The sequence below is a fragment of the Lissotriton helveticus genome, chromosome 1_1 (genome assembly GCF_964261635.1).
Source record: "Lissotriton helveticus chromosome 1_1, aLisHel1.1, whole genome shotgun sequence".
Taxonomy (NCBI): domain Eukaryota; kingdom Metazoa; phylum Chordata; class Amphibia; order Caudata; family Salamandridae; genus Lissotriton; species Lissotriton helveticus.
The window spans coordinates 1,712,959,642-1,713,103,820 of record NC_136057.1 but is presented as its reverse complement, the minus strand read 5'-3'; the positions used below and the strand labels follow the sequence as shown (position 1 = coordinate 1,713,103,820).

General features: G+C 46.5%; 1 protein-coding gene across 1 annotated transcript; it reads left to right on the top strand.

Annotated features, from left to right (window-relative positions):
* Positions 1–23,459: 23,459 nt before the first annotated feature.
* On the top strand, positions 23,460–125,265 carry GPD1 (glycerol-3-phosphate dehydrogenase 1). Its single transcript, XM_078689124.1, has 8 exons — positions 23,460–23,751; positions 82,442–82,619; positions 102,965–103,105; positions 104,123–104,261; positions 104,515–104,627; positions 121,588–121,821; positions 122,924–123,030; positions 124,381–125,265. Exons 1-8 carry the CDS (start codon positions 23,708–23,710, stop codon positions 124,475–124,477), a joined length of 1,053 nt encoding a protein of 350 aa, XP_078545250.1. The 5' UTR covers positions 23,460–23,707; the 3' UTR covers positions 124,478–125,265.
* Positions 125,266–144,179: the final 18,914 nt, after the last annotated feature.

Here is a 144,179-nt window from a genome sequence, read left to right as displayed (position 1 = left end):
CCCCTCAGAAAATATTTTCCCCTCTCTAAAGATCTTAAAAGAATTGTACTGGGCACACATAACCCAGAAGGAGTTCCAGAAACATACTGACCCATCGCTCACTAGGGATTTTTTGGAACAAAAACATATTCCCGCCTATGAGCGATACTGGGACCTTATTACCATTCCAATTGATAGGAAACTTTTTCACCAACATAGGGTGGGAACCCTTCCTATCAATTCATTTATTAGTAAATGGTCTAGTAACAAAGATCTGCATATGTGTCCTTTTTGTGCTGCCCAACCTGAAAGTTTAGCTCATGTTTTATTTATATGCCCAGCTTACAAAGCCCCTCGTCATAAATGGATTAGACATATCTGCATACAGAAAGGCATCCAAAGTGGCTCTGAGGCATTAAGAATTGTGAGAACAGACTGCACCGATAGCATGGTTATTGCACTTGCTAAATATTTAAAATGGATGTGGTCAATATGCAGGAACAAATTGAAATCACAGTAATCTGCATTATTATAAAGTTGCTCTGAAGAATTTACGACAAGGAAAAATGGTACTGAATTTTAATCGATTTTATATTTACACAGTATCCATTTTTTTTAATGATTGAATTGGAACACCCTGTACATAGCAATGATCGGATAGAATAATATGATTTCCCTTGTATACTGAGAATAATGAATGTAATAAGTATGAATTGTAGTTTTAATGTTTTACTGTGTGTATTTTATGACTAATTGTCGAAATAAAGACTTATTTGAATTTGAATTTGACTTAGAACACTGTCCCCTCTGCTTTCAGGTCCTCTTCTTCACCGATCCACCCTTGGATCGCACCGGACATCTTCCTCCTGGTCGCCTGCAGCATCTTTTCTTCCAGGCTCCATAGACTTCAACGCGAGAACCCAACACACTTTGACACCTATGCACCCGCAGCCCGTGGGTGAAGAAACAAGAGCATTTCGGTGCTCAAGGGTAGTTTAACTGTCCTAGTGTCCAGTTCCACAGTCGTTTTAGTCCTAACTAGTCAGGATTGTCCGTACTCACCTTTAACTTGAACTGTACTGTCCATAGACGTTGTTACGCATCTCGCGTGTGAGTTCACACTCTGCACACGCGTTCCGTGGGCCTCCTATTACTTACCTAGAGTTAGTGTAGCGTGGTCCCATCAATCCTACAGCCTCTGGACAGCTCCATTCCTTCTATCGACTTTCACATTCCACTTACTTAGTATATGGTTTGTCGTGCCCCTAGGGCACCATTGTAATTTTGTGCAACTTATCGTATTTTCTTAAGAGAATGTCATGTGCTTAGCCCTCTGACCTCATAAAGAGTTCAGCGGTGTTGTTATTAATAAATATACTGTTTATTTTCATAACAACCTGTGTGGTGTCCTTTCATCTGGTATTCAAGGGGTTATATTGTGGTAAAACAGCTGGCTTCACATGCCAAAAGAGTTTAGCCTAAGACTGCTTTGTCCATGCTACCATTAGGATAGCTGGTCTATAAGGTTGACTTACAACCAATCACCATAAGGGTTGTTTGGACTGATACAAGGTGATCAATAGAACTAGTGAGCATCATATATCAGGCCAACTTCTCACAGTAACCCTTTAAAATTAATGCACAGTCATTGCAATGCCATGGTAACCCTTTAAAATGAATGTACTCTTGCATGTCAGTTTATTATTTCTGGATTTAGTGCAGGGCGATAAACGGAATGTGCCTGCAGATTTGCAGTGTTTGCTGCAGACACACTCACTTTGCCCAACAGTATAAACATTGTTTAATTTAATGTATTTTTGCTTCATTCTTATAACGAGGCTGTACATGTATTTGAATTTTTTATTGCTTCAGTTGTACACAAGATAAACTGTAGACTACTGTGTACACAAGCGGGTAACCTAAAGTGTGTGGTTCCATTCCTTTCTGTGCGTTAATATGCAAAGTTGTGGTTTTAGACGCGATATCTGTGCAGTGTGTCTAGCTCAGCTGTTTCAATATTCACTGTTGCATGACAGTTTGTTATTGACTCTAAAACTATGTAGTCGTTTAGCTGAAATACAGGCACTTTCAGGAGGCGTCAGCCCCGTGCGTGAGGTGCATCATCAGAGCTGTGTGAATAATAACTGCGTCATCCCCGTGCATGAGGTGCATCATCAGAGCTGTGTGAATAATACCAGCTGTGAGCCCGTGCCGGAGGTGCATCACCAGAGCTGTGTGAATAATAACAGCTGTGAGCCCGTGCCTAAGGTGCATCAGAGCTGTGTAAATAATAACTGCGTCAACCCCGTGCGTGAGGTGCATCATCAGAGCTGTGTGAATAATAACTGCGTCAGCCCCATGCGTGAGGTGCATCATCAGAGCTGTGTGAATAATAACAGTTGTGAGCCCGTGCCGTGAGGTGCATCATCAGAGCTGTGTGAATAATAACTGCGTCAGCCCCGTGTGTGAGGTGCATCATCAGAGCTGTGTGAATAATAACAGCTGTGAACCCGTGCCTAAGGTGCATCATCAGAGCTGTGTGAATAATAACAGCTGTGAGCCCGTGCCTAAGGTGCATCATCAGAGCTGTGTAAATAATAACTGCGTCAGCCCCGTGCGTGAGGTGCATCATCAGAGCTGTGTGAATAACAACTGTGAGCCCGTGCGTGAGGTGCATCATCAGAGCTGTGTGAATAATAACAGCTGTGAGCCCGTGCCTAAGGTGCATCATCAGAGCTGTGTGAATAATAACTGCGTCAGCCCCGTGCGTGAGGTGCATCATCCACATTGCTCAAGTCACCCAAATTCCTGCACTCTCTACCACACTGCTTTCAAAAACAGCATACTCTTACACACACTCTCACTGCTCACCAATTCAAAGTTTGCTAAAAATTTTATGCAACGCATTGTCATACACAATGCCAATAACTCAAACTTTAATGCTGCGAGACCTATTGCATTGTAAATGCTTGTTTTATTTTCTTAGAGCCTTGAAACCATTCAGAGAATAAGACTCTATTTAAACAGAATCCTTAATGAAAAAGGTTATATTCTGTCATCGTGTTCTAAAAGTGATTTTATTAATGGCGCAGCTTTCCATGTACATCCAATCTTCTAATTCCAGGTTATTATTGTGTTTAGCAAAGTGTATTACTTCTTATTCTGTGTTTCACAAGAATGTGATGAAGACTTGGGTTTTCTCACAACTATAATTACCTTTGATGCCCCCCCCACTCCTGCCGGTTATAGTGCTTTTATGCTTTATTGTTTTATGCGCTTGACAAATTTTAATTACAACCTACAGGTATGTTTAAGTGCTCCAAATTTAAATTACAAACTACATGTATGTTTAAGTGCTCTTCAGGGTCAGAACTTGCAGACAAACTTTGAAAAAATGCTTTCAACAGAGAGAGCTTTTTTTACATAGGTTGAGAAGTTACAACATGTTATCTTAGTTATTCCAGTATCTTCTTTGAGGCTGAGAGAAACTTCATTAGTCTCCACCAACTGAAAACTTGCTTGAGATCAATTATGTCCCAGAAAAGACTGAATCATGCATATGCAACATATATAAAGAGATGATGGAATCATTTGACATACAGACAGTAGCAAAAAAATGTGTTCTCCACACTGAACGGTTGTGAGAAAGTGCCATCTTTCTTGCCTTGATATGCCCCCACTTTTTTTCTGAACTGCTGATGTCCTTAGACTGAGTGTGCCCTGGGTCCCTGCCAATCAGGGACCCAGGGCCTGTGTTCCATCCCTAAAAACTATGCTGAAACAAAATACCCAATTGGCATCTCTGGCCCCCTGTCAGCCCCTAGTAAATGGTACCCTAGGTACCCAGGGCATGGTGGCCAGAGAAGACCCCTGAGGGCTGCAGCACTGATTGTGCCACCCTCAGGGGCCCTGTACCCTGGTACCCACACCCTGCCTTTGCAGGCTGAGTGCCTAAGTAGAGAACTAAAACAAGAGTCGACATGGCACACATCCCTGTGTGCCATGCCCACAGAACCCACTGCCCTGGCATACCTCAGTCACCCCTCTAGCTGGGTGCCCTATGCCAGAGGTGAGGGCACAGGTGCATTAGCCCTGTGCCCCTACAGTACCCAGGACCATTCCTGGGCACTGTAAGTGCAGTGATGCCATTTAAGAGTATATCATGCTGGGAGGTTGTCATTATGAACTCCACAGCACCATAATGGCTACACTGAAGACTGACAAGTTTGGTATCAAACTTCTCAGCACATTAAACCCGCACTGATGCCAGTATGGGATTTAATGTAACATGCACGAGAGGGCATCTCAGAGATGCCCTCCAAAACCCAAACCTACAATCCATTACTGGGCTGAATGGCTGCAGAGGCTGCCACACAGCAGACATGTTGCTGGACCCCTGGGTGGAGAGCCCCCCGCTCTCCTGGGTCTGCAACAAAGCACATCCTGGGCGAGGTACTATGTCTCCTCCCCCAGGATGGACAGCAGGAAGCTTCAAAGGCATACCGCCTCTGAGAGCTTCTCCAGACCATTTGCTGTACCCAGCAACCAGCCCCCCACCAGTCCTACCCCCAATCTGGCGTGAAGACTGGCGGGAAAAACCACGTCAGGAAGGGGGGGTGCCAACTCCACCCCTCAGGTGGAGTAGGCGAGGTGAAACACGACCCCGGGCTCAGGCCATCTTGTAGATGGGGAGTCCTGCCCAATCCCAGCTAGGCTCCTGCCCCCCTCCCACAGGAGAGGAGCAGGCTAGGTGGTGTACTCACCCCAGGACAGGGATCCATTGGTTCCTGCCCTTGCCCTACCTGTAACACCCCTAAATGTAGTATTTAGGGGCTCCCTGAACCTTCCTTCCGTAGATCCTGATATCAAAAAGAAGAAAGAAGATCAAGAAGAAGAAGACCCGCCGTGCAGCTGCTAACAACAGGACAACAACAACTGACTTGGCCCCAGCCCTACCGGCCTGTTGATCCTGGAACCTGCTCCTGCCTAAACCCGGCGACCTCCGCGGAGAGCAACCTTGGGACACCCAGAGGACCTGCCTGCTTTGACCCTCTTGACGATTGGGACTCCCAGCAGCAGAGGCTCTGCTGCAACAACCCACCTGGTGCCCACCAGGAAGCTCCGGACAAGCCCACTCTGCACCAGCCGAGCCCGGGCCGGGCCAACCCGAACCAAGACCACGAGAACGTCCCCCCGGCCACTGGGACCCGAAGTCCAGTGCCCATAGACCCTCCTCGACGAACCAGCTGACGCCTGCAGACTCAGAACCAGGGGCCACCCCAACCGCGACCAGCCGAGGGTAAGCTTTTCCGACACCCAAAGACACCCCTGCACCCGGCGCCCTACAGCCCACTGTGCCTCCCTTTGGGGTACCCACCTGTGCTCCAACATCCCAACTTACCTCTCGAAGTGCTGGTCGCCCCTGGAGAGTCACCGTCCCCGAGCCTGCAGCCTTGTTCCTTTTTCAAGATCCTCATTGGATAACATTGAGCGCCCGACGGCTTAAAAGCACCCTGCACCCAGCCGCCCGAGTGCCGCTGGCTGTGACCTCTTTGCCCTATTCTACTTCCCCCCTTGCCCAGAGCAAGTAACCAGGAGCCCAGCTCCCAGAGCCACGTGGCCAGCTAGCCAGCAGCCACCAACCGAAGGCCCCCTTTCCCTCATTGGATACATTGGGCCTACCTACCTCTGCACCCGGCCGCCCCTGTGCCGCTGGGACTGAACTAACTGTACTCACCTGACCCTGGGGAACCCCTGAGTCTATGCCCAGAACCCTAACTTCACCAACCAAGTACTCACCTGGAAACCGGTAATTCACTTACCTGCCATTGGATAACATTGACCCATTTTTGACTCGAAAATTTTCTAAGTGTGAAGTTTTGAAAACTGAAAATATTCCTATAAAATCAGCCAAAGTCTGAATTCGAAAATACTCATCTGGGATCAGGAGAGAAGCCAGTACTGTACCTTTCAGCCCAGTACTGAACCACAAAAGTAATCCCTAGTGGGTTTACTAGTAACCTGTACTTTCTCCCTAGGAACCCATTGTCTGCTTTTCTATGAAATTTCTTCTTAGTGTCTACTTTTGAAAACTGCAAATATTCTTAAAAAATCGTACGACATACTGAAACGCAATTACCTACCTGTTTTAAGTTAAGCCCCCAGTGCTGGCCCTAGGAGACTAGTGCTGGGTTACAAAAGTAACGCGATCGTACTTTACCTGTAACCTGAATTTCCTCCCATTGAATAACATTGTGAGAATCACCTCGAAAAGTTTCTTAGTGTGAACTTTTAAAACCGCTTCATATTCAGGAAAAATCTTCACTGTAACTAAAACGTTTTTGCTAATCTGGTTTCAGCTTAGACCCCAGGACTGAATCCAAGATCTAGTCCTGGAACTACCAAAGTAATCCATAAAGTAATCAACTGTACTTTCCTATGAAAACCCATTAAGCTCAATGCTAGAGTGTGTTTCAGAACTGTATTGCTATTAGCTAACCTGTGATTATTGTGTGTACAAACTTGTTGCTCCTCTGCAAAGCAATTACCTGAGAGTACTCGTAATGTGAAAAGTATATTTTTATAACTGTCGGTTCTAAAAATAAAACAACTATATCTAAGGATATAATAATAATTGGCCTGGAGTTCAGTTCTTGAGTGTGTGAAACCTTTTGCTGACTGAGTGTGTACAACAAATGCTTTACACTGTCCTCTGGTACAGCCTTACTGCTGGACCAAGCTACCACTTTGGAGAGTAAGGTCAGTTCTGACTTTAACCTCTGTTATACCTCTGGGGTTGGTGGACTCTATACACACTGTACTGCCTTATTGTCCAGTGTATATAGAGCCACCTTCTCACAACGGTTCAAGAAATATTTGATTTTCCAAACAAAAGTGCAGCAAAAAGAATGGTTAGTGTTTAGTCCAGTTACATTTTGAGATTTATGAGCAGGATTACCAAGTACCACGCATCGGGCGTTAGAGTAACGAATTATAATATGGTGGTCCGCATTAAAATAGATTATTCACGCATGTATAAGGCCTTGACCGTCTGCGCACTGTGAGGGGGGAAGCAGAGGGGCAGCGGCCGTCGGAGCTGCATTTAATTAAGGCCGGGCTGGGTCCGAGTGTTCACTTCTGAATGTGGGACAGCAGATCCGCCATGATTGCCTCAGTCTGTCATGTGGTGCCTGCACTGTTAGTTTGTTATGGAAGAAGGGGACCCCTATATGTGGAAATAGACTTGCTATACATAGGGAAGAAACATATTAGGTACGAGTGTATAGCTTAGTCAGTCACAGTATTAACTAAAACAGAGACAGGTCAATGTAAAAATGTCTTATCAGCCCCTAACAATGTCAAAATGTGTATATACAAATAAAGGTGTATAACCAAGATAGTAAAAACACATTTTTGTTATTCATTTATTTGGTAAATCTTCCTTCACTTTTGTTCAGTTTTATCATTTTGTATAGATTTTTGCATGATTTATAATAATGTTTTCATTGTAAACATAAAGACATTTATAAAGAACAGTACAACCAAAACTTAGACAAAAAGATGGAGGCAACTGTTAGGTCAGACTACAGCGATTGACACATTGACGGCTCAAGTCTTATTCTCTCTTTTTGCCAGCCTGCGCAACCCTTACGTTGTTCTGTGACGTACTGTTGAGGTTGAAGTGGCGGCTCGGACACCGGATGTTTTCCCCTCACTGCAGCCCCCCCAACCCATTCGGACATATTTTCGGCAGCCTGAACTGATGTTAACGTTGTCCTCATCAGTGAAGCCCTCCAGTCATGTGCCTTTGTCCCTGTCTGATGGAGAGGCCATAACTGCAGCCCTAGCACGAGCTGTGGCAGAGAGACACCCATGCCATGTCACACCAGTAGCATCAAGGAGCCCTGACACAAGGTTGGGGCAGAGGACCCGAGAGCTGCGGTGTGTGAGTGAGTCACTGCTCAGCTGCATGCCCATCCCTGTGCAGTGCCAGTGCGCAGCATGGCCCTGACTGCAGCACATGACGCAAGCAATGCCACTTCTGCTTATAAGAGCCAGTGAGCACAGCAGTGGGGAAATGCAGTCAGGAGGTCTGAACTGAAAATCAGCACAGAGGTCAGATAATTTCGTAATGGAAGCATTTCCATTTTTTACATTGCACTAATATGTATTTGTCTGCAGTTACAGACGTTCAGTATTATTTCCTGTAACTTGTTCAGTATCTGATATCTCTTTTTTTGTTTCTAAGAGCTGTGCGCTTTTTGTCAATAAGACAATTTCCATGTTTGAAAGTGTGACACACACTTTTATATGGGCCCTTTAGTCCAATAACAATTTCCATGCAGGGACAGGTACAAAATACAGTTAACAGGACAAGTAAAACTACCTGACCCATAATGTTAAGTGTCGCTGCCAAAAAAGTCAAGATTGGTGGGTGTTGCTCTGGTCATGAGAGCAGCAGATTTATTTTCACATTACTCTAAAAACAGACAGAGCAAATTTTAAAGGCTGGTATGCAATTTACATCGTAGTTCAACCCTCCATACTTCCTTCTTCTCAATAAATATGTTTGTTTAAGCAATATTTGTAACTATTGCCACTTGATTGATGTTTGGGCTGGTTGTATACTCATTGAGTGGAGTGCTGCCTGTCATAAGACCTCACGGGCGGTTCAGAGATAAGGACCCCGAGGCACGGAGCTTGGAGGCGGAGGCCCTGTGCGCTGGTTGTCCGGAGGTGGGCCGCCGCTGTACACTCCTGCACGATCCGCCCTCTGGCTGACCCCCCACCCCCCCGCACCTAAGGCGAGTTGCGGGTGCGGGTCGAGGCGGCCGTTACCCAGTGTTATCCCGCCTCCGGGGAGGTGAAAGCTCGCCGTGGGGGCTTTAGAGAGCCACCCGGCCTCACCTCCACAATGTATCAACATCTCACACGCACTCACACACCCTCTGGGCGGGCTCGTCCCGGGGTATAAAATAAAGAGGCGGAAGACTGCTCGGGGTCTTTCCGGCACTTGCAACTAGTCAGCCTCTGTGTCCGTTTATTAGTGCTTAGCCACCACGTGCAAGGCCCAGCCCTCGCACGCTACACTGGCGACGAGGCCGGTACTGGCCTCGCGCGTGCTTGCTGCAGCGGCCCCTCACCTTGCTCCACTCCGGATGCGGAGTTTGCAGCCACCCTCCGTCCATCAGCTGTGGCACCGCGGCCCGCGCCCGATCGAGACCCGCCCACGCGCCTCCTCCTCAGGAGCGTGTTCGGCCGGCGGGATTCGGCGCGTTCACCGACGGGTGAGTGTGTCCCTTCTTCCACGCCTGCACGGCGTTCTCCTGCGGCCTCGCCTGGCCCCCCCTGTGTGTGCCCTGGGCCCGCGTCGCCATTCGCGGCCTAGGCTCCTGCTCCAGTGAGCGCGCTGCTCCGCGCGCGCTGCCCCGGTGGGGGAGGGGCGAAGAGGAGCGACGCTGCACGTCGGCTCCAGGACCCGTCTTCGTGCTCCTTTCATCCTGCCGGCGTGGGACCGGCTTCACGGCGTCTGCCCTGCTTTCTTCCTGTCCGTTTATTAGTGCTTAGCCACCACGTGCAAGGCCCAGCCCTCGCACGCTACAGGGGCGGTGGCCCCTCCGCGACTGGAGGTACGGGGATCACACCCCTGCTGTGGCGCCTCTGCTGAGGGTCGTTTGCCGGCCCTGTGTGACTGGTGGGTTGGGCCCCACGCGAAGCGACCCGCGGCCGCGGGCCTGGTTTGCCGGCCTGGATTCTACAGCGGCCTAGTCGGAGCCTGATAAGCGCCGTGAATGTGCTGCCCAGGCTGACTGAATGATCACGGGGTCCGCCCACCTCACTATTTGGACTTGCTTGTGGCGCGCTGTGTGGTTCTGGACGGATTGCCTTGCACTCACAGAGATGGCTTGCTTGTCCTGAGAGCACTGCAGGCTGACTTCAGCACACCGCGGTCCGTTCCCTCGGGCCCGGTTGTGCGTCCTGGACTTTCAGCGGCCTGGCTGGGGCCTGGTCGCCGCTGTGAGCACATCGCACGCACTGCCTTGCTATTGCCATACTTGTAGTGGTCCCAACCTGCGGTACAGGAAATCTCCTGCGGTACTGCTTTGCTGAGCTCGCCACTGGCCGTGGGCTCATCCCCGTTCCCTTTGGACCATGGGGCGAGTGGACAGGACACAGCCTAAGCTCTCGTTCGACCTGAAGAAATCCAAGGTGGGAAACTCCGCTTCCGACGAAGGCCTGGGGGACAAGGACCAGACCGCGGATGACCCTGGCCAGGATATTCGCGCCCTCTTAGTCAACATGGAAAAGAACCTACAGGGTGGAATAACCTCGTTGGGCACCAAAATGGACGCCCTTACCTACAGGATGGACCGCATGGCAGAGAGATTAGATAAGCATGCCGAACGGCTGGATATGTCCGAGCAACGTTTAACAGAGGAGGAGGAGGCCCACACCACCCTAGACACTGAACATAAACAGCTGGGTAAAGTTCTTCAGATACTACAGGAAAAGACAGAGGACCTTGAGGGCAGCTCCAGATGCTGTAACCTCCGTATTACGGGCCTGCCCGAGAATACCCCCACTGGGAATATGGAGCTCTTTACTGAAAAACTATTGAAGTCACTTCTGGGCGACACTTCCTTTTCCGAAATGTTTGTGGTGGAAAGAGCCCATTTCTCCCTTGATCCGAAGCCGAAACCAGGAGCACCCCCCAGACCAATTATTGCTAAGTTGCTCAACTACAGGGACCGGGTTGTGGCCCTCCCCCTGGCCCTCAGAAACAACCTCTGAGATATGAAGGGTCAACCATCGCTCTGTTTCCGGACTTTACAGCACGTGTTTAAGAGGCACGACGTTTGTTTGCCCCCATGAAGCGGCAGCTACGTGATCTTGGTGCGGACTACGCTATGCTGTACCCTGCCAAATTGAGAGTTAATTGGTAGGGTTGCTCGTTAATTTTCACTGATCCTAAGGCACCTCAGAAATCATTGAAGGACTGGGCGAAGGAGAGGCGTAGCCACCCGGCTTAACGCCTTCTTGATGAAGCTGCGGGGGGGTTGCTAGATGAACAGGACTGATTGCTGCCTCCGGAGGTCGACTGTTGAGTATTCATGGGTGTTGTGGGATGGCGGGGAGTTTCCGTATGTTTGGTCTGGGTATCGGGGTGGGGTGCCCTCATATTCCTGTGTCCGGCCCTTCGGCCCCCCCGAGTAATTTATAGACTGGGCCACCTACGCTGCTTGTGTGGTTTGATGCTTTGTCCCATATACTGTTAGGTCCTCCTTGAAACCCCACATAGGTGGTCTGCCTGGGGACCCCCATTTGTAGCATAACTTAGTGACGGCCGCCTGCTGTGGCGTCGTACTATGGATGTGGCCTGGTTGATGATAGCTTAAGGGCTTAGTCACACTACGAGACTCTGCCAGGGGGGCCCAGCCTGACTTAGTCTTGTACTACTCTTGTGCAGCTGAGTAGATACCTGCTCGGCGGTTTGCTGGGTGCAACCTCATATGGCCATTACCTCCATTTCATTCCACGAGCTACATCTGCCTCGGAGTGAACCACACCTGGGATGTGTTTTGTTGGTTGGGGTAGGGTGGGGGGGTTGTTGACAGGGGGGAGGGATGGTTCGCAGCCATGTTGGCGTTGGGCAGGCATGGGTGGGCAGGGGGAGAGGCTTTTTTTGCAGAATGGCTATTTGTTTCTGGCTCCTGATCTCCTTTACTGGTTCTCGCATTGCAAGGCATTCACCGCTTCGTTTTACCTACTATGCTTTCATTTCTGCAAGTGGGGGGATTTTTGATGATGTTCATTGTTATATGGTGTTACTGTACACAGCTTTAATATGGGGCGGCCACACAGCACAGCTCCTGACTAATCCGCTACGACACCTCACTCTACGACCACCATGCCTGTGTCTGACCCTGATGACCCTGATGACCCTGATGGCACGCCTGACTCCTTGGTATTCATCACCTGGAATGTCCGCGGTCTAAATGACCATCGTAAGGTCCGCAAAATCCTTAACTACCTCTATCGACACGGTGTGGACATTGCCCTCTTACAGGAGACACACCTGCCCCGTACAGTCCCATGTTACGCTCTAAGGGCCTGGCGGGTAACATACATGCTGCGGGCTTTTCCTCACACGCTATAGGGGTCATGACTTGGGTTAATCCAAAATCACTGGTCACTTTGACTCCCCTGGAGACGGACCGGTACAGCAGATATACACTTTCCAGAGTCCTTGGGAAGGGGTTGGAATTAGTTATCCTAAATATTTATGGCCCTAACTATGACCATCCGGACTTTTATAATACACTGATGGCGACTGTGCAGCCCTATACTCAAGACAATGTACTGTGGGGTGGGGATTTCAATTTCACCAGACAGCCCACTATCGACAGGTCAGACGGCCCGGACAGAGGCCCTTTGGCCTCTGCACAAGTTGTGGAGTCCCCTCTTTTGAGATATGACATGGTAGACTTCTGGCGGCACGGGCATCCTTTACAGGGTGGCTTCACACACTATTCAGCACAATATAATATCCACACCAGGATCGATTACTGGTTTGCCTCCCGACCACGCACCTACTCTGACCATTCCCCAGTGCTAATTTCGTTGGTTTCCCCCAAAACACGTCTTCCCCCATTCTCATGGCGTTTTCCACCACATTCCCTCCTCGACAGCGTATTCAAAGAGGACTTGGCCCAGTCCATTGAATCGTTCTTTGAGGCTAACGTGGGATCGGTTGACTCCTTCCAAACTGTCTGGGAGGCCTTTAAGGCATATATCAGGGGGGGGGTCACTATTTCAAAGCACTCAGGGGTGCTCAAATCAATCTGTGCTCGGCTGACGACACTGGAGCGTAAGCTAAGGGAACATGAATCCATTCATGGGGTTGACCGGAACTCTACTTCTGATGACGAGCTCACTCGAACGTTGCATGACTTTCACGAGGAAGCAGATGCAGAACTAAAACATCTCGGGAAATATGCCACGGCCAGAGTTTATGGTGAGGGGGAGAGACCGGGAAGGGTCCTTTCACAACTCTTCAAACAATGTAGAGACAGAACGGCTACCCCAAATATGCACGACACGCAGGGGGGCTCTCCACTATCGGAGTCTCAGGTGTCAGAGAAATTCAGGGAATACTATGCTGATCTCTATACCTCGAGGGGTCTGGCTCCAGAGGACGTATCCTGGATTATTTGACTCACATAGAGCTACCATGGCTGACCAACCTGCATCGCGAGTTTCTAATGCGACCGATTGAACGGGATGAGATTATTCTGGCTCTCGCGGGATGAAAGCGGGGAGAGCCCCTGGTAGTGATGGCCTTACCGTCGCCTTTTATAAGGCGTTCCAGGACCTCCTACTGCCTCACCTTCTAACACTATTTGACGATATATGTACCTCAGGCACCATGCCGCCGACCATGCAGGAGGCGATCCTGGTCGCCATACTTAAGCCAGGGAAGCCCGCGGATGATTGTGCGTCTTATAGGCCTTTATCCCTCATGAATGTCGATGTGAAGATTTTTGCAAAAATACTCGCTAACCGCCTTAGTCCTCTGGTCACCACCCTAGTGGCTCCAGAGCAGGCAGGCTTTGTGCCTACCCGGAATCTGTCCTATAATTTAAGAACGGTATTTACTGCTATGCAACATACACGCCCGGAGGTCCCTGCAGTCGCGGTCTTTATGGATATGGAAAAGGCTTTCGACTCCGTAGAATGGCCATTCATGAGACACGTTCTGAGTCGCATGGGTGTCGGGGTGGTATTTCTACAACTTCTGGCGATGTTATACCATGAGCCTACAGCCCGTATCTGGATTGGCTGTCTGGTCACTGACCCCATATGTAATCACAGAGACACGAGACAAGGGTGTCCCCTATCCCCAATCCTCTTTGCCCTAACAGCTGAGCCTCTGGCCTGCACCTTGCGGGAATATCATGGACACAGGGGCATCCGAGTCCCAAATTACCGGCTTGCTGTGTCTACGTATGCCGACGACACCCTGCTTTATGTCAGGGATCCGGAGACTAATCTTTCACCTGTACAGCTCGAGGTGGTGCTATTTGGCTCGCTTTCGGGCGTCAAAGTTAACTGGGGTAAATGTATTATTTTCCCCCTCACTCCCGCCACGACTCGTTTTCAACCAGAATACCCGTTAATATGGACTACTGATTCAGTACGCTATTTGGGCATCCGGCTACACACTGATTCAGAAATAATATTGAGAGAAAATTATGGGGTCGCTATCTCCAAACTCGAGGACAATATTGACGGTTGGATTCGCCTCCCACCGTCACTAATGGGTAGGATATCCCTGATGAAAATGGTCGTGCTGCCTCGTTTCCTTTTCCTCTTTATAAACATCCCTATGGTCATTTCGAAACACTTTTTTTCAATGCTTGCAGTCACTGATGGTCCGCCTGGCTTGGGCGGGCAAGCAGCCTAGAGTGGCCTGGAGAATATTGACTCTACCATAAGCGATGGGTGGTCTGGGCGCTCCAGACTTTGAGCTATATTATAGGGTAGCACAGGGCTCCCATGCATACTATTGGATACATGGCCCTACCGACACCCCGCATATGTGGATAGAAACCATAGTAGCTGATCCCAAACCACTTCCGTCTCTTCTATTCTCGCCCCAAGATAGACGCACAGGTATATTGGATTCCCTGACCTCAGTCACCCACGCATGGCACAGTATATCCAATACACTCACTGTTAACCTACTATATTCCCCATTGGCCCGCCTTGACTGCTGCTACTGGTTGGCACCATGCAGGGACAGAGGAGTTATTACTGCACTCCGGTCGCTTAACGTGCATACCATAGGGGATCTCTTTGAGGACGGTGTCGCCCGTACCGTTGGCAACAAAACCTACAAACGGACCTATCGGACGATAAATGGCGATAATGCTGTCTGAGCTCTAAAAGGATATCCCTTAACGGACGCCATAGGTTGGTCCACATTAAATATATAAATAGGGTGTATTACACCCCTGAACGGCTTCATCGTTACAGCCTCCGAGAGGGTTCACAGTGCGATCGCTGCAGCGCGCTGGTGGCCGATTTTTTCCAAGTTGCATGGTCCTGTCCTGGGGTTGCTCGATTCTGGGAGGAGGTTTTTCGCGAGGTTAGTCGCGTGTCGGGATTAGATTTGACCCCAGACCCGCTCTTGGCTATATTGGGTTACTCAAAACCGCTTCCTAAGTCACGCAGGCGTCTGGTCAACATGGCCTTTTTCCTGGCTAAACGATGCATCGCCATTTGTTGGATGCGTGGCCCTACTCCCATACTGGCACAATGGTCAAGAGATATGTTGTTCTGCTGCACACAAACAGAAAATTACAGTAAGCTGCTCCCCCCCACGCAATAGTCCCAAGAACTTTTGGTCCTTATACGTTACCAATAGGCACACTTCGGAAACCCCTGACAGCTCTGGCACCGACTCCCGGACGGTAACGGTCCCCACTGACACAGTCCCCGACGCGTAGCTGACCCTCTATATGGCCTCAGGCTGCAGTCCCCCTCTAGCCCCCTTACTGATGTGAGAGTTGACAGTGTAGGCTCCTCGGACTGACGACGTCCCATGGGAGCGACGTTTGTGTACAGGTGTTGCCAGCTATTTAACTTTATGATTCAGGCATGGTGTCATTGAGATGTCCCGATGTTCAATTGCTGTATTTGGAGTATATGTGTATGCCCTTATTCTTATCTATGTACCGCTGTTTCTTCTTTGGTTATTACATTGTAAACTACCAATAAACATTTTTTTTTTAATTACTGGCGTAGTGTCTCCACTGTTGAAGTTAAGATCATGCACCAAATGTACTTGAGGAATCTCACAAAAGAGGTTGTTCCAGGCATTTTTACAGTGGCAGCAAAGAAAGTCTTAGCTGTGTTTCTGCATTCTGCGGAGTTAAAAGTTGTTTGTACCAAACAGGATGCGAGAGGCCCCAGTGCGGAGGACAATCGCGTCCCACAGTGCTCTTCCATTTCTGGTGCTTTGCAGCAGTTTTAAGATCTTCTTAAAATTTCTTGTTGCGTGAATAGGTGTAAATTCTGATATTTATATGTTTCTCTCATCAGCATTGCTTGATTTTTCTCGTGACAAAGTGTCACTCATAATGTAAATCACCATGGGGTGACCCAGTATCCCTCAGAACCTGGGCAATACAATTAAATATAAACAATGGTTCTGTCGGGTATGCAACCTGATTACTTCAATATATGCATTAATTCCATTCTCAATTCAATTAGTCTTGCGCTTACTTAAGACAGTGCTCCAAACGAGGAGCTTGCTCACAATGCAAATCCAACACCCAACGAGTTCAGGGTAACTAACTATTTTTTAACCTATGAATTAATTTTTCATTCATAAATACCCTGTTTGCACATAAAGTTTTGAATCCAGGCTTATTTATAATTTACAATTTACAAAAACGGCGCATTATAAAATTGAGTGAGTATATTGTGACATGAAGTGAAATTAGTGACATTCAAACGTGCTTATGTACAAGTGAGTGAGAAGGGGGGGGAAAGAGGTCTTATTTGGCCTGTTCCAGTATGTGGTTATAATTATCCCAGTAATCCACTTAGGTGGGCTATCGTGAAACTGGGTATTCTGTACTGATCCAATGGTTTCAATATCGTCGACGTTTCGACCCTGTAGGACGCCTTAGTTGAGGGTCTAGAGCGGGTCTTCTTCAGGACAAAGGACAGTGGTATAGCGCCTGTGGGTTAGATAGGTAAATTATCAGAATGGATTTGCAGGAGCAAGAAGAAAAGGGTGATGAGTGACATTCATTACTTGTGCACTCACCGATGGGTCTTTGTGAGATAGACCCCGAGTTATTGTTGTAGAAAATATTGCTGGCGTGGAGGACTTTGAGGTCTGTTGGATAATAATGGACATTAGTACATATCCAATGGAGCTAGTCTGCTCTATCCCTAATTATGGCGAACACGTTCCTTACACTACTGAGTATAAACTCACCTAGTAGTTGAAATTAATGGTTCCCGCCATGATTAAAAATGGGGGTCCTCTTAGGGCTTGAAACGATTTATAGTGCTCCTTAGGACCAGACTCGCCCTATTAATTGGACGATCTGTGAAGAAAAAGTGTGCGTAATCAGCATCGTATTATACGCATTGAATGGATAGAGAGCTGATGTTTAAGAACCTCCAAACAGTCTCACCTACTGAAAACGATGCAATCTGCATCCAAGAACGAGATCCGTTTCCATCCGCTCGCTCCCGCAGCCTACAGTCGGTATGTTGGTATGGAATGAGCCGGTTAATGCCAGTTACTTAGTCTCGAGGACGCCGATGCACGCATGCCTCGTTTGGTTGCTAGGCAACGGATCAACTTACGCGCTGTTGCACGCAAGCATTATTTGGTTGCTAGGCGACCAAATGGCTCACCTCGAGGACATTATCGTACGCAAGCGATGTGTTATACGCATGTGTTGTAAGGTTGCTACGCAACCGAACAAGTTACACTCAGTTCATGTAAAGGTATTGCAAACTTGTTTCTTCCTTGATGGATTTATAACATCGAGCATGATGTTGATGCGATCATGTTAGTTGTGCCAGAATCTTCGGACATGTAACTTTAAATGCAGGGGGTAACTGTGACAAAAGCAAACAAGTTAGTTGTGCCACAATCTTCGGACATGTAACTTTGAAGGCAGGGGGTAATTGTGACAAAAGCAAAAGTATATATATATACGCATGTTTTCAATAACTGAATAGCAGACAATGTTCATGCAGATGACATATTTCACGGTACGATCATCATAAGTTACAAAATTGCAAAATTACAAGACATTATAATGAATTACATTCTCATGGTGTGTAGACAGGAGTCTACCACATAAGTACTGTGACAGGTTAATTTAATACAAATGCAGGGAACTGAGTTTATGAACCTATGTTATTAGAGTTTCCCCATTTGCTTGGCAGTCTCCTCTCTTTCATTCAACCCCTCCTGTACCGTATTAAGGGTGTATATCCACCTACACTCCTTGTAATTGAGTGATTTAGCAACAGAACCACCTCTTGAATTGGGAGTTATTTTCTCAAGGACCCTCCACCTGATGTCTTCTGGTTTATGGCTGTGTGCGAGGAAGTGTTCTACCAAAGGCGCACCCACGTGTTGCACCTAATCCTACTCATGTGTTGTAAAATTTGTGTTTTTACCTTCTGTGTTGTCTGTCCTACGTATGTCAGGGCACATGGGCATGTGATGGCATAGATGACCTGTGTACTGTTACAATTCGTAAATTGTGTCAATTTGAATGTTCTGGTGTTTTGGATAAAGCTTGAGCCCTCAAGGCAGTAGTCACAGGCTCTGCAGTTGCCACACTTGTAGTGACCAGCAAATGGAGGCAGATTTAGCATATCTCTCAAGTCGGGCTGTTTAGGGGGATCCAAAAAGGCTTTCACCACAGTGTCTTTTATGTTTCTGCCTCTCTTGAATGCAAAAAGTGGTTGTTGCACCATTTGTAATTCTCCTTGAACCAGGTTCAAGTATTTTTTAATGATCTTTTGTATCTCATTGCTCTTGGTATTATATGTAGTTACACACACAATGCCACTGGGTTCATTGATCTTCTCTTTCGTCTCAAGTAGTGCTTCTCTTGGTTGATACCATGCACGCTTCTTGGCACGCTTCAATAAGCCTGAGGGATATCCACGGTTTTTCAGTCTTTTGGTCAAATCATCTGCCTCTTGAAAATAGTCTTTTCTTTTTGAGCAATTCCTCCTCAGTCTGAGTTACTGCCCATTGGGCAGTTGTCCCTCAGATTCCTGGGGTGATGAGAACCGTTTCTCTCCATGGGTTTGCGATATAAATCACTGTATAACAATCCGTCTTCCGCTTGAAAAGTCAGGTCTAGAAAGTCAATAGACTCCCTACTCTTTGCCATCGTGAATTGTATGTCCATACTCCTGTTGTTTAGCCAAATCTGGAACTCCTCCAACTCCTCTTCATCACCTGACCAAATCATTAAAACGTCATCGATGTAGCGTTTCCACACATCAATTTTATCCAGAAAGGGATTGGTCCGGTCATACAAATGTTCTTCCTCGTACTTGTCCATGAAAAGATTTGCCAAGCTAAGCGCATATGTTGCGCCCATGGCCACGCCCTTACATTGGTAATAGAACTGTCCCTTAAAGATAAAATAGTTTTTTCTCATCGCTATATCCAATAGTTTGATCAGGAATTCAGTCGGAATCCAATGTGGTCTACTTCTCTGGTCCCATGTTCCTCTTATCACCTCTATGGCACTGTCTTGAGGGATGGAAGTGTATAGCGATGATACATCCAATGTGACCAGTATTTGTTTGTTGCCATCAAAAGCTTAACCCTCAAGTAGTTTGATAATGTGCATACTATCTCGCACATATGACTTTGTGGTTGGTACCCATGGCAGCAGAAAATGGTCAATGAATTGGTTCAAAGGTTCAAGTATTGAGCCGCAGCCCAAGACTATTGGTCTTCCCGGCGGGTTCTCCAGTCTTTTATGTACCTTCGGGAGGGTATATATGGTCGGTATCCTCGGTTCCTGTTGGTTAAGAAAATCTCGTTCATGTTGGCTCAGGAATCCTTCTTCTATTTCCGCCTGGGTTGTTATTTCTATCAATGTTTTGATTTCATTTGTAGGATCTCTTGGAACCCTCAGGTAACTCTCCTGTACTTGTAGCTGTTGTTTGATCTCCGCAATGTAGTCATTCGTATTTTGGACCACTATCGCCCCTCCTTTGTCTGCCGCCTTTATTACTATTGCAGTAACACCAAACAGAAGGTTCAGGTACACAATTTCAATGCCAAACTACAGATTAATACTGAAAAATTCATACAAATAAAGAAAGGAAAGAAAAAGGCAAAGAAAGAAAGAAAGAAGTCTATATTTCAAAACCAATTCAAATAGGTACTCATAATTTATTAAACATATAATTTCAGATAAAATACATTACAAATCAGATGAACGCTCATAAAAAGTGTTGGCAAAACTTAAGACAACAAATTTGTGTTGCCAAACACGTGGCTAACATACAGACATTACATATATAGAAAGAACAAAAACAACTATAGTGTGTCTTTCACAGTTTGTGGCCACAGAATGCGTCGACGGCGTTTCCACCGCTAGATGACTATGCGGTCATCATCAGGACAAACAGTGGTTTTGAGCGTTTTCAATAGCAATATTAAAAGCAGACCATTCAATTTTTGGATGCAGTACGTAAAAATTTATTGAATAAGTCGTAAGCCCTCATAACATAGATCAGGGACAGATAAGTCAGCTCGCGTGAGAATATATCTTCATTGCAGCAGGAAGTCCAAGTGGAACCTTTAATTATGGCCCAGTGTTTGCCCAATCAATCGGCATAAATCCGCGGGTCCGACAGGGTAATTCGTAGCACTGTTGCACACAACAAGCATTCTTTGCCAGGTCATTCAGGGCCACCTTCTCCTCTTTGCTTAAGTTGTATTTTATGTATTTTCTTTCTCCCATCAGTTGCATGGTATCTTCTAGGACAACCTTCTCAAAAGCCAGTATCCTGTCGCTCATCATAAAGGAAGCTGGCGTGAAGGTAGACGGTGGCCTTAAACTGGTTGCTGTCTGTTTTGGTGTAAAGATATTTGTGGTGAAGAAGTATTTTAATCTGATCTTGCGGAAGAACCTCTGTAATTCCAATCTAATTTGGAATGAATCTGGTGCTGTTGTGGGTACATATGATAATCCTTTCGCCAAGATGCCCATTTCTGCATCAGTCATTTCATAATTGGACAAATATATGACAGGATCCAAATTAGTCCCCTCAGTTCCAGTTTGTAATGTCCCAGATATTTCCAGTGTGTCTTCCATAGCCATGCGATTGTCATTTAGCTGCACCGTAGGTACATCTATGGCCAGAACCTCAATGGTCTGGGGTCCGGTAGTTTCTATGATGGCAGTAATCCCCTCTGTACCAGTGACTACCACCTGTATGTCTGTCTCCTGGTTGAGATCTCGCCATGTGTCTCTGGCTGGTAAAATCTGACTCTGGAAGTCCCGGGGGTTTCCTGTGTGTATCTTGTTTGTCCCCATCTTCTTGGACGTTCCCAATTCTGCTGCCTTCCCCCACCCCTGTTGTCCCGGGGGTGGCCCTCCCCTAAAAAAGGACGGGGACCTTGGTGTTCTGCACTGCTTGTGGAGGGCCTGTCAGACTCAGAATCTGAACTGCTTCCTACCGATGAGTCTGAAAAGGTATTAAACCTTCGTCGGCCCTGTCTGCCCCTACTTGAGTAGATCCCTTGGTTATCTTGCTGATAATAATCGTCTGCGAGATATGGGTATGTCAGTTTCTTGTCGTAATTCTTTACGTCCTTACTCTATTTATCTAACTTCCTACCATTTGTAATCGTGTTGAACTCGGAAAGGGTTTTTTCAGCACGCTCCAATGCCTCCTTGGCATTCGTGAGTGCCGAATCCCCCAATATCTCGTTTTTAAGCTCCGCAATTTCTTGCATCAACTTCTTCACGTATTCGATGGCAGTCTCCACTCCAAGCACCATCCAGTGCCTGGAGCAGTTGTTTGCCACGAAACTGAAGCCCTCTCGGAATTTGGGTACGTCTATGAAGATGGCTGGCTCATTGCGCACCTGAAGACCCTTTGGTATTATATTCGCCTCTAAATATTTTGTTAATACATAGCCATGTAGGCGTGATCTTATCAATTTCTTCTCTAGTCTCTCTAGTTTCACTAGTTTGGCATTTAAACCAGCATCTGTTGATGATCGCTCGCCCCCTAACAGAAAGCTGGATGCACCCTGATCCTGGATTAATTTAGCTATATATTCTTCCGTATAGGACAGGGTTTCCTTGTCGGACATACTCAAATATACATCAAGGTTTCAATAATTACTTAGAACAACACAACAATAAATGAGAGCAAAAAAACCCTCGCAGATATTCACCTGCACTTTACAATGTAAATCACCATGGGGTGACCCAGTATCCCTCAGAACCTGGGCAATACAATTAAATATAAACAATGGTTCTGTCGGGTATGTAACCTGATTACTTCAATATATGCATTAATTCCATTCTCAATTCAATTAGTCTTGCGCTTACTTAAGACAGTGCTCCAAACGGGGAGCTTGCTCACAATGCAAATCCAACACCAAACGAGTTCAGGGTAACAAACTATTTTTTAATCTATGAATTAATTTTTCAATCTCATCCAATAAGATTTTGTTTCCCGCATTGGGGGCCTCTGCAGCTGAGCGAGATGCGCACTTATTATTTTTAAGAGGGCCTTGAGTAAGATTTGCTCTCCCAGCTTAAATCGAGACTCGTGTGAAATGCTCACCTCTTTGCTTTGCCTTAAGGATATTGGGGTACGATTTACCATATTCAAACCGGAGACTCACAATTTATGGGGCAAAAAATTTCTTTATATTGGCTGTCTCCCTCCTGAAATTGCCTCTGCTTCAACAGAAGTCAATGGGAGAACTATATTCTCCCGATTATTTATTTTGCATCTCCCACTTTCCTCTTCTAAAAGGTTGGCATTTGTGGATTTACACACTGTAGCTTCGAATGTAGGTTCCTCTGGAAGATTCCTACCGCTTAGATAATGTAAGCATTCCTCTAATTTTTAACGAAAAGCCTTGGTCCGCCTGCGTGCAATTTTATCCTGGACAAAAAAAGTGCTCCTCTTGCTGCAATGCAGTCGCCTGGTGCAGATAAGCTTTTTCAAGCTGATGCTGCCCGTATTTTTCTAGGTTTTTCAAGCTGATGCTGGCCGTATTTTTCCAGGTTTTTCAAGCTGATGCTGGCTGTATTTTTTATTTTTCCAGGTTTTTCAAGCTGATGGTGGCCGTATTTTTTAAGGTTTTTCAAGCTGATGCTGGCTGTATTTTTTATTTTTCCAGGTTTTTCAAGCTGATGGTGGCCGTATTTTTTCAGGTTTTTCAAGCTGATGCTGGCCGTATTTTTATTTTTCCAGGTTTTTCAAGCTGATGCTGGCTGTATTTTTTATTTTTCCAGGTTTTTCAAGCTGATGGTGGTCGTATTTTTTCAGGTTTTTCAAGCTGATGCTGGCCGTATTTTTATTTTTCCAGCTTTTTCAAGCTGATGCTGGCCGTATTTTTCCATGGAGGGCGTGTGTGCCTGGTGCCCAGGGATGTTACTGTTTGACATTTGCAATGAGCGCACGGAATTCCAGAAAGGGAGGGAGAGAGAGTGTACGAGACTGCAGGGATTGTGACCCGACTAGAGTGCGGAGACCTAAGGCTGTCTTCCAGTCATCCACACGAGTAAGATGCGTCCTCTTCTGGTTGCAGACTTGACCTGCTGCCTCAAGAAGACAGAGCAGCCCACGCTTTTGCCCGGCGCCGGCCAGCAGGGGGTTAAGCGGTCCCTGTGGGAGTAGCAGAAGGCGGGCCCTGCGGAGAGGAGGGGGGAGGGGGCGGGACAGACCTGAAAAGCACTTGCTGGAGTCTGAACCGTGTGACTTTGGCCAGGGAGGCAGAGTCTCCACAGGACAGCTCCGGGGGACGCTCTGACTCTGGGAATAGAGCCAGGGACAGACGGGAAAACCAGCCTGACGAGGGAGGACAGACTTGACAGGCGGGAGAGACACCACAGACGCACACACTAACAGCAGGCGGACAGAGTGACAGACTGCACGGAGAGCCAGAGAGAAAGTGACAGCCAGGATGTCACCACCCCGAAAAGTCTGCATTGTGGGCTCTGGAAACTGGTGAGTGGGGAGGCGAGATTGGAAGAAGGACGGGCTGTGTGAACGGGTGGCAGGTGCTGGCACAGGGCCTGGGACTGGATTCGATATCGGATTTGTTGGGCGCTGCTACTCAAGCATTGTATTAATTAATGACTGCTGTGAAGGGGCATTAACTGGTGCATTTAAGGATCCTGGTAAAGGTGGATCAATCAATGCTGGCTGGCAGTAGTTCAGGAAAATGTCACACATGCCAACACTGCCGACTTGGGCCAAAGACGCCAAGTTTTCTATAGCGAAAATTGCTTTATTTAATCTTTTTACTTATTAGAGACTTCTTCACTTAAATGCAAGTGTACGGGTAAGTTAATTTCCCGGGATCTGTTTTTCTTAATTTTCTCTGTTAGAAAATGTTGGCTCGTACGGCTTGCATGTAATCGGAGATGTTTTCAGGCAACGGCAAAGTAGGCAATTGCCCAGGGCCTGAACCGTCTACAGGGCACCCCTGGTAAGGGGAGTGGTACAGTTGAAATGCATGCCAAAATAACGTTTCTCAAAAACATATTTTCTTCGAGTTTGGCACCCCAGTATGCTTAACATCTAGGACCAGATTTAATAAGGGTTTGCACTGAGGCAAAATCACACAAAGGGGTGCAGACATTTGCAATGCGGGTGGTGGGGGGTTACTTTCCAGCTCAAAAGGTATTTTAGACTGGAAAGGCGCCTTTTTGTTAGGAACAGCGCTATGCGTTGGTTTGCGCCACTTTGCGCCAAGATGGCACTTGGGTGTTACTGGCAGTTTAGCTTAAGCTCCCATCGTTTTTTGCGCAAAGCCTGATCTACTAAGATAGCCAGACCGCAAGTTTGTGTTAAAATACTACTCCTTTTTAAAGCAGGCACTAACATGAAGAATTGTTTTAATTTCTCTAAGCATTCTAAAAATCGAGTGTGTGTGTGGCACTGTATAGCACGCATGCAATGTTTCAGAATTTGTCCAGGCTTAGGATTTTGTCCTTGAAAGTATGCTTCCAGTAAAAATCCGATGCTAGATAGCACCCTTACACCACTGCACAATGGTGCAAAGGTTGTGTGTGGTGTTAGGCAACCTGTTTGTGCACCATCGCAGTGGTACTTACTGGCAGCTGGCCATTTTGTAATAAATATGGCTCCTCCCTGCTTTCTCCCCATTGTGCAATGCTGTGCAGCAACTTTGGCTGATCGGCTGCGTTGCACTAAAAAATAATACCTCTACCCATTAGTCTGCATGTCTGGTCTGCCGTGTCCAGCCTTAACCCCCACACTCTCAGGGAGTTGCTGACAGTAAAATTGAAAACTTCTCTTTTTCTGATTTCTCTCGTCTTGCTTCACCTGTTGTACCTTAACCATCTCTCTTAACCTGTCTATCTCTCTCTACTTCTCTATCTACCCTCATCCTGTCTCTCTTTTTCAGCTCTGTCACCATTGGTTACTTCTTCTCTCTCTCAGTATACCTCATTCCACTCAATCTCACAGTACCTCTCTCTCATGACCCTGCCCCAATCCTTATCTTTGTTTGTGTCTCCATCTATATTGATCACTCTCGATCCCACCTCTCTACTTCAACTCTGTGTCCCTCATCTAGGGGTCTCCAACCTTTTATACAACTAGAGCTACTCATGTTTAATTAGAATCTTGTTGAGCTACTAATATTATTAGCGTTGAATAGACAACATTACATTAGTGGGCACCGTATGAAGATTGCTTGTGGAGATTTCCTCAGTGCATCAGTCAGGGTTTCCAGTAGTAATATGAGCTCGGAAAATGCACACCTTTTCATCTTGACTTAGCACTGTATCTTTACATCACCATTCTCCTGCTTTTTACTACCATACCTCTCTCTCAATTGTGTCACCACCTCACCACTCTTGCCTCTCTATCTCATTTCCCTCCCTACCTCACATCTCACTCACTACATCACCTCTTTCGACTTCACTGCATTCTCCCACTACCTAAACTCAAAATTTAACTCACCATCAGATCACCACTCACCAATCCACATTCCCTTCTCTGTTATACCTCCGTTTCCATTCCATTTCCTTACTAAATATCTTACTCCTTTTTGACTGTCTGTTCCTCTGCCTCTACTTCCTTTTATCTATCGTCGGCTCCCCTCTCTCCCCCCTCTCTCTCTCTCTCTCTCTCTCTCTCTCTCCCCCTCTGCCTCTCCCTCTCCCTCTGCCTCTCCTTCTCCCTCTCCCTCTCCCTCTCCCTCCCTCTCTCTCTCTCTCTCTCTCTCTCTCTCTCTCTCTCTCTCTCTCTCTCTCTCTCTCTCTCTCTCTCTTCACACAGACACAAACAAAAACACATCTATCTCTAAACCTCCTTCTCAACACACCCACTCCACTTCAACTGAATCTCTCAATCTTTTTTATAGGTCTCTGTACCTCACCATCTCTTCCTCCCATAACTCTCTATTCCTGTATAAACCTCACCTCTCTTTCACATCTGTCTCTCAACTTCCTCTTACTATATTTCTCTTTCTACTCTTCACCTCTCTCTACCTTTGTCTCTTCCTTACTATTCTCTTTAGCTGGCCGGTACTTTTCATCATAGGCGTTGAATGAGCCGAGGGGCAATACATTCAAAGCTGTCCCAAACATGGGGCCAGAAAATATAACTTGCTGGGCCCTACACCTCCTTGAGCTGTCTCTGCCTAATGGATTAGATGGCTCTCTTTCAAGAGATGCAGTCACTATGGTACTGAAATACAAACTAGGCACCCGTCTCAAGATGTAGACTATTGACCGCGGTAACTTGTCCATCTATTCGACCTATTTCGACCGTAACATGCTTTGGAAATAGTGACCACCTCCCATCTTTCATCACAGTTCGAGTACTTCAGCGTGCTCTGCGGCTGGCAGTCAGGCTTCCAGCCTCACTGTTGACAAACTCCCACCAGAACATCAGGTCACCACACGTGCATGCTTAAGTGATGGGACTTCTAAGTGAACTTTGACACGGTAGACCTTGGCTTTGTATCAGTAAAGACTGCAGGAGATTGGCGGGGGGGATGGGAGGGAGTTGAGGCTATTAGTTGACTGACCTTCTTGGAACACTGCACACACCAAATGAAAATGAATCCGTTCCCCTCCAACGGTGTCAGCAATATCTGTGGCTTTCCAGCGTTCCAGTCGATTTGCTCTCTCACTGATCTTTATTTAATGGCGCCTTGACCCCACTGGCGCAGATTGCTGCGACCCACAGCACAGGTTATCGCACCTGTGCAGATCACACCAGATCCTTTCTCACACTTCTACCATCTCTGGCAGACTACCTCCAAGGTTTGCCCTTTTGCCAATCGTTTTGAGTGGTCACATGGCCCCAGGGGCCAGTGTCCGTGAAACATACAGCGTCGGTTATTGCGTCTGTCCCAATGACGACCAGCACCACCTCAACCTAGATGAGGTACTGGTAATATTCTGCCTGCAGCACTAGCTGCACCACAACCTGCTGCTCTTTTGAGCAAAAACGGAAATACAGTAAAGGGTGCAAGCTAGCCATAACCTCTGTTTCAACTATTCAGTTACACTAGGCTCCCCCACCCCCATACTGCAAAGAAGGTATGGAACTTACGGTTCCAGATTGGCTGCATGCTCTTCTTCACAAATGAAATAAATATAGTCTATACATTGCTTCCTGTCATCTACACCTTGTATGCTGGGCACTTTCTTTGCAACTGATACTTGAAAATACTTCTGCTCACAGTCGTAGTATCTTGTGTAAACTACTCCATTTCCATCCTTGTTTATACTGCTCCAGGTCTGAATACGCGCTTCAAGATCCAAAGAACACAGAACCACGCCAACAGATCTATATTATGTGTACGATTCTTTGACTAAATCAAAACCACAATGAGGGTCCTCTTTGGCAGCAGTTTAAAGAAAGATTTCAGTTCTTGACTCTCTGCTGAGTACGTAAGTCAGGGCTTGGCCGCTTTCCAGATTACCACCTCAGAGTCTTTCAGCCTTTTAACCAGCGCAAAGTTTATGGTTGGCTTCCCTCAAGCTCATTCGCTTAACGAAATATTGATAGGTTGGCAGATGGTCGTTCCTGGTCCAAGGCCAAACTCTCACTTGCCTTCTTGCTTTGCACTGGAACATGCCTTCTTGAGATCATGCTGGGCTTGAATGATACACTACTTTGGTGTTAATGCCAGCAGTCTTTAACCTTGCATGAAGAAACCACCAGTCTCTTTTCTTTTCAGTGGTTCCCAAACTTTCTTGACCCGCAGCTCCCTTGACTCATCGACCATTGCCTGTGGCTCCCCAATGTTACGTTTTTTGGAGGGTGGGGGGGGGATGTAAGCCCGGACTAGGGAGTATTTGCATTTTTCTACCTGAAAATAATTGGGATGAAGCTGAAGAAGGCATTATAATCATATACACAGGGTGTTTTGGATTATTAAGGCGGCGCCTCTAATAACATATTCCTAGTTACACTTCTTTGCCCATTACTTTTTTAGAATACCCCCTAAAACTTTGTTATCCTACTTACAGTGCTAGATAGCACCTCTATGCATGTAGGCCCCATTGCCAAAGTGTTTCTGCACTTGAAGAATATTTGCATGCACTTCCATTTCTACCCATTCCATATTTGCCAACACACCTGTTGCAGCAGGGGAACACATGATTTTTTACACCACATACAGCTTTATTTTTGCTGTCTCCTCCATAAAATTGCCTCTAAATCAATGCATGTTAAATAAATTCCTCAGTTTTTTTTTATTTTTTAACGTCCCTCTTTCTTGCTTCCAAATGTTCGTATTATGCCGTATATGGTGTTTCACTTCCCTGTGCTCAAGGAGAGAGCAGGCCTGTCTGGAAATGTGTGTGTACTGAAAGAAATGTGAACTGGAAGTACCTATGATTCAATTACAAATGTCAATACTTAATAATACTTAGTGTGTTTAATAGACAGGCCAACTGTATTTTCCTGATAACTCATATTGGTGTAAAATGCATTTGAAAAAATATCTAACAAAATTAATGAGACATCTTTCGCGTACTTTGGGAGTGTTGGAATGTGGGGATCGAGTGAAATATGGAGGTCATCTCCCTCGACATGCCCTCAACTAAGCACTACGTTTACAGCTTTAGGCATGCCACTTACAAATAATTGACATCATGCGTTTAAGTCTAATTAGTTTAACTGAAGCCAACAGACGCTTCAACATTAAATGCATTAAAGTGCTTGGTGTGCGTCTCCCCTGGCTAGGTTTGACTGCTCCCCAGGGAGCCACGGCGCACAGTTTGGGAACCACTGCCTTAACTGGTCTTGTGTCTCTACTTCAGCATGTAACCTGGGCAAGTAGACCGCTTTTGTTTTTCTTTAGAGAGACTGTCTCCTGCTTATTTAAACTCTTACAAAGAGGTCTCATTGTGGAGTGCCCATTCACTGTTATAATTAAGGCTCCCTGTTTTCCGTTTTTACTGATTTTTACAGATAAATACAGACAGAAAACCATTTATTTTCCTTTCTGTATTTATTTTTAAATGTGGATAAAAATGGAAATTGGGTTGTTTTTGAGTGTTTCTAAATGCTGTCAATCATGACTGGCAGGCCAATAGCTGTGCAGATTGACAGGCTAGGTGATTAAAAGAATATAGGGATTTTAGTAAAGAGCTTTAAACAGCATTAGATTTGCACAACATTGATACTAAAATATATATATTTTATTACAAGTGTATATTTTCCCATCTGTGTGTAGATATATATCATTGAAACCTATCAGGTATACAAGCACAAGTGCACATTAACTGGTTAAATACATGCAGAAATATACACATTTCAGTGTAATTTTTTTCGCAAAACCTAAAATAGATATGGATAGATACAGGTAAAATTAGCAAAAAAAGAAAATGGATAAATACAGACGGAAATGACAAAGATATAAATACCATAAACCCGGGAGCCCTAGTTATAATCGACACTGGAATGCCCATCGTCTTTCATGTCCTTCTTGCTCGTCGCTAAAGTTCTGTTCAGTGCGCAGCATGCAACACTTAACAACACCTTAATCAATGTATAAATGAATAATCCTGCCTTTTCCTCCAGGCCGTGCAGCATTCATGCTCATGCTATGCCCACAAGAAGCACAGGTTAGCCTCTCGGGGTGTCATTGTAATTAACGTTGCACCCCCCTGGAAAGAGGGGGAGGCACATACAGGTAAAGCAGCTTTTAAACATTTCCAGTGGCAGAGAGCTGCGCGGGAAATGACGGTGGCTTGCCTGCAGTTGCCAAGAGAACTAGATAAGGTCACGCTGAGGGCCAGCCTTCCATTGTGTTTGGTACTAGACCAAGAGATGGTAGGATGACCTTTCAAAGTGTATTGTTCGCTCTTTATACTCTTAGCACAGGCTTTGGAAGGCTCTGGCACGTTCAGGTGAGCATATATTTGCTTAAAGGAAGAGACTGATCTGTTTGATTGGGCTAATAAAACCCTAACCTTTGACCTTCCCGCTACTCTGACACCATTGGGCTTATGCAATGGTACGAGCCGTGGATCGCCGAGTGAAAGAGGCATTCCAAGGTCCATGTCAGATTCTTGCCCCCACATGTTCCAGGAGACTAAAAGAGCACCAGGCGCTATGCCCCCGGGGATAAATTGTGGGTACTGAGGGAATCAGTAATCCCAGCGCACCTAAATCTTTGTATTTGGGATTTAGACAGCAGAAACATATTTTCCAGCGCTGAACATGGTTGAGTAAAGTATCCAAATGTATGTGGTTGTCGAGCTCAGGGTTGATGTCTATCACATTTTAGTCTGGGCACCATCGTTCCAAATCACTTCCATTATTTGTCGACATGATTCTGGTTGGTCCTGTTGGTAGTACAGAGCAAATCTGTAGGGATTGAACTGCTGGCACACTTACATCTGTGGTCTGGTAGGCTGTCAAGCTTCTATCAAGACATTTACTTTATGTGTTGTATTTATTCCCCTAAATTGGCATTGACCGAATCAATAGGAAACATGACTGGACTGGTCATTGGCAAGCATTGCCACTGTGTACGCCTTGGTCCTCGTATCTCATTCCTGCCCGTGTTTTTTTGAGCGTTCACTTCCAAAAGTGATATTCTGAAGCATTGCTGGGGTCCCTGCAAGTGAAGATGCGGCAATGAAGGCTTCTTTACTGCGGTGGCTTTTCTTTCGGCATCGCAGCTACGCAGTTGTCGCAAGTCAGATTCTGCCCAAAGCTCTGCCAAAGGCAATGTATTATAATTCCAAAGGACAGTGTCGCAATTACTAACGCGCATTTCAGACTATTTCTTCAAAGGTCCTCTGCAAAGGCTCAGAATATCAGATCCTTTCCCAGACTCCATCACACTAAAGCTCCTGGGCACTTGCAGGAATACATGCCTCAATACTATCAGTTGGAATCATCCTTTTTTTATATACAACATTTTATAGCCATTTTATTTCGTTGGCATTAACCCAGATTTAGGAGAAATCACAGCTACTATACAGATCAAAAAATGCTATATTCTTCCTTAAGTGTAAACAAATGATCGGGCACTGAAAGTATGACACATATATCCGTTGTACCCATTTGCATCAAAGGTGATGTAAAAAAATAGTCTACCCACTGGCCCTAGAGCTTTTGGTATATAAAACGTCCTCAACCAGGGAACACTTGCCGATCCCCTCCGCCATTCTTGTACGAATGGGAGTCAGTGGGCGTCAGTACTTAGCCACATGTTGTTTTGAGAGGTGGAACGCAGGCCTCTAAGCATCCAGTCCATACCATATTTTCTTCACCCTCCTTTAAGCCAAGGAATACCAGTTGGGGATAAGGAACCACCCTCCACTCCAGCACTGCCCATACATTTTGGGCTATCCCCTTCAAGTAGCCCTGTATGTCCTGGCATCACCACATAACATGAAAGACGTCCCCAGTGTTCAGAGCATCTAAGACATTGTACATATTCAGCCCAACCCAACCTTCTCAAGGGCACTGGGGAGTTGTATAACCTATGAATTAGTCATAGTCTTTTCAATACGGTCAATTCCCTGGTGGCATCTTCGCCTCTTGCCACTCTTCATTGCTTAATGCACCTATGTTTTTTCCCAAGCTAAATTTAGGGGCGGTGTATCTGTGTGGCCTTTTTATAACTTGTGTACAGTAAACCTGTGAAATTTCTTTGGTTGAAGCCAGTCGATCATCAGCCTAGCATCGATGGGGCTGAATTAGGGAAGTGGCAGTAGCTTCAGGGTTGTGCCTCTAGTGCAGTGGTTCCCAAACTGTGCACCGTGGCTCCCTGGGGAGCCGTCAAGTCTAGCCAGGGGAGCCACGCACCAAGCACTTTAATGCATTTAACGTTGAAGGGGTTGTTGGCTTCAGTTAAACTAATTAGACTTAAACATATGATCTTGATGATTTGTAAGTGACATGCCTAAAGCTGTAAACGTAGTGGTTAATTGATGGCATTTCGAGAGAGATGACCTCCATATTTCACTGGATTCCAACAGTCCCAAAGTAGGCAGAAGATGCCTGATTTATATTGTTAGACTTGTTAATAGTTTCATTTTTTTCCAAATGCATGTTACACCAATGTAAGTTATGAGGAAAGTACAGTTGTCCTGTCTATTAACCCCTTCTCTGCGGGGGGGGGGAAATTCCCCCGCTGTGCTGGGGGGCCCGCAAAGCGCCCCCATGCTCATGACGAGCTCAGCTCGTCATGAGGCACGGCCCTCTGGTGCTCTGAGCTCGTCACAGCTGCACCCGTTCCCATGGAACGCTTAGCACAGCAAGGGAATTATCCCCGCGTGTGAGCGTTCCACGGCTCATGACGAGCTGAGCTTGTCATGAGCACCGGAGCACCGTGCCTCATGGCGAGCTCAGCTCGTCATGAGCATGGAAGGTGTTACACACAGTAAGTATTATTAAATATTGACATTTGTACTTGAATCACAGGTACTTCCAGTACACATTTCTTTTAGTACACACACTTCCAGACAGGCCAGCTCTCTCCTTGAACACAGGGAAGTAAAATGCCATATATGGCCTAATGCCAACATTTGAAGCAAGAAAGGGGAACATTTTTTTAAAAAAATCAGCGGAATTTATTTTACTTGCATTGATTTGGAGGCAATTTTAGGGAGGAGATGGCAAACATAAAGCTGTATGTGGTTTAAAAAATTGTGATTTACCATGCTGAGACAGGTGTGTTGGCACACATAACATGGGTAGAAATGGAAGTGCATGCAAATATTCTTCAAGAGCAGAAACACTTTGGCAATGGGGCCTACATGCATAGGGGTGCTATCTAGCACTGTAAGTGGGATAAAAAAAGTTTAAGAAGGTACTCTAAAAAAGGCATGGGCAAAGAAGTGTAACTAGGAATATGTTATTAGAGACGCCGCCTTAGTAATACAAAACCCCCTGTGTATATGATTATAATACATTCATCAGCTTCATCCCAATTATTTTCAGGAAGAAAAACGCAAGTGCTCCTGAGGCCAGGCTTACACCCCCGCCCTCCCAAAAAAGTAACAGTGGGGAGCCACGGGCAATGGCCAATGGGTCAAGGGAGCCGCGGGTTGAAAAAGTTTGGGAACCACTGCTCTAGTGGATGCCTTACTTGAAGATATAAGTAGAATTGCAATTTGTGCATCTGAAATTCCTTACCGAGTGCCGCAAATGTTTTAATGTGATCATGGGACCAAATATTCTCAATTGAGATGCTTTATGTAGAAACAGTGGCAGATGGTCCCCATACTACAAAGCTCACCCCCCCAACTTTATGAGATACTGAAGTTCCAACCTAAAGGCAGGAACTTTACGGTGCCCAAAGATCCAATTATTCATAATGGTGAGCTGGAATGCCCAATAATACACCTTGATGCCCGCCATAGAGATGCTGCCCTCATATACTGATTGAGTCAATTTCTCAAAGATACCCTTGGCACCCCATTCGTCCTCAAGAAGTCGAGAGCATATTTGTTGATCTTCTGACAAAATGACTATCTCAAAATAGACAATTTGAGTGAGGATCACAAAGAGTCAAGAGAAGATCCACCATCGTGTATAACATAACTCAGCTGATTAGATTGAGCTAGAGTATATTCCAAACATTATGGTAAATATGTACGTTTTCTAGCAAGGACAGTAGGTTGAGCTCTCAGCACCATTGGTGGTCTTTAGCAACATGAGGGCTAAGTATTTAAAGCTACTATAGGCAACCCGGAAGCATGTGTGCCAATTGATAGCATACCCACCTCCCTGCTGCAGAAAAATAGACTTACCCCAAATAACCGCTAGGCTGGATCATTTTCCAAATGTCCCTCATATCTCCATTACATGTTGAACCAACCATTCAGGAGATCTGACACTTAATAATGTGTCATCCACATAAAGGGAGACACAGCCGCCAGCCCTTCTTAATGCAGGCCGCTGTGCGGTAAGGGTTCGAACCTTGACCTGTGTTCAGGCCAGGAAGCTCCCCCACCATTCCAGCGTCCCCTGCTGGTGTCGTGTCCCTGTCTGCTGCCCCTCGCTGCTGCTGGGAAGTCGAGGCCCTCCTCCACCCGCAGGCTCCCGCCTGCGCCTCATCCCGGTGGGCGGTAAGTATTCGGTTTGTTCTGCTGCCTGCTTTATTGTGCCCTGCCTCGTATTTTTGTCTCCTGTATCTGTGTTGTCTCTGTCTCCTGTTATCTCTGTGTGCTGCGTTAGTTAACTGTCGCCTGTATCTGTTGCACTGTCTCTCTGTACTCTGCTTTAGCTAACTGTTGCCTGTAATTTGTTGCCTACTTCTCTGTGCGCTTCTTGTCAACTGTTGCCCTCTGTTTTGCCCATTTCTGTGCCCTTGTGCTGTGCCAGTTCTGCCCGCTCCCCGCACTCCCCGCATTCCTTTCCTGCTGCTGCTCCCCGGCGGCCCCACCCCCCCTCTCTCCCATTTGCTTCCCGCCACCCGCCTCCCAGCTGCTCCTCCCTCCCTCCACCCCTTCTTAATGCAGGCCGTTGCGCGGCCGTGCCACTGGCATGCCGGACCCATGCCAGAGGCAATCCCGTCTGCGCCTGAACCGCGCCCAGCGCCAGAACCCCTGGCCCCCGCGCCCCACACCACACCCGACCCAGACTCAGCTACGACGCCGACCCCCTCAACGCTCTCAACACCGGCCGAGACCAACGCTGCAACCAGGCCGCCCCGAAACACACCAACGGACCCTTCTCCTGCCGCAGCTGCAGATTCACCTGTGACAGAACCATCAAACCACCAAGAACCACACCAAACCACCTCCGCTGCATACTCCTCAACACCCGCTCCGCACGCAAACACGCCATCAAGCTCTGGGACCTGCTCGACACCACAGGCCCGGACGTAGCCTTCCTGACCGAGACGTGGTGGATTGACTCCTGCACCAGACATCACCGTGGCCATCCCAGACGGATACAAGATCACCCACAGGGACCGCGCCAACGGCATCGGAGGAGGAATAGCCATCATCCACAAGTCCACACTAAAGGTCACCACCCACGCAGAAGACACCCTCAACACCGCCGAACACCTGCACTTCCGGATCCACACTGACCCCAACACCTCCCTCAGAGGAACTCTCATTTACAGACCCCCGGACCCCGGGCCCGCTTCAGCGACTCCATCGCTGACCTCGCTAGCACCCACGCACTCGCCTCCACGGACTACATCCTCCTCGGGGACCTGAACTACAACCTCGACAACCTCGGCCTCAGACAACTCGTCACCGCGCCCACCCATGCTGCCGGCCACACGCTGGATGCCGTCTTCTCCACAAGCACCCTACAACCACACCACCGAACCCCACTGGACCGACCACCGCTGCATTCACTTCACCTTCAAAAAACCAACCACGCACCATCGCACCCAACGGCTGTCTCGCCGCTGCTGGAGCAAAGTCACCGAAGATCAGCTGATCAACACCCTCTCCTAGAACCCACCCACCGACCCCACCAACCCAGACGTCGCAGCCCGCCACCTCAGACAGTGGATCAACGACTGTGCCAACACCCTCGCCCCACTGAAGAAACCCTCCAACAACTACACCAGCAAGAGAGCCACCTGGTTCACCGACGAGCTCCTGGCTTCCAAGCGTGCATGCCGGAAACTGGAGAAGAAATGGCTCCACGAATGCACACCGGACAACCACGCAGCCCTCAAGGACGCCACCCACAGACACCACCACCTCACCAGATCAGCCAAGAGATCCTCCTTCAAAGACCGCCTGGATAGCAACGCACACGATAGCAAAGAGCTCTTCCGCATCGTAAAAGAACTCTCCAACCCCAGCGCTAACACCAACGACATCCCGCCCTCACAGGAACTGTGCGACTCACTGGCCATCTTCTTCCACCGCAAGATCGCCGACATCCACGAAAGCTTCAACACCACGACCGACCCGACCACGCCAGACTCCACCCCTCTCCCAAACATCAACAGCGCCAACCGCCTGACCACCTGGTCCAACGTCAGCAACGTCGAGACACGCAAGTTCGTGAACTCCATCCACTCAGGATCACCGACAGACCCGTGCCCACACCACATATTCAACAAGGCAGACGCAGCCATCGCACCCCAACTACGGAAGATCATCAACATCTCCTTCGAGACAGCGACATTCCCGGAAAGCTGGAAGCACGCCAAAATCAACGCCCTCCTCAAAAAGCCCAAGGCGGCCCCCAAGGACCTAAAGAACTTCAGGCCCATCTCCCTCCTCCCGTTCCCGGCGAAGGTCATCGAGAAAATCGTCAACATACAACTGACCCGCCACCTCGAAGACAACAACATCCTGGACCCGTCCCAATCCGGTTTCAGACGAAACCACAGCACCGAGACAGCCCTCATCGCCGCCACAGACGACATCAGGCGCCAATTAGACAACGGTGAAACATCTGCTCTCATCCTCCTGGACCTCTCGGCCGCCTTTGACACGGTCTGCCATCGCAGAAGCCGGTATCAAAGAGAAGGCCCTCGACTGGACCACATCCTTCCTCTCTGACAGATCCCAGAGCGTCCTCCTCCCACCTTTCCGATCCGAAGCCACCGACATCATCTCCGGCGTCCCCCAGGGCTCCTCCCTCAGGCCGACGCTGTTCAACATCTACATGGCCCACCTCGTACAAGTGGCCCACCACCACAACCTCAACATCATCTCCTACACCGACGACACTCAGCTCATCCTCTCCCTCGCCAAGGACCCACGCACCGACAAAACCAACATCCGCGACTGAATGAAGGCCATCGCCGACTGGATGAGGAGCAGCCGTCTGAAACTGAACTCGGACAAGACGGAGGTCCTCATTCTCGGACCCAACCCCTCAGCCTGGGACGACTCCTGTTGGCCAACCACTCTGGGGACAGCAGCGACACCCACCGACCACGCACGCAATCTCGGATTCATCCTCGACTCTTCCCTCTCCATGTCCAAACAGATCAACGGCGTCTCCACTTCCTGCTACAACACCCTCCGCATGCTCCGCAGGATCTACAAGTGGATCCCGACCGAAACCAGAAGGACGGTGACACAGGCCCTCGTCAGCAGCAGGCTGGACTACGGCAACGCACTCTATGCCGAAATCCCAGCCAAACACCTACGACGACTACAGCGCATACAAAATGCCTCCGCCGGACTGATCATCAACGTCCCCCGCCACAGCCACATCACCCCCCACCTGAGAAACCTACACTGGCTCCCCGTCAACAAGAGGATCACCTTCAAACTCCTCACCTACGCGCACAAAGCACTCCACAACGCCGGACCAGCCCACCTGAACAGCAGACTCAGCTTCCACACCCCGACCCGCCAGCTCCGCACCGCCAGCCTCGCCCTCTCCGCCGTCCCCCGCATCCAACGAACAACCTCAGGCAGCAGATCTTTCTCCTACCTCGCCGCCAAGGCCTGGAATACCCTTCCTACCCACCTACTGCAGACCGAAGACCTACTCGCCTTCAGAAGACTCAACAACACCGGCCAGAAGAGCATGTTACATGATTTGTTCTAAACTTATCTCATATGGGCCGCATTCAGACACATTTGTCTAATTGTTATTCAAATGGCCTCCATCTGAGGGATGGAATCATCATCACAAGTGAAAACTATTCTAGCTTCGGAAGTTTGACTTTTTCTCTAATTATCCCCAAATAGCAGAAGTATTCCAGTTCAATTTGGTGGATAACTGATTTAAAGCGGCCATTTTAAACAAGACTCTGCCCTAATTAAGCTGCAAATACAGCTCAGCCTCACTTTGAAGACCTGCAGCAAAGGTATCATCCGGGTTCCACCATGTGTTCAGAAGTTACATTCCCATTCTTCTCGGACCCTGGTACCTAATAGTTTATCTCAATCGGTACGTGATTGGACAATCCACTAGGTAAGATAATAGCATCTGAGATTCTGGGCATGTCCCTTGCAAGTGTAAAATATATTCAATGAACAAGAAGATCTGATTGAGAGATGAGAAGTAGGTGATAACCTCGGGTCTATGGTTGAAACTATGCCACATGTCGCTAAGCCCCATCAGTGCCACCCAGTTTGGGAGGAAGGTTGCCCTACTGGATTGTAAGTCTTGGCGCCAGGACAGGTTAAGGTGCTCAGCTGCCACGGCATTAAAACCACCTTCTACTATTGTGTATCCCCTGCCCCACAGTGGATCATTCCTGTCTTGCCCACAAGGAGCAATGGACCGTCCCCCTGAAACCCCCCATTGTGCAGCAGAGAGACCACCACCAGGACAAACATATAATTAAGCACTAATGTAGTCCTGGAGGGCCGGTATCAGTACGAGGCCCAATTTTAATAATTTTTCACGCAACACAGTGCAGCATAGAATTTTTCTGTTTTATGTTATACAAAGAGGCAAACAGCACAAAGCTATATCAACTCAGTTTGGCCTGCTGCTGGTGTAGTTAGGTGCACCTATGCATAAAGTGAGGGCCTCATTTATGATGTCTTACTGGTACTTTTGCACCGCCGGAATGTCACTTTTTTGACGTTTCGGTGGTGCAATGTGCCACAGATTATTTATAAGGCCACATAAAGCAACTTTACATGGCTATTCGTGGCTTTATAAATATGTGCCTCTTTCACGCAGGAAACCGTTCCATAGGTGGTGCTGTGGGTGTTCCTACACAACACCCATGGAACCTGAATGCAAATCTTTCTTCCCCTTTTATCCCTCCGCTATCCTTCTCACTCCAAGTAACTGACTAATATCCACCACTGAAATTACTTCATATTTCACCATATTAATTCCACACTAATCCTTTGTAGGCTTCCTGAATAGCGTGCGTCAACAAGCACTATATAAATACAATCCTTTGTCCTCCTTTATCCTTCTGCTATCATTCCAAATACAATTAACTGACTAACCTATCCACCTCTTAAAATGTACTTGCATGTTTCACTATACTAATTCAACACTAATCCTCTATGGATCTCGGAGTAGCGTGCTACTCGCCGAAAAAGCGCTTTGACGCCTTGTTAGGGGTAGTAAGCGCTATATAAATGCAATTACAATACAATACATAGAAAAAGGAAATTGCCTCTTGTGATTGATTTTGTGCAGGAAGGTGTCCCTTCCTGCATAAAATCAATCAGCTCTGCAACGCAGGCACCCTTGCACCATGTTGCCTGCGTTGGCACATGGCAGCCAATTGTGCACGGCTCCCCGTGCGGCGAAAAGGACACCAATGCGCCATATCACATAGATACGGGCCATTCATTCCCTTTTGTTTTGCCGAAGGACTGCGCAGAAAGATTCCTTAGGGCGCTGCCCTACATCAAAACCACATAAATGAGGCCCAGGATGCTTTGCAATACGCACAGCATTCCACCATGGTGCAGAGGCAAATGTGTATACACTTCCAGTACAATTCCTATGCATAGATAACCTCAAAAGGGTCAAACGCATTTGATGCACTGCAGCACATAAACCGTATGTCAGCTTCTGGGGAGAAATCCATGAATCCCCCCGTTTGTGCATACTTGCTCTAGGTGTTCATTTTTGAAGAAAAGTCTGGCCCAAAATGCCACCTTGACTCAAACGCCACGAAGTGCATTTAGCGTTGTAAAAAAGCTGTCTTCTCATTGCCAGAAAGTAAATCCCTGCTGCAGCTTTGTGCCTTTTTGTGTTGAGATAGCCTTGGCACAAAGCATTAATAAATCTGGCCCATAGTTTGGTTGCCCACATGTTAAGGGCCTTATTTATGAGGCTTTGCAACAGTTTTGCGCTGTTGTTACGCCACTTTTTGTGACGCATCTGCGGCATAAAACATGCCCCCTGTTGCGCCCTATTTACAAAGTGACGCATCGAAGCAGTTGCGTCACTTTGTATACCCCTGTGAAATATTATACCTGCCTCAGATATAATGTACACAGGGGTGGCTTTCCCATGCAAGTAAGCCTTGTAGAAGTGACGCAGGGAAATCTATGAGATTTCACAGAGCCACTTCTAGGACACGAAGGCGTCAAAACCTTATGCGTGCCTCATGGAAGGCGTAAGACTGACGCAGGCCCTTTCACATGCGTCTTGCCGCATGTGAAAGGTACATTGCTGGAGTTGCGCCATTTTTGCGCCGACAGATATGTCAGTAAAACTGACGTATCTGTCATTCCTTGTGATATGATGCGTCATACAGTAAATATGACGCATCCATCATGTTGCAAGAAGGGTGCAATAAAAAGTGACACATCACTGTTTTTACGCAGCGCTATGTCAGGGCCTTATTTATGAAAAGTGATGCATCGCTGCGTGAAAACAGCGATGTGTCAGTTTCATTGCGCCCTCCTTGCAACATGATGGATGCTTTACATTTACTGTATTATGCATCATGTCACAAGGAATGACAGATACGCCAGTTTTACTGACGTATCTGTCGGCGAAAAAATGAGGCTTTGCTGGAGTTGTGTCAGAAGCGTGACGCAACTCCAGCAATGTTTCTTTCACATGGAGCAAGCCCCATGTGAAAGGGCCTGCGTCAGTCTTACGCCAGCCATGAAGCAGGTGTAAGGTTTTGACGCATTTGCGTCCTTGAAGTGGCGCAGTGAAATCTCATAGATCTCACTGTGTCACGTCTACGAGGCTTACTTTCATGGGTACGCCCTCCCTGCATACATTATACCTGACGCAGGTGTAATGTAGCGCAGGGGTTTACAAAGTGATGCATCTGCTTAGATAAGTAACTTTGTTAATAGGGCGCAACAGGGGCCATGTTTTATGCGTCACAGAAAGTGATGCGATGGCGGCGCAAAACTGTCACAAGGCCTCATAAATCAGGCCCTAAATGTCAAACATACATACTTCTTTACAGTACAAGTATGACACCTGAGCAACGTTTGTTAAAACAGTCACAAAATATTTCACATAAACTTTGTCAATTGTCTGTTTTGTCTCCATTTGTATATCCTATAATGTACTCATGTTGGGGTCATGTGGCACAACATAATGCTCTAAAGACACACTTTCCTTCTTAGAAACTAACTAGCCCTCCAGTCATGCGTTGCCTGTCCCCTTGACCCTGTAAAGCACCCCATTGCCTTTCAGCTATGTTCATGCTATATAAATACCACTTATATACAGGTGAACCATACCTGTTTTGCTTTTACAATTGTGTGCTATTTAATCAGATCACTTAAGCTGAGAATAGACTCATAATTAGGTACAGATGTATTTACAGAGGTTTGTAGTTCAACAATGTCTGCAATAAACTTGTGGGTAAATACACTCAGAGAGAAAATATCTCACTTCGAAGAATGCAGCCCAGCCGCAACACGAAGGTCCCAAAGAACACCCGAAAGTGTGACCCCTTCTGATGAGGCTTTACATAAGAGGCCATCTTCTGGTCTCAAGAGGAGCCAGACTTGTGTCATGTCTGGACAAGACTACACTTGTGTTTTACATACTGATCATAATCATATAGCATGCCCCATTCTGCCTCTTCGATCCAGATGTGAATCTATTGATCCACGGATATTTAAGTAGAGATGAATAAGCAGAAGGTTAATGATTTCTGGTCACTGAAAGCCTAGCATGCATCTATATGGGGAAAGATGGTTATGTTGTATACAATACCCCTCTGCTGATGGAATGTGGTTGTATTCTCTGGGTAAAGATATATTCCTCTCTGTAATGCAGCCAACAGGCACTAACTGTTTAGAGGCAGTAGGAATGAGCATGTCTCCGGAGAGGGCGGGCTCAGCACTCAAGCTCAGTAGATTACAGTGTGCTTTACACAATTGTTCTCTGCACTCAGAGGTAATGGGGATGAATTTCTTTAAATGGGGTGAGCTCAGGACAGGTATTTTTTACTCATCTCATTGTTTTAAAATAGAACTTTTTATGCAACTTCCATTGTCAATGCTTTTGCTCTTTTGGGTGACGCATTGCTCCTGTCCTTGCCAGAAAAAATGTCACCATGTGATCCGCTAATATCTGCACCTAAGTTTGACTACCTCCTGAGCAGCTATCACCAGAGGCATTCCAGGATTTCCTGTTTGTCATCAAACACGCCACAACAGATTAAAATGTTAATTTAGCCATCAGACATGCTCTCGTATTTTATGAAGTTCCGGTTTTTAGGTCTCGCCTACGCAGCATGCATGTGCTGCATAGGAGGAGACCTTTAGCAATCGATTCCCTTTTTCTGCCAAAAACGTGTACGCTATGCGTTGCTTTCAATGGCAACGTGTGCACGTTTGGCGATTCCCTTGCGGGTGCGAGCTTTGAAACCATCTGTTTGTAATTAACTTTCAACCAGATGGGCCCCCTGCTCGCTCCCGCAAGGGAATCCGCTGTGTGTGCTCTCGAGCGCACTCCCACCACCCCTCCCACTCGTTCTTTTTTGTGTTCCTGTACTTGACGATCATCCCAATCTCACCAGGCTTAACTCGACTCTCACAACACTTTAAGCCCTTTTATTTTCGGATTTTAAATCATTGTTTACATTTTCTCTTTCGCCCTCGCCATCTGCATTTCATATTTTTAACTTTAACAAAACAGCTGTTCCGATCTGTACGACCAAAACCCTATCACTGTGGGACAGTAACTGGTGGGTAGGCGTGGTATTGGGTATTCCCTTTCCATCGATATCCCTGGCTTGTTTATGTAGCACTTCAGTCTTCACTTCACCACTTTTAAGCACTTAAATGACCAATGTAATATTGCTCCTTTTAATGTAATCAACTGACCGACCTTGCAAGGATGGAAAGTCAAGTCAGCCATGCTGTAGTAGAACTTGTGATGTGAAGGTCACTGTATGTTCCTGGGCCCAGTGTTCTGCTCGCTCACCCATCCGATCCATTGGAGTGTATGTATATCCTGCATGCTACTTGTTTGATTCCAGGTAAGGCCTACTTAAAAATGGCGAAACAGGAGTGGGTGTGTTGTGCAGCTATGCAGATGTCCAGAAAAGTCTCAGAGAGGAACACTTCTTTGGGGTCTGCTATCTGGAATGTATAGGGCCCGTTTGACTACGAATTAAGGAGGACAAAGATGAGAGGAGAGGTGCCCATTGCATTATCTCATTCCAATTAGGGTTTGAAAATGTGAATTAGTTATTGAAATCTATTGACTCGACCCTCAACCGAACTCATTATAATTGTAGGCAGTAGGGCCGGACTGGGAACCAAAACCGGCCCTGGCAAAGTGCTCGGCCGGCCCGGGGGGGTTTGGAGGTACGGCCAAGCTGTTTGCCAGGGCCGGTTTCAGCCGATTTTGTTACCGGCCGATATTGCAGCTATGCTGCAAAAACAGCCCAATAACAAAAACGGCCCCCCAGGGGCCCAAAACCAGCCCCCACCCTAGCGGCCCACCGGGGAAATGCCTGGTGCCCGCTACGGCCAGTCCGTCCCTGGTAGGCAGCAAAAAAATGTAACAGTGCAATATAAGAGCTAGTATCACAGGACTTAGAGAGTTTTCCATATAATATATGTAACTGTACATGGTGAGCCTTCTATGTGCACAATTAATTCTTCTGTACGCAGTGACCCCGTCCCCATATCCCATCAAGTCTTTTTATGCCTGAGCACTTTACAATATTAAAATGAGAGTCAGTGACAAACACATAGCTGAAGACATTGGACAGAAAGCACTAGAAAGAATGAAATGCTGCAGTTCTGAGTCTTTCGAGCAAACAATAAACCCCTTCCATGGTTTCTTTTTTCTGATGCATGCTTTCTTCCTGCAGCCTAAAAACCACTCCCTCATATTTTAGAATATGCATCAAAGCTTTCCTGTTGTCTGTCCGACTGGAGCGTGGCAGAGAAGGACGCCTGTCTGCTAGCAGCAAGGGTTGTCAATGCTAAAATAATTCGAGCAGTGCATCAAAGTTCAAAAACAGCGACTACAAAGCATCAACTTTTGCTGACTTGTTGATAAGCTTGGCAAGGGGTTTTTGGGAGGGCAGCTTTTGTTTTTCTCCAGAGATCCTAATGCCTCCCCCCACCCACACCTCCTTCCCACTGGCGGATTTTGCGCCTTCTTTGCAATAGATCTCCTCTCACTTCCTCTGCCTCTCTATCCCCTCACATGTCGGGAGGCAGGAAAAAAGGTCTTTTTGAGGTTCTTCTGAATTTCTGTGGTACCTTTTTACATTCTACAGCTCCGAAAACATTGCTCACCTTTGTAGGCACGTTCATTCATTTTCAATGGTTTCCTTGGCACTAAGTCAAACGGGATCGCCAATAACCTATTCATGGCATGGCTAACGTCCCTTGTATATGCTTATGTACATAATATATAAGAATAATGGAGTCAAACCTAGATGCAAAGCAACAGATATTGGAATCTGAGAGTAGAGGTTTGAAAGAGAGAAACTGGCACAAGTTCGTACAGAAGAGAAATGGCGGGTAGCAGGGTAAAGGACAGAGTTGGGGGGCAAACTTTCACCCTACTAAGATGGTCAGAGCAGTGCAGGGAACAAGAGAGACCTGAATGTGGGCAGGAGGTGAAAGTCTGATTACAAGGCAATCACTAGGTGTCGAGCTGTAAGACTGTTTAATGCCCAGCAGTTGATTTGAGGCCCTAATAACTAAGTGTGGGCATTAACAATTCTTAATAATGGACCAAGGGCATAGCTATGGCTTGCAACAACTGCCTTTGTTCAGCACCAACACACTGATAAGATAATGTTGAGACATCTGATGCTTAATAAACTATTACTGCGTCTGCCATCCTAATAACCTAATTGTAGGAGGTACCTATTTGCAATCCCGCTGCAACCTACTTTAATGGCGTGTTTCTCCAAAAACACAATTAACATTGCCTATACTGTAGACATTATTTAATAAATAGTGTGCATCAACTGTCCTCTGTTTCAACACATCTGTAAGATGAGATACAGCCTTTGGGCGCCACCTAGAGGTACTACCAAATTACTCCAAAAGGCTTGGAGAACTGCCTCTATTCCGTCTATGGGAAGATCTCCAGGAGTCAAAATTCTATTTTGCCAAGAGCGCTGAAATTCCTTGCTCGTTTCCGGGCTGTGCTTTTGGTTTTCGCTGACTTTTAGGCACCCACTGTGGAGTCATCGGTTTCCAACCCTGATTAACCTTCTATCATAAAAGCAGGGCCAGAACATCGAATCCGGGCCCCGCGAAGCTTGCTGATCCCTTGTGCAGTATGGGTTTAAGGTGATTACAGATTTTAGGGCATGATCCCATCAAGGGATCTGCAGGGGAGCTATCTTCCTCTAGAAGCGGCCCTGCTGACTTGGAGGCCTAAAATCTTATCCTGACTTCGCTGCTTTAGACAAAATCATGAGTTTCGGGACGAACAACCTATTCTCCCTTTTTGTTTTTAAATGCAACGTTGTGAAATGTAAATGTTTAATTCAAAGGTGTAGATCCGCACATATCAATGTATCATCTCATTTTTTTTGTCAAATATTTTTATTAGCATTTTCGTATTTGTAACATATCGCATGGCAATACAAGTAAACAATATCACATAAGCCCCTTCATTTTGTTTTGATAATCAAGTTTATTGACTTTTGGAACACACCACAAATTTACATTGGCAGCACAAACAAGCACGTTATAGAGATTATATATAGCCACACGAGAGGAGACAGGACCTAGGAAATCAACTTTCAAGGTAAGATGACATCTATTGCAGACAATAAGCAAAAGCGTAAAACCCCTTTAGGAAAGTAGATTGAACCATTTTCCCCAGATCTTCGTGCAAAGGTTGGGGCTTCCCCGGGCTTCAAAGAGGGACTCCTCTTGAGTCCCGCACTAGTCAACCCCACGCTTCCATTTCCGTACACTAGGGGGCATATTATCAACAACTAGCGATATTTATAGCTAAATAAGCGTAGCAAAATTTTTTTATCACCGCGCATCGCCGGATTTTATCGCAGAAATAACGTGCTATTAGCAACGTTTATCTCCAAAGCGATAAAATATCCGGCGATAGCGCCAAAATGCATGAATATCGCTGGAAATTCAGCAATATTCAGGCATTTTCGCTAATAGAGACCTAACCTGAATATCCACCTCCCATTGGATATACAGGCTAAGAAGTGGTCTGAGCAGGCGTTAGGATTTGGCGATATATGCGCTTAGCGCGAATATTTTAATCGCTACGCCTACATTAATAATAGGCGATAGCGATGTTAGCGACTGCTTTCAGTCGTTAACCGGTTGGGTACGCCCACTTTGCATGTCATTAGCGATAAATATCGCTGATATGCAAAGCAGGCCCCAAACCGCTCGCTATCACCTAAAAGCTGTTGCTAACTGATGTTAGCGACAGCTTGCTAATAGGACGGTGAAATTATCGCCGCTTTGCGGACGAAAGCGGCTGCAAAAGCGGCAATAATTTAATTTCGCCTGCCTTGGTAATATGCCCCCTGGAGACTTGGATTGGGACCAGAGAGCAGCAATATTTCGCTTTGCCACCGCCACTGCTGTTCCAAGGAAGTGCTTATCAGCCCGGGAACCATCCAGGCCGTCAAACTCACCCAGGGTCAAGCACAACGGATCGTGAGGGATTGTCCACCCCAGGGTCAATGTGAGTTCCAGCTCCACTCCCGCCCAGAATGCCGCCAGAACAGGACACTGCCAAACCATGTGGTAAATGTCTGTAGGGGCGTGATTGCAGCTCGTGCAGGTCGGGGAGGGTCGCAATCAGGCGCTATAAAGTCGCGCAGGAGTGAGGTATGCCGTATGTAAATAGTAGAGTTGGACTAACCTCAACTTAGAGGAGGTCGTCAGTGTTTTGGGGGCCATGACGGCATCCCTCTAATCTGCATCTTCCAGAGGACCCAGCCACCCCTCCCAACGGGCACGCAGCAAGTCTAGGGAAGCGGGCCGTTATTGACTAAGGAGCGGTAAATCCGGTACACCCCCTCCCCCCCCCCTCTACCCAAGTTCCCCATCATTACCTAGGCCTCAAGAGGGCTAAATTCAGGGAGAGGGATGGGAGACGGAATGTGCACGTGAAGGGCATGTCTAAGTTATAAATACTTATAAAATTGAGAGGAGTGGAGGGAGAAACGCTGCTGCAAATCTGCAAAGGTTCTGATGTGGTCCGCAACCCAGACCTCTCCAAGGAGCGAGATCCCTATATTGTCCCACCGGTGAAAGTCCCGAAGGGACGAGGTCTTCCGCAGCAACGCACCACACCACAAGGGCGTTTGTCTGGTGAGTTTCCCATTTCGTGTATCGCAACGCCGTGTGTCAAGCCAGGAGAGTCGTCCTGGTGACAGGGGGAGCTCCTGTGGTATGGGGGCCCCATACAAGTAGGGCTGTAATTGTGGAAGGTCCATTGATTGAAGTTGCACCCTGTACGCCAGGTCGGACCAGCCGCCCGCGAACCAATGATGCACCACGATGAGTCTTGTGGCCAGATAATAAAGGTGAAGGTTGGTGACTCCCATGCCCCCATCATAGGGAGATATGCGGCAGTGTGCCAAGGACATTCGCGGCCTCCAGCCTCCCCATAGAAACCGGGTGAGGATACCATCCAACTCACGAAACCAGCTCCTCGGAAGGTGAAGGGCAACATTTTGTATAATATACAAAAAAGCCCCTCCATTAATGGAACCCAAAGCTGCTTCCCAGCCAGGCTCATACTACATGAATACAGATATGGATAGGTCATAATATATGCATAGCCAATAGGTCTCACCTTTGGGAACTTATAAGTATTTAGTTATGCAGCACAATATCATTGGTGCAACAACATTTACTGTTGCATGGCTATACACTTATACGGTCCCAAAGGCGAGACCTATTGGCTATGCCAATGCTTGTTGCTTTTATTCGGTTTTTGTCTTAGAAATATCATATCGTAGCAGTTTTGGGGTAAATTCAAGCAATGGGAAGTCACTGGTTCTCAGGAAGAGATTGTGGGATAGAAGCAAATGTCATGAAAAGACCTCTAGGGCCCGATGTAGGACACCAAATACCGGTCGGTAACGGGCAATTTTGGCCGTTACCGACCGGTATTTGGTGTTTGAAATGTAGGGGGCCTAAAATTTACCGATTCGGTAAAATACCGAATCGGTAAATTTACCGAATCGGTAAATCTAGATGTAGGTGGCACTGAAAACAGTGCCACAGGCCCTTAAGAATTCGTTATGTACAATGAAATTCTATTTTGTGGTAAATAACGAATTCCTGTGTACATGCACATCTGTGCATGTACACCTGTGCCATGTAACACCCATACATGCCCTTAGGGCATATACATGTATGTGTTCCACATGGCACACAAGCCAAAATCAGGGGTACAACAGGGTGTCAAAGTGACACCCTGTCCCCCTTGACAATTCGGTAATTTTACCGAATCGGTATTTACCGATTCGGTAATTGACATTGATTCCTAAGGGCCTCAAGGCCCATAGGAATCAATGGCAATTACCGAATCGGTAATTACCAAATCATACCTTCATCTCGTTTACCGAATCTAGAATACCGAATCGGTAAAATTCGGTATTCTAGAGTCGGTAAATAAGATTTACCTACATCGGGCCCCTAATGCCTTGAAGGAGAGCAAGAGAGGCAAGGATTGGCCCCTGGAAAGGAATTGCATTTCACAGTGGAGCCATATAGGGAAAATTAGGATGGCTGATGTAAACATGGGAACTTTCTTGGGCATGTCAAGTGTTGGACAGAGGCTATTTAAAAAAGAAGCAGGGAACACATCCAGGTGGACAAGGTATACAAGGAGGACAATATTGCGTTTTCGAAGCAGAGAGGCATGAGTAGGGGGGTGCATGTACTGTACTGTGGGGGTGGCAGGGATGTTGACAGTCTCTCTGAATTTGTGCAGATCAGAGACATTGACTCTTTTAAGTGAGGCTTTCAAAACTGGCAAAAAGAGATGTGTACCATTTGTAGCTGCAAAGGACACCATACACACAGCTCGAGATCTTCAAGGGGTGGCTTTTTTGTGTGTGGAGTGACAATCCCTGGTGCCAAAAATCCGAGGACAATAAAATTGGAACTCCAGAAACAAGAGACAAATAATCTTGGAGATGAGTACATGTACACATGATAGAAATTGTGAGACTATTAGGGCAACATTTAGGGGAGAGAGCTATAATATAGCTTTAGAGACCTCGGTACCAGCCATTAATGGCCCGCTCCAGCATTAAAAGTTCGAGCTCAAGGAGAGGGCTTTTACCAAGGGTGCCGGCTGGGCCTTTAATGGCGGGCTATAAAGCTGTTAAAACATTTTGCCCCATCAAGGCACTGTTGGTGCGGCACTTGAGCAGCTGAAGAAAAATATTGAACAATGATTAAGCTATCACTCTCCCTGTCGGGGTGAATATCCCTTATTAAGATGGCAGTGCTTCCAAAATGTCTTTGTATATTTGCTAATATAACAGTTTGTCTACCTCTGCCATTTTTTACACAGTTACGGCATGTCCTTCTCTGACTGGGATGGGGAGGGAAGTGAACCGAAGGTGCACTGGGATGTACTTACTAGGTCTATGACGGCTGAGGTGGCTTGCTATCTCAGATTTCTAAATCTATTATCTAGTAGCGCAAGCCTACCACCTACATTTCTGGTGCGTACCTCAGATGACAGCAGTGCATGTTAAAGCTGAGCGGGCTATCGTCCCCGCTAAGTCTATATTGGGATATGTCTGCAACAAACTGCGCTCTGAGAGAAAAAATGTGGGCGTGGTTGCTGCGACATGCCACGCTTGATGGAACATTGCAAAGCTCTTGGCACTTGACATGCAATATTCCCCCTCCCTACCCCGGCCCTAATAGATAACCCTCTGCTCTCACGAAGAAAAAACCTGAATGCAATTGAGATGAGGGTAGTGGCTATAAGAGACCGCACCTGACAATGAAAAGTGTCTTAAAGTATCATGTAGTGCAAAGAACCAAGGAGCACTTCCCTCTATGCTCCTTAACTAGGAACAGATCCTATGACAACATTGTACACAAAAGGATATCTGGTTGAAATCTATAACGTCCTTGTGAATACACTTTTTTGTCACTCTATGAAGCCCTGAAGGAGTCTCTTCGTGAGACGAAACGCGTTGGATAGGGTCTTCTGTTTTCATGAAAAAACACAATAAAGAGAAATCCTTTTAAGAAATCCGCATCTGGGACTTGGACATCTTCTAGTGTGCTCACTGTCTTTTGAACACAGATGTTGGTTGTTACAATTTGTTGAACAGTGCTGAACCCTTTTGTGTGCAACCAAGAAAAAACCTGTACTGAAATTGTCACATTCGCTGGAATGACAACCTCTTTGTAGGAGACTCATTTCTGCCTTTACAGTCCTTTTTGCGATATGTGCGGATGCACCATTGGAAATGCTAATTTACTATAGGCTATAATGGGCATGTAAGGCTGCATTTGCAACATTGCTTAACAAGCCGCCCAAGATGGTGCTGTTGTGTGCCTATACTCTGTGTGCCGACATGAGCTACTGCATCTTCTTCCTCTATTCAAAGGTAATGTCAGGTGCCTTTGACCCACTTACAGTAGCTAAATACAGTGGGCGGTCTAGCTGGGACACCAACTTAGAGACAAAGTCTGGTCGTGCTGTTATGCTCAATTGATTTAACAACAAGGGGTGGTGATGGACAGAGTTTCTGAATTAAGCAGAATACTCTCACCCAGTCAAGAGATCAGGGCTAGATCCAACACCTGTTCCCATGATGCACTGGGCCAGGGACAGACTAATTTGCATATAGCCAGGTTCTGAACTGGGATGGTGCAGTGAGCTAAAAAACGGTGATGGATCAAGCCCTGATCTGTTGACTGGGTAGGAGTGTTCTGATTAACTCAGATACTCTGTCCATCACCACCCCCCTTTTTGAAATTATTTTGGCCACCATGAGTGTGGAAGGGTATGCTCAGACATGAGTCCCTTGCTCACTGCACCATCAGGATTCAAGCAAGCCGGGCCGAAGACGGCTGTAATGCCAGAAACCGGTCCCCGGAAGCTTGTTTCCTTTCCAGTGAAGAATTGGCTTGGTAGTTTGGTCTGCCCTGTTCCCATGATGCACTGGGCCAGGGACAGACTAATTTGCATATAGCCAGGTTCTGAACTGGGATGGTGCAGTGAGCTAAAAAACGGTGATGGATCAAGCCCTGATCTGTTGACTGGATAGGAGTGTTCTGATTATGTTATGTTATGTTATGTTATGTTATGTTATAATGATTTATTGTGCGCACAGCTACTCCAGCCAAGGAGCGTCCCGGCGCATAGACAAGGAGAAACACAACACAACAGAAAGAGGTAAGACAGAAAAGGGACAGCTAAAACAAAAAAGTTTTTATTGTTCTCCGGAAGGTCATGAGGTCCTCTAGTAGGCGGATTTCAACTGGGAGAGAGTTCCAAGACAACGCAGCTTTTACTCTGAAGGAGCGGCCCCCCATAAGACTGAGTCTGAATCTAGGGAGTACAGCAAGGGCTTGGCCCTGAGAGCGGAGGGTGCGAGTGGGGACATAAAAAGAAAGACAGCTGGACAAGATGTCGGGGCCTATCCCTCTCAAAATCTTAAAGGTCAAACAAAGGACCTTAAAGAGAATACGCTTCCTCACTGGGAGCCAGTGTAGGGAGCGAAGGACACTCGCCACCGGGCAAAATCTGGGCAGACCGACAATCGCTCTCGCCGCAGCATTTTGAACCCTTTGCAGGCGAGTTAACTCAGATACTCTGTCCATCACCACCCCCCTTTTTGAAATTATTTTGGCCACCATGAGTGTGGAAGGGTATGCTCAGACATGAGTCCCTTGCTCACTGCACCATCAGGATTCAAGCAAGCCGGGCCGAAGACGGCTGTAATGCTAGAAACCGGTCCCCGGAAGCTTGTTTCCTTTCCAGTGAAGAATTGGCTTGGTAGTTTGGTCTGCCCTGTTCCCATGATGCACTGGGCCAGGGACAGACTAATTTGCATATAGCCAGGTTCTGAACTGGGATGGTGCAGTGAGCTAAAAAACGGTGATGGATCAAGCCCTGATCTGTTGACTGGGTAGGAGTGTTCTGATTAACTCAGATACTCTGTCCATCACCACCCCCCTTTTTGAAATTGTTATGCTCAATTGAGACACATGCCATTCAATTACAAACAGAGGGAGATATTTACTAGAGAAGTGGCGGAGCGGGGCGTAAGCATCCGTGGCTTAACGCCATGCTCGTCCACTTCTGAAACGCAGGGCTGGATCATATTTACAACAATATGGTGCAATCCTGCATTTTCCCCTGCACTTGGAGCCTAGCTCCAACGCAGGCACCCTTGCACCATAGTGCAAGGGTGTCTGCGTTGAGGCGAAGATTGTTTATGTGCAGGAAGGTGTCCCTTCCTGTACACAAAGAAGCTTTAAATGGTGTTTAGAAACTTCTATGTGTGCTGCTTAATGCAGCACATATAGAAGTTGCAAATCGTCAGGTTTTTTTATTGATTGTTTATGTGCAGGAAGGGACACCTTCTTGCACATAAACAATCAAAGGCCTTTTGCAGTTTGTATGTGTGCTGCACAAAACAGCACACAACGAAACAGCAAAAACGAGTAGAAATTAGACATTTCTCCTTGTTGCACCTGTTTAAGACTAGGTTTTTCCTGGTCTTAAATTTGGCGGTGCCCCATTGTTACGCCATCCTTGTAAATATAGGGCAGCGCCAAAATCAATGGGTGTTGCGGTGGAACACCCACCACAACACCTATTGCCGGCCCCTTTCAGGCTAAGTGTAGCGTGAAAGGGGGCCCTATTTACAAAGCAGTATTAAGCCATGTTAAGTGGCTTAACGGTGCCTTGTAAATAAAGCGAAGCACGTATTGCCACAGTAATGTCACTAAAAGTGATGTCCCTGTGGCAACAGGGGCTTGTATATATGCCCCATAAACTGATACATTTCAAATGTTTGCATCAACAATATTACACTCCTAAACAAATAATTACATTTGTGCCTTAAAATCCGATAAGATGTCAACAATGTAGACTGTTGAATGATATATATATATATGTGTGTGTGTATATGTATGTATGTCTCCGAATTGCCCAAATGTATTAATATATTGGCAAAGATTATTTGAAGTGTTGAGCGGTGCACTGAAGATGTTTGTATCTCCTCAGATAGCATAGCTCGGATCTGCCCTGTAAGACTTAGCGCTTGGTGTTAATGCCAAGAGGAGAGTGGTAATGTTCTGGATGCAGAGGCAGTCACCGGCGACAGAGCTGTGGCTCAAAGATGTGGCTTATTGTTCTGATCTAATAGATCAATATAACGCAGAGGTGCACCCAACTGCCCCCCCAAGAGATTTCTGAGGTCCACTCTGCTCTTATCTGCAACGAGCATCTGCATACGTTGCCTCATCCCATACTCATGTTCGATAGAATAGCCACCCTGGATTGACCTGATTTAGCTGGCAGCTTTTCTTAGCTGTGTCTGTAGATGCACTATTCTGACGTAGCTATAAGTTGTAATTTGATAGTGCGTGATAGTATCTGAATGTGTGTAATGCTGCGAATCATGTCTATGTCATCGATCGAGAACCTCAACAAAAAAATTTAAAGATCTGTTATGATGAATTTAAGAAAAAGACCAAAAGGAATCTGAGCTGTTTGTTGCCGAGATTAATCCAACTGTTAATAATGGTCTCAAAAATGCTGTGGAGTTGTTCAGATGCCTGTGGGGTGGGCAGGCAGTGAAGTGTTCCTCCTGGGGAGGCCTGGGGCTGGGCACACCAAGGTGACAGACCTGGATGTGTAGGGGGGGGGGAGCACACAAATGCACGCGATAGATCGAGATCTGAGGTACCCCAAAATGACAGAATCGCTTTGTTATAGAAGGTAGGCTCTGAGGGTCAGAACAGCCCATGGCGCAGGCGAGTGGTGGGGGGAGGTGAGTAGCATGGGCAGGCTGTGGAGACGGACAAGGAAAGGAGAGTGGAGTTCAGCTTACTGCCCAGCTTTAATCTAATTGCTAGTCACATTTATAGGCCTTGGCAAAGACGGTGCTGGGTCTCTATGGAAACGAACTGACAGCGAGGCTCCCTCCACTGACTGGGAGAGACGAATGGACGCCGATGGCGTGGCTGGGCCAGTTCTGGGGGTCGGCCCAATTCCAGGCTCACATGGCGGGAACCGATGCCTAAGCATATCTCTCCCACTGTCATAACGCAAACTGATGAGGCTGAGGAGGGGCCCCTTACACTCCCTTATCTCATAAATATGTATTGTTTTTTTGCTAAAAAGGGACCTGAAGGCCTGAGGGGTCTCTGAAGGGTGGCCCTGCACCCCACCCTGCTCCACAGGGCCTGCTACGCCCCTGACCTTTCTACCCCGGATTCCATGTCTGGAGGTAGTGAAAGAGTCCTTCTCTGTCATATTCTCTTTCTTTGGGTGAGCATCCTGCTCCTGCCTGCAGGGGGAGCAGTGATGATTTTTGTATTTTTCTCAGTCAACCATTGCTAATTATTCATGTCCATATGGGAAGCGGTGCTGCTCCTATGACTCTGCTGGAGGGTGAGTAGTGCCGATTCAACAGATTAGTGCTACTCCTGTGCAACGCTAATCCTCTAGCGAAAGCTACTGTTATCCCCAACTCTGAAGCGCAGTCCCGCCCTGTCCTCTACCTCTGGGGAGCCATGCTCATTTTCAGGTCGAAGCCTACCAGACAGACATCTTGGGACTTTCAGAAACCTACCCTGGGAATGCATTCTGTCTGTTTCTTACCATTGGCTTTGTGCTTTATAACTCACATGTTCTGGCTTTCTGTTTGCTGGCTGTATTTGTTTTAGGCTGTCCAGCTTCAGTTTGTCCCTCCCAAGGAGAAAAGCCTTTTCACACTAGCACGCCTTGTATTCTTTCACAAGTGCTCCTTTCTGTAAACTGGCCTGTAAATCATGCCCTCATCTTGTCACATTTGCTGTGCATTCAAAGACAAAGGTCAAATGTCAGGCTCTGTCTTCTGAGTGAGCTTGATGTTTACTTTTCTTTCTTTGTCACATAAATCTTCTCAATTTGAAGCCAATCTTGTTGGATACTGGGGAAGGAAAGGGGTTTTCTAGCTCACAACATTTTAATGAACTTCAGAATATACCAGAATTAGCAAGTCTCACATTAAGCACATTTTTTGTTAACTCTGAAGTGTGTTGGAAACAAATACTTTAATGTGATCAAAGCAAATCACTACACTAGGTGAAGCCATTTCCATATGTTCTCATTTGTGCGCTGCATAGTTTTATTGGTAAAACTATATGTCTGTGCAAATGTAATGGTTATTTCAAGTGAAAATGTGATGTCTGTAATGGAAGTGTGCTACCACACTATGCATACTCCACTCTACGCCACTCCACTCTACTTTGCACCACTCCTTGCCACTGCACTGCACTCTGCACCACTCCACTATACACCACTGCACTGTACGCCTCTCTGCTCCACTGTGCACCACTCTACTCTATGCCAATGCACTCTATGCCACTGTATTATACACCACTCCACTCTAGGCCACTCCACTCAGCACAATTCCACTTTACACCATTCCACTCTACGCCATTCTGCAACACTGCACTCTATGCCATTACACTCTATTCCAATTCAATCTACTCTGCACCCCTCCACTTAATGCCTTTCCACTCTATACCATTCCACTGTACGCCTCTCTAATCTACACTGCACCACTTCACTCTGCACCACTTTACGCCGTTACTCTACACCCCTCTACTTTATTCCACTTCACTCTACACTACACCACTTCATTCTACACCACTTCACTTTACTCTGAAACAATCAACTCTATGCCAATGCTCTATACACCACTGCACTTTACTCTGCACCACTATAGTCTACGCCACTGCTCTCTATACCACTCTACTCTATGCCACTGCACTGTATGCCAAAGCACTATATGCCAATGCACTCTACGACACTCTGCAACACAGCACTCTCCCCCACTAAACTATACACCTCTCCACTCTGCATAACTGCACTCTATGCCACTACACTCTGCACCAATCTACTCCACTGCACTCTACTATGCTCTGCACCACTGTATTCTACGCCACTGCACTCTATGCCACTCTACTCTGAACCATTTCACTCTGCACCATTCCACTCTGTGCCACTCTACCTTTACATGTTCGCATTTTGCCTGAAAAAACTACCTTTATGTGGAGAGGGAAAACTGCTCAGAAAGAGACAATCGTGCTAATTGGTGCACAAAGCTTGGATTATGCTTGTTATATTTCATTCTAAGTAGTAACATTGGAAATGGTAATACCACTGCTGGTAGATACGGCCCCTTGTGTCATGTTGCCTCCTGAAAATGGGGCACTTGCATTGGAGTCCTTACTGTTAAGGAGATGCTAAGAGGTGAAAGGGTATAAAAACACCAAATCAAAACTAATATACTCTGATAAAGCCAGCGGTTTGCACTGTGTGAGGAACTTTTACTAGAACCACCCAGGGCCTCTACTTTGAAAACCCAAGTCAGAAACAGGAGTGGCTACCTCTGCTGCTGACTGATCTGTGCTCGCTGTATGTTCGGTAAACTTTGCCAGATCTCACATATAGCTGCCTGTAGCTAGATGCTGATAAAAGGTTAAGAATACAAGCGTGAAACCTAGTTTATAAAATGGGAGAACATACTGGTCAACTACCACTAAACAGCTGGAGAAAACCAAAAAAGGCCAAAATGGAGAAAAATAGATGTAACTACTTCAACATTAGTTAGAGGACCAAATGCTAACATGGATGTTTAAGAAAGTACATTTTAATCTGTAGGAGGCAGTGGCAAAACAAAAAGAACCTATTCTGTTTCTCTTAAGTAAGAACAATAATTTGTTACTATTGGTCTTTTTTAGCAGAACCAGGGCTATAGGTCGGGCAGGGTTTGACAGGACATGACTGTTCTGGAATTGGGAGTTGTGGCCATAGGCCAAAGTGGCAATCACAACTATGTGTTGTCATGAAGGTCGGTTTTCTTCAGTAGGGTCATCCGTAAACTGAATGCAGGTAGTGGTGGTGAAGAATCCTTTTAGGATCACATTTCAAACACCGCTTCTGTTTTTTAATCTTCCTAGTCCTAAAAAAAAGTTCTCCCTTTTATTCTGCGAGACAGTTGAAAAAAAAATTTCAAGCCCCATTATAGCTAGATTCGATCTCTAGGACTCCCCAAAAAGCAGATCCACTGTCTCCAGATTATTCAGAACTCCGCAGCTATACTTCTTACAAGAATTCCATCTCTCACTACCTGCGTGACTGATTGGTTTATCATGGAGAAGAGATGTGTCTTGAAGCCCTTCCTCTCTGCCGTCGTGCTATACACGATTAAGGCTCAGATCTGCATCCATGAATCTGGTCTGCATCTCCTGTGCAAAGAAATCTTCGTTTGGATCCCGTTCTTTCTGCTTCTCATGGTAGCCTTCGGAACAAATTGGCATCCTCATTGGATTCCATTTCTTCTCGCTCTTGGAGGAAGCATCTAAAAGCATATCTATTTACTTTATAGTTTCTATCTCAATGTCTGCCTTTCTCTTTCGACTGCTGCACTTTCTGTATTCCAGCTCCAGGACACACGGTTTGAGTACCAACGCATTGCATGAAAGTTCAACCAATCAATCAAGAATCTTTTCCCAGATGCAACAAGAAGTTCAAGGGAGCTGGAATCTCACAAACACAACTTTTTCTGAGTTTGAAAATCAGTTCCCAAACCAGTGCATTATCTTCAGTCTGGTCTGCGTATGACCCATCACAGTACCCCTGAAGTGGGTATAGTCTCTCATGCCCCTCTTGTACACAGCCTGACATGAGGCTTTAGGATAGGCAAGGTCTCTGCTGAAGTAAGAGTCTATTACAGGTCACAGGAGACCCTACTTATCCTGGACTCCACATCTGTCAGACTTGCTGCTTCTAGGACTCTTAGAGCAGGCAGACAATAAAGACACCAAGAGCAGGCAGAGTACTGCACTGTTACCAACTGTAGGAGGCTGGCTTAGTATATGGTGCTCTTTTATGTAAGTGTAGCACCCTGTACTAATCCAGACAACCCTTATGGTGATTTTAGCTGTCTCAAACAACATTAGAAAGCTCTCTAAGTGGTAGCTGTGGAGAGCAGCCTTCAGGCTTAGTCCAGTAAGAGTGTAAAGCAGCTTGTTTTACCAGTACTTAATCTTATGGTATAGGTTAAGTGAAAAGAACTACACAGTGTAGTTATACAAATATGTATTTTCTTATTAACACTCACTAACACCATGCAATATCTCCTACCCAGAGATATAAACACAATACACACGATAGTTTGGAAATAGAATACGTGAGTAGCACAAATACACACTGGTCTCCAGGGGCAGACACAACCATACCCTAAAATAGTGGAAAGCGAACCAAAACCTAAGTCGAGTATGGACCCAGACGACATAGAAGAGCCAGGAATTCAAGGAACCAGCCAAGATGAGTATCTGGGAACCCCACAGAGGTCGTGTGCAGAGTGGGAACACAACCACGTGCTCAATGTAAGTCAATAGGTAAGTCACGGTTGCAGTTTCAAAGAAGAAGGACCTTTCCCAGCAGACCCTGAAGAAACCCCGTGGAAGATGTAAGTTTGGAGAGTCACTCCACCCGTGGATATCCCAGGAACCAGGATACCTACACTAGGGAAGCCGGGTGCAAAGGTGTGATGTAACTGAAACCGCCGTAGACCACAATGAAGGACATAAGTGAAGATTCCGCTGGCGAATAAGGGGAAAGAGTCCGCTGGAACCCAAAGTTGGATTTGAGATGAGAGGTACCTGCAAGCAGAGGGGACAGAAACTATGCCACTCAGGAGTGACCAGGAGGCACGGAAGATGAATGCACACTGATGTCAAAGATGCAGGAGTGTTGATGGTGCCCTTGAAGTTGCAGCTGTACAGACCAGGCAACGCTGAGGAAGACCAGGAGCCGTTCATGAGCTGTCCCACGTCGGATGTCAAGAGCCAAGGGGTCAGTGTCCGGCGGGGGCACCAACAAGCCTTGACAGTGACAACCAACATAGTTGTAGAAGAAGGTGCAGTGTCAGGACCAGCAGGTTCCAAGTGGCTCACCATGAGCAGGTAAGTCAGAGCAGGCCCCGAGCATGCAGGGGAACCCACTGGAGCCAAAGAAGACCCTCTAGAGGCACCACGGGCTGGAGGCACAGGAGTCGCAAGAGAACCTTGAGCAGCTCACCAAAAGGATGCAGGCCCACGGTGCAAAGGATGCGGTGCAGGTGAAGATCTTGGCAGTAGGTGAAGCTTGAGGCTGGAGCTTCTTGGAGCTTAACAATCTCTGGAGGAGAGAGTTAACAAGTCTTGGCAACGGCAAGTTGACGAAGTGTTCCTATGAGGGATACTGGCCACAAACTCGGGGAGAAGACAGTGCAGGCCTTGAGGGAGTTGCAGAACCACCACCTGTGTTGCTGAGCCTTTCTGAGTCTGTGGGAGCCCAGGATCAGCAGACCAGTCAGCTGTGTTGTAGTGCCTGCAGATACAGGGGAGTGACTCCTTCACTCCAAGAGAGATTCCTTTGGGTGTCTTGGATGTCCACAGGCCCTGTGAAGAACCTGTATGGAGCACAGGCGCAGGCGTTCCAGCAGACTTGCAGGAGGAGGAGACCAGGAGCAGCAGGAGTCTTCCCAGTTGCAGTCTTGGTTCCAAAAGCGAAGTTCAGAGTGTCCAGACGATTGAAGTAGAAGTGGTTTCTGATCTGAATCTTGTCCCTCAACTAATCTAGTTTTGCGCCAGAGCGGGAGTCAATGGCTCCCTGAACCGGTGCAACTGGATTATGCAAGGAGGGCACCAAATGTTCCCTTCAAAGCAGTCTAGTGGCGCTGGCAAGCACCCCCCACCTCTGCCCCAAAACAATAAGTCCTGTCTTGGAGGTGGTCACACCTCCCTGTGATAGGAAACCTATTGTCCGGCCTTCCCTTGCTCGAGCTTGGCTCAGCAGCAGGATGGCAGAATTGTGTCTATAGTTTGCTGTCCTGGTCTAGAAGACTGGTACCGGGAGCACTGAGGTGCTCCCGGAGGAGCTTTGCAGTGCCTGGAATCATACCTTCCACACCATTTAGGAAGTATGATTCCAACATTTTTTTATTTTTTTAAATATCTTTTTATTGTTTTAGACAGAAAAAAAGACCAAAAGGCCAAACAAATCGACATGACATAGGTGACAAATGGCAAGAAATACAGTCTTAGTGCGCGAACACAGTGGGGACAATAGCAAAATAATACACATTACCTAAATAATGACAGTGTAACCCTTGAGCTGGGTCATGGGGATAACGGCTCTTCCTCTGGGGTATGTACCAGGGCCACATAGATCCCTTCTCTATATGCGTTCCACCCAGACCACACCACCGACCACTTTTTGGGGCATCCTCGTGCTGTGTAAACCGTCTTTTCTCTGAACATGCACCAATCCAGACTCCTTTCCCAGGAGGCCAAGGTGGGTGGGGCCTCTGCTCCCCACTGACAAGCTATCTCTTGTTTGGCCACCATGGTCCCATGTGTAGCCCAGGTCCTCTCCATGGTTGTTAGATCAGTGGGACTCCACATGTTCAAGAGGCATCGCTTTGCCTCCGGGCAAATGGTCTTATGTAACACTTCCTCCATTACTTCATGTATCTCCAGCCAATACTGTTGTATCTGGTCCCATTCCCAAATTACGTGAATGAAGGTACCTGTGTGCCCACAACGTCGCCTGCAGTCGCCCCCGTCACCCCTCCCCATATGGACTAGCTGTGGCCCTGTGATGTATGTACTGTGGAGTATCTTGAGTTGGACCAGTTGTAAACGTGTCGAATCTGTGTGTACTGGAATAGTTCTGTGGTGGAGAGTTCATACTGTTGCTGGAGCGTGGCGAAGGGGATCACGGCGCCCTTGATCCAAAGGTCACCCAGACGAGATATGCCAATCAAGTCCCACTTATTAAAACCCTTCGTGGGCCAGAGGCTACTCAGCAGTTCCGAGTCCCACAGCGGCGTAGCCAGTGTGAGTCTAAGGTCCCAACCAAGACTCTTATTGACGGAATGCCAGATGGCCACGGAATGTTTGGTGGGGCCCGTGAGGGAAAGTCCCTGAGGGTTAGAATATAAGGATCTGATAAAATTTCCCCCAGGTAGTAGCCACCTGTCCATCTTAAACGCAGGGTCATCTGGTTGGCGATACATGCACTGATTGAGAGGCACTAGGTGGGACGCCCAATAATACTTACGGTTGTTCGGGAGACTTATGCCTCTGTCGTACCAGCCCAGGACCAGTTTGTTAAGCGATATCCTGGGCCTCCCATAGCAGTTCTCTTTGAAACCCCCCTATTTCTCTGAAGTATCGTGCTGGGACTGGGTCTGGATAATTTTGTAGGGTGTAGAGCAGTCGCGGCAGCAACATCATTTTAAATAGGGCCGCTCTTCCCAAAAGCGAAAGCCGTAAGGCCTTCCAACAGGACACATCTCTCCTAACGCGCTGCAGAGGCGGGACCGGGTTGCGTTCATACCTAAGTTTAGGGACAGCGATTCCTCACTGTCTGCATTGGGCAGTTTTTCGGTAAGGGGGGTGCGGAGCCTCCCAGTACATATATGAGCGACTTGTTCCAGTTGATGGAATAGCCTGAATATTTGCCGAATATTGTGAAAATATCCAGCACACACATTAAGGATTTTTTGGGGGAGGTTTAGTAGAAGAAGATGTCATCCGCGTAAAGCGAGATTCGGTCCTCCCAGCCGGTCGACCATTGCATTCAACGAATCATCGGGTCCGCGTGGATCCAGGCCGCCAATGGTGCGAGGGCAAAGAGCAGGGGGCACAGGCGGCACCCTTGTCTGGTCCTGCGGTGCAGCTGAAAAGGGTCTGATCGCTTATTATTGACTATCACCTGAGCCATAGGTGCCGAGTAAAGAAGTCCAATCCATGACATGAAGACCGGCCCAAACCCCAGTTTGGTGAGAACTGTTAGTAGGTAGGGCCACTCCATTGTGTCAAACACCATGGAAGCGTCTAGCGACACTATTACCGCAGGCTCATCGATACTGTCAATTCTGCCCAGCACTCAGTTGAGGGCCGTGTTGCGTTCGGGCATAAAGCCCGATTGATCCTGATGTACTAAAGGTGTTATCACCCAAGAGAGTCGTGTGGCTAGGAGTTTGGCAAGGATCTTCGGTTCTGCATTCAGGAGGGAGATCGGTCTGTAGGAGGTGCATTTGTTTCTGGGTTTCCCTTCCTTGGGGATGACGACAAGGGATGCCAGCCTCTGGTCAGGTGGAAGAACACCCACTCGTCTGCTCTCCTCAAACAGGGAGCAGAGAAACGGGACAAGGCCATCTGGCGCAGTTTGTACAGTTCGATGGGCAGGCCATTGGGACCAAGTGCCTTACCCGGTCGAAGACTCCGAATGGCTTGGGCTATATCATGGTTGGTTATGGCACTGTCAAGGAATTTAGCGTCTTCCTCCGAGAGAGTGGGCAAATGAATATCTTGAAGGAGGCCCAAAGAATTCTCTTCGAGGAATGGGGAGGTGCATTGGTAAATTTTGTCGAAGTGGGAAGCAATTTCGCGGATTATGTCCCCGGGATCAGAGTAGACCCTGCTCTGGTCATCGACCAGTTCAGGGACCATTTTGTTGGCCCGTTCCTTCCTATCCAGCCAGGCGATGAGTTGCCCGGCCTTGTTGCACCACTCATATATCCTCCCATCTCTCTCGCTCCCCCAACTTTTGGCCCTGTCAATGCTTTTATATTCATCCCTCTTAAGCTGCAGGAGGTGTATTGTTTCTGTGCCCAGTTCCCCGGGCGTGTTATTCTCAAGGGAGAGGATTTCTGCCTCATTATCTTCAAGGTCTATCTGCTTTTCTTTTTTAACTCCAGCAATAAGGGAAAGGGCTTGGCCCCTGATCACAGATTTAAACTCCTCCTCAAGAGTAAGGGGGGAGTCAACTGAGCCCTGGTTCTCTTGGAAATAAAGGTCAATTGCCGATACGAGGGCTTTACGGATAGACGGGTTGCGGAGGTACCAGGGGTTGATGGGCGCAATCACGCCCACTCTAGTGTCCCCCAGGACCAGCCTAGTCCATATTGGCGAATGATCTGAGATTTCCCTAGCAAGGTGGCTGATCTCACGTATGTGTGGGGTGTGGGCCACGTGAGTTATGAGCTAGTAAATACAAGAGAAGCTGTGATGGGCTCCGGAGAAGAATGTGTAGTTAGTGTCGCCAGGGTGGAGCTTTCACCAGGCATCTGCTAGACCAAAGGATTCTAAGAATTCTGGTAGCCAATTATGCGCCGGACCAATGTCTCGCGGGGGGTAGCGATCAAGTAAACCAGAGCCAACAGCATTAAAATGCCCTCCCATTAATAGGAGGCCATCAGGAAGGGAAAGCAGCTGGGTCCCCAGGTCAGCAAATGCTTGCGTCTGTAGGCCCAGTGGCTCATATACGGATATTAAGGTGAGCGTGCCGCCCTCCCACTGGCCCGTCACTGTAACATACCTGCCACAGTCGTCGGTGTGTGCTACCTGTGTATGGAAGGGGAAAGCCTTTTTAATAAGGATTCCCACCCCTCTGGATCCAGAGGTGAAACCCGCATGGGCTATCAGCTTGTACCTCCATCTGTTTAAGGCCCTTCAAGAGTTACCAACAAGGTGTGTCTCCTGTAGAGAAACCACATCTGGGGAGAGGCGTTTAAGGTATTGGAGGACTAAGGTACGCTTCACCCTGTCGCCAAGCCCATTGACATTCCAACTCATCAGGGTAAAACCTTTATCCCACTGCGTATCCATATGTAGCGATAAGTGTGCACTTGCCTCTAGAAGTTGTCTCCGTTAATGCCGTTGAATAAACAAGACCCAACAAACCACCCACTCACACCCAACACCAACCACCCCCCCTCCCTGCTCCCCTGCACACTGGGCCTAGAACTACCCATTAGGTAACTTGCAGAGTGCCTGTGGCTCAACCCACAAAACTAAGTGACTAAAAGTGGGGAAAGACAAGAGTGCTCCCCCCCCCCCCAGCCAACCACTCTGAGCAAGTCAAAACCGTATCAACCCCCATGAGGGACAGCATTCCGCGTCTCTCTGGGCGAGAAGAGGCCAGAGAGTATGCCAATCAATGCACCCCCAATTTACAAGGGGCACCCCTGGGAGTCAGAAAGAACCGTCCCAGATATGGAAACAAAACATTAGAATGAGGTTACTCAGATAGGACCAGATGAGCATCAGCGTTGCCCGCACAAGCAGGCTCAGTGGGTGTTATGTTCAGAGGCAGATCGCCAGCCGTCAAGCCAGTCCTCCGCGTCCTCAGAACGGTCGAAGAACCATGGTTTGCCAACTGCCTCCACTCGCAACTTGGCCGGAAAGAGCATGGCCTACTTGAGTCCTTTATCCCTGAGCTTCTTCTTGACTGCCAGGAAGGACCTTCTTTGTTTCTGCACAGCTTGGGTGAAGTCTGGAAAAAATGAAAAGACTGCATTTTCAAATTTGGGGGGGGGGGGGCCTCTGGCACATTGCAGGATTATGTCTCGATCGCGAAAATTGAGCAGCCTAGCCAAAAGGGGTCGGGGGGAGGCCTGGGTTTGGACGCCCCCCAGGAACTCTGTACACCCTCTCCACCACGAAGAACTTGGACAGTCCCTTAGGGAATAGATGGTTTAGTATTAGGCCCTCAACAAAAAGATCCGGCGATTGCCCTTCCGCCGGCACTCCAGTGATGCAGACGTTGTTGCAACTGGAGCGCCCCTCGTAGTCGTCCAGCTTGTCCTCTGGGTATTTCCGGAAAGGTTGCAGATTTTGGAGTTCAGTGTGAATCTGTGAGACGTCCTTAACCAGGCTGGATGTGGACACTTGGAGCTGCTGGACCCTCTCCCTCATTTTTGCAAAGTCGGTCTTGATGAGGGTCATCTCCACTGCTATTGCGTCAGTTCGTTGTTCCATTGACGTGCGGACCCCCGCTATCGCCTCCATAACATCTTTTAGTGACAGATTAGTCTGGCTCTCCTCCGCGTCTCCCGTTGATTCGTCTCAGGCAGGCGCAGCAGAACCAGCGGCCCTGGAATAGGAGTATTTTTCGAGCTTGGTCTGCAGCGTCTGCTTGGTCCCCTTTCCACTCATTATGCCGCCGCCCTTAACAGACCCTTTGTGGAAAGCACTGGTCACGTCTCACGCCCTCCGGTGGGACACCCCACTCCACCAATGGCCCTGGGTGCCACATATGCAGGCAATAAGCAGGCAAAGGGTGAAAATAGTACAGGCCTCGTAGAGGGCTCCAGCCGCTTCCTTCTCTTATGGGGCAATGTGTTGATTTGTGTGCCCCTCCATATAGCACCACCAAAGCCTATGACCGGGCGATGCCAATCCCCAGCCTAGGCCTCAGAGCGGCAGACTCACCGGTGCTGGCAAGCGGGGGGGAGCACAACGAGCGCCGCAGATGTCCCCGCAGTCACCCCCACTTGAGGCGTCCAGAAGTAAGGTCGACTGCCCACGGACGTCCCGCCGCCTCAATCATCCCTACGGGCGCCCGGCGGTCAACCCAATGGGGCAGCACAGGATTCGCTTGGGAAAGGAGGGGTGTGCGGGAGGGAGCCTCCTATGCCTCTGCCGTTCCCCGAGTCAATGCGAGGGAGGGCACCGCCTCCACAAGACTTCCGGTCCGCCTCACTGGAACAAGGCCTCAATCCCCGACGTTGCGCAGTTTGAGCGGCTGCTCCCGCCCGCAGGTGTCGCGGGGGACCCGATCACTACAGGCCCAGAATTAACCCTGCAGAAAGGCCGCTGGGTCAATCAGGCTTGTGATGCTCCGCAGAGCCCGGCGGCGCCCCAGCGACCAGTCAGGTTGGAACTGGAACACCTACGGGACCTGTCCCCGCTGAGGGGGTCGGATAGATTTGGCGGATGATGAGGTTAAGCGTTGTTAGGAGTGGAGCTGCTCTCTCATGTGGCCATCTCGCTTCAGCGCGAAGCCACGCCCCGATTCCAACATCTTTGATACCAAGCACGACAGGGTTCGTTACAGTCAGTTTAGCAATAGCCATCGCTTAATGACGCATGGCCACTCTATTTATCTTAATGGCTAATGCACTTACAACCTGGGAGAATGGACTCCGAAGGTTGTAAGGGTATCCAACTCATGCAGGGGCACCCTCACACTTAGAACCTAGTACCCTGCCTTCAGGATTTAAAGGCCTTCCTTAGGGGTGACTTTTAGGTTTTAAGTGCAGTGACCTCAGATATAAGGAAACGTATATCTGTTGTCAGTGGTGCTAGCACCAGCTTACACAGGCTGCAATGGCAGGCCTATAGTTACAAATTGAGTGGTCTCTCATGGGTGGCATAATAACATGCTTCAGCCCATAAAGGACCCCTGGTGTACCTATGCCCTGGGTACCTTAGTACCATATACTAGGGACTTAGAAGGGCACACCAGTAGCCAATCTGGAGTGTACCTAACTACTCACCATGTCCAATTTAGAGAAGAAGCACAGAGACTGGGGTCCTTAGTGGCAGGATTCCAGTCAAACTAGTCAGTAAAACATAATGACACCAGCAAAAAGTGGGGGTGACCATAAAAGCAGATCCTACTTTCCTAAACCAACGTAAATCTGGAAGCAGGATCTTTCAGTTCTGAAGGGTTACTTCAGCAGGCAATCTTGTTGCAAGGGAGAGCAGGTCCCTGCTTCTAGTAGCGGGGAATAAGGGTATATCTCAATGCAAACTGCTGCTACGATTGCTATACCACTACAACAGTTTTAATAAGGAAAAGCTCTAACGACATTGGGGCAAGTGTGAACCCAAAAAATACAAATCATATAAGCAAGCACTCCTCTGCCGAACTAAATCCTCCTTTAGAATGTTGTAATATCAACGATTCATTCGAATTTTGGCTTCACCAAATTCAGGGAGATTTGGTTTGGGAATGCCCAAATCATGCACTTTTAGTTCCACTCAATTCAAGATGGCAGATGGCTGTGTTTGGTAGCAGTGACCCTCTGTGCCCCTTCTCTTGCCTGTAACACCAAAGTAGTGAGAGCAGGGGGCGATTGTCGCAATCTGTTCTCTGGTTAACTGGCTCCATTTCGAAACCATAAATATTGTGATACCAAAATATAGTGTCACAAATATCAATCACAAACATGTCGTATATATATATATATATATATATATATATATATATATATATATATATATATATATATATATATATATATATATATATATATATATATATATATATATATATATATATATATATATGTAATGGTACAAAAATAATGGAGAACAAATTACGTTTTACACTAGTATCGAAAAATATATACAGAAATGTTGTTTTTTACTATATATGTAGGGTAAATAAGTAAAACATAACTTTTAATATATAATGTACATAATATTAATATAATGTAAATTAAATATGTTTAAATACATTTAAAAATATATAAAAATGTTTACTAATTTAAACAATAATTTATAGAGATAGGGGATGCACTTCCTTCTGAAATTCTTTATGCTATGTTGCTGATCAGTTTTTTAACAGGGGTGCGTACCCACAGCCTGTTTAGACCGTCCAGGCTATAACTAACCAATAAGTACAGCAGGACTGAAATCCTGCCTGTAGGTAGCACGGTGCCCTACTAATTTAAACAAACACATACACACACACACATATATATATATATATATATATATCAGTGTATATGTTTATATACACACATGTAATGTAAAACTATTAAAAAAAATATTAATTTTAATTTATATTATAATTTTATAATTGTTTTTAAATTTACCAATATAATAATTATGTGTAGATATATATTTACATACATACACAAAATTACAAAGCACAGCAAATAAACAGCAAAAAATGTAAAATGTTTCCATTTTAATTGTACATAAAAAGTGAATATATAAAAATGTTTTACTAAAAATATGTTATAAATTATATAAATGTATATAAATATAAAATATAAATACACAAACACATAATAATAATATACGTTTAAATAATAATAATAAATATACTATTCCCACTCCAATTTATACAACAGTAGAGAAAGTGTTAACCAGTTGACCGCGGCTGAAATTCTGCCGCGGTGTGGGTGATTTATGACTGGGCGTGGTCAGGACGGCCCCTGACCGTCCTCCGCACACGCCCACCGTGACGGCCATCCGACGCACGGAAATGGTTAAACTCAGGAGGGGTAAAATGTACTATTCTCACTTCAGTCAGTGCAATAGTAGGGAAAGCGTTTGACTCAAGCAGGGGTAACTAGTCCCACTCCAGTCTGTGAAACTGTAGGGAAAGTGTTGGACTCAAGAGGGGTAAATTTACTATCCCCACTCCAGTCTGTGCAACAGTAAAGAAAGCGTTGGACTCAGGACGGGTTACATTTACTGTTCCCACTCCAGTCTGTGCAACTGTATGGAAAACATTAGGCTCAGGAGAAGTAACATTTACTGTTCCCACTCCAGTCTGTGCAACTGTATGCAAAACATCAGGCTCAGGAGAGGTAAAATGTACTATTCCCACTCCAGTTGGTGAAACAGTAGGGAAAGGATACTCCCCTTAAGAAGGTCCTTTTTTAACCTTAAAGAATCATGTTCTAAATCACAACTGTATAGTTCTAGAGCCATTTGGCCTCATCCTCGCATCCTGATCCGTGTGGTTTGGGGAGTTTAGGGCTCTTATCAGAAATACACGAGGTCTCTGTCCTCAAAGGAAGGCAATGCAGGTACTAAAAAAGCAAAAACTTCAGGGTTCACTCAAGGGCAACTTGGATTCCCACCACGACCCAAAGTTATCTTTGGTAAGCGGCCTTTTTGTTAGCCTGGACAAGGGCACTGCTGTCTCATTGGTGCTGTTCCAACAACAAGTAACATTTACATTATGAACTCTCAGAAAGCTAAAGTTACTCTCAACAGTTTGGGAAAAGTATGAATAATTTTTATGGTTAATGTTCACACAATAGGCTGTATTCAGAAATGTAAAGCAAAAGCAGCAAAAATAGGAGATGACGCCACAAAGAATTGTGGGGGTATGTTCTGTTGCTTAAGATTTCTCTGGGTTGCACACTCGATTTTGAGTCTCACAAATATTTATGAAACCAATGTCCAAATTTGCCAATTAACCAAAATGTAGACAGAGATTTAATAGTCACAAAGTGAAATTTCTGATCTTTGTTTTCAGAAAGACACTTTGGAAATCTGGCTTGGTGCTCGACTGCTTTGCATTTATTTATTTATTTATTTTCAGGGGATTTGAGCATTAGTGGCCATGCAACATCAAACATTTCCATGGATAACATTCATATGGCTATGTTTTTGTGTCGGTGTTTTGACTGTGCAGCTATCAAACAGACATGGGGCTGCCGCACCACTAAACCTGTGTGCGCTCCGCCTTCCATATTATGACTTTTTAAGTCACTGGCGAGCATTTCTGTTGCATTCCCACAGCAGTGCCATGAAATAGGCAGCGGAATGGGAATGTCAAAGACAGTACCTGCATGGCATTGACTAGTGCAGTCCATGTTGTGCAGGTACTGGGGTTCATGCACACAAGGGGACACAAAATGTGCCCCTCTACATGCACCCCATGGCCCTGAGGCAACAGGAGGCCCTGTAGGGTCCGCTTTGTTTCCTCTCTGCCAGGGTTTTCGTGGAGGAGGAACCGCCATTAAAACCGTGGCAGAGAGGAAACTCGTAATATCCTTGGCGGAATCGTGGCAGTCCTGCCAAGCATTTGTGGCCTCAAGACCGATGTGCCACTGCCAGGGATCTCTGATCCCTGGCGGTTGCGGCGGTGCAATGGCGGTCCGACTGCCCTAGTTGTAATAGGGCGATTGAAAGACTGCCACTGACGCACCAGACTCGTAATCAGGCCCTTATTGGTTGCACTATACATAGATCGGGATTTGGATCCGCCCCTTTAACCCATAGACTTTATTTGATCAACTTGTTCCAGCCACTGCTTAAGTCATTGTCCCTCAAGTCTTAGCTCAGCCCAATGGACCATTTATCTTTCACCTGATGCTATTGGTTGATAGATTAAATCCTTCTGCCCCCACTCAAATGCTTGCATTGAACTGGATTATGAACTACTTTAAAAGACTTGCACTCTCTCCACTCCTATTGGCCCCCTCCCGTGTGCCTCGCTAAAGTGTGCTGATGCTGCATGCATTACCACATTAAACTCCGGCCTATTGGCTTTCCGATGCTTATTTTCTCCCTCTTGTGCCTTAGTCGCCATCACCAAAGGGGTTATAAGTGTGCGCACAGAAAGAAGGGGTGAATGCTTGCACATTGCCTATCCTAAACCTCTCCTGGTGTCCTTTAATTTGCTTCTTAATACAATCATTACATATGTTTTCTCTCTGTAAACAGCTTAATAATGACACTTTTACTGTGGGAGGCAAACATATGAATCACTTGCGATTTATGTATGCATACATATCATTGTACCTTCTTCCTAATATATAGAGCACTGCCCAGACTTGGTCGGCAGTGACCCGTCTCATCCCATCGCACAGAGAGGCAGGTGTTATCCTGAAAAGCACAGAGAGGCAGGTGTTATCCTGAAAAGCGCACAGCAGCAGCGCGGGAAGTTTCTGTATTCAGATATCACTCCAAAAAGCAAATGCGCTTCGACTGACAAAGGTAATGCTGTGAAGTGCTGGAAACAATAGCTGTCACAGTACCTTTCAGCAGGGCGGATGGCGTGTTATGGCACGTGCCTCTGAGTCAGTGGGGACACAGCTGGATGCCACCTGCCACCCTGCTGCCCGAGACTGAACCCCCCTCACGCCGGCCTGTGCCAGATCCCCATTTCAACAGATGGGGTTTATCCAGTTTTGGTCCTGGACCTGGGTGCAATTCGATACAAAATACAGTGATCCTAAACCTTATTTTGATAAGATACAAATTATTAATCCATACTATCCGGTTGGTCAAATGAGTGGGTGAACTATGAGAACAATTGAATTGTAAAGCTCACAATACTTAATACCGTATTTATACATTCAATGAAAAAAGTGCAACAAACCAAGACCTAATTCACCATTCAATTTATTTTGCTTTGCGTTTTTGGGTGGTGATATATAGTATTTCAATTATAATACTTCAGTATTCTCAGACGGAGAAGGTTGCTCCAAGGGGGGGAACGTGCGTAGGTAAGTAGTGCTCAGTGTGAATTGGTGAGTAGGAAAGTAATAAGGAAAGATAAAAGAAAGATACTTTACATATTTTGTCACAGCAAGGCAGGTTGTAAATCACCTGCCTAGCTAGCCTAGCCACATTTATAATATATGGTCGTGTTTAACTAGTTTGTACAAGTACACATTTGAAAGCTAGGCACGATGTGGGGTACAATAAAGAGGTCTAGGCCTTTCCAAGGGGCGTTGACGTTTCGACCCGGCTTAGGGCTCAGGGGTTGTTGAAAGCCTCGGCCGTGCAGGTCTTCATCAGGACAGGGACGGCACGGGGTGGGGGAGAACAACCCTGATCAGAGGGGCATGGTCACCCTCCGTGTGGTGCCTAACGAGTAGGCCTCAATGAAGCGTGGGTAAGGTGCACACCAATGGTGTGAACTTCGCGGCAATCCCAGCCGGTGATTGCACACGGTAACTCTAAGTCAATTGTGTCACGCTGCGGGGAGACGAGAAGCCAACCTGTTCCGTTTGTGTTCAATTAAGACGAGTGAATCGGCAACTTAGATCGTTCAAACCAGCATTCACCCTCAATATCTGATCCGGCCAGATCACGGCAGGCCATGCGGAACATTCAGGCTAAGGTTTTATGCGGCGTAACACCAGTGCTTCATTTGAGCCCCCGGTTGTCAGCTGGGCCCTCCGGAACTCATTTTGCCTCACCAGGTATTTTCGAGAGCAAGAGAGAGGAAAACACACAAAGAGCAAAGATTAAGGAAGAGAGAGAGGGGCAAACCAGCACAAAGGAAGAAAACAGGAACCAGCAAAAGAGATAAAGGGGCATTAGTGTCTGGAAGTGGACTGAAGACGCCTGAGATTAATTCAAATTTCCGCAGCCTTGGCATTCGGTGTGCCGATTTCTTTACATAACACCTATAACACCACCAGAGCATGGCTTTGGGCACCGGCACTCATTCTCTTACAAATTAAACACTGTGCAGCAAAGCATTGTGCTGACCTACCATTAAAAAAGGCCCACAAGCAAAATTACGCACAATCACGCAAGTACCCATGCAAACCTTAGCACATCTAAGTCTTCGGGTCATATGTCACTTCGAGTGAATTAGGAAAAGGATTCCTCTGATTGGTCAGGACTCCTATATAAAATAAACTATTATTTTAAATCAAGGGGTTCCAGGATCCTTTGTAACAAAAAAAAAACCTCAAGAGTGAATGCCATGTTAAGATGGTGGTGCTCAGTGCTTCCCCTGTCCCAGCATTCTGTCTAGACCTCCGTCAGGCTCATCTGAGGGTCGCTTAGCACCTCACACATTGCGGCGGTGAAAGGTTTGCAAACCCTAATTCACACAGGCATTGGCAATGGTAATAGGTCTGGTTTAAAGGAATGTTGTATGGTAATATGAAGTATTACAAGTAAAAGGATATGTGTTTGTATTGAAGCCAGGAACTGTAGAGTAATATCGGTGTATGTTGAGGTCAATTGACAGTTGCACTGTCAAGCCAGACCTAACAATCCATGTAGGTTAATGGCTCCCTCCTCCCATCTTTGCAGCTGCCAGAGAAAGACAAACACCATAAATTATCTAGTTAGCTTAGACACCTTTACAGCAGTACCATATCATGTCTGTGCCTCTAAAAGATCAAGCTCAGCCAATGGGATAAATAAAGTGATCACCGCTGGTGGAGGGCAAGCACTTTTTTAGTGGAAGCACACAACGTCTACTAAATCAAAACATATACTCCTGCCTCCCAACATGTGGTCAGAGTCAAAGTATCTCTCTAGTGGTACTCACGTAATTGTCTGGCGACAGCTGCGCTGCCAGGCCAGACCACAAAAATGACACCACCTAGACACTGAGTCCAGCTTCGCTGCACAGGCTGTGAAACCCATCATGGAACCCATGGTTTTGAAAGTAGGACATCCGCTGACAGGGAATGTGACAACTTGAGTAGGCTAAACGGGATGGAGCAAATTTCCCACCTCAGTTACCAATCTGCAGAGTCGATTTATTAAGGGCTGGAAGTGTGAAAAAGAGCAAAGACATAGAACACCTGAGAACCCTGAGTTGCACTTAGTGACTGAATTGCACTCACCACACCCATCGATGCAGATTGTGGGTCAGACAAAAAAGCCCCCTCCCCACCTTTTTTAGCTTGCTACCCATCCTGAAACTCAATGAATTAGAAGCAGAACGGGACTCCCTTGAATGGCGTGCAGTGCTTATGTCGGTGGCCTGGAATGCACATTGTCTGGCCACTGATCTGTTATTCTGCCTGGTGTCCACCAGTCATCACACAGTATGAACACAGGTGGATGGAGGAAGAGAGAGACTTTATGACCTTGGCTCTGAAACCTATATCTGGAGAGACGACAAGACACTCTGGCTCAGGCACAAGATATGCCCGCTTCTAAGGTAAATGGTGTAATTAAGTGCTAGATTTATGTACCAGCCATCCAAAAAGTTCAGAGTGGGCAACATCACATGCTTTTTTAACCTAGAGGAAATAATGAGACACCACACTATAAAACACTCGATGACTGCAAAGCAACTAAGTGCGCTGACAAAAGAAGACCTGAATTAAAGTATGTCTATCAGAACTCAGTCAGCTTTGAACACTCTTGCAAAAAGCTTTACCTCTGGTGAGGCAGATCTGGTTAAATACATTGCCAAAGTAAAATCAGACTTGCACTCTTAAAATTCATAAAATGAACATGACTAAATCTCAGCTGTCAGTTAACCCAGACTCTGATCAGCTGCTCCGCACTACTGTAGCAAGTCTAGTCATTCTCGGATAAATGTGCACATTTGCAGTACAACTCTTGGAGATATATAATCTCCACATTCAAAAATGCAAGGGGGGACTCGGAGGGAAGTGATATCTGTGCCTTCTTTCTGGGATCTCCACGGGGCGGCTGACGGAAGAGCCTAAATATGAGGTAGGATTTCAAAGAGTGCAGAGAGAGGGGCGTCAGCCCAAAGACTCTCACCAGGCCCCGAGGTGCATTGACCAAGATGTCTGACACGAGACTGAAAGAAAGAATTCTGACTCCGGCTGGAGGTTTGGAGCCCTTTGCTTTCTGCGACACTCAGCTGCCTTTCTACCAAGATCTCTGAGCATCCAATTTTCAGTAGAGAGAGATGCGACCTATAGTAAAGGAACTACAAGATAAATAGATAAGATACAGATGACTCTTCTCAACGGCTTTGCTGTTCAATCAAAGTGAAGATCATCTCACTGTCAAGTAAGGGCAGATATAAGGCACCAAGAGGACGATGCCGCTGAATCTGAGAAACCACCAAAGGCGAAACCCCAAAGGGAGAAAGAGACAGATCATGCAAGAAAAGAGAGGGTCTGGCCGATAAGTCCCGGTGATTAAAAGTGATTCCTTCATCCTTATGAATAGGACTTTAAATGGGAAACTTTGTGACCAGGCGGTTCTTCCACTCTCTTATTGTATTCTCAGTGGAGGATTAACTAGTGATGAAGTGACCAGTAATTGGTATCGTAAAGAACTTTGGGCCACATGCATCAAGCATTTTTGCCCTTGCAAATGGATTGATTCACAGAATCGGCCCGTTTGCGAGGGCAAAAAGGCCTTTTCTGATGCATCACAGGCTTTCTATTCACAACTTAGGCAATCACAATTTTTTGCGATTACCTAAATTGCGAATGCATTTAGGGAATCGCAATTTGCTATTCCCTAAATGCGAGGCATCAAGCCTTTCCTAAATGCAAACTGTGCATTTAGGAAACGCTAATTACCATCAACTTCAAGTTGATGGTAATTTGTGCATTCTTTGAAAAATCCACAAAAGTGGATTTTTCAAAGTGACACACATGCCCTTAGGGCATGTGTGTGCATTACATATGCACACTTACCTTTTGGGGGTGTGCATCAGGGGGGCCTTATGCCCCCGTCACCCTTGGAATTGCATTCGCAATTTGCGATTACCAATTTGGTCATCGCAATGTACAAATGTATTCTTATTCATTCCTATGGGTCTGTAGGCCCATAGGAATGAATGGAGTAACATTAGCTAATAGCGATTCACAATTACCGAATCGCTATTAGCTAGTGTTTAGGAATCGCAAAATTTAATTTGATTCCTAAATGCATAAGGATTTGCGATTCCAAAACAGCGATTCCTTAAAAATTGCTATTTAGGAATCGCAAATCATTATGTTGATGCATTTGGCAGTTTGTGCTTTAGTCTGGGCGGCCCGTCAGGGGCTCCGGTGGGTGATGTGGACCCGGTAAGCGCATTGTCAAGTATACTGTTACAGAAGTGTTAAAATGTGTACTGGTAACGATTACACTTTTGATTCAAAGGGACCACAACCTCTGTCAAGTCTTCAAAGGGATAACGTTGTTTTCCTTGTTGAGGGTCATTTTAAGGCACTGTTGGCCTTACTTGGTTTCTTTTTTTAGCTCTGGGATCACAGTAGGGAATATTACTGATGGGAAGGATGATGCTAGGATTGGGGCCTGCAGTGTTTATGATTTGAGTAACATTCAAGGTACTTTCACTTAATATAAAAGGCCTCATTTTGTAAGCAAGAGGCAAACGTTGTGTAGTTACATGAGAAAGCATGACCCTGAAATGTTGTTCTTACAAGAAACATATATGCTGCAGAGCGACCAGTTTCAAACGCCATAAATAGTATCCAAATCGGTTCTGGGCGTGAGCTAACTCAAATTAGTAGGGATGGCGACTCTTTACAAGAGGCAATTTGGTGGCGGAAGGAGCGAAGTAAAGAGCGACCAGAGATGTCGATTAATTAGAGTGCACCTGACAGTATGTCCCAAGCCTTATTTTTTCATTAACATCTATACTCCAGACACATCACAGAAGTAATTCCGGAAAGAAGCCTTTTGCACTATGTCAAGTGAGGTAGACCGGGAAGCCCTGGCTGGGAGTTCAATTTTGCAGGGTTCATGCCATGGACAAAAAATCGATTGGTATTTCCCCCACAGGTACTATGTCCAATGGGCTATGTAGCAGAATCGCAGATTTTGAACTGATATATGTGTCGCCACGTTCACCCTGCGGAGAAGGACTATCCTTTTTTTCACAAGTCCACAACACCTACTCTTGCACTGATTATGTCTTTGTGAGGACACTCTAGTCTGCTGGCATCTCTCAAATCTCTTGGGAGTGAGCACAGTGGGATACAACTTGAGTTTGCTCGGGGACATGTTTTACCGCCCAGTAAACAGACCAACCATGGCTAAAGAAATTGAGGAATTCTTTAATCTAAAATTGTTGACAGTGCACTGTTTACTAATTGGGATACTTTTAAAGCAATGGTAAGTGGTCTGGCCATAGCCATGTCAGCTGAGATAACAAAGGAACAGTGAAAATAATCTCACAGCTGAGTTAAAAGCTTTGGAGTGAACTGCCAGAAGTCCTCCCCCTTTATTGGACATCGATTGTCAAGGGCCTTTGGGCAACTAAACTTACTGAGGACTAACTGGGCAGAAGGCACTCCATTAACACAGGGCCAGAGTTTCTACGAAAAAGGAAACCAAGTGGGGGAATGTTCCTGGCCAGGTGACTACGCTTCCAAAAGGCTATAACATACACAGGGCGGATCAGGAAAGCTAATGGAGTGTGGGCGGTGAAAGAGGGGCGGAAACAGGAGGTGTTCCATAACTTTTTTCTTTCCCTGTATGACACCATGCTAGAAATCACAGGTGACATCCAATCTTCCTTTGATGTGTAATAGAGAGATCCATGGAGGTGTTATAAATCGATGAAATGGCTAAGTCATTGCACTCTAACAAAACACAGGGTCCAGATGGTTTTTCAGTTTTATTTTATAAACTTTTTCTGCTCAAATTAGAAAATACATTAGCGGCCCTTTTTAATTCCTCAATCCAATCATCAGGCAAGCCCCCATCGTGTGCAAGGTGGACATACAAACCAGGAAAAAATCTGGATGAGTGCTCCTCTTATAGGCCAATAAAATTACTCAACATGGGTGCCAAGAGCGTTACGGAGATCTTGGCAAACCTACTAGAAAAACGTCTTCCATACTGAATGATCCTGATCAAGTGGGTTTTGTTAAACACCATGAGAGATGTTACAACACTAGAAGGATTTCACACTTGGGTGAAAAAGTGGACAGAAAGAATCTCTTGATCCTGTTGTTGTCGCTGGAATGGTAAAATCATTAGGATTCTGAGAAGCTACAAGACCCGGAAGAGTGCAATTAGGATAAATTCACTTACAATGCACTCACATCTGCTGCCTTCTTCTTGCTTAGATGATACAAACAAGGTGGTCCCAGATACTAGAGAGAATAAACCATAACTAAAAAAAAAATTCTGAGAAAATATAAACAGCATTGTTTTTATTCACAACGTGTATCATAGAAAAATATTCATAAAATACATCCATAAATTATCACATTCAGTGCCCCTAAAGAAAAGGAAAGGGAAGGGTAGTGTTAGGATGGTGAGGGTACTGAGATGAATAAGAAAAACAGTGGTCACTATGACCTCAATAAACCAGAAATGATAAATAACTGACAAACTAAATAATCACAATTCATGAATTGATTCAAGCAATATCATGCCTAGAGAAATCACAAATGATAAATCAGGAGAAAGGCTGAAGGTAAAAGGGAGTGTCGACGTTTCGACCCAAAATTATGCTGGTGTGGAATGAAACCTTGCTAGAGGGTCTTCATCAGGACAAGGACGCGGAAGGGGGCAGTGGATCTTAATCTAGGGAACGTAATCAGGGATGGGAAGTAATCCGTCACATGAATCTGGTTCCTGAAAATCTTAGTGAGGCTGCGCGGCCGAGGGGGTTCTGATGTAATCAGTCTCTCCACTTATGCACTGAGTCTTGATCTGACACAGTTCAAGACGCTGTGCTGAAATGAGGGGGTCTGAAATGGCAGTTAATCGTAGTCGATGATCACCTCACCTATTGAGTGGTATCCGGCTTCTTATAAATGGGTTCGCAAGCTGTCTCCCAGGTATTATATAAAGGAGCCCACATATGATTGTGAGGAATCTTCAGGAGATGCATGCGCGTTACAACGGGGGTTCTATTTGTCCACATCAGTCGAACGCCGACTGATGTGGACTAATAAGCCGGATACCACTCAATGGGTGAGGTGATCATCGACTACGATTAACTGCCATTTCAGACCCCCTCATTTCAGCACAGCGTCTTGAACTGTGTCAGATCAAGACTGAGTGCATAAGTGGAGAGACTGATTACATCAGAACCCCCTCGGCCGCGCAGCCTCACTAAAATTTTCAGGAACCAGATTCATGTGACGGATTACTTCCCATCCCTGATTACGTTCCCTAGATTAAGATCCACTGCCCCCCTTCCGCGTCCTTGTCCTGATGAAGACCCTCTAGCAAGGTTTCATTCCACACCTGCATCATTTTGGGTCGAAACGTCGACACTCCCTTTTACCTTCAGCCTTTCTCCTGATTTATCATTTGTGATTTCTCTAGGCATGATATTGTTTGAATCAATTTATGAATTGTGATTATTTAGTTTGTCAGTTATTTATCATTTCTGGTTTATTGAGGTCATAGTGACCACTGTTTTTCTTATTCATCTCAGTACCCTCACCATCCTAACACTACCCTTCCCTTTCCTTTTCTTTAGGGGCACTCAATGAGATAATTTATGGATGTATTTTATGAATATTTTTCTATGATACACGTTGTGAATAAAAACAATGTTGTTTATATTTTCCCAGAATTTTTTTTTGTTAGTTATGGTTTATTCTCTCTAGTATCTGGGACCACCTTGTTTGTATCAATTAATCACCCAGGTCCCAGTGACTTATTGGGTTAACCCGTGTTTCTACAGCACTTCTTCTTGCTTAGAGGCACTACGCAGGGTTGCCCACTATTCCCATTGCCATTTGCCCTGATCATGGAGCTACTGGTCCTGATGAAAAAAACTACAAAATCCAGAGATAATGGGAGCGCTGTTTGCAAGCAAAAATAATAAGATTGATCTGCGAGCAGATGATATTTTGCTCTCTTTAAGGATCCATCAAGCCTCACTCCTTCAAATAATCAAAGAACGTGACCAGTCTGAGAGAGCATCTAGTTTTAAAATCAGTTTTCAGACCATGAGAGTCTCGCTTACAGCTGAGACAGAGCATTTGAAATCAGTATTCCCCTCCTGTTGGGCAACAACTCCATTAGGTAGTTTTCTTTACTTTAGGTCTAAATATTTGAGGATGTTTGACAATCTTGTGAGAGTGGAAGCCCTCTACATATACTGGGTAGTTTGCCTTAATATTAGCAAATTGGAAGGCTTACCTAGACTGTTATATCTGTTTCAGTTGCACCGTAGCCATTCCCTTAGCGGAAATCAAAGCTATGCAAAAAAATGTGCTAGACTTTATTTGTGGGCAGATGGAAGGCTGGAGTTTCCCCAAAAATGTTGATGGTTGCACCCTTGTGTGCCGCTTCTTTCTCTAACATCTGTTTCCTCCCCCATATGAGCTGTGTTGCTCCTTCCTCCCCGTCTCGTCTATTGCTTTCCCCACCACTCCCAGCTTTTATTTTCCTTTTTTTAAATGTTTGTTCTCCTCCATCTCAAGCTCCTCCTTTGCTCGCCTGCCTTCCAACTGCCTGTTGCTCCTGCCTCGCTCCTGATTTCTGACCCTATCCTTTGTTGGTCCACCATCAACATTAAAGAAAATGCTTTTTTGTTTTTGTTTGTAGGGCTCGAAAGCTGCAATTTACTGCTGGGTACCCCCCTTTTTAGGAACCTTTCCAAAATGTACTCCTCCTAGATTGGTATCCGCCATCTTAAAACAATAAGTTAAAAAACTGGTGATTCTGCATAGCTTTGGCAAAACATTTTTCTTCCCTCTGGTTGCTTATGCTGAACAGCATCGGCAAACATCATTGCAAACCCATTGTCTGCTATTGGCTTTGCCAGTGCTTGATTTAAAGGCTACTAATTCCGCCAATAGGTAATTGGACAGATTGCACAGTTCTGCTCGGTTAAAAGGCAGGCCCAGGTACAACTGCACATTTTTTCCTTTTTCTATTACTCCAGGGCAAAAACAATTTTTTCATTCGAGAAACACCGTCCCCTTTCCCCCATAAAGTTCATGATCATTCACTTCCCACAATGGAAGGGAATTTACTTCAGCCAATTGTGGAATAAAACTCCAAGGGGCATATTAGCAATAAAATGGCGATAATGGGTTTGCTAATAATCGTTATAGAATTCCAATAGAAGCCCAGGTTTGTTGTGCAGGACATCTAACCTGGGCTTCTATTGGAATTCTATAACGCATATTAGCAAGCCCATTATCGCTGTTTTAGCGGTAGTTTCCTGCCGCTAAAACTGCGATAATTTTAACGAGGTTCTTGCTAATATGCCCCCAAATTTTTCCAGGATGGAAAAGAGTCTGATAGGAGTTTGTGAATGCTCGCAAACTCACATGCTTACGTGTGTTCATAAACTTACAAGGCAAACCCCAAATTGTAAGGATGCCTGCCTACCTCTTGCATGGGAGTTACTACTACAGAATTGTATTTGTGGCGTATAGTCAGGGCACTGGAACTATGTGGCAGGAGAGGGCCAAATAATGCGGCAGGGCTGAGTAAATTATGTGGCAAGACAATCAAATATTATGCAGCATAATTCAACAATTTTGTAATAATATTACTTCATTATTTTATCATTTTTAAATTTGGTAACACTGTCTTGGCATTGGTTGCACCTCATTAGTACCAGCTTAACACCCAAATATAGCAATAAGCACAGAAAGCTGACCAGTCAAGTTTCGAAAAGGGCCTTCCACCGCACTGGAAACCGCGTTGCTGCATTTTTAGTAACTTTTTAACCATTTGAGTTAGAAATAAACTTTTTTGTTAGTATTTGCAGATTATGCATCAGATGATTTATTTGTGCGGCAAATCTATAATTATGCAAAAATCGCCGTGGTTGCACAATTGCATAATTCCAATGGCCCTGCATATAGATATGTAGTGAGGGGGGAATGATAAATGGATTATGGCTGGTGGGTCACCTCTTCTGAATGCCTAGCAGCCTGCGACTTGCAATTGTAAACCTGATTTACGAGCGTAATTGCTATGTCAGTGAGTCCAGAGTTGTCAAGTTATTCATAGCTATGAATTATCACATTAGAATTCCGCAAGAGTAACTCTGACATCTCGAAAATAATAAGAACAAGCATTAGTAAAGCCAGTAGGTTTCGCTTTTGTTAGACCTATTGGTTTTGTCAATGATTTTTGCTGATGTTGTGCAGCATCAGCAAAAGAACCGCGTGCATAAGCGCATACCTGTCATGATTTCATGTGGCCACATTATTCAGGGGGTGCGTGCATGCTTGATGATGTATGTGTGAGCATGGGCCACCACGCAGTTGCATACCTGCTGGAGTGGTAAATACAAATCTAAAAAACTAATTTTTTTGTTGTTCAAAAGCACATTCCTCTAAGCATAGTGGCTGCCGTGTCCCCAAAAAAGTAAAACATCTAATAATGTTAAGGATTGTGAGGGCAACGAAGGAGAAAGATGGGGTAAGAAAAGGGAAGTAGGTATCTAAGGGTAAGCTGTATATGGAGGAGAGATGAAGTGAAGGGACTAATCCGGGGCATGGGGGGAGGGGGTTTGAGGGGAGAAGAAGCAGTTCCCAGAGCGAGATAGAAACACATACTCTAATGAAGTGAGAAGGACAAAGAAAATGTAATTGCCTAAATGTGAGGAGCGAAAGGGTACAAGTGAGCCAATCAAAAGGATGGTAAAGAGGAAGGAAAACCATTGAGTAGGAAGCAAAGAAATAAGTGGGACAAAATAACTCAACCAATAGAAGCAATGGGCTCTAAGCCCACTGTACATTTTTGGTACTATTCACAAAAGGTCTTTCACAACCAGAATACTAACTTGGAGGTTGGTTATAAAAGGGACGTTTAGTCACAGCCTTCTTGGTATGAAAGTGCTTTCTGTCCCCACCCCCTCAGAAGGGAGAGTGTTTCTTATGGGGTCAATGGAAGATATTTGTTGTTGAAGACTTCCTCATAACCAACCGATATTGTGCTGTTTTGCCTCTTCTACCGTGGAGTAAGTTTTAAAATGTATTTTTGATCCCTAGGGGTTCTGCGATTGCGAAGATCGTTGGGGAGAATGCAGCCAAGTTAGACCAGTTCGATAAAACTGTGAAGATGTGGGTGTTTGAGGAGATGGTGAACGGGAGGAAACTCACAGAAATCATCAACAAGGAACATGAAAATGTGAAGTACCTTCCAGGGCACAAGCTGCCTCCCAACGTGGTGAGCAGGGGTATTCTAACGGGGCTCTGGAACCTTCCAGCAGCACAACTGGGGTATACGGTAAAAGTTGCAATTTAGGAAGACACACCTCAGCTGCTATAGCTGATCCTTTTGGAGTTGATACAAAATGTTGCTAACCCAACATTAATTTTGCAGGTTGGGTTGGAAGGAAAAGCAAGACTGTTTTTCAGGAAGGTGTAACAAAACTCATGACACATACATGCTTTTTTGCAAGAGTAAGTGAATACAAAAATCGTTTACCGACAATTATCAATGGTACAGGTCCTGGTTTAATTTAAAATCTTATTTAGACCGCAGTTTTTGTCAAATTATCTTTTGCTGAAAACACTGTATTTCAGGTTACCATTTGCTCAAAGGCATAGCAGGTGCCGCGGTACTGGGGCCCAAGGGTATGAGGGTCCCACTGCACCACATTTATGACTGCCTTTTGCTATCTTACCAGGGGTATGCGGACCCATTTTTTCTTGCTTGGCTGAGGCCCCATGGAGTGTTCCTGCTACCCTACTATGTCTGCTGGGATTTATTTTGCATCATAGTTCATTCAACTGGCGGACACCAAGAGCTCGGCTTCTTGACTCTTAGAGAAGTGATGACGTTTTTTGCGCTATGTATGTACAGGGCCAGACTGGCCAGTGCGGGAACCAGGCAATCCCCCGGTGCCCGCAAGGGTGGGGGCCAGTTTTTGGCCCCTGGGGGCCGTTTTTTTGTTACAGAGCAGCATAACTGCAAAATCGGCCCTGTAACAAAATCGGCAGAAAACCGGCCCGGCCAAGAGCTCGGTCGCACCCCCAACCTCCCCCCGGGGGGGCGGCCGAGCACTTTGCCGGGCCGGTTTTGGTTCCCAGTCCGGCCCTGTGTATGTAAACTCATAATTTCTGGACAATATGTTCACAAAGTATCTTGTCTAGCGCTTGCTACTGCAGATTTTGCAGCGTCGTAGTGCATTTAAGTGTAAATGCTACCGTAGCTAAATCGGTACTACAGGAGTTTAGCTTCAGGGTGAGAGATTCTGCACATATATTGAGATGTGTCTATCTCTCCCCAGCACTACAGGATTTTTTTAGAGTCCACAGTGGATCTGTGAAATCTCTCCCTTTATCTTTAGGCCAATCCTGTGATGTTCACAGGTTAGGTGAGGATCATCACACTACTGACGGGCGCTCTTGACATAGCAGCAAAAGCCTTCAGAGATCTGTGGGAAAGTATCTTTGTGAAAATGAATTCTGCAATCATGACAGAAGCATGAAGCATACCATATGGAGCCCAAGTGGAGGAATCCATCACTACGAAGAACACATTTGACTTTCCATTAAAGATAGTAAAGAATTACGATGAATATCAAACGGCTAGAAATGCCTAACGCCTTTAACTCCAAGATCTACCCTAAACCAAACCTAATCTAATTCTTAACCTGACCCTGAGGCTCAATTCCTGTCGATGCTGGACATCTTGGCTCAGGCTACCCTTCCTGACAAACCTGAGGGTTGATGCAGTTTGGACACCTTTTCCCTACCCAACACCTTGGAAGTCCTTCTCACACACATCTAACACTGTGAAAATAGGACATGTGGTCGGCATTCACCAAACAAACAAAAAAAAGACTATTCATCTGTGCAACCTATTTATTCATGTTTGGATATATTTATGATTCACTTTACTCCAACAGTATTTGCCTCATCCACCTAGCACAGCATCAAAGCCATTTAGTTGGCACTTCAGCGGCACATTGATATCCTCCCATCACCACATATTTCAGAACCTATCAGAACAAGTTACCTTAAATTCACCCCACCCACAGGTGCACAATATTGCATCAAATCTGTATAACTGGTCATTGTTTCCAATTAGCAGAACAATCTCCTCGGGTCGGGCAACAGACAACCGTACACCCCAGTAGAATGAATTAAATGGCAAAGTCCTCTGTAGAAGACCACAAAGAGCCCTGACAAGATTGGATACATCTTACCATGCCAGTTAACCAATATGAGCTATTAGTAAGCAATGCATCGAACATACACATCTCTTTGCATCAAATTATACCAGAGCATGTTGATTCCGGAGGATGACAATTCCCAAACTAAATAGAAATGGCATCTAAACTCCAACAGGGCTACAAGGTTGAGGTTAACATTACCCACTCAAATCCCAGCAGTCTAGGAGTTGCCATTGGTAGTTATGTATGTCGAAGCACTGAGGCCCAAAGATAAGCTCAGCCTCTGCAAAAAACTGATATTGAAATATGTGCCAAAGTTGGCCGAAGTAGCTTGGCATTATAGTGCATGGCCACACCAATACCATCTAGTATGGTAAGAAAACAAAAGCTGTGTATGTGAAATACACAAAGATAAAGTGGACTTTTATAGCTGAAGTCCCGACAATGCTTCCACCCTTTGTTGGAAACAGAATGCCCAAGCACTGGGGTTCTCCCCCCACAGTTAATGCAAGCAGGACAGAGGATTTCATCGTTCTGTGTTTGTGGATCAGAAAAACAAGAGAGCTAGGAATGGCTCATGGTACCATGACACATCTTTGTGTTGCCGTATTCCAAACATGGCTTTTACATGGGAGTAGGAACAGTGGGGGATAAGGGAGCTTTCTCGCCCCAGATTTTGGAGTGGGGGGACGCAATGACCAATCATACCCCCAAGAGTTTCCATTCAATATCTTTAATGAGTTTTGCAACACTTAAACAAAAGAATATATGCAAGATGTTACCTGCTAACAAACAAGCCGAAATAAACTTACTGTGGAGGTCCAGTTTGAGCACCTAAATGCATGTGTGGCTGTGCAAGCGCCTTTATATACCAACAAGTTCAATTGTGAGATGGGCAGGTCCACATCCCTGGCTCCCGCAACCTCCAGGTCGCATGTCATTGTGCGTGCGAGTCGACTGATCTGATCCACAATTCCCCCCACCCCCTGAGCCTACGCCAGCGCAGTGGCCACTGCAGCTGGGCAGCTGCATAATATAATTCGTAGTCGGAGGTGCTCAGCCCGCCCTTCCCAAACGTGCATTGTGCCTTTCTGCGGGCTAATTATTTTCTACCCGTCCCCCATATTAATTCCAACAGAATTCCTTGCAGTTCTTTGAAAAAACGTGTGGGGTCTATGGCCGGCAAGGCCGTGAATAGGTACTATCAACATTTTGACTACCGCCACACTTCCCAGTGGGGACAAGAGAGAGATTTCCAGAACAGCAGCGATATACATATTGAGCTGACCGCTTTATCCAAGTTGCCTTCCAGTAGATTTTCCCCAGACTGGTAAACATGGATTCCGAGGTACTTGAATGTAGCAAAGCACTATTCAAATCTGGCTTGTGTTGATCTGCAGTGGTCACAGGAGTGTTAGTGGGAAGAGACCGGACTTGGTCCAATTAATCCTGAGGCCGACATATCTCCAAATAGCTTCAGGATCTCCATTTACACAGGTTGTGTGTTGGTGGCGTTGCAAAAGGTATATTAATGCATTGCCTGCATTTAAAGTTACTGCATGCCAATTCCCATGAGCTTGTATCCCCCAGTGTTGTTCCTGTAGGTGTAGTGTATATGCCAGTGGTTCCATAGCAAGGCAAATATCAGCGGTGACAGCAGACACCCTTGCCTGGTGCATCTTTGTATGTCAAATGCAAAAAGGACAACTGATGGACAGAATGTTGAATAATGTCAAACATTCCCCATGCCATTCCAGCTTAAATCCAAACATATGCAAATCAGTCATGACCCTGCTCCCCGTGGGAACAGTCCAGCTCAATCTGCCAGGCCAGGTCCTCCCAGGACCAGAAATAACCATCCTGGGACCGATTTCGGGGTTTCACCCCTCATCAGCCAGGCTAGCTTTACTCTAGTGGAATGGAGAGCACGGGACCCATGTCTGGGCATACCCATCCCTCGGGGTGACAAATGCTAAAAGAACAATTAATGGACAGAATGCTGAACAATGTCAAACATTCACCCCAGTACAGATATTTGGGCCTGAATCCATTGTTTATTTGCTCCCCATGCCATTCCAGTTTAAACCCAGCCATATGCAAATCAGTCTTGACCCTGCTCCCCATGGGAACAGTCCAGCCCGAACTGCCAGGCCAAATCCTCCCAAGACCAGAAACATGCATCCTGGGACCGGTTTCGGGGTTTCACCCCTCAGAGCACGGAACACACATCTGGGTATACCCATCCCACTCGGGGTGACAAATGCAAAAAGAACAATTGATGGACAGAATGTTGAACAATGTCAAACATTCACACCAGCACAGAGATCTAGGCCTAAATCCATCGCTGTTTGGCTCCCCACACCATTCCAGTTTAACCCCAGCCAGTTGAATGTTTGATTCATTCAGCATTCCGTCCATCATTTGTTGCCGCAGTACTTTTCACCCTAAGTGGGATAGGTATGCCTAGACGCGGGTCAATTGCTCGTTGTCCCATTGGATTCAAGCTAGCTTGGCTGATATGGGGTGTTACCCTAAAACCGGTCCCAGGATGCTTGTTTCCGGTCCAGGAAGGACCTGGCTCGGCAGTTCGGGCTGGACTATTCCTACGAGGCGCAGGGTCAAGACTAATTTGCATATGGCTTAGGTCCAAACTGGGGTGGGGTATTGAGCAAAATAACAATTAGCTTAACCCAGATCTCTTGACTAGGGGGAATGTTTGATTCAATCAGCATTCCGTCCATCATTTGTTGGCCCGGTTCTTTGTATGTCAAAGTGTGCCTAGATCGTCCGGCCTGTCTTGACCTCCACCACTGGGTGGGTGTAGAGTGTGCAGATCCAGCAGAGTTACCTCGGACCTATACCCATCACCTCCACCGTTGCCAACAGTAAAGCCCCCCCGCAACGTTTCAAACGCTTTTTCTATATCAAGCGCTACTGCTATAAGTTCTCCACCTGTGGTGTCAGTGTTGCACATCAAGCCCATTGAATGACATCCCGTTATGAAGCCATTTTGATCGGCATGAACCGGGGTGTGTATAATGGGGAGCTGCCTATTGGCCAGTACTTTTCCCCAATATTTTGTAATAAAGATTTAAAAATTACAGCGGTCTGTATGAGCGCACTTCAAGCGGGTCACGGTCCAGCTTTGGTATTACTACTATCAGAGCTTCAGTGAGTGATTCTGGGAGTGGGCTGTGCTCCCTCGCTTCGTTATAGACCGCTACCAGTTTCAGGGTTAATAGTGCGTTATAAGCTGCGCCATACTCTATGGGAAGTATTATTTCTGGCCATTTGGGCAATCGCTGCACTAATGTCCTCAATTTGAAGGCGTTTGTTAAGCTCTGCATGCTGCGGTGCATTCAAGCGGGCAAGGGGATATCATTTAAGCATTCTCATATTCTGGTGTCATGGAAGCAAATGTACATGGCATATAGAGTGCGAAAGTAAGTAGTCCACAAAGACAGCATTAATGCTCAATTCAGTGTTGTGAGTGGTACCATAAGCAGTCTTAAAAGCCACAATGGTGGAGCGGGCCTGTTCTCCCTGCAACCGCCACGCCAACAATCTACCTACATGCTCTTCCTTCTTGTGCTGTCACTCTAGGTAGAGTTTGTAATTAAGGTTGCCCAGGCATGCCTCCAGCTAGACATGGGTTTTAATGAGTGTGTGCAGTTCTTCATGTCTACCCTCCCGGAGGGGCAGCTCAGTCTCGAGCCATCTCATGTCCCTTTTCCTGCTTAGTATATCCCTGCGCAAGGTTTGTTTGACCCGCCATGCTGTGGAGATGCAGTGCCCGCGTGCCTTATGCGCCTCCCACTCTGTTACCCTAGATTGGGCTGAGCTCTCATTTAATTCAAAATATTGTGCGTTGTGTGCCGCTGTGGCATCCCTGAAAGGTGCGTTGTATAGTGCCTTGATTTGGGTACCCAGGATGGGATGGGGCGCGCTCACTGCTCCAGCGAAACACCAGCTGCAAGAGGCAGTGGTCAGATAGGTCCAAAGTATGTGTGGGCTCTCAGTGATTGCCAATTCTGTGTCAGCTACGCGTTGCATTAATTTCCTGGGATCTGTGTGGAGCTGAGTGACTTCCGCGGTCACCGCATCCACCTTGGCTTCCAGCGAGGTCTTGGTTTCCAGTATTGCTTTCAATATCTGTTCAACTTGGTCAGAGTGTTTTGCAAGTGTGACTTTGAGGTGGGTCAAGGGAACCCGCTAGTGCTGTGGTGCTGTCAACCCTTCCAAGCTGTCCCTAGTTAAGGGAAGGGTCTTAGTCACCTTGGGTTTGACCGTAATGTCCAGTGTGAGGGGGCAGCCTCAGTTGTCACCTCAGTACACGAGGCCCCTGATGCAGGACGTACTCAGGAGGCAAGAGACAAAAAGGTGTGGGCAGTCAATTTAAGTTCCTTCTGCTCCCAGTTTGGCCTGTCTGTTAGTCCACTTGCGTGTGTGGCATTATGCACAAGTCCTATGTGTAGTCCGGAGTGCCCAGTGGACTGGTATTACTTACAAGGCGCATGCCCCTCCATGGCCTTCTGTTGTTTGTGCTGTGACATATCACCTCAGATCCCCTTTGTCATCCCAGACCCCGGGAGGGCTCACTGATGCTCAGCATCCATGTCACTCCCCTGCCGGCAAGGTCAGGACGAACAACCTTGCATGGGCTCAAAGCACACGTCCCACTCACTCCGAGGAGTCGCATGTGTCAGAGGCCTGCTGCAATGTACCACACTGCTTCTCTTATCCCTGCCGGCTGTGCTGCAGCGCAGTCACAACTCTGTCTGTCCGTCATGGGGGGCCCACCAGCACAGTCTTAGTGCTGTCAGACCAGCGGGCAGCCCCTCACCCGGGTGCTCCAGAGCCTCCAGTCGCGCTCACTCAGGATGCATGAGCACTCACACTTGCCCCCAGAGTGCACCTCCTCTGCACACCATTGTAATTGCATTTATATAGCGCTTACTACCCCTGACGAGGCATTGAAGCGCTTTTCGGCAAGTAGCACTCTACTCCAGAATCCAAAAAGGATTAGTGGTGGATTAGTATATATATAGGGAAATATTAGTTCATTTGAACAGTGGACATGTGAGTCTGTTAGTTGGATTGAATAGGATAATGGAGGAATAGAAGAGGGAAGAATCTGGAAAGTGTTTTTTGGGAGATCATTGTAGTAAGATGAGGTTTGGGATGAGTAAAAGGAGAGATGGAGGAGGGAAGAGATTCTAGAAAGGTAGTGGGGAGATCATAGTAGTAAAATGAGGTTTGGTGTGACTCAAAGGATAGATAAATGAAGGAAGAATTTAGAAAGGGTTGTTTGGGAGATCGTAGTAGTAAAATGAGGTTTGGGGTGAGACAAGGAGGGATAGAGGAGGGAAGAGTCTAGAAATTGTTGTTTTGGAGATATCACAGTAGTAGAATGAGGTTTGGGGTGAGTCAGAGAGTGGAGGTAGAGAATATATTGAGAGAGGTACCATGCTGTAAAATCACAGCTCATATCATACCATAAACATACAATGACAGGCCATACCATACCATACCATGGCAGACCACACTATACGACAGGCCAGACCATACAGAGACAGGCCATGCCATACAGTGACCGGCAATAATGTGCCATGCCATACCATACCATACCATTACAATGACAGACCATACCATACTGTACAGTGTCAGGCTATTCCATGCTATACATTGACAGGCCATATCATATCAACCATACTCTACAATGACAGTCCATACCACTCAGACACATCAGAACATTGCCTGTATTGATTTGTAAAGTTTATGGCACCAAAAGTGGACATTTTTGGCCATTCATGTTGTTTGCAGCACTTTATTGTTCCATATCTGGTTGTCTTGTCCCCCAAAAACACTGACTATCCAGCTAATCTACTTAACTCCTCTAACCCCACCTTTCCCATTCAAAAATGTAGCAGAAAGCACAAAAGCAGACTTAAAAGCCGATGTGTACTGAAGGGGCCAGTAAGAAAACGGTGATGACTAAATGTCAGCATAAGATCAATGTGTGAAAAAGTGACTGAAATAGTGCGGAGGTCCTAATTATCCATAATGTAGTAGGTTATGCAGATATCATGCGACTCGGAAGAGAAATCCATACTGGACAAGACAAACTTTACCAGCTAGTAAATGACAGTCTACCATTAAAAGACCTTTTATAAGCTAAGGCTATCCCACCCTGTAGCTAGTATATTTCCATGACCTCTTATGGGGTACCTAAGCTTGCAAGATATGATGTTAGTTTGAACCTAGGAGAGAGCTCATTAGTTGCTAGACGTATGGACATAATGAATGCTTCCAGAGGAAAACTAATCAACAACTCCCCAAAGCAGTAGAAATCACAAATGTAGCGAATGAACAAAGACTAGCCCATTAGAAGTACAAACTACTATCAATATATTTGGACAACAATTCTTCCAGACTTTTAGCTAGAATGAATGATAATCAAACATGATATCTTTGAAAAGTGCAAAACTGGTTTGCCAACTTTACACTGCTGCATAATGTGGAGCTCTCGTGCCCAGGTGCACATTATATTGCCTTAAAACGCATCACCTATCACTGGGCAATACAGACTCATCTCTTTGGACACCCCCAAAACCCAAAACAAATGACACTACCACCTACTCTTCCATTAACCACCAACACATCCACATTCCAGCCCACTCCCATCTAAACAAAAAATAGCACTTAATTTCACTCAAAACAAGCCTATATCAGACTATTCAGAATAGTTCCTGTTGCAGTCTTCTGCAAAAAGACATCATTCATCACTCTGACTTTTTCACTCTGATTCACCTCTCTACTTCATCACTGTATCCAAAACTTGGATTGCCAAGAGTGACAATGTCCCAACGCCAACCATGCCATATTCAAGCATACACTACAAACTTTGCAGCATAGTCGAAGCATCGGCATACTCCTAAACAACCGCCTCATTCACCCAATCCCCAACCACACACAAATCACTGGAGAACACATTATCACTGCCCCTTCCAAAGTTCACAGAATTTTTATCAACTTTTCACTCGCAGTGCAATAAACTACTTCTATGCAAACCTTGGTGCTACTCTTCAATCACCCTTTCAACCGACTCCTTATATTATAGTGTTGGTTTCCCTGACCTCAACTATAATAAGCACTTCTCTCTAGCCATTAGGTAAGGTAACCTCCTGATACCTACTTCTCTCCTCTCCAAATCACTATCAAATTCCACACCCACTATTAAGCCTGCATCCTAGCCACTAGTACACGCCATAACCAGCCCGCCTGTCACATTCCATAAAAGAACTGTATTTGAAAGTTCAAGTCACTCCAGACTCCATATATTTAAATCTTAACCAAATATATAAAAACCTCAACCCTCTCCTTCATACCACATCCTTTGATAAACAGTTCCCTAGCAGACATTTAATTCTCAACACTCCATTCTCCAAGCGGGGAGAGTTAAAAGGGACAGTAAAACTAGAGATTTGTTGTGCTTTTTCTTAAGTTATTCAAGATTTGTGGGCAAAATACTTTATTTACCCTGGCTGCTTTTTTAAAGTTTCTCCTAATGCTCTTTACACATACCCTGAAGCCTTGGTATGACTCCATTGGCCTTACGGGATCGCATCACCAGGCCTTCTCAAATGTCTCCACCTCACCTCTTCCAGCTGACTGGTGCTCACTAACCTAGCTAACCTCTACTCTCAATAAGTCTCGGGCAAAGGGCGGAGAGGGTAAGAGTGTCTTCCTTTGTTCCTTCCTCTATTGGCCCCATTGAGACATGGAAAGGGACAACTACCATAACGCTTGTTGTTTGGCCCGTGGACTCTTTGCTAGAGTAAAAGCTTTCCTTTAATTGATTTGTCCAATCTCACTTGCATCAGTGGATTGCACCTTCGCCACTTCTGGACGGACCCAAAAGACCATCTACCAAGATGACCTTGGAAGCGTCTTTCAAGCTAAGGCATGCTAAGGCTATGAGGAGCCTTTTGAATCAGCTAGAATGTAGTGGCTTGCAGATTCCTACCATGTGACATGCCATCAGATACAGTGTACCCCAGTTATAGCCCGCTGGTTTGTACAGTTTGAATCATTAACTGGCGCATAGCCCCACACGAAGTGTAGGGTTGACGGTGAGAGCAAACACCCGACTCCCAGTACAGCTCGTCAGATGCCCTGCAAGGCTACATGACTCACTTCTCACACCTCTCTACGTTGACATTACTGCTTATTGAAATGTTGACGGTGTCATGTACTTAGACAATACTCTACCCCATGATCAGATGTATACCAGATCAGAATATGTTCTAGCAGAGTTTGCTTATGATGTGCTGTACTTTCAAAATACAAATGCCAATACAAATGATTTTACAAAAAAAAGGCTATGAGGCGCCCATTTGCCAAACGTATACTGATTTCTTGTACCCACGTTTCTGCCACGCAGCTTAGCTCTGTCAACTAGCTGCTTCCCTTCTACAAATGCGGACTGATGCCTAAACATTGAGCTCCCAGTGACATAGTCCCACTTTTAAGCAGGCCTCACAACTCCTTGGAATCCTATAGACCCAACCACTGTGGTGTGTTGTATTCTTTGTGTTCTACCTCTACTGTCTTCAGTGGTAGCGTAATTCCAGATTCAGTAATGTCTAGATACTCCTAACCTCATCAGTACAGACTTTAAGTGGCCTTAGTAATGCTGTCATATTAGATTTCTAAGTGCCTGGCCTGCATAAACCTGTAAAACAACTATAAGCATTTGCACTAGCACCTCTATCCATCACACATACCTTTGCCACACGTCAAAGTTAAGCACTCAACAAGTTCCCTGTGACATGACTAGAGCATCATGAGAATCTCATATGCAACACTATAACTTGCCACGGAGCACATTAAAACCATGCTGGACCAACCAGGCAAGTCAAACTGCATCTTACTCGACCAATCAAAGTGCACTGGGCCATGTAAGAAGTAGGAAAATTTCATTTAAATGCCAATAAAATTCAGTCCAATATTTCAGTCAACTCCGCTTGAGTTCCTTTCCTCAGATTTTCTAACTTCCTTCTAGTACTTGCAACAATATTTTCTCATCCTCTCGAGATTCTCTGCACCATGCAAATGGTTCCATTACAAAATGTAGCTTTACCCCTTTAAGACCTGCTCTCAATTGGTTTAACCTTTATTTCTCAGAACGCAATTTCGAGTCTACTAGAGCCCCTAGTCTACACCTATCCTCCTTCCCAGCTGGCGTTCCCATAAATCTGCCACTGGCTCCCTATGCTTCCACCTTTACTCCACGATTCGACAGACGACCACAAGGGGAAATTAAATAAAGAAATAATTTTTCCTTGTTGTCATCTGTCAAAATCCCCCCCCCCCCCCCCCCTCCAACGCTCTTGCCTGTACAGGCTGATGTGTCTGAAATTGATTGCTTCACTGGATCTCACTGGTCTCATGGGGTGGGGGGCAGGGGCTGTGGTCCCTGCCGCTCAGGATTACACCTGATTAGTGTGGGGCCCGGGCCAGAGCTCAGCTCAGGATGTCTGCTGCAGTCGCCATCTTGGCCATGCCACAATCTAGTCCCGCCAACAGTTTAAAGTTGAAACCGAGCAGTGACAGACACAACATGTTGTTCTGAAGCCACTCTGCACAACACCTGTCTCCTTGAATCACGGTAATCTGAAGAGCAAACTATGGAGGCTCTGAGACCTCTTTGTTTTGTTAATTATTTAATTTCAGCTACAGATGTGTAGAGCCTCTCCTAAATCGTTCTGTTTGTCAAGCCAGGCGAACCAGCATAATAAAGGAGGCAGGAGATGGTACTTCATATTAATGTTACTGCTGGTTCGACTGACTTGATAAAAGGAATGGTTTAAGGAGAAGCTCAACACCTCAATTATGGTAATTAAATAATTAGCAAAAAGGGGAGACCTCGGAGGCTACACAGAGTTAGTTCCTTAGGTTACTGCTCTTTAATGAGATGTTTGTGCAGTGGCAAATGATTTCAGACATGCAAGTTCTATCACTGTGTTTGATATCTCCTACTTGTGGAAACATTCCGCATACTTCGCACTGAGTACCTAGCGCGCACCCTATCTGACCACTGCCCCTTGTCCAAAAAAGTATTGTAAATTTGTTTCGAATGATTTTTTACCAAAGGTACAAATGTGAGAAGGAAAAGACTGCTAGAAACAGATGAAAATATAACAGCTTTTCGTAGACTGGCCAGTAGCATGGAATTTTCTGTAGCGAAGGCCCCTCCTGATTCACACTTGCCGAAGAACCTCTATGTAATCAAGCAGTCGCGGCCCGTCCCCTGCCAAAGTGGTGGGGCGGGCCGGAGGAAGGAGCTAGCGGGGGGAGGGGGGTGATCTCAGTGTTCTCTAGCGTGAAACTTGTTTAACAGATACTTTTCTGAACAACGTCAACTAACCTAGACCGCAATATTCCGAGTTGACTCCCATTCAAGGATTGTTAGTGAACGGACTATGCTAATCACCTTGTTTTCTTTTTTTCCCCTCCCCCTCCGTTGCAGTTATTTATTGTTCATGCTGTATTCTTTATCCGTGGTTTGCTTACTTACTGTCAGCCTTCTAGGTAATGTAAGGCCCTTCTGTTTTTCACAATGTGTATGTGAAGCACTCGGATACCTACGGGAATCAAGAAAGCTGTTCCCTCAACCCTCTCGTCAAAAGGGGTCTGAGAGCTACACCTCCAGACCTTTCAAGGGCCTATGAATTTCTGAGAGCTACATCTCAAGACCTTTCAAGGGACTGTGAATTTTAACCACCATGCCCTCTCCTCATCAAAAGATTAGAGTGTGAGGCCACAGGACCCATCGAAGACGCCCAGTAGGAGTGCCCACAGTCATAGGTTGACAACGGTAATTTCTTAACCGGTAAGGAACATGTGGGCCCAAAATGTCAAATTGAAACAGAGGTTAGGTAAACAAGTAGAATTCTAATAGCAAAAAAAATGGTGTTAGTAATCTGTAGCTCAGCACCTTCACCTCCAACCAGTACCACTGGTTTACTAATTGTTCAATACTTCAAAGGAGGCACTTCACAAAGAGTCCATATTCTTATCCTCATAACATTTATTTTATTCAATTTGCATCCGAAAGCAAAGTTTTAAGGTTACATTAAAAAACATGGTCCAAACACAGCCAGCACGTTTTGAGGGACACACCCTCTTCATCAGGACTCCATGTGCATACTCGTCAGGCTGACACATCTTTTCGGTAAGGCTCAAATCACTGGAAATCAGAGAGAAATCAGGACAAAAAGTTTCTTTTATTTTTTGCAGACTTGTGGCAGGGGATCTGTGACAGGAGGCTCCCAGGGGCAAGTCCTCCATTAGAGCAGAGGAGCATCGCCACATTTACGTGCCCCCCAAAGCCCCAGAGATAAAAAATAAAATGGTAATTGATGACCATTTTGATTTTTATCGTCCTGTCCCAAACCAAGCACCAGGACGAGGCGGGGCCTGCTGAGTGAGCAGGGAAGAGTGGTAGGCAGAGGGCTGCCTTTGTACATGTTTAAATTGCACATGTCTGTTTGGCCGGCTGTCTTGAGACGGCCAGCCACACATGCGCACTTTAAACCTCTCAAACCCACTGGCTTAAGCCAACTAGGTTTAGAGCAGGTGCAGGCATCCAGTCCCCTCAGGAGCGGCGACAGATGCCGCTCCCTCCTATCAGGTCACTGCTCACATGCTGGTTAACAGCACGCAAGCATGCCTGGATTAGTCAAGGGAGTTCGCTAGGGCCTGCATTGCAGTCCCAGCAGAAGGCGTCGGAGTGAGGAGGACGTTGTCACTCATGATCGGTAAGTGTTTTTCTTTTGTTTTATTTTGTTTGCCGGCCTCTCCGCCCTCAGTAGAAGCCAGCCGCCACTGGAGGCTCCTGGAGCAGGTCTGGTGGGAAAGCTGGAAAGAAAAGAAAGAAAACACAATCAGAACAGGATAGCTCGTTATCACTTTACATGAATATGTTTTTGTATTTAACCTTAAGACTTTGCTTTTGGATGCAAATTGAATAAAATAAATGCTATAAGGAAAAGAATATAAACTCTTTGTGAAAAGCCTCCTTCGAAGTATTAAACAAGCGGTATTGGTGCACTTCATCAAAATGGAAATGTTGGACTTATTAATGCATTGGTCGGTGTGTTTTGTTGTGTTTTTTAACCAGTTAAAAGCAGTGCTGGAATGAAGGGGGATCCAGCCGGATCAGGAGCTAGTATTGGCACGGATCCAAAATTCGTCTGACCCTAGTGAAATATGCTGAATTTTTCTGGTGTAATTTGCCAACACTGGAACACAATTCAGAACTGCTCACACATTGTTTACTTTCTGTTCAGAGCAGCAACGTGCAGGCAAGGGACATTCTTATTTTTAGATTCCAGCTGGGCCAAATATAAGGCCCTTCAACCCTCTTTTTGAGTGTGATACTGGCTTGGAGATATCTGGAGCCTAACACCTAGATGCCAAAGCAATGGAGGAAAACAAAAGCGCACAGCTTGTTATCACTTCACAATTACCTATGAGATACTTTAATTTAGAGGCAAGCTTTTGACTGTGTTTAATCCCCGTATACAACAGATATGCATGCACTGTGGGAATGTTATTTGTATCCGTGTATATGAGTATTTATACAAATAATTTAAAAAATAACGCAATTTTTAAAATTCTTTTACAGTGCTTCTCATCCCAGTGTAGGGTGTCAGAGTGGTTTAAATCATAAGGCACACATTATACATTGACAATATTTAATACAAGTGTGTAAATCAATGTACTGGGTAGGAGTCACACATCATCTTTGCTAGTAGGGATTATATGTATAGAGGTCATGGCTGGGAGAAACACGAAGTCTGGAATTAAAAAGCAACGTAGTTCTTGGGTTTGTCTGAACTAATGAGACTTAATTAGTACCAAAGAAACCAACCCTTTTCAGCAGCCTTATAATAACAACAGTTTGAGAAAAGCCAATAAGTTTCAAAACCTATGCTTTGACTTTCCATACAGGCCCTGATGCCAGTTCATAGCTCACTGCTATAAGGATTGTAATTTATGAACTGCAAGTAATAAAAGCACTTCTATGTAAAAAAAATACCCCACTTACCGTTCTACCTTAAATAAAAAATCTGTAATCTACATTGTACATGAGGACCCTCTATGCTACTTTATGAGTCAAAACTGTGACCAGGGTTAGACTGGCCTACAGGGCAGCCAGGCAATTCCCAAAGGGGTTGTCTGACAGGCCAGTGTGTGTACTGTTTTTTGGGCTGGGTATAGGCCTGTTTTGTGCTCTTGTGGTCTGTTTTTTTTACTGTGGATTTCCCTGATATTATCACAAGCACTGCCTGCAGGAAGCACATATTTATGCATTTCCCCTTACCTTGCAAAACAGCTATATAGCATGTCTTTGCAAGTTCAAAATGTCCCCAATTTGCAAGTGTACTTCACTTTTTTCGCTATCTGATTCTCTACAAGGGCCACTGACCTTGACTGTGACTAGACAAAACCCAGATCTCTCCAACAAGTGCATTAACTACTAAAGTTATCTTAGCTTTATTATTATTCCCTGATATTTACTGGTTACACAAAGCTCTCTTCAGCAGATGCCTTAACATCATAAGATATTTTACAACCAATTAAGCCAGAAAAGATTCACTGTCATAGTTCTCCTTGTTGCCAATTTCTTTGTGGCAGAGCTTTTTATTAAAAAAAAGGTAGAAGGTGAATGTCAGACTGCTTTTCATGACTCCACCCATTTTTGTTGCTACACCTTGATCTCCAATTTATGGGGTTCCAGAGTAAAGTTTTTCCAATTCCAGCACTGGTTGAAAGAGAAGAGCAGTGGTATCTACACATATCTTGTAGAACGGAGGAGTCCGTTGAAGTTTCTCAGCCCAGGCTCCCTCCACAAACAAAGGTGAACTGTTTCTTAATAATAGCTTGATGGTGGTGATTTCTATTGTCTTTAATCTGTTTACTGTGCATCGGGTATTTATTTATTCATATAATTGGGGGCTGGGCGGCCTGTGTAACAAAGGCTGTTGACAATACCTTTGCATACCTTTGCAGCAAAGTCGCCTGCCAAAAACGAGGCCCTCCCGGCAGTCCCGTTGAGTAACAATGGTCGATAGTTTGAGGCGCCCAGTGGCAACGCCTGCCAAAGATTTACAGCACGAGGCGGGCCGTACCATTTTCTGCTAACCTGTCATTTGTTTATCAGTTCGGCCTGTGCTGTCACCTGAGCTCTACCCTGGCCTGTATCCTTGTTACCCCGAGTGCCTGCCGTGTCCAACCCCCCCCCCCCCCACCCCCCTGAGATGTGGAGGTCGATCACTCATTAACTTCTTCGGGGGGGGGGCCTGTGGCCCACCTGTGGACTTTGCAACTCGGTGTGCAAGATCAGCCAGCGCGTCACGCAGTCACGCGGAGCGCACGTGCACAGCGGTGACCCAGGCTTGTGCGCTCTGACACAACTCGGCGTGCGCAGAGGAGCGCTGCTTCCGCCCAGCTCAACAGTGCGTGCGCACGTAAACGACGCACAGTGCAGAACTGCAAAGCCCCGGGGTGGGGGTGGGCAATGTAAATAAGGCCGTAGCTTAAAACGTAAGCTAAAAATCTGTGGTTAGCTTAGTGTGTGGCCCGACTTGTATTTTGCTGTTTCTGTCATCGCATCCAGATATATGATACAACAAGTAACATCATACCTACAACAAGTCAGGACTATTGGCTTTATTAAAGCCCTGCACATAGGGTAAATATGGGAGTCTCTCTTTGGAAAAAACTCATCAGATGCTGCTGGCAGTGAGAAATCTAAACTATTTCAAGTTTTATGGGGATGCTTCCCAGGTCTAGCGCCACTGCACGCACATGCACCTCGTATGGGACTTGCACACTCATTGTATGCCCAGAAATTCCTGTCTCCCAAAGTAAGCAGACTCACTGTACATGCAAAGCTCAGAGTGCAGTTACACTTGGTGCACATACACAGCTCATACTGCAGACACTCAATGCGCATATACAGCTCAAAGACCCTGGGGCATATTTAACAGATAGCTGGGTCACCCTTGCACCACGCAATGGGTTGCAAGGGCAATGCAACTACTAAATTAGATTTATCAAGCCACGTAGGGCCCCTTGATACATCTAGAGTAACACAACACGCACAAATTGATGCAGTGCGTTACTCTGCCCCAGGGAGGCATTTCATGGGTGGGGTGTGGGTCTTCCCACGCATCCATCCATGGATTTTGGTGCATTCCAAGATTTACCATCACTGGTAGACCTGGGAATGCGTCAAAATGCTGCCTCTCCCCAGGTGAGGAGTAAGGAGAAGAAATATCTTTTTTTCTCCTTGTTATTTCCTCTTTCTTTTTTTTTTTTTTTCTTTTTTTTTTAAAAAACCTTTATTGTGCAGTATCCGCAGACAATTACGGGCCTACAACCATCCGGCCGGCCTCGACGTCAATATAAGCACATATGCAAATTATACGGTGACTCAGTAGTACCACAATACAAATAGCAAGCATTCAAAATTACACTGAAGACATATCGGACTGCTGAGATACAGGGGAAATTAAGGTTCAGTTTTAAATTTTATATAGAGGTAAGGTTGAAAATTTAGTAAATAAGAAGGATCAGATGCCATAACAGACGCCGGGGGCACAGAGTGAGCAATGCATACCACAAGATATCAAACTAGCGTAAAACACAATCGGAAGAGCGACACAGTGATACGCATATCAGGATAAAGAGCACATATTCATATTTCGCGCCAGTCATTACCCACCCCATACCGAGCCTCCCTGTTGATCCAGAAGAAGAGAAAGAAAAAGATGAAAAGAATGAAGGAAGAGAAAGAAAAGAAATAAAGGCCCATAGGAACTTAAAACGCAAAAAACAAACCCAACCCCCCACCCTACACGCATGCAGAGGCTACGGCCTACCCCCCCCTAGCAGTGTGTCTGTCGCCCAAGAAAAGAGTACCCGAAATATAGATGTAAAATGAAAAAGAAAGAAAGAAAAAGGTCATATGAAGCCGGAGGAGGGTCATCCCTACGTGCTCCCGGTCTCCCTTACCACGAATTTATCCTCCACCCCAAGAGCAACAGTCAACAAAAGCAAGCAATTAATACAGTAAGAAATGGGGAGAGTTATCACATACTGCGCAAAGAAATGTACCATAGGAACACTCCGGCCCGATCCCCCGCTAGCCAAGCAAACACCAACCGTGAGAAAGGACCACTTAGCTCTGGCCTGTTCGTGTGAGTCCCCCGAGGTATGCCCTCCGAGTAAAGCCCGTCCCAGCCAACACAAAGGAACAAAATGTCCACGCAAGGCAGAAGAGCGGCATGCAAATACAAAATGGACGCTGCCGATCACCAGTAGATTCATCTGTACTGACGACCATCACCCCCAGTTCCGTTCGATGACACATATTCCACAGCAGGGAAACAAGGGAGAGGAAAGAGGAGGTAGTCACAGGAGCCAACAGTTGCAAGAACCGTATCTGGGCCAATAGTGGCGATACAATGGACGAAGCCACAGTCCTCAGCTGTGAGAGAAATCCTTCAGTGTAGTAGAAGCAGACTAACAGCCGTCCGCAGGCACCAACGCTGTTCGGGATCATCCGTTCCCCTCCGCACCCATGTGGAACCATAGTATCCTCCTCAAGGACAGGCAGAGGCAAATCCTCGCACATCTGGGAGCCATCTGACCGTAGTCGCCCCAGTGTGAGCGCAATATCGTCCAGCTTTCTTCCCAACTCTCGGGAACCATCCTTCCACACAGACTGTAGGTCACCAAGAGCAGCAAGAACGTCGACACAGGACAGCGCAGGCTGCAGTCCCAACATCGCATCAGTACGCGGTGATTCACGCTCCCCATCACACAGCACTTCGATAGGCAGGTTAATACACTCCATCTCATTCAGGCAGCCATCAGACGCCTCCACCTTGTAGGGAGAACGGAGGTGAAGCAGGGGCGAGTCCAGCGCAGGCGGGCTACAAGTCGAATCACCAAGGCCTCCAAAGCACACGTCTAAGGAGCGGTCTCCGGTACTGGTCATCCCCTCTCCGACTCAGGGCTAGCGGCAAATTCGGGAGCGGCCCGCGAAAACCGGGAGAGTCCGAAAATGGAGTCGATACAGCTCACCTCCAGCGTCGCGCAATTAAACAGTATTCCCAGCGAGCCCCCTTCTCGAGGATGTACTCCGGTCGCGTATTGTGACAAGCCACGCTCCTGCAGAAAAATTTTATACTTTTTTCCCCTCGGTGGTTATTTCGTCCCGGAGGACCAGCTCTGCCCAGGCCCAGCTGGCCGATGTTGATCAATTAACACCCGGCCGTGTTACGCAGCAGAGGTCCCGGCTCCAGGGATGTTAAGGCCGCCGACCAACTTCGAGGATTTCTCCGGTTACAAGGCAGGCAGAGACATCGGGATCACGCGAATTGTGTCTGTGCGCATTCACCGACACCCCGCTGTAGCACAATCACAGGATTATGGGCAGGATTTTAGTGCGGAGCTCGGAGGCTTGCGGAGCCGGGAGCCTACACTTCCACTCCGATCGCCATCTTGGCTCCTCCTCTATTTCCTCTTTCTATGTGTGCTGCATTCTGCAGCACACACAGAAAGATGAAAAAACATTAGAGGATTGTTTTTGTGCAGGAAGGGTGTCACTTCCTGCTCAAAACAATCCAGCCTGCAACGCAGGCACCCTTACACCATGGTGCAAGGGTTTCCTGCGTTGGCGGTAGGCAGCACATTGTGCGCCAGTGCAGGTAGAAGACAGGAATGCGCTTTATAATGTAAAATACAGTGCATTCCTGCCCTATCATGCAGGACAGTGGTGCAAAGTTGGTGCGCTGCACTGCTTGAATTTTTGATAAATGCGCCCAAGTGCAGCTACATAGTGCACAGACATACTCTAATACACTACATCCACAGTGTAGTCAGTGCATAAATACACACATTTTCCAATACAAAGACACTCCATGCATATGCACAACTCCCGAGTGCAGACACTCGCCGTGCTCATAGACAACACAGGCACATTCTGTGCACATGTACAGTTCAGTGCACACAAGCTCGGTGCACATGAAACGGCCCCAGAGCAGGGCTGCAGCGGCATTTTTTTCTGGATGGAACACGTTTTCTAGTCCTCCTACTCACACAATAGTGTACTAGTGGGCTTTAGTGAGGGTGTGTGCACGCCTCACTGCTGAGTTTGCATCTTGCGTGTGTGATTCTAGGAGAGGATAGCTGTTCATATGGAGGGTCACATCATCCTCTGCGATATCCCCTCCCTCTTCACATGGCCTCTTCCCCTCTGTTCTTGCAATCACAGCCCCTTATATGAGTTTTCTATTCATTTCCTATTTTTCAGTTGGCGGTTCCTGATCTGCTGGAGGCCGCAGCTGGTGCAGATATTCTGGTGTTTGTCGTGCCGCACCAGTTCATCGGCAAACTGTGTGACCAGCTGAAGGCCCATGTGAAGAAGGACTGCATCGGTGTTTCGCTCATTAAGGTAGAGGCCACAGAGCAACTTTGAATGAAATTGTGTAATGGCACCTGCTGCAGTCGCATAGGTGACTTCTGCCCTATACGAGCTCTGGATGCGACTCATTTGAAATCAGGGTGGATGGTATGGATAGCCTGGTCATATAGTAAGAGTGGATCAAGTCTTTCCCCCAGTGAAGAGTGCAAGAGGGACTGGAGAGAGACTAACCACTGGGTAATTGAGTATTTCCCCCATTGTAGAGTTTACTGAAGAAGAAAAGTGCCTGAAGGACACAAAAGAAACATAGGACTCCCAATTTATTGCATCATGCATGTTATGGGGTGCCTTAGAAGCAGGAGCCAGAGGGTTTTGAGCTTTATAGATAGGATATTACTGTTTGACCATGTATCTGACAGCCTACGTTACCGTAGGGACATAATGAGCCTGTGGTCATACTAGCCCAACTCTCGTTCTACAGCGACACTTTTGATGAAGCACATTTACGTCGATTTAACATTGACATTCCGCAAGAATAGAATATCTGCTTTTTTAAATGGGTCACTGGGTGAAGTCACAGTACTCCTTAGTGCTGGGCCTCATTGTCAGTGGGTGTTAGAGATGGAGGAGTGAGTCAATAGGGCTTAATGCTTTCGCCCCAGACAGTCCATGGAGGTTTTCACCATTACAATATGCTCGCCCAGCATTTCTTTCGCTTGGGGTTCCCTAAGCTGGCTACTTGCTCATTCCCCTCTCCTCCACAAATTTAGTTCTTTCTTGATCTATTGATTCAGTGGGAAGGCCTGCCCCATCAAGGTTGTATTGTGTTTAGATTTAGGTGTCAAGAGATTTGAATGGGAGCAGAAAGTGAGCCAGACAGGTGCTCGAGTACTCCTGGAGTTAGGTTCTTCGGGTTGGTGGGAATGAAAATTGTTCACTATTCTGTGATCTGAAAGGCAGGCATGCTTTGGTGTTGCTTTGTGCTCTTGCATGAAGGATATGTTGGCGTTAGCAGTATATTAATCCATGGCAGGGCTTTTCTTCCAGGGGGTGGACGAGGGTCCAGAGGGCTTGAAGCTGATCTCCGACATCATCCGTGAGCGACTAGGCATAGAGATGAGTGTTCTGATGGGTGCAAACATCGCAAACGAGGTGGCAGACGAGAAATTCTGTGAAACGACAATTGGTAAGAAGCAGGGTGGCCCGATGATCCCAGAAGAGTGCTTTTGGACTGACATGAGGGTCATGGTGATACAGAGGGGGGAGAAACTTGGTCAGTGGTTGCAAATGAAAGGCATAAACAGTAATGGAAATGACACGAGTGGTTGGGTATGGGAATTCCACTTGGGCTGGTGGACATGAATGACAGCTTACTATGGGGCTGGTGCCTTCAGCTTGGCCTTTTGCAGCATGAGCAGCTCTTTTATTTTCCTCGTCAGGTTCTAAGAACAAAGAACATGGGAAAATTCTGAAGGAGCTGCTGCAAACTCTGAACTTTCGGATAACTGTGGTGGAGGAGGCAGACACTGTAGAAATATGTGGCGCCTTGAAGGTGAGCGAGCCAACCGGGGCTCTAATATGGTTTATTGGTTGTGGCTTATGAACCTTGGGCTTCGCTTTATGGAGAGTGTGCCTTGCTTTGGTTCAGTTTTTACATCATTCAGTACATTCAGCTTTTTTCTCTGCAAGTTTTGTGTTTGAAGACCTTTTCTACGTGAAATAGTACTGCACTGGAGAGGAACACTAATGCAAAGTATACCTTATTCAAAGCCATTGTGTTAGTGTAAAATAAGATAATCGCAATATAGTTTTCCAAAATACTATTGTGAAGATTGCAAAAAAAAACTTCACATTTTCTCACATCCCTCCGTAGCATACAGAATGCTTCGTAAAATGATGGCACATGGGATACCCAACAGGAGGGTCAAATACGGTTTTAGTGAAAAGGTCAGTAGTCTCTAATGTAATCTCAAGGACACAAACAGATGAAGTGAGTTAAAGACTGAATATAAGGAATTCAGCACTTAAATACCGTCTTTTTGCTCAGTGTAGAATCAAAGTTGTTTTTTTACCACTAGTATTCAACTTCTCATGCATCTTTCTTGGTAGAAGGTGAGATACAACCGAATGTCCCTAGTTCCTTCACAGCCTTGTCTAGTTAGTTTCTCTCATGTTCCTGCATGGATAAAACAAATCAAAAGATGACTCTCTTCTGACAGATCTGTGCAGCGAAAACTGATTTTAGCAAATGAAGGGCTAGCAAACAGAAGTGTAGGGTTTTAGCACTCCCGAAAGTAGTGCTGTTTCCACGACAATCTTTTGTATGACCAGCTGCCAGTGCTGACTTGTATTTGCAAACAGGCATAATTGAGTTTGCACTGTGCCCAGCATACAGTTTCTTGCTGGATCATTAAAGCTGCCTGCCTTTTGTTTACAGGCGAAAAATTGATTAAGATATCCCATCAGGCAAGCCTATCTTTACTCTGACCGCTGTCTTTTATGATGTTACCAGAGTTGGATCGGTAACTAAAAAGGAAAAAAATATGCAAAAGCAACATTATGGGTGAATGACACTGGGCGAGGGCTGGAAGCAAAATGAAGGCACATGTGGGGGGATAAGCAAAACAAGGGGCTCAGGTGCAGGAGGAGCAACACAAGGGGGATCAAATGAAAGACAGCAACGTGTAGCTGGCAGAGAGACAGGAAAGCACATGGGCGTGAAGTCTACGTGAGGAGTGGGCGAGAAGCACATGGGTGACAGACGAATACGGAGCAAGAGACAGAAGCACACGAGGGAGACAGTTGAAAAACCTGCAATCATGTAGACTGCTTAAAAGAAAAGAAAGAAGTATCACCTGAAAAAGGAAGCAGGTGAAGGACGCAGTAATGCATCTATGCTCCAGGTGAGGGACAAACCCAAGAAGAGGAAGGAAAGCTCACGCATTCTAACGAAAAAGAACCAAGCGAATCGCAGAGTGACCGTGATGCCAACCAATGGTAAGCAATGGGCGGGCTCTAAGCCCACTGTAAGCTAACAATGTCTCGCAACCGAGTTCATGCACTGTATTAGGCAAGACTAAAAAAAGAAGCAACTTTCCTTCATCAAATCCAGCTCGAACCGCAAATGACAAAAACACCAAATGAAGGATGAAAAACAGAAGAATAAAATTAAAATGAAATTGTGATGAATTTAAATACCAATTTTCAGACCAGTTGTGTTAAAGGCAGGGAGAATGCAAGTAAGTCATTAATTGAATGTTTCCCTCCTGAAAACACTCTATGTTCATATTTATTTAGAAAGTTATCCGTCGTAACACATTTTATTAGCGTAGAAAGTTAGCCTACAACAGTTAAAAAAATATCGACATACTGCCCGCTAACCACCAGAATCCTGCAATAGAAACCTCGAAATCAGAAGGAAAAGTTAGTAAATCAGACTGGCACATCAAGGCCGTACCAATAGCAGTACGAACACAGTTGTTTTAACTCGTCTGTTTTTTTTTCGGTGAAGCTGCTTATGTTTATTTGGAACAGCCAATGGCACAAAAACTGTGCCTGTCTTCTGAAACTGCCTTTCTACACCACAATAACTTTTAATTAAAAATAATGTGCTGATGGATCTAGTCTCCCCTGGGCATGATCCACTGACATATAATTAAAGATGAAACTCAAATTAAACTAGCATTAAAAATGAAATAGGTTTCGCCTTTAATTAAGTTAAAGCCATTTGCTTTGCTATACAATACCATTAGCAAAGCAAACAGCTTTAACTTAATTAAAGGCGAGACCTATTGCATTTTCAATGCTTGTATTTTTAAGGAGCGTTTTCTGATTTTGTTTTCCAATGTGGGTGCTTTGATGAAAATTACATGTAACTGCCTATTTGCATGAGAAGTGCTAAATATAGGTATTTTATTCAAGGTTTACATGTGATACATGGGCATGCAGTTAGAGCCAACACAAATGTAGAACATGGCAGCAGCACAAGGAAATATACACTTCTCTCAAGTGCACTTTTAAAAGCAGCACACTGCCATTCAAAATCAGGTAGCTCTCATGTACCAGAATTCACAAGTGTGGACTTTAGTCAAAAACATGAAGGCTCATATTTATCAGGCAACGCAAAGGCATCAGCAATATTTACAAAGCAACTGAAGGAGCAATTTGCGCTGCCTTGAGTGATTTTGCAAAGAAATGTAATGTTCCATATCTTTGTACATATGTAGCATTTCTGCTCTCTGCCTTTCACACAACCTGGCACAGCAACCTCGCTTGCTGCCCTGCATTGCGTGAAAGATTAGTAAATATTCCCGAAGTCCCTTTCAAGACCTGTGGCAAGCTCCCTGCTTTGTAACCGTGTGCTGTGTCCGGAAGGTTAGGGTTTCCTCTATAAAGAGAAGCAGTAAGGACTGAGGTAGTAGATATGTAGGCCTTGGGCCACAGTGGAGTTCAAAAACCTGGAGACTGATGAGACAAAATGTTTAGGACATTACAGAAGAGTGGATGGTATCCCATATAAAGTGATTCAAACTTGCATTTGCAACTTATGTTGAATAAAACAGTGTAGAAGCACTTGCATTCGAGACATTCATTTAACCTGTTCGGTGTGCATGACGGCCCAGGCTGTCATGCGTCACGGTGGGCGTGTGTGGAGGACGGCCAGGGGCCATCCGTATCCCGCCCACTATTTAAATCGCCCGCACAGTGCGAAAATGTTCGCAGCGCCAAAGGAGTTAAAGCAGGATGACGTGCTTACATCTCTTTTTTAGCTGAATTATTGGTTTCTAAAGCACACATCAGCTGTGAGTGGCTTCATTTATACAGATTTTTTTTCTTTATTACAATGTTGGCGATAAGCTCCTCTTTACGGAGCATATCGGTGATTTGGATTTTAATAATCTATAGTCTTATAACTAATAGGACATGAAGGTCATTTCGTTTTTAAATTGTTATTAGGTGGCCTCAAAGATGGTGTTACATTTTTTTAATGACTTAACATTCGTTATTGTAGAATGTAAACTACGCTCAATTAACCCCTAACTCCAAGGCAAGAAATGACATCACACATACTTTGACCCTGATGACAATGCAACGGGTAACATCATATAAGGTGACAAAATTCCTACCTCAGTGTTCAGTTGAAGCAACAATTTTTGCGTTTCACTTTTAAGAGGCACAATCCCTAAATTCTAGAAGATCAGAATGAGATGTGTACAAGTGTAGAGTTTGTACTCAGTCTAAGAGGTTGCAGGGAGCAACATAGGGATACCAAATAAAACCTCTAGAATGAAGGTGTCCACTGTAGGTAGAAAAGGGACGGATCCAGGCCACATTTTCATGACATCCACACAAACGAAATTTACATACAATTGATCTAAATGCAAAATCAATTACATAGTACTTATCCCAAAAATATGTCATGAATCCTGCTTTCCTAGTCCTGTGTTGGCCACCTCTGCTGTACCTGCACTGGTACAATGCCAGTGCCTTCATTAGTCCAGTGGCACTAGGGCTCTAGGTTTTGATGGTCCCTCTACACCCCTAATACAACTGTTTTCATGAGTAGCGGATTCTTGGTATTTTCCTAGCTTTTATTGGTGCCCATGAAAAAGCTTTTTACACCAATGTAGACTTATTCATTTCATTCATTTTTGTTTTACAAAACTGTGCCTGTGTAAGAACATAGGCGGTCAGCATGAAGATCAATGTTTCATTAAAAAAAATAGTGCTTGGCTCAAAGCTTTTCTTGGGATACTGCCAGCATCGCTGTCAAATGCCTGGACTGTCAAACAGCAAGGCTGCCCATTCTTAATTTATCTCATGCCTCTTTCTTATACCACTTTGCTCTTCCTGTCTCTTTATTTCACCTTTGCAGATTCTTATTCATCCTGCTTTTTACCTTCATCACTTACTGCTTTTTTCTCTCTTTTGTGCCTTTCCCTTTCTTGCTCTGTTTCAGTCTGATGAAAAATACAGTTTTGGTCCCCCAAAAAGGTGCTGGAATACAGGGGTCCAGCGGGATCCTGGTTCTGGCAGCTATTACTGAGTCACATCCCCACCGGCCTCTGAAATGTGCCTACTGAGTCCCAGTGTAAAGTGCCAGCCCCAACACACGTTGAGCAGCTCCCCCACTTCGTCTGCTCTGTATTCAGAGCATCAACCTGCAAGTGGTGGTTGGTGGGGGAAGCGGGGGGAGAATCTCTTATTTTCATTTGCAGCTGGTTCAAAAACTTAAATGCCCATCAGACCTCCTTTGGTGTCTCATCCTAACTGAGAGCTAGATGGACCCTAGCAACTTGGTGCCGGCGACATAGAGAAAACAAAGACACTCTTCTAATACCTTCACATGTGCTTAAGAGATAAACTATAATTTGGAAGCAGGGTTTTTTAGTTTCCCAGGCCCTGCATGTAAGAGGTATGCATGCATAAGTTGCACATGTTTATATGAAAAACTACACTAAGTAAGTAAAAAAAAATACTTTATTTGATTTGGTTTAAATCATACAAAGAGCGGAATGACCGCTAAAAACACATAAGCACCTGTAACTTAAAATTTTATATTAATACTGGTTTAGTAAGTAAGCTTTCTTTTAAAACATTTTGATCAATAAAACAAAGGAAGCGAGGGTTCAATTAGCGCCTTTTAGTCTTTTGAGGTTATACTAGCTCAAGGAATCCGGTTCTAGTACTTATGTTTACTTGAGGTAAATGTCTAAGCATTTCCTAAATCCTGTTCCGCCTCTTTCTTTTCTAGCGCTTTTGCAGCTAGACTTAAAAGTTTTAGTGATTTGCATGCCAGTTGCACTGTTGATCCTCCTAAACATTTTATTACTGCTGATCTGCATGCCCTTATCTGTTCTTTTACCAATAACGGCCGCAGCAATCTTTTCCGTTCGGATAGTAATGCCGGACAAATACAGAGCAAATGGAGCACTGATTCATCGCCTTGACCGCAAAGGCGACAGTCCATTGAGGGCCATGTGCATTTCCATTTGGGAGTTAAGTCTTTAGTTGGGTATACTCCTAGTCTCAGTAGCATTAATTGGTGTTTCATTCGGTTTGCAAAGTGTTCCCAAAGATATGGTTGGGGGCTTTAGGTTTTTGTATGTCGGCAGAACCGTCCATGCATTTGTTTTCGTGGACAGCGTGGCTTTATCCTGGTCTTGTGACATTTGGTTAACTGTTTTGTTTACCAATTGTTTGAACTCAGAATAGGACTGTATGGTCTGCCATACTACCTCTAGCTTTAAAGCCTCAATCGATTTTCTTAAGTGCGAATAAACCGAATTAGTCAGTTTTGATTGCTTTTCGAGCTCCTGCCAGCAATAGTGTACCAGGGAATCATCCTCAGCTGCACGCATTCTCCAATAGTATTTCACCAGCGCTCCCTGTCTTGCCATAGTCTGATTTTTTAGCCCAAACTCAAGTCTTATCCGGTCTTGTGAGATGTGGGGCGGGATATTAAACAGTTTTTTGAAGAGGCGGATTTGGGCGATGTTCAATGATGTTCCATCCTTTGCATTTAATAGTTCAGAACCATATGTAATTGCGGGTAGAAATTTTGATGCCACAACTTTTAATAAGTGGGTGGTGGAGCTAACACTGAGTTTTTTTTTGCAGGGTTTTGAATGCAAACAAAAGTTGTTTAGCTTTAATTTTCCGATGTTCTTGGTGTTGCTTATAGTTGAGGTGGTTGTCCAAAATCAGTCCCAAGTACTTGTATGTCTCCTCGCGATCCAAACTATTGCTGTTGATGGTCCAGGTGAATTTTGGTATTTTTTTCCGTGGGCTGGAAAAACACATGACCTTTGTCTTTTTAAAGTTTATCTGGAGTTGGTTTAGGTCTGTATATTCTGCCAATTTATTTATCAGTCGTTGTAGTCCTCGAGGCGTTTGGGAGAGCAACACAATGTCATCTGCGTATTGCAGGCTTGCTGTTCTCACGTTCCCCAGTTTTGGGGGATCGCCCGGTGTTGTACGTAGGTGGTTATCTAGGTCGGCTGTGAATATATTGAATAAACAGGGGGCCAAGACGCACCCCTGTTTTAGTCCATTCGTGGTGGTGATTTTATTTGTTAGACTTCGGCCATCTCCCATTTTGATTTGGACCCATGTTTTTGAATAAAGGTCTATAATTGCGTTTAATAAACTTCTTGGTGCGCCCCAGGATTTCATTTTTGCCCACAATGCTAGTCTGGGGACCTTATCAAAGGCCGCCTTGAGGTCCACGAAATAGGCGTACAGTACTTTAGAATTTCTGATAGATTGATTGGCCAGAAGTGTTACGGCGGAAATGTTAGCTAAAGTGCCCATTCCGGGACGAAAGCCTGTCTGTGTGTTGGGGATCAATTTGATGTTATCCACCCATTCTTCTAGGTCCTTAAGCAGGTTTGCTGCGTAGATTTTTGCCTCAACGTCTATGAGCGCAATCAGCCTATAATTTGAGGGATTTGCACGGGCCCCTGATTTAAATATTGGGTGTAATATACTTCCTCGCCAGGAATCCGGGATAGTGTGGGATTCCAAAATGTTGTCAAACAATATGGCTAGGTGTTTAGACCAGAATTGTGGATCTTTTTTAAATAGGGCGTTTGGCAGACCGTTGGGACCTGGCGCCCTGTCTGATCTCTGCTTTTTTATGATGTTCATTACTTGTTTTTGTGAGGTCTGGATGTCAACCATTAATTGATCAGACCCTAATGTTTCCAATTCGTTTTGCCGCAATTTTTGTTCCTTTTTTTCTTGTAAGTTGCTGTGGTGTTTCCGATACGAGTTGTTAATCATTTTGTTTGGGGCCTGCGGGATTCGTTTTTGTGTTTCTGGCTTCTTCTGCTTTCTTGATGTTATTTCACTGATGGTACTATGGTGTTTTTGTATCGCCATCCCTATTTCGTTTTCAGTTATAGCTCTGGGTGCGGTCTGTAGATTGTAAGTGGCTTCTATATGGGTTCGCCATGTATGCTCTGTTATATCGGAGTTGAAATGCCGATATTTTCCATTGGATAAAACATTATTCTGGGCCCAAAATTGTTTGGAGTTTTTTTGTCCACTTACATAGAGCATTTTTGTCCAGAGCTGCTCGTTATATTTACGTTTTGCGACCCGAGTCTCTTTTTTTAGGTTGCTTTTCATTTGTTTGATTGATGTCAAGGCCTCCTGTGAAGGTTGTTGGCCTTGGGTTCGCAAATGTCTCAGTGCTTTATTTAGTATTTGTTTTTTTGTCCTTAGTGCTTTGGTGTACCATTCTGAGCTGCTGATCCAGGCCAGTTTTTGGTTTTTGGAGCTTGGTATAAACCTTCTTTGCAAGCTGTTAACCAAGGACTCCCAAGCCTCAATCCCCAATGGTATTGCTCCTGTAGTTGACAGGAAGTCTGTGCAGGACTCCATGATTTTATCTACAGTGTTTTCATTCCATATTAGCCGTTTTAGATTGTACAATTGAGTGAAGTGCGTCAACGCACTTGATTCCAAAGAGTTTTCCCTAAACTACACTAATAACCATTTATTAGGACCCGGATCCCCCAGCATGCTCCCCGCTCCCTCCCTATAACCAGACAACCCACATGAGAATCAACAACAGAGATTTGTGTGGGTGTAAAACGGCCATGTTTAATATTTTGACATTTCATAAACATGACAAGGCATTTCAAAATTCATTATATACAGTTATCAACACAATTTTTATTCTTGACTTCTTGACTTCGTGATCTTCTTCCACCAGATTAAGATTCTAATCCTCCAGCACTAAGGGGGCTTCCGGCTCCCCTCTTCCATGCCGTGCATCCACGCGAGGTGGAACCCACCTGCGCCCCATGAGGAGTGGACCCCCAACCACTGATCCTTGTCCGCCTTCTCCAGGGGCCCACCCTCCGACCACCAGGCTGACCAGGAACCCAGGAGGCTCGTAACCTGTCGCCCTAGCCTCCCCAGTCGGGGCCCTATTTCACAGCGGAGAGCTTACCGTCTCCCCCCTCAGTGCTGGCCTAGGGAGTACGCAAGGCGGACTCCCATCTATTCCGTCGGTCAATTTTACTGTTCCAAGGTCTTTCTACCGCAACACGCCCCTCTAATCCACTGAGCTAAAGGGACGGGTGGGTGGGAGTTTAAAGCTACACAAGGGGATGTAGGAGGGAGAAGCTTCTGGGAGGCCGCCACCGATCCGGTGCAACAGAGGAAGGAGAGGCCGGGGTCCCTGCCCCTGGAGCCTAAATAGGTCACCAAGCTCCGCCCTCTGTCACACCGGAAGTGCGTCCTCCTGCCCCGGAAGAGTTACGCGGCCGGTCGCCCATTGGGGCAGACCGCCGGCCCCTTATCTAGACAAGACAAGGTAGGGGCGGGGGCCGGGTCCGAAGTGCGCGCTCGCCGATGCTCTGCTCGCGCTTGGCATAGGACCCGGATCCCCCAGCATGCTCCCCGCTCCCTCCCTATAACCAGACAACCCACATGAGAATCAACAACAGAGATTTGTGTGGGTGTAAAACGGCCATGTTTAATATTTTGACATTTCATAAACATGACAAGGCATTTCAAAATTAATTATATACAGTTATCAACACAATTCTTATTCTTGACTTCTTGACTTCGTGATCTTCTTCCACCAGATTAAGATTCTAATCCTCCAGCACTAAGGGGGCTTCCGGCTCCCCTCTTCCATGCCGTGCATCCACGCGAGGTGGAACCCACCTGCGCCCCATGAGGAGTGGACCCCCAACCACTGATCCTTGTCCGCCTTCTCCAGGGGCCCACCCTCCGACCACCAGGCTGACCAGGAACCCAGGAGGCTCGTAACCTGTCGCCCTAGCCTCCCCAGCCGGGGCCCTATTTCACAGCGGAGAGCTTACCGTCTCCCCCCTCAGTGCTGGCCTAGGGAGTACGCAAGGCGGACTCCCGTCTATTCCGTCGGTCAATTTTACTGTTCCAAGGTCTTTCTACCGCCACAAAGGTGATCCGGGCCCACAGGTCCGTCACCTTCCCCACCTGCGCTCTGAATGAAAGACCCTAATCCTCTAACCCAGCTATATGTGTCCGATAACTGCACTCCATTATTGCGATACATCACCTCACTGGGAAACCATTCGGTGCGGAATGCGACACCAGCGGCCCTTCCCTGAGCACAACCTGGTCGCTTCACCCTGATCCGCCTCTCAATGCCCTGAAGCTGTACTCCAACCTTGTGATACGTCACCTCACCGGAGACCATTCGGATGGAACGTTCCACAAGCGGCCCTTCCCCGAGCCCAACTTGGGCAATTCCTCCTTGAGCCGCCTCACCGAGACATTCCAGGCTCTCGACTTCTTCCCGGGGCCACCCGCCTCGACACAGGAACACTGTTCCTCCTCATGCCTCCCGGCCACACCACTCGCTGCTGACATAGTCGCCTCGTGGCATGACGCACGAACGAGTGCCCCGTGCCCACACCACTTTCGCGGGCACACTTCTGAACAGGAGAGAAATAGAAAAGTCAAGTATGGTCATCGGCAAATTATCAGCATTTCTGACAACCATTCTGGCCAAACGTGTCTCATAAAATCGTTGGACGCCCAGCGCCCGACCTATTCCATTGTGCTGTCTGGTAAGCCTGCCTCTGCTGTTAGCGTTGCCACACCTATCCTGACAGGAGGGGCCGAGTATCCTAACGCGCCCAGTCCCAGTCCCAGTCCCGCTAATGGTAATCCAAATGCCTTACTTTGGTACTGCTGCCAACAGTCAACCTACTACATGTACAACCCCCATGCATGTCCCACTCCCGCTGAGCGCCAGGAAAACTGTGCTATACATTCCTATGGGAACGCTCAGCCCGTTTTATTCTGTGTATTCCTGAGCCAAACTAAGTGAGCACGGGAGACTGAGAGAAAGGTAGTGTATAGTTTCCATGATCCCGGGGATCAGGGATGTCCTGTTCCAGGGATGCTAAGAACTAGGCGGAGATTCAAGCTGATCCCGGTAGCCTAATGTAAACGGGGGGGGGGGGTGCATGGAGACAGTCTGCCTGTAAACCTAGTCTATGATATCCCATCCTGACAAACCAGTATATGGTATATGGGAACCACACGCCAGTTGAAGGCTGGGTCCTATGTTCTCAAACAAGGCAGCAAAAGCAGTGTAAATCTCGCTACTCCGTATTTACCCAAATCTGGCCTGCTTCCTAGGTTGATTATTGACGAGAGGGGGATCTTGGAGGGAATTAATAACGCAGTTGATCATATGGATTCCCCTCTTGAATTAGCAGTGCAATGAAACTGTATGTACACGATAAGCAAACTATAAGCCCTTGAGACTACTATGCAAGGTAAACCAATGGCGCTAGCCTCATTTGTCTCAAGTGCTAGCAATAAACGCCTTTACTCGGAGGTAAGAGAGCATTCCTGCCCTATTTAGATCGCACAGAGCAGTAGCAGTTAAGGCCCGACACGGGCACTTTGTGCAAGAAGAAGAACTATTCGTATACACATTCATTGCGGTGTCCTTTGCAGCCATATGAGTTTCAATGCTTGTACGTTCTGCCCCTACTGATCCCTTTATTTACACCGAGTATAGACTTGGACCCTCGCGACAGTCTGTTCCCATTACGTTCCCCTCTGGTCTAATTGTGGATCTGCAAACCATAAGCACTTACCAACCAAACCCAGCCATAGGGTATAAGGTGTGAACAAAACAATTGCCCTTTCTTATATCCGGGTCTGATTACCGAAATTCTCATACATGCAGACACAAAGATCACAGCAATTCAGTCTTGTTCCAATAAAATTGCTAAACCCACAATTTTGAAGAGATAACATTCGACACTCTTAGTCTCGTAACACCTACGCCTCCAAGAGCCACTCCTCCGAGGACATCGTGTATGATGCATAGATTAGAATGATTGCCAATAAGGGACCTTGTAGCATTCACCCCTGAATGACAACAGTTCAGTTGCCCAACTCAAGAAAATCAACACAGTAAATATGACGACATACATTCGTGTCTTTTTCTCCTTCATAGGAGTGTGATGACTACTAGGGAGTGTTTCTACTGTCATGTGGCAGCGATGGCCTTTCAAGTCCGTAATGCACCTTGCGATGGCCCCCTGAGCAGTACCTTGGGCCCTGGCACCTGTTTAATTACAAATTCAGCATACAGGCGTGTGCGCGCATGTTTGGTAATATGTGCATGCCTTGCAACTGTGTTAATGTCTACGATGTGTACCTCTCATATGTACGCGTGCACGCCTAGGTATGGATGGGCGATGCTGTCTCCATGTGCTGTGCGTCCGACGGTTCACATGTGCACTATCTAGTGTGTTTGCAATATGCACACATGTGCGTATGATGTAGATATGTTTATGTTTTAATTGTGCATGTACATCATTAGCGCGTGTGCGTATTTAATCGGCCTGTGCTTGTCTTAAATATACATACATATGGAAGGCCAAAGGGTGAAAACGACGGGTGTTCCTGTGCACAGTAGCCGCGAGTGTTCGGGATGCATATGTGTTTAATATATGTGTATACGTTAAATGAAGAGAATCTTAACACATACACGTTGTCTTGTATATATCGACAGTCTCGCTGTTTCCTCCACATCTCGGGGCACCCTGGGCCCCCGATGCCTGGCCCCATCGCCCGGTAAGGCCCCGGCTACGGCGGGGGGCATAGGTCAGGCAGTGGCCGTGTCCTTCCGCTTCGAGGGGCAGCTGGCCGGGGCAGGGGACCCCTGTCGCCCCTAGAGCCCAGCAGAGCTGATAATTACAGCCCTCGAGTTTGGAATCAGCGAGAGGCCAGGGGCTCGGAACTGCAGGGCAAACAGGCGGGGAGACTTCTGCTTATAGGGACGTGCGTATGCAATATTCGCAATGTAATCAGATATATCTTAATGCATGCACGCAAACATAAACACGCATCGCAATGTGTGCACACGCATCTACGTATATATAAGTATCATTCCCATACATGTATCATAGCCACTTATACATGGAGACCCAGGTTAGAAATGCATTACACGTGTGTGTTTATGCTAGTGTGTATGTATCTATCTTTCCATACACCCGTATTGATATAATCATGTGCGTATATTCGCGCGCACGCACGCGTATAGATGTAGCAATGAGCGAGAGAAAGACTTAGTACATGGATGTTAATATGGCTAGGTTATTGACAACACTGCTTTTCACGTCCATTGCTCCGTGGATAGTGGGCCCATCACACGGGTTCTTTCAGAGGCCTCTTCCGGTCTGCCCCAGGCAGCGTTTGTAGGGGTCACATCTTTCAGACGGTGTTTCCAGGGACCCACATAGTTACTGAGAGAATACACGCATGTGCCGCGACCCATTTAATTGTATGGTGCTCTAACCAAGTGAGGCTCTGTCAACAGTAACTTAGCACTATCATATTGCTTCCTGCCCTCGAGGGAACACATATTGGATGTTCACGTAAATAGCTGTACAAGGACAGGCATTAAAGTGTAATATCGCACGTATTCCACTTTTACGGACCCTGACGCAGCGGAAACGGGTGTGATTTGAAGACACGAGTTTGTCATGCAATCTCTCTCTTCATGCACGGCTTTGCGTGCGTGTGATGCTGGACTGCACGTAAGGCCCGCGCCACAATAGACTGCCCTGCTGGGCCTTCATTTGTGTCTCTTCCTTTCTCACAGTTATTAAGGATTGTGTTTGCATGTGCGCGTTCCACGCGCACACACATACATAGGGAGAGTGATGAACATATATGTTTGTATGCAATATCGATATATATAATCCTATGGTGTGTGGCTTGGCACTGAATGCAGACTCCAGGTTCCAAACATATGAGCCTACACCTTAGAATCTATAGATATGTATAAATTCCGTAAAACAAAAAGATTTGCGCAAAATATCTGCCTTTCTGGAGACGTTTGCCTCGCCTCCATGGAAGTGCGTGTAGAAAGGCTGGCTCTGGCCAGCGGGTCATACCACCCAAAGACAGGGCAGGTTATTAACACGCTCCAGACTGTAGATGCAATCTCCACGGGGCAGGCGGCTGGAGAGGCAGCCAATTCCGAGCCGGAAGGGCCCACCCCGGCTTCCCAACACGGCCTGCCCGCACCGCGTAAATCTTACCAGAGTTATGTTGTTCCTTATCTGCCGGGCCCTGCTTGGCACGTGTTTATTTTTCCCCCGACTGCCTATCTGGCCGGGAGAGGCCATGCGATCGTCCTGGGGATGCGATGGAGTGTACTCCCCGCACCCCTCAGCCCGCCCACGTCGACCAGGAAGGAGCCCGCAGGCCCAGGAGCCCTGCCGGCAGCCGCAGACCACAGGAGCAGACTCACTACTATTGCCCTCCCCGGACCCCCCTCCCGCAATCCGCGGCTGCACACAGGCCCCCCCCCGGCGCCCGACTCCTTACCTGGCGAGATGGACGGCTGCAACCCGACGCGCTTCTCCTCCTCGACGCCGCACATCACGCACTCGGCTGTGCTGAAACTCCGACCTCCGCCTCCTAATTCCGGACGAAGGAATTCGAGAATTTAAAAGTTTAAAGCTACACAAGGGGATGTAGGAGGGAGAAGCTTCTGGGAGGCCGCCACCGATCCGGTGCAACAGAGGAAGGAGAGGCCGGGGTCCCTGCCCCTGGGGCCTAAATAGGTCACCAAGCTCCGCCCTCTGTCACACCGGAAGTGCGTCCTCCTGCCCCGGAAGAGTTACGCGGCCGGTCGCCCATTGGGGCAGACCGGCCGCCCTTATCTAGATAAGACAAGGTAGGGGCGGGGGCCGGGGGGCTGGGTCCTAAGTGCGCGCTCGCCGATGCTCTGCTCGCGCTTGGCAATAGCACTTACTAATACATGTTTATTCCTATATAAAGTATCTCTTTTTTAGCAGCCTTGGAATGATGAAAGATTGTGCAGTGTACATGTAGGTCCATGATGCTGGTTCATTATTACTAAGCTGTATTACAAAGATGGTAGCTGGTAATCTGCAGGTAACACGCGACTCTGCAACAAAAATATGAATCCAGCGTGTTCTCTAAGTAAAACAAAAATTTGCAATCTTCAAGTTACACACTTTGCTTTACAGCTGGTGCATTAAACTTTTAAGTAACTCATGAGGAAGCAAGCCTTTGATTATACTGCATACGCTGCAAGGGCATGAACCTCCAGAGTTATCTTAGTGCTCTTATACCCTGGGATTTGCTGGGTACAGAAAGATGTCTGCAGTGGGTGCCTGAAACCAGTAAGGTGTTTGAAAATGCAGTCTGTTTGTGAACAGTAAAGTAAGACAGAACAGATTTACAATCACATGAACAACTGGGAGGAGATGGGGAGGGGATGTGGGCTGATGGCTAGAGCGGCGACATTGAACCCGGAGAACCTGGTTTGAGTCTCTGCAGGGGTGGTAATCATTCTGTGATCCTGGGCAAATCACTTAATCTCCCAGTGCCTAACAACAAGAATGTGTCAGTCTGTAATGCAACTGGCTCGCGTGTAAAGTGCTCTGTTACCTTCGGGTCGAGTTCGAGCTATATAAAACTTTTTTTTTTTAAGGAGTTTGTTGCACGAGGCCTACATTTTTAGAACGCAGAGGCCTCACAGTATTCTATGTCTCCTTATAAAAGTACTCTGAATGTTCGTCTTTGTGTAGTGCTCTGTACGTGACCCCCAACTCTTTTTGTTTGTTTGCCCAAAGTTTAGAAAGTGTTTGTGTACAGTCTAAGTCACAAGCAGTCTGACTCTCCCCTGCAGGGAAAATGTGCCAAAAATGTGTGAATCACTTGTGTACTGAGAAAAGACCTTTAATAAGAAGTAACGCCCTAAGATCTCTCACCAGTCAGCTGTGAGATTACAAACGAGGTCTTAGACTTAAAAAAAAACTCATGTCCCTGCTGTAAACACTGCACGGGAAACACAGCTGAACTCATGCTCTTTACGGTGAGATGACATTAGTGCGGACGGCGCAGCGCTGAGACGCAGGGCTCAGCCTCTGCCGTCAGTAAAAAGGCCAAAGCCCACACTGCGGCCCACATTTCCACGGCGTCCGCCTCCCGAGCGAGTGAGATGTCCAATGCGCTGATAAGGGGGTGACATTTTCCATGTCGTGTAAATTGGCGTGGCTTGTTTCCGCGTGGCGGGGTCTGACCGCCACCCCTGCCCTTTTCCCTCAGCCCTTCGCTCTCTGTCAGTCTGCGGCGCTCACGGCGAGAGCGGGCTGGCGTCATGCGTCAGCTGTGGCCCGACGCAGGCTAATTTATTGTTTTTAATTTTATGGTGCTAACTGTGCACTTTTGATTAATATGTCATATTAATGGCTGCTCTGATGCATGTTGGCGGTTGAGTTTCAGCCTGTGCGGAATCGGAATTCCAAAATGTGGGAGTTTCCCTGACACATTCCAGCAGGCAAAACCTGGTGACATTTATAAGAGAAAAGGCCAAATAAAATGTCAAAATGTGCATTTCGTTGGGGCAAAAAAAAGAATCTTCATGTTATAACTCATTCTCAGGGGGATCAAATCTGTAAGCACTAGCCGCGGTTGTTACGTAGACTTTTCTCTTTGTCAGCCGTCCCACTTGGACGGCCTGGCCTACTTTCCTTCTGAAGTAAAAGGTTTATTATCTTTATGGGGCCATGTGTTTGGCCCCATAAAGATAAGAAACCTTTTACGCCAGAAGGAAGGCAGGCCAGGCCGTCCAAGTTGGACGGCAGAAAAAGAGAAAAGTCTACGTCAGCAAAAGCTCTTTTCCAATGGCTGGCCACGGTTTAGCATAAACAGTGACGCCGGTCAATGGGAAAGAGGGGCGGGGCTTAAAGCCCGATACTGAAGCACCCCTAAATCATTAAATCTTGCCGGGAAGACGACGCTTGTGCGCAGTCCACGCAAGGCCGAGACCTAAAAAACGGTTAGAAACTAAAATTAACCTCTGAGACCCATTTGGACAGAGACAGATAAAGTAGTTACTGCGGTGTGCTTTTTAACAACTTCAATAATAGTGTGGCTAATACACCACATAGTATCTCGGTGCATCCTCGCAGTGTCCATTTGTATCATCCACCAGCTCACAGCACACTCTGGAGAGTCGAGTGGGACCTCACACCGGGGCGCAAGGAGTGAACTGAACACCACAAGGTTGATGGTTGTTGAAGCGGGATACGGTTTTTGCTGTGGCTAGAGATACAGAGGGAAAGCATAACTGAGAGTAGGGGGCAAAGGAAGGAATGCCATAAATGGATTGAAACTGGCTGGTTGTGGAGAACAGCATAACTCTCATGACGCCCTATGAATGTCACATGGACCCTTCAATGCCAACAACACTCATGGTGGCCAAGCCTCAGAAATAAGACGCTGTGAATTTGGTGGGGGGGGGTCATGTAGGATTGTGTTGAACCCGCTTTGTAAAATTGACCATAAGCGAAACATCCAGTACTTATAAATGTCACGTGTATTCTCTGCGATTTCCTTGCATGTCATGATTCTTCACATATGAATAATCCTTGATTAGATCGAGTTTCTTCTACATGTATGTGCAATGTCATTTGAGTCTTCCATCTCGCCCTCTGTAGAACATTGTTGCTGTGGGCGCGGGTTTCTGTGACGGGCTGGGGTTTGGTGACAACACCAAGGCAGCGGTTATCCGGCTCGGCCTGATGGAGATGATCGCCTTTGCCAAGCTCTTCTGCAAGGGCCCCGTCACGTCCGCCACGTTTCTGGAGAGCTGCGGAGTGGCGGATCTCATTACCACGTGCTATGGCGGCAGGAACCGGAAAGTAGCTGAGGCCTTTGCCAAAACAGGAAAAGTGAGCACTGCATTATGCACTTCATTTCTGGGGAAGGCATGCGTATATCAGTCTCTGTCAATATGTACCTGTGTGTAAGGTTATCTGTACCTCTATATCCTGTCTCTTAGTACTCACATGTATGACCCTGTACTAGTGTCCACCTGTCTGCTTTTAAATGTGTGATTGTGTATCTGTATGCATCTAATTGTACCTGACTGAGAGAGCGAGAGAGAGAGAGAGAGAGAGAGAGAGAGAGAGAGAGAGAGAGAGAGAGAGAGAGAGAGAGAGAGAGAGAGTGTGTGTGTGTGTGTGTGTGTGTGTGTGTGTGTGTGTGTGTGTGTGTGTGTGTGTGTGTGTGTGTGTGTGTGTGTGTGTGTGTGTGTGTGTGTGTGTGTGTGTGTGTGTGTGTGTGTGTGTGTGTGTGTGTGTGTGTGTGTGTGTGTGTGTGTGTGTGTGTGTGTGTGTGTGTGTGTGTGTGTGTGTGTGTGTGTGTGTGTGTGTGTGTGTGTGTGTGTGTGTGTGTGTGTGTGTGTGTGTGTGTGTGTGTGTGTGTGTGTGTGTGTGTGTGTGTGTGTGTGTGTGTGTGTGTGTGTGTGTGTGTGTGTGTGTGTGTGTGTGTGTGTGTGTGTGTGTGTGTGTGTGTGTGTGTGTGTGTGTGTGTGTGTGTGTGTGTGTGTGTGTGTGTGTATATATATATATATATATATATATATATATATATATATATATATATATATATATATATATATATATAAATCGAGAATGACTTTGACTTTTTGTGCCTTCTTATCTCTGGCTGACATGGTGACTGTTCCTATGTGCCTGTTTATCTATGCTCTACCAAGGTGTCTCTGCCCTTTTTAGCTGTCAGCATATGCCTTGTGATTGGTGCTTTTGTGTGTGTGTTATCTGCATGTGATTGGTTCTACTCTGCTTCCCTGGGTCACCTGTCGCTACATCTTCCCCTCCAACCCCTGGGCCCTATATACTTGCCTGGTCATCTACATGTGTGGTAAAGAGACCGGAATGCATTTTGTTATAAGGGAGAAGTAATGTTGATTGCAGTAGGGTTGTATGGGATGTCCATTGATGATCGTATGCCTCATCATGTGCTCCCCAGTCCATCGAGGAGCTAGAGCGGGAGATGCTGAATGGGCAGAAGCTGCAGGGACCGCAGACCTCGGCCGAGCTCAACCACATCCTGAAGGCCAAAAACCTGGTGGACAAGTGAGTGTTCGTCTTCCTGCGCCTTGCTGCCCTCAGCCACCCTACCACGCATTCTGTATCCCCCCAGTAGCTGCCTGTGTACTCACTGTCTGTTCGGCTATTGGTGTTCATTCTGCTTTATCAGATAACTCTGATGCCCTTTCTGTGCACAGGGTGTTCACTCAGGATCATTGCAGGCAATGTGTACACATTGTAGTCAAACGTTTATTGTAAGCTTTGTGCACACATTGTGAAGCCACATACTGATTGCAGGCTTTGTACACTGTGGCCACAGTCTCATTGCATGCATTGTGTACATACTCCCATTGCAGGCTTTGCAACTAGTGTTCAGTCACACACTCGTTGCAGGCACACAATGTTGTCAAACAATCATTAATGGCATTGTGTACAGCCTTTACTGTCACTCAGACACTCCAGGCATTGTGTACACCCTATATGGTCAAATGCCTATTGCAGGCGTTGTGCACACGCGGTGTGAGGGGGGGGGGTCACAAACTAATTGTTGGATTTACACATGCAGTGGGCTAACATTGTTTTCTTGTATTTGCTGTTTTGAGTATTTTTTATTTTTCAAAGTGGGACCTAGATGGACTTTTGAAAATGTTCCCAATTTTTATACTGACCTTGATTTAAAAATACACTAATCAGGTGGCAACTCAAGTAGTTAATGTTTCAAATTACAGAGCTTAGACATTCTCATGCTGCATTTCTGAGCCTGCTGGGTTGCACGTGTGCAGGCTTGGTGTCAGGATGTGGAGTTCCTAACTATTCAGCCTGCATGTGAAGGCACACCGCGTGCACATGTGCACTGGGTATGTAGGTACACTGTAGGTATTTTGGCTGCAAATGCAAGCGCGTAGGTTGCAAATGTTGCGCTCTGTGAAAGGACCAACCTTGCTTTTGTAGTCGGATTGTCACATTGAGTGCGCATGCGCACTATGTTTTTCAGTGCACATAGTTTGCCCTGGTAGAGTGCGCATGTGAGAGCACATGGCTTCTCTATGCACACTTTTTATCCAAGCCCGTATACCTTACCAATGCACAGGATGTATTGGGTGGGAACATTTTACACTTTCATTAAACACATGGAGGCGCATACTGCTAGAACATGTGATAGTAGGGCAGACTTGAAAACAATCCGCAACCACAGTGTGCAAGTGATAGGGCGTGGCTTGTGTGGACATCCTACAGCTACATTTCATGGCTCTCATACGTATGTAAGCAGTGACAGTGAGGCTTGCCTTGTTGGGTGCCAGTAAAGTCCCAAAGCTAACAGAAGATGACACAAGGCCATGCACCTCTGATATAGCACACCTACCTATGCTCATGTCTCTCTTTGTTCATCTGCAGGTTCCCGCTCTTCACCGCCGTGCACCAGATTTGCTACGAGGGCCGACCGGTCAAGGAGTTCATCAAGTGCCTCCAGAACCACCCAGAGCACATATAGATGGGGAGTGGACCCTCAAGGTGCCCTCATGGACAAAAGCAGAATGGCTTGCAGAGAGGGGCACTCTATTCCTCCTAGCCCAAAGCCTTCGGCCTGGCCCTCTTTTAAAAGGTTAGGGTCGCCACTTTCCAGAGAAGCCCACTTCTGAGGGTTGCTAACGTTAGTCCACCTGCCACTTGGTTAGAGGCCATGTTTTCTTTTGCTTATTTAACTGCCCTTTGGCAGCTACTTATTGGCTTATAAGTGAGTGAGAAACCAGTGGATGGATGATCCAATCATATCTTGGCCCCACAGTGGCTGGAGCACACTCTTCGCAACCCTATCGACTGGCCACTCTGTCCAAGTTTGTACACCCAACAAAGTGCACCTCATGGGAGCAATGCTGTTTGGCTGTGCAGAGTTTCTTCCCAGGGGGACTCTCTGAATCTATTTAGGCACCAAGAGTTCTCATGTACATTTGTGTTTGTCCCTTGGGCCTGACTGTCTTCATTTGAACACTGAGGTCATCTCGACTTCCTCTCGGGTATCTCTTTTTTCGATCAGTGGTTCTCTACCTGGTGTGCCCAACTAGTTAATGTTTCCTAACTTGCTTACCTTCTCTTCTACAAGCCAGTGATGGTGGCGCCCTGGGACCGGAGGGCGGTTCAGGAAGTGCTGCTGCTCTTAATGGTGTAGGTAACACTGGGCGCAAAGAATGGTTCGAGAAGCTGGTGTTGTTCTCCTTCACAAATGTAATGTTTGCGTTTAATAAACTGTGGCATTAAAGGTCTGAAGTGAGCTGCCCTGAAGCAGTGGAGGGTGATAATCTGTCAAGTGTCTGGACTTTGGATGGTGCTGGTTGAGAAATATTTCTTTATGGCAGTTTCGCAATGCAGTGCCACCTTTGACACACTTCCTATCTCAGGTGATCCTGAGGTAAGAAGGCAGTAGGAGGGCTTATTGGTGTCTGTGGTTCCATCTCCCCTTCAAGACTAGCCAACAGGTTCTAACACTGCACAGGTGGGGCCTAGTTCTAGCTGGTTGAAGTGCAGAGGCTCTGGAGGGCAGCGGCAGGTGAGTCGTGAGTAGGTAGAGGTTGAGGCGGTGCTTTCAGGTTGAGTTTCATTTCAGTGTAGAGTAGTACAGTGACCTGCTCCTCGCACCTATGGATTTGGGGTGGGTTTAGGCTTGTCAATCCCATGAAGGGAATCTGACAGGGGCAGGCGATGGATTAGCATAGAGGGGTGCAGTCGCCAGGACTTGAGGAAGGCTTTGGGAAGGCGGTTCAGAGACTAAGCACAGGCCATGGTGCACGTTTAGGGATGGCCGTACTGTCCTCTGCTTCTGGAAGGGGGAGGAAATATAGATTTGAGTAAGAGGGACGAGTGAAACCTCTGGTTTCCTTTTGAAAGGGGTGGTAAAGTTGGCCAAATCTAGGTGGGCTTGAGTGGGCGGGGTCCACCAGTGCTGGGTAGTGAATGGGGCACCCTGGTGCAGGTGACAGCTTCTAACATGGGCCTCGTGGAGGCCCAGGGGGTATGTAACGTTTACAACGAAATTTTTACAACGCACTACCATTACAACGCAGGCATTACCACGCATACCATTACAACGCATTGCGCTGGGGGGCGCTCTAGGATAGGTAATAAGTTTAATTTTCTATCCAACACCTTCCCTAGTGTCCACGGGGACTGGAGTTGGAATAGAAAATTATACTTACCACTATCCAGCACCTCTAAGCGCTATGCGTTGTAATGGTATGCGTGGTAAAAACCGCGTTGTAAAGGTATGCGTGGTAAAAGTATGCGTTGTAACGTCATACATCCGGCCCAGGGAGCTGGAAGATTATTTTCTTCGGAAGATGCCAGAGACGCGGTCCATGTAGAAACAGCTTTTGAGCCGGGCTACAGACTAGCTGTGGTGGCTCCTTCCATCTGGAATATACCTCTCCTCCACCAAGACTTTTTGCCTTGGGGCACAGCTTGGATTCACAGGAGGAACAGTTTGCACAAGGTTTAAAATTGACACACTTCTGCATATTCAGCAAGTATATCGTTAGAAAGGCACATTTAAGTGAATCCTGCATATGGCCTTAAGTGTAATTTTATATTTTTAAAGCACTATTCCCTGATGAGTGATAAATGTAAGGCTACTACACACTAGGGGGCAGATTTACAAGTCCCTTGCGCCACTTTTGCGTCATCTTTAACATGGGAAAAATGACGCAAAAGTGGCGCAAGGGGCTTGTAAATCTGCCCCTAGGTATCTTTGAGGACACTTTTTCCCTGTGCAGTTTTTGCCATCAACAAACCATTGTAACACAGAATCTTAGCCGACTTGTTCAGTAGAAGACAATAAACACTACAAGTCCCAGTAGAATGCATCAGGTTGTTAAACAAAAGGCTAGAGCTGTGGGCGTGGCGTACCTGATGGCCTGGAATTATCTGGTAATCTTAGGTCTGTCTGATGTAAGAGGGAGAAGGGTATGATAAGCCAAGCAGTGGGCGGGGGAGCTATCAGCATAACTGCCAACAACAAAGTGATGTTTTATTGGCCTTACTTGCCAACAGATACCTTTATCCAGTGGGGGTGAGCAGCTGCAAACATCCCCAACCCCAGATGTGTCCACCTCTGCAGCAGCAAGGGAAGGATCCAAGGTGTGGTGCTCATGGCCTCGTAGAGCAGGCTGGAGTGCAGGTTAGGGCCGCGTTAATGATCCGCGAGACCTTTCACCACTTGAGCTCATCTTATCTAGTTGCTTCGGCTGATAGGCCTCTGACCCTGGCAATCTTCAGCAAGCTTAGGTTTCCTGATCAGATGGTGAACTTAAGAGTGGTGTTGAGAGCTGGAACACCTAGTGGTGTTACTTGGTGTGGGTTGCTGAGGGCAGGCCCTGCATGGGGGTGGGGCGTGGTAGTCCCTGCAGGAGGCTGTGACGGTGGGGACTGCAAATCGCTCTTTTGTTGCTGAGAGCTAATAGTTCCTGCTGGGGTTCGGAGAGGCGGCAGTCCCTGGTTAGTTTGGTGGGAGTAGAAAGTCGTTTGTGTTCGTGAGATGGGAAGTGACAATCCCTGCTTGATTGACTGGAGGTAGCAGCCCCTGCTTTGAGGGTTGTGGCCATGACTCTCACTCCTTGCTGTGGGGTTCAGTATTTGGAACTGCCATATTCACCTTTGGTTGGGATACTGCAGTAGGGCGGCCCTCACTTGAGTTGGGGTGGTGGCAGCTACGGACAGGGCTAGGCTTGCAAGTGCTCACAAACCATGTTTGAGTTGCAGTGGCAAAAGCTGGCAGCATGTAGTGGCAACAACTCGTCATACTTTTGTGGGCAGAGGATGATTCAATATATCTTACCTTGTTGTGGAAGGTGCTTTCCCTAGGTTTCAGGACCATTTTCGTTTTATTAACAAGACCATTTCATCTGTGTCTTTGGCTGTTGTGACACACTGCGGATTGGAGAACTTTCAGTTCCTGATAAAACAAAGCGGCTGAAAGAAAGCCCAACTGCTATTGTGTTGTAACATCAGTTACCTCTATGTAGCTATGCCTCTGCACGTGGTATGTTCCTCGCATTGTCGTGCACTGCACTCATGTTCAAGGAGCAAATAATAAAAAAGTTAAAGAAAGGAAGAGGAACCAGCCATATATCCTGCCTGTCTTGCATCCAGAAGGCACCTGGAACCAGCCCCATGCCATAATGTATGTGGGGTATGTTATCATTGCTTTGCATAGAAACATTGCAGGTAAGTTTTAAGACAATCACTAAGCAGGTGTTTAATTTGTAGGGACATTACTTTTTTTAAACATTTTTCATCCTCTAATTTTAAGTAAAAGAGAGACAGGGTGTGGTGTGGTGTGTGTGTGTGTGTCTATATGTGTATATATATATATATATATATATATATATATATATATATATATATATATATATAATAGCCCTGTAGCGGGCTATACTGGCCAATAAAGGCCAGCGTGGAAGGTGAGGGTCTTCATCAAGAGAACGGGCCTTTAATGGCCGGTATCGCCCAGCTATGGCGGCTATAAAGCTATTAGAACATTAAACCCCATCAGGACAGAATGTTCTAATTAGTAAAACAAAGGCCTCACGGAGCCCTCCGCTCCGAAGTCTTTGTTCACAGTTGTTGCTGTGAATGTTCTAAACGGTGTGCACAGGACCGCAGCTGTTAGCTTTTGACCATTCACAGCAAGAGCTGTGAAAAGGTGCTGAAATCAGCCCCTGGTTTTCCCCAGCTTGGCTAATCTGTAGTTCAGTTAAACCAGGGAGGCCTAGGAGCTAGAGAGGAGTGAAGGGAAAGTCTCTGGTGCACCCTGCAGGACAGCCTCTGCCTTTCTTTTTCTCCTGCCCACTCCATGGGGCGGATCTACAAGAAAGTGCCGCAGCGCGGCACAGCAAGCCCTTTAGCTGTGCCAAGCTGCGGCACTTTCAGAGCACAGGAATGCTACCTATCTACAATGGTATGTCGCATTCCTGTGCTTTCCCCTGCGCTGGCGCACAAACATTTGCCATGCGCCGGCACAGGCACCCTTGCACCATGGTGCAAGGATGCCTGCACCATGGGGAGATTGGTTTTGTGCAGGAAGGGGCCCCTTCCTGCAGAAAAACAATCACTATAGGCATTTTCCTCTTTCATTGTGTGCTGTACAATGCAGCACGCATTGAAAGAGGAAAAAACAAGGAGAAATTAAAACATTTCTCCTCATTGCGCCTGGCTACGCCATCCCTCGCCACCCTTTCTCGTAAATCTGCCAATGTGTATGGTTCCATGGTTGTTGTGTGGGAACACCCACAGCAACACCCATGGAACTCCCCTTTCACGCAAAGTTCTGCGTGTAAAGGGGCAATATTTACATGGACAGGAAAAGCCACGCAGGGTGGCTTTTCCTGTCCTTGTAAATATGGAGCAAAGAAATGCACTGCCAGCGCTTCACAAAAAGTGACGTACTGGCAGCACAAGGGGCTTATGAATCTGCCCCCATGTTTTTGGGAGAGATTGGGAAAGAGAAAGGCAGAGGCTGTTTATTAGAAGTTTGAAATGTTGAGAGCAGCGGGCCTATACCAGTGCATATCGGCTGTGCTGATCTATGGTGTTCAATGGAGCTCTCAACATTCCAATGTTCTAATATAGCCTTGGAGCCCAATGTAGCGGGCTCTACTGGCCATTAAAGGCCCATTCCAGCATTAAAGGACCAAGCCAAGGCCTAGGGCCTTTAATGGCCAGTAGAGCCCGCTACGGAGGGCTCTAAGGCTATTAGAACATTCCACCCCTAGCGGGAAGAATTTTCTTATTTGTAAAACAAAGGCCTCACGGTGCCCGAGGGGGGTATAAATGCATGACGTTTCCTTTGTGTGACATAAAACACTATACATATAGGTACCATAGCGTCATCTGTCAGACCTTATGTGAAATCCCAACTTCTCATTTCTATACGTGCAACACAATCCTGAATTATTCCTTCTGCTGTCTTCCAAGCTAGGCTTGTGCTTTATTAAGGGCCACCAAGCATGCATCAGCCCTGAAAATTAAACACGGAGCAGAACGCGTTACCACTGGGGTGTGATCGCAGATGCACAAGCAGAATGTGTGGTGGGCACAGTTTCAGTTTTCTTGCGAACACAAAATAAATGGCTGGGGGGGGAAGCCAAGGCTGCTTTTGGCATTGTTTTGCCATCTCAACCTAGACTTGTTGAAAAAGATAAAAAAGTGCCTCTTTTGTCCAAAAATGGAGCTTAAGTGCGTGAGAAGGACGGAGAGGCTGTTCCTTTGAGCCGAGGCTGGAGGTGTCACCGGCTCTTGTTGCTTTAAAGAACTTTTCTGCTCAGCGCTATAAAAAGCGCCCGTCCCCTTTGCCATTTGGAATTAGGTTGCAGACCGTACAGAGTAGAAGGTCATAGGCTGCTTGGAGGGCATCTCTGGGGCTCCGAGAGTGCCCAGGGGAACACCGGCATAGAGAAGGGCAAAGGGTTAAGAGGCAGGCTTGAATCCCAGTGACACAGTCTCTCGTCCTTCAGAGCACCGATATTTACAACGCAGCGAGCTCTAGAGAAAATATACATCATTCATAATATGTTGAAAGCTGTGAGAATATACATATTGAGGGCCTCATTTATGAAAAGTGACACATCGCTGCGTGAAAACAGCGATGTGTCACTTATTGCGCCCTCCTTGCGACACCAATGATGCGTCATATTTACAGTATGACGCATCATGTCGCAAGGAGTTACAGATACGTCTATTTCTGACGTATCTGTAGGCGGAAAAGTGACACATTGCTGGAGTGTGTCACAAAAGTGACGCAACTCCAGCAATGTGTCCTTTCACATGGGGCAAGCCCCATGTGAAAGGGCCTGCGTCAGTCTTACACCTGCTGTAAGGCACGCGTAAGATTTTGACGCATTTGAGTCCTAGAAGTGGCGCAGTGAAATCTCATAGAATTCACTGCATCACTTCTATGACCCTTTCTTGAGTCAATACGCCCCCCTTGCATACATTATACCTGGCGCAGGTATAATGTGGCGCAGGGGTTTACAAAGTGACGCATCTACCTAGATGCGTCACTTTGTAAAATATGGCTCAACAAGGTGCATTTTTTTACGCCACTGGTGCGTCACAAAAAGTGACGCACCGGCGGCGTAAAAGTGACGCACAGCCTCATAAATGAGGCCTTGAATGTTTCTCATCACAGATGTACAGAACTCAAGGGAAGTGTCAGTGACAAGTCAGGCATCCGTTGATAAAAGACACAGGGCCACATTTTAAAGGGTTTGCACCGCTGCAGTGTCACAGTGAGGGATGCAAACTGCTACAAAGTACTCAAATGGGATTTTGTTTCTATTGATGTGCAATGGAAAACAGCTGGCCTTACTGCAGTTATTTCACAAAGGGGACCCCGGTGACGCAGTGATGTTACAGTGGGAGCAGCTCTCGCTAGTGGCATGATCATTTGGGGGCAGCAATAACTTTAGTGACCTCACTTACCTCTCATCTCACTGTCTTTTGGTGATGTCACCTTCCTGTGACTCATCTTCTCCCTCCAAACAAGAAAAAAATGTTACCCATCGGCTTGAATGAACCCGCCATAGCCATGCACAAAGGTGATGTCCATTGACTTCAAAGGGATCCCCTATAACCACTTTATCTCACCCTCCATGAAGACTTAAACAGGTAGAATGGTATGGCCTTAATGTACTGGCAGCTTAATGGATGCCACTTTCAATGCAGTGGTATTGCACTAGAACTGCCGTCACTGTAGCAGCATCACGAGGGGAGCAGCCTCAATGCAGCAGCATGACAATGAGAGCCACTAGTGACATTACAATGGGAGCAGTCTCAATGCAGCGGCATGACAATGAGAGCCGCTAGTGACATCACAATAGGAGGTCTCAATGCAGCGGCATGACAATGAGAGCCGCTAGTGACATCACAATGGAGGTCTCAATGCAGCGGCATGACAATGAGAGCCGCTAGTGACATCACAATGGGAGGTCTCAATGCAGCGGCATGACAATGAGAGCCGCTAGTGACATTACAATGGGAGCAGTCTCAATGCAGCGGCATGACAATGAGAGCCGCTAGTGACATCACAATAGGAGGTCTCAATGCAGCGGCATGACAATGAGAGCCGCTAGTGACATCACAATGGAGGTCTCAATGCAGCGGCATGACAATGAGAGCCGCTAGTGACATCACAATGGGAGGTCTCAATGCAGCGGCATGACAATGAGAGCCGCTAGTGACATTACAATGGGAGCAGTCTCAATGCAGCGGCATGACAATGAGAGCCGCTAGTGACATCACAATAGGAGCAGTCTCAATGCAGCGGCATGACAATGAGAGCCGCTAGTGACATCACAATAGGAGGTCTCAATGCAGCGGCATGACAATGAGAGCCGCTAGTGACATCACAATGGGAGGTCTCAATGCAGCGGCATGACAATGAGAGCCGCTAGTGACATCACAATGGGAGGTCTCAATGCAGCGGCATGACAATGAGAGCCACTAGTGACATTACAATGGGAGCAGTCTCAATGCAGCGGCATGACAATGAGAGCCGCTAGTGACATCACAATAGGAGGTCTCAATGCAGCGGCATGACAATGAGAGCCGCTAGTGACATCACAATGGAGGTCTCAATGCAGCGGCATGACAATGAGAGCCGCTAGTGACATCACAATGGGAGCAGTCTCAATGCAGCGGCATGACAATGAGAGCCGCTAGTGACATCACAATGGGAGCAGTCTCAATGCAGCTGCATGACAATGAGAGCCACTAGTGACATCACAATGGGAGCAGTCTCAATGCAGCGGCATGACAATGAGAGCCGCTAGTGACATCACAATGGGAGGTCTCAATGCAGCGGCATGACAATGAGAGCCGCTAGTGACATCACAATGGGAGGTCTCAATGCAGCGGCATGACAATGAGAGCCGCTAGTGACATCACAATGGGAGGTCTCAATGCAGCGGCATGACAATGAGAGCCACTAGTGACATCACAATGAAGCAGCCTCAATGCAGCAGCAGGACAATGAGAGCCGCTAGTGACATCACAATAGGAGGTCGCAATGCAGCGGCATGACAATGAGAGCCGCTAGTGACATCACAATAGGAGGTCTCAATGCAGCGGCATGACAATGAGAGCCGCTAGTGACATCACAATGGAGGTCTCAATGCAGCGGCATGACAATGAGAGCCGCTAGTGACATCACAATGGGAGGTCTCAATGCAGCGGCATGACAATGAGAGCCGCTAGTGACATCACAATGGAGGTCTCAATGCAGCGGCATGACAATGAGAGCCGCTAGTGACATCACAATGGGAGCAGTCTCAATGCAGCGGCATGACAATGAGAGCCGCTAGTGACATCACAATGGGAGCAGTCTCAATGCAGCTGCATGACAATGAGAGCCGCTAGTGACATCACAATGGGAGCAGTCTCAATGCAGCGGCATGACAATGAGAGCCGCTAGTGACATCACAATGGGAGGTCTCAATGCAGCGGCATGACAATGAGAGCCGCTAGTGACATCACAATGGGAGGTCTCAATGCAGCGGCATGACAATGAGAGCCGCTAGTGACATCACAATGGGAGGTCTCAATGCAGCGGAATGACAATGAGAGCCACTAGTGACATCACAATGAAGCAGCCTCAATGCAGCAGCAGGACAATGAGAGCCGCTAGTGACATCACAATGGGAGCAGTCTCAATGCAGCGGCATGACAATGAGAGGCGCTAGTGACATCACAATGGAGTATCCTCAATGCAGCGGCATGACAATGAGAGCCGCTAGTGACATCACATTGGAGCAGCCTCAATGCAGCGGCATGACAATGAGAGCCGCTAGTGACATCACATTGGAGCAGCCTCAATGCAGCGGCATGACAATGAGAGCCGCTAGTGACATCACATTGGAGCAGCCTCAATGCAGCGGCATGACAATGAGAGCTGCTGATTACTGTAGTGACATCACGATGGGAGCCTCTGATCACTGCAGGAGCTTCACCCTGCGAGCTGTCATTATGCTATTAATAATATACTGGGAGCTTTCCTTACTGCAGTTTCGACATTCCGTTCTTCAGACATACTATAAAGGGAAATAAAAACACCATTAAATGGTGAAAACAGTTACTGTGAAAAATGCGAAGAACATAGGCACTTAATCATTTCATTAACAAATTGTGAACAGGATGGAGGAGGGGCCCAAACTTTGGGGGATATGTACGAGGAAGTGGCAGAGTGAGGCGTTAGTTGTCATGGCTTAACGCCTCACTCCGCCACTTCTGAAACGCAAGGGTGCACCATATATACAACGATATGATGCAGCCTTGCGTTTCCCCCTGCTATGGTGCTAAATTTAGCTGCCTAGCGCCAACGCAGACACCCTTGCTCCATAGTACAAGGGTGTCTGCGTGTCCCTTCCTGCACATAAAGAATCCTGAAAGGCCATTTTGTGACTTTCATGTGTGCTGTTTCATGCAGCACACATGAGTCACAAAATGGCTTTTTTTTTTAAAGATTGTTTATGTAAAGGAAGGGGGACCTTCCTGTACATAAACAATCGATGGCATTTTGCTTTTTCCATGTGTGCTGCACAAGGCAACACACAAGGAAAAAGCAAAAATGAGGAGAAATAATGCATTTCTCCTTGTTTTGCTAAGTTAAGACCAGGTTTACCCTGGTTCTAATTTTGCCGCTGCCCTTGTTCCGAGGGGTCAGCGTCAAAATGAATGGTTGTTGCGGTAGAACGCCCACCGCAACACCCACTGCCCTCCCCTTTTATGTTAAACATAGCGTGAAAGGGTGCCTTATTTACAAGGCAGCATTAAGCCATGTTAAGTGGCTTAAAGCTGCCTTGTAAATAAGACTAAGCCCTTATTGCCACAGGAACATCAGAAAAAGTGACGTGGTGGCAATAGGGGCTTGGACTTATGCCCCTTTGTGTTCAAAGACTGTGGGTATAAGCAGTGGCCTCTTGGTGGGCGAGTGCCGATGCAAGGCCTGCCATGCCAGCCTCCATACCTTTCATCGCAGGCCTACCTCAGCCTCTGAAGTGCAGGACCTGTTTCAGTGGCTTTGAAAATGCCTCGATCTCGCCTGCACAAGACATAGCACATTGTACACATAGCAGGCACAGTGCCCGGGTCAGCGATCTCTGCTCCGCAGCTAAAAAGAGAGTGCGACCTCGCCTGACATTTCCACAGGGGAGGGCTTCCTAAACCACGCCAACGGGGAAGAAAACACTAGGCTAAGTCTGTATTAGTGCTCCGCCCACTCTCGATCTATGACACTAGATAGTATAAGGCACGTCATGGCTTTACATAGAACCAGGGCTTTAAGTGGGATGAAAAAACTGGTGGGTCTCTCAAAGGGGTGTGGTCGATGTAATTATGGACGTGGTTTAAAAACACATAATACAAATCTGTGTTTAGCATGGCGTGCCGCCTGACTGGTATTTTGCTGCTTCTGTCATTGCATCAATATATATAATACACCAAGTAACATTACACCTACAACAAGCCAGGGCTATTGGCTTTGTCAATGGCTGTTAGTTGCGTAAGACAAAAAAAGCAACAACTATAGCCTTGTTGTATATAATATTGAAAATGCTACCGTTCTAAAATGATGAGACTGTGAAAGAACTATAACTAGGCTCTTTGAAGTTACATCAAAGACAGTAAAGGGTGGTACTGCTGCAGAGTTAAAAAGCACAAACAAAATCACCTAGGGTGATGACAAAAATGGAGAGCCCGACATGGACCCGTTTCGGGCACCAGCAGCACTGGCAAGACCCGGCCCACTTAAAGCCCTGAATAGAACTAGAGGGCAGAATATGAACCAGGGGCCTGTATAAAGTAGACAATATTTAAGTGTCATAGCTGACACGGATTATGTGGAGGGTCAGTGCCCTATTATAGAGGCAGCGTTAAACCACATAACGTGGCTAAAATCCACGTTATGTGGCTTAACGCTGCCTTGGTAATAGGGCTCCTTTCACGCTAAAATTAGCGTGAAAGGGGCATGCAGTGTGTGTTGCGGTGGGCGTTCCACCGCAACACCCATTCACTTCGACGCTGCCACCTATTATCAAGAGAGGCGATAGTAGGTGGCAGCGCTGAACTTAAGACCAGAAAAATCCTGGTCTTAAGGTGGTGAAACGAGGAATGTTTAATTTCTCCTCGTTTCTGCTTTTTCCATGTGTGCTGCCTTTTGCAGCACACATGGAAAAAGCAAAATGCCATTGTATATGTACAGAAAGATGTCCCTTCCTGTACCTAAACAAACCTAAAATGCCATTTTGTAACTTACGTGTGTGCTGCATGAAGCATCACACATGTAAGTTACATTGCGTCTTTGTAAGATATATATATATATATATATATATATATATATTATATATATAGCCCTTTTTGCAGGGTTATCCCCAAACTTTTTGCCTTCCTCTGCCTATTTTTCGGACCTTCTTTTTGTTGGCTTTAGGACTCTAGCACTGGTTAGCAATAGTAAAGTGCACAAAGTGCATGTGCTCTCTCTCTGAAACAAGGTATCATTGGTTTACGTCGGTTTAGCATATTTGATTTCCTTGTAAGTCCCTTGTAAAGCGGTATACCAGGGCCTGAAAATTAAATGCTATAAGTGGGCCTGCAGCACTGCTTGTGCAACCCACAGAAGTTATGTTAACCGCATGCGCGCTGCGGCTATTTTCGCGCTGCGCTGCTTTTTTCAAAAAGCCGCGTTACATGACTAACTCAGCTCGTCATCAGCGTGCGAGCGGCGCAACTGATGACGAGCTGAGCCCGTCATCAGCGCCGAAGTGGTTAAGATAGTTAATAAAGCGCACAGCTGCCCCATCAACGGGGCGTCCCGGCGCTGAAAAACAATAAACACAAATACTGTACGAAAATCCCAGCACAGTTCAAAGACAGGGGACAAGAGCACCAAAGGAACAAAGGGAGGAAAGCTTATAGTGAGAACAAATAGAAGTAGCCTGTCCAGCTTGCCTCAGGCCTGCCACTGCAGGGCCTGTGTGCGCAGTTTACTGCCACTTTGACTTCCCATTTGAATCTACGTGCCAGGCCTTAAACTCCCCTCTTATTACATATAGGTCACCCCCTAAGGTAGGCCGTAGGTAGCCCTATGGGAAGGGAGCTGTGTAAGTAAAAATGTAGGACATGTGCCTTTATGTGTGGCATGTCCTGGTAGTGACAACCATCCTATTTTATGTTTTAATGCTGTGAGGCCTACTGCTCTCATAGGCTAGCATTGGGAATTCCCTTACATACTTTTAAGTGGCAATTTCTGATCAGAAAAAAAGTGTTACCACCATGTTTGGTATGTTCAGAACAGTGGTGATGAAGCCTATTTACTGGTGTGGTTAGGGCATGGCCAGGCAAGATGGCTGCCTAGACGTGCTTCCCTGGAGCTCCCGGAGACACACGCATAATCCTACATTATTCTTTATTCCCGCCTCAACTGTTCGCTGAATTGGGGTTGGGGTGGCCCCTGGATCGCCCGAGAGTCTGCACTGTGCCCCACCTGTGAACCAGGGCTTTTGAAATTTATAGGAAGAGCGGCGGGGCCTGAGGCGGGTAAGCAACAGTTAGCAGGAGTGGAGACCGCTGGGGAAGGAGTGCCTCCGGTCACGTTGCTCCGCTTGTTGGACACGCTGCATACGGAGTCCCAGGCGACTGCCGGAGACTTCCTGAACCGGGTGGAACTGTGGTACAGAGAGCTGGGGATGACCACGTGTCTGCCTGGGGGATCTACATGGCAGCAGCACTGTTCCCAGAGGAGTGAAAACGTACTGCCCGTGTCGGCCTAGTGGGACATAAACCTTCATTGTGGAGAAGAGTTAGCCCGTGCTGTGGCCAAGTTGCAGACCCTGGGACACAGGGCATGGTGGCTGCTGGAGGGGTCCTCATGGAGAAGCCTGTTCCTAGGTAAGGGGCTGTTGTGTGGGTCTCCGGGCAATATCGTTTGCTGTGCCTTTGGCCCCTGTGGTGCCCGAATTGGGGGCTACCAAGGCCCCCTGTGGACAATTGCACTGGTGGGTAATAGAATTTGCACTGAGGTTACAACATTAAAAATCCAGCATGGCCAAGGATATAACATCCAAGGTGTAGTGCGCAACAAGGCCCCCCGGGGAGCAGGGAGCACCCACGATGGCGGAGATCCTGGCAGAAATAAGGGGATCAAGAGAGATCACCTTTGTGAAAATAGACACAGAGGCACTTGAAGTGGCCTTGCTCCGCGCAGACTTCTGCAAAATAGCAGACAGGGTTTCAGAGGCAGAAGGTATTGTACAAATGTTGCAGACTGAGGTGGCAACCCTGAAGAAGACAGTGTCTCAGCTACAGTCGTTATCGACCCGCATGGAGGTGAGGCTGGAAGAAGGGCGTTCAAGAATGATCAACCTTCGCTTGTGGACTTCCTTGAGAGTGGAGGGACAATCTGTCGAGCTATTCCATGAGGACTGGATCACAAATACCCTGCAGCCTAATTTTTTCACAATTGAACGGGCTCGCAGGGCGCTGGCCCCACTGCCCAGGCTGGGCGCACCACCACGCACCATCATAGCACGCTTGTTTACTTGTAGAGACAGAGGCCGGATCCTGCAACATGTTTGTGCTACCCTAGTTTGAAGGCCAGAACATCATGATATTCACAGACTATACTCGTAAAGTACAAGACCTTCGCAGAGACTTTTTGTCCTTTAAAAACGGCTTTGCAACAGGGATATGTGTTACCGCCTCGTGTTCCCAGCGAAACTCATGGTACAACATGAAGGGAAAGCGTATTTCTTTGCTAGCTCCGTTGAGGTCAATGACTGGCTGGAATCCCTAGGAGAACAACCTCGGCAGAGACCTCGAGAATGCAATAAAGTGGCGCTACACAACTGAGATCTAGGACCTGTAGGCACTCCGCTCTGACTTCCGCCGTACTGGGTGAAATATCGTCTTCCCAGATGGAACTTTAACGGACCTGCACTGTGTACCCGACACCCATGAGTCCTTCACATTACACCGAGATGCTGGAGAGTACAGGAGTGAAGCCTCGGACCAGGGGCGGGGGTGATGTAATGGATACTGTGCATAGGTCTCATACTCTCCAGACAATTGAGTACATGTATTGTTGCAATTCTTTTCTGCTCTGGCTATGACACTCACGTCGGTACTGATGGCCACTGGCCGGGGATAAAGTTCTTGTCTTACTATGAATGGGGGAACGATGGTGGGCTATTCTCAGTTTCATCCCAGTATGTCATGCTATTAACAGGAATGTGGTAAATGTGTTGGTGGGAGATCACAGTCCTATTGAGCAGGCCAGGAGCCCCCGACCTTGCCAGTCTGGTTGGATGCTGGGTCCTCTGCACTACACTTTTTTTGTAGTTGAGCAGGGGCCTGGGGGTGTGGGGGGGCGCGGGTTGGATGCAGAGGGAACAGTGTGGGCCGTGTTGGGGTAGGATTTCAAGTTTGGACTCACAGCCTGTGGGTTGGGGGAAGTTGCCTGTTATTCTGGGCTCAGGTACTTGTTTTAGGCATTAAGGAGGATCATACTTTATGATGTTTTTTATGTATATAGGTTACAGTGCAAGTTTGAGGGGGGATGCGAGGAAAGTATGGAATGCGCAGTGGGACGTTGGTGCAGGAGGCTGTAGTTATCTAGAACTTCTGACTAGAAATTTGTGACCTGGTATGTCAGAGGACTGTGCCAACCTAGTAACCGGCAAAGGGTGCATTCCTACCTCTGCGGATATGGGGTCTCTGCGGCCTTCGTTCGGGAGACCCACACATCGGGGTATTGTATCCCGCACCTGTGTCGCAGGTGATAGGGGCAACTATTCTCAACATCATACTCCAGTTATGCTAGGGGGACTTTGATTTGTGGCGAAGGAGGTGAAATTAGACCCGGAGGGTCACTGTGTGATAGTCTCCAGGGTATTGGATGCTCGGGATGCATACCTGGTGAATGTGTACGCCCCCAATGTAGATGATTCTGAATTTTTGGGGGCAGTGCTGCATTCAGCCATGGAGCATGAGTATCCAGCAATAATTCTAGCTGGCGACCTAAATTGTGTGCTAAATGGCGAGATCGATCGTCTGCCCCCAAAGGTAGATACTAAGCCTGCAATGACATGCGCTCTTCGGGAATTGACGGGAGGACTGAGACTGCTTGATGTATTCAGCATGCGTTATCCACAAAACAGAACCTATTCATGCTATGTACCTGCTACCAGGACTCACAGCCGCATAGACTACTGTTTATCAGATGCCTTACTCCTATGCGTGGAAAATGCTTCCTATTTAGCACGTGCCTAGTCAGACCCCTCGCCTTTGCCAATCTCTTTCATAATGCATAAAGTGCCTGGGGTGTCGTTATGGAGGATGAGTGTGGATATATTGTCGGATCAAGTGTTCGCGGGAGAAGTGTCGAAGGTCATTGATCATTATCTTGCCGAAAACTGGGGTAACCATGGAATGGAACGCAATGAAGGTGGTGCTGCGTGGTGAATGTATAAAAGTCATATGGGGAAAAACAACAGCTAACCAGGTCTCTGGATGGCCTTGAAAAACAGCTTGGTATGTGGAATGCATGATAGTTGAACGACCCCTCAGATTGCCTGCATTGAAGGCGTATAAACAGGAGCTGCTAGACACTTGGAACAGGCTGAATAAATGTGCTCACTCCAGTTATAGAAAGCATCTCCAGGTGGAAGAGGACAAAATTAGCAGGATGCTTGCCACGCTTATCTGAGGCGAAACCCGATGCTTGCCAACAGTGGGAATACAGGACGGGCAGGAGCTCATGGGCATCATGGAGGTGTTTGCAGCCACCCCTACACACGATATATACAGCACCTCTGGCTGGGGGCAATCAGTATAGGATTACTCATTTGGTGCTATACAATGTCCCTATATGGTGCGCCCTCTGCGATGGTGCGAGTATGAGGCATGGTGTCGCAGAGCTTTGCTCTGAGTCGTGGGACTCGTCAGGGGTGTCCAGTTCCCCCTGCTCTTCGCCTTGGCAATGGAACCTTTGGTCTGCTGATTGCGGACAGCATTGCAGGGAGAGACCACACACGTGGTCTCCCTATATGCTCATGATGCATTGTTATACCTGCGCAGCCCATCATATTTAGTCCCCATCATGCTAGCTGTTCTGGCCGAATTTGGCGAACTCACTGGCCTGCATGTAAACCGCACTAAATCAAAATGATTTCCATTGGGGAGCCTGGTGGGGAGGCCAGTGGAGGACTTGCCACAGCTAGACCACTGATGGGAAACTGAGATGGTAAGATATCTGGGGATACGGATTACACATGGGGCTAAGGAATTTGAAGAAGCAAATATAGGCAGAGTGATTAAAGGGCTGAAACCTACAGTGCAATTTTGCAATTCACTTAGCTTCTTCTTGACGGGGAAGGTAGAGTAGGTAAAGATGATAGTGCTTCCTCCCTGCTTCTATATTTTCCAAGGGACCCGTTTCGACATTCACAGGAAGTTCTTTCTGGACATAGACAGGTAGATTGTAGAGTTACTGTTGGCCAATTGGAGAAAGAGTGTTAGCTTAGCTACTCCAAAGGACCCCTGACATAAGAGCGGTATCGTGCTATCCTGTTTGGAATATTATATTTCTGCACAACTACAATACCCGGTCCACTGGTTGGACGACCACTAGAACTGGGAACGCAGACTGTTGAGGGGCACCTGTAATGGGGTTCCATTGCCGGAGTAATTGATGATGAAGTAGAGAGCCCCGTCAACTCTACCATATGTGGTCAGGCAGGTGTGTGGGGCATGGGAGCGGGCGGTCAAGATTGTGCTGAAGATTTCCGCATCTAGGCACTGCGTCCGTTTAAACATATAGGACGTTCTATGTCCCTGCTCAAACAGCAGGTGTGCGGTTGTGATGCACTACACTAAATCTATACCCCAACAACAGGTTTATCACCCTTGAGGAAGCCATAGTAGTGCTCCAACTTGAAACTGGACAATTTCTACAATTCCCCAAAATTGCGGCTATTACAAGCAAGATTTGGCTGTCTTTCCCTGAGGCCCCATGGGCCTCCCACATCTTGAAAACCCTGTTGGCCATGGTTTGAGGTAGAAGGTTGATCTATCATATATACAGGGCATTGAGGGAGGATGCTCCTCTGTCTGAGCTTTCAGTACAGCATAAATGGTAAGAGAATCTAGAGGCGCCCCTATCGACGAAAGATTGGGAGGGGAAACATGAGGGAGTAAAATCTGCATCTATCAACGTGTGGTTTAAACTGCTGCAATACAGTGTGATACATCAGGTTTACCGTTGCCCCAATAGACTACTTGCTGTAAACCCAGTATGCTCATCTGGGTGCCCCCGATGCAAAGGGCAGCCAGCGGATTTCCTACACATAATTTGGAGAAGAATATTGGCATATAGTGCTTGCGAAGTTGAGCACGGCCTCGGGGTGGGTGATCCCCAGGAAAGTAGGTCCATGTCTGTTGGGACACATCCCCATTAGGAAAAAGAAAAAAATTAAGTAGAACATTTCTTATTCTGGGGCAGGTCATGGCATAACGTAGAATTGCTACAGGGTGACTGTTGCCGACTGTGACGAAAGTTGCAGATTGGTAGAAGATATGGCTGAGTGGACAAGTACTGAAGAGAGCCACATGCGCAAGGATGATAAACTGCCAGATGACTTGCAGGCCTGGGCGGCGATGCTGTCTGAATTGCTGACACCTCCAGACGAGTTGACCCCCATAAGAAAGTGAGTGGCTAAGGTAATGGGCTAGATATGGTTATAATAGAAACTTTAATATGACCTTTAATGTATGCTTTATAAATGTCATGCTTGAACTGTTGCCCTTTGTTCTGCCACAAGAAAACATCTCTATTGCACTGTGTGTTTGTATTATACAGAGATTATGTTTCAGCCTGCGGGGGCCATAAGAGATGTTTTGCTCGATATTGAAACTGTGCTAGTATGCAATTTCTCAAGGTAGGTAATGTACCATAGGAAATGCCAATAAAAAATATACTTAAAGGTGTAGTTGGACTTGATATTACTATTTTAGAAATGCCACTTTTAAAAAGTGGGCTTTTCTCTGTTCTTATGGCTCTTTGTGCTTTTCAGTCTGACTCCAATACACGTCTAGGTTGGGCGAGAGCTACACTTTGTGCATACCCTCTAGACAGCCACAACTCAGAAAGGGTGTGACAGGGGCTACAGCTGCATACTGATAGTCTCCCTGAGCTGTGAGAAGTGGTTCACACTTTACATCTGTATAGGTTGTGTCCTGCCCTAAAAGAAAGGGCTGATTTACCCCCCACTGATCGGCTGGAGCCAGGGCTGGGTTGAAAGGAATTGTTGCACACTTCTAAGGGTTCCTTTGAAGACATCCCTTCATCAAAGACATTGTTGAGTATAAGTACTGGGACTCTAACCCCATATTTTTAGACACTGTGTGGGGCTTGCAACTAGACGCTTCTGGGTCTACAATCTGCACATTGCCAGAGGACTGCTGTGCACCCAGACTTAACCACCATTTGGTCTACCTGCTTTGTTGTGCTGGGCTGCTGGAGGGACTACGACTCTGCAACTTGTACTTTGTGCTGGCCTGCCTGCTGCTCTCTCTGTGCCCAAAGTGTTTTCCAAGGGCTTGTTGGGTTGCTCCATTTTTCTGCAATCTAAAGGCCATAGAAGATTGCACATAAAACTTGCTTCAGCACTCTGCCAATTCCAGGTCTTACCCTGCTTGATTTATTTCACCGAGGACGAACCTCAGTACAGAATGTCTGCAGCCTTGTGTTTATTGCCCTCACTTGCACTGGCACTGTGTATCGTTCAATGAGTATTTAAAACGGACAGTGTGTAATTAAACAAAAGGTGCAGTCTCACAATTCAGATTTAGGAATCCGTGTGTATAGACAATTAGCGACCAGTGCTGAAGCTTGGATATATTCACAGAATAAGTACCAACTTAGGGGTATGCAATTATTCACATATGACATCACAATTGCACTTCACATTGAACATAAATACAGACATTTAAAAAAGAAAAGAAACTGTAAATGATCACATCTAAAGGCACTAGACGCCAATTTTCAGTAGGAGCAAACACGATTGGGTTAAAAAACAAAATTTACATATGTGTTATACATGAGATCGCCATGAAATTATGCATTCAGGACCTATTGTCAAAAAACATTGCTGAGTGTG

Excerpts from the sequence above, each read along its gene's own strand:
- GPD1 (XM_078689124.1), top strand. The coding sequence starts at position 23,708 with ATGTCACCACCCCGAAAAGTCTGCATTGTGGGCTCTGGAAACTG. Across the intron at positions 104,262-104,514 it reads ATTCTGTGAAACGACAATTG|GTTCTAAGAACAAAGAACAT; the intron begins GTAAGAAGCAGG and ends TTTCCTCGTCAG. Across the intron at positions 104,628-121,587 it reads AAATATGTGGCGCCTTGAAG|AACATTGTTGCTGTGGGCGC; the intron begins GTGAGCGAGCCA and ends CGCCCTCTGTAG.